The sequence below is a fragment of the Neomonachus schauinslandi genome, chromosome 5, assembly GCF_002201575.2.
Source record: "Neomonachus schauinslandi chromosome 5, ASM220157v2, whole genome shotgun sequence".
Lineage (NCBI taxonomy): Eukaryota > Metazoa > Chordata > Mammalia > Carnivora > Phocidae > Neomonachus > Neomonachus schauinslandi.
This window is the reverse complement of record NC_058407.1, coordinates 171,217,154-171,357,878: the sequence shown is the minus strand read 5'-3', so window position 1 is coordinate 171,357,878 and position 140,725 is coordinate 171,217,154. Positions and strand designations below refer to the sequence as shown.

General features: G+C 48.6%; 3 protein-coding genes and 1 long non-coding RNA gene across 4 annotated transcripts; 3 read left to right on the top strand and 1 right to left on the bottom strand.

The window, feature by feature from the left end:
* Window positions 1–20,768: 20,768 nt before the first annotated feature.
* On the top strand, window positions 20,769–101,972 carry LMTK2 (lemur tyrosine kinase 2). The gene is made up of 14 exons (XM_044915730.1): window positions 20,769–20,864; window positions 43,861–43,977; window positions 47,642–47,786; window positions 55,855–55,928; window positions 60,357–60,475; window positions 60,658–60,745; window positions 73,648–73,781; window positions 84,180–84,264; window positions 85,506–85,627; window positions 90,173–90,322; window positions 90,895–93,880; window positions 97,873–98,005; window positions 98,265–98,507; window positions 99,449–101,972. The coding sequence occupies exons 1-14, from the start codon at window positions 20,769–20,771 to the stop codon at window positions 99,475–99,477; spliced, it is 4,521 nt and encodes a 1,506-aa protein (XP_044771665.1). The 3' UTR covers window positions 99,478–101,972.
* A 3,272-nt stretch (window positions 101,973–105,244) lies between these two features.
* BHLHA15 (basic helix-loop-helix family member a15) lies at window positions 105,245–105,905 on the top strand. The gene has a single exon (XM_021680112.1). The coding sequence runs from the start codon at window positions 105,260–105,262 to the stop codon at window positions 105,821–105,823; it is 564 nt and encodes a 187-aa protein (XP_021535787.1). The 5' UTR covers window positions 105,245–105,259; the 3' UTR covers window positions 105,824–105,905.
* Window positions 105,906–108,573: 2,668 nt separating this feature from the next.
* On the bottom strand, window positions 108,574–130,240 carry TECPR1 (tectonin beta-propeller repeat containing 1). Its single transcript, XM_021680110.1, has 24 exons — window positions 130,016–130,240; window positions 129,386–129,568; window positions 128,988–129,110; window positions 127,963–128,088; window positions 125,829–126,003; window positions 125,623–125,723; window positions 123,770–123,871; window positions 122,338–122,483; window positions 119,596–120,077; window positions 119,316–119,461; window positions 118,430–118,585; window positions 117,768–117,917; window positions 117,525–117,682; window positions 116,437–116,564; window positions 115,306–115,408; window positions 114,135–114,231; window positions 113,987–114,066; window positions 112,946–113,002; window positions 112,272–112,452; window positions 111,865–112,000; window positions 110,923–111,015; window positions 110,200–110,306; window positions 109,921–110,040; window positions 108,574–109,752 (listed from the first exon to the last, which is right to left on the bottom strand). Exons 1-24 carry the CDS (start codon window positions 130,238–130,240, stop codon window positions 109,591–109,593), a joined length of 3,537 nt encoding a protein of 1,178 aa, XP_021535785.1. The 3' UTR covers window positions 108,574–109,590.
* A 7,526-nt stretch (window positions 130,241–137,766) lies between these two features.
* On the top strand, window positions 137,767–140,296 carry LOC110571917. Its single transcript, XR_002479817.1, has 3 exons — window positions 137,767–137,784; window positions 139,035–139,211; window positions 139,468–140,296. It is a non-coding gene; the product is annotated as an uncharacterized LOC110571917 (long non-coding RNA).
* The last annotated feature ends 429 nt before the right edge of the window (window positions 140,297–140,725 follow it).

Genomic DNA, 140,725 nt, shown 5'->3' with positions numbered 1-140,725 from the left:
CCGAGGCTCTGGATGTCTGGGTGTTGAAACACAGGCATCCAGAGTTCCAGCAATTGTGGTTCTCACCATTTCGCGAACACCAAGCTATTGCGAGCACAGTTCAAACATTATTGCATTTAGTCCTTCCGATAATCCGAAGACCTAGGTCCCTGTTCACAGATGAGGAAGCTGAGGGTCTCAGAAGTCAAGGGACAGACCCAATTATCACAAAGCCAGAGGGGGCAGAGCTGGGTCCGCACTGACCGAATTTTGGGGCAGTTGAAATTCTCCCAAACCCAGGTTTTAATCACCAGCATTTCTTGCATGATAGATGCATAATGATGTCTTCACTGAAACTTTGAGGTAGAAAACCATGCACCCAAGGGGAGGGCTCTGCAGGCCGGCCAAAGAATTTTCTTAAAACCTGTGAGCCATTCACGTGCCTCAAAACTGTGTGTTGTAAATATGGGTAGAAAATATGAGGTCTACGTAGTAAAGCCAACAGATCAGGAGAGGATTGTCATGGTAAAAATAGTGTGTTACCTACGTGCGCGCCACACAGGGCCACACGAGGAAGCACTGGGGCCGGTCAGGGGACAGAGGGAGCAAGGGGGAGACATGGGCAAGAGCCTTTATTGTGTGTGTGTGTGTTATTTTATTTTATTTTATTTTATTTATTTATTTGAGAGAGAGCGAGAGAGAGAGAGCACAAGCAGGGGGAGCAGCAGAGGGAGAGGGAGAAGCAGGCTCCTCACTGAGCAGGGAGCCCGACGTGGGGCTCGATCCCAGAACCCTGGGATCATGACCTGAGCCGAAGGCAGACGCTTAATGACTGAGCCACCCAGACACCCTTTATTGTGGATTTTGTAGGAAGGAATGGGCAAAGCAGGGAAAGCAGGGTAAGCAGGCTACGCAGGTTTAGGACTGGCTAGTTTGAATAATTCCAGTGGGCTCTGGGGCATACAGGCTGTCCCTAGTAGGCTGGTCCCTGACCCTGGGGGATTAGGGCACAGGGATGGTGGCCCAGAGTGTGAGAGCCCCATAGAGGAGGAGGTTGGAGTATGGGCTCTGGAGTGGTTGGTTAGCATTCGAAAGGTGTGCTCAGAGGTGAGGGGTGTGTTACGGCTAGGGATTAGCTAGCCCTGGGACCGGCAGTCCCTCCAGGGTCAGCAAGGCCCCAGATATGAAAGGGTCAGAACACAGAAAATAAAAGACATGGTTGATGCACCATGCAAGAGTTTTGATCACAAGTACACTCTGGACCATGAGAGATGAGCGGGATTGCATCAGGCTGCGAAGGGGAGCAGGAAAGCATTTGTGAGCAGAAGAACCAGTGTGAACAGAGGTAAGGAGGCGGGAAGGGGCAGGCACACGTGACATGGTGTTCTAGAAAGGCCTGGAAGGTCAGTTGGTCCCGAGCTCCACGTCTTCCTTTTGATGCCAGCCCTCTGCTTCTTATCAGGTTCCCCATCATGCAGACCTGTACCCCACAACATCTCTCACACCTGCACCTTTCCACCCCCTCTGCTGCTCAGCCAAGTCTAGGCCACTGCAGCTCCCCCTGGTCTCCAGCAGCCTCCTAGCCGGTTTCCCTTCCTCTGCTCACCCACCCTCCTGCCATCTTCATGAGATGTCAGTCTGACCATGTTATTTCTCTGCTCAAAACCTTTGGTGCTGGGGCACCCGGCTGGCTCGGTCACTAGAGTGCACAACTCTCGATCTTAGGGTCACGTTGGGCATGGAGCCTACTTAAAAAAATAAAATAAGGGGCGCCTGGGTGGCTCAGTCGTTGAGTGTCTGCCTTCAACTCAGGTCATGGTCCCAGGGTCCTGGGATCGAGCTCCGCATCGGGCTCCCTGTTCAGCGGGAAGCCTGCTTCTCCCTCTGCCTGCTGCATCCCCTGCTTGTGCTCTCTCTCTCTCTCTGACAAAAAAAAAAAAGTGAAATGTCCCCAGCAAAAAGCTCAATGAAAAAAACTCTTCAGGGGTCCTTAACAGCGACTGGACAGAGTCCAAAGCCTGGACCTGGCTTTCCCTAACGTCATGCCCCAGACCCTGCTCTCCTCTCTGGTCCCCACCCGCCCTCTCTGGGTACCAACACGTGCCCTCGAGCACCCCCCCCACTAGCCTCTAACCCCTACCCCCTGTGCTGCCTCTTTCAAGAGAATGTGGCTCTGTCCTCAGGACGCAGCCCAGAATCAAACTCATCCTCTTTGCCTGATCCCCCCCTAGGCTGGCTTGGTACCTCCTATCTAGCCTGAATCGTACTGTATTTCTAACACCTGTTTCCTTCTCTCTCTTATTCATTAATTCATTTGTTCATTCAATCAGTCCATCAACCTTTGTTGCCCATGTACCATGAGCATTGAATCGAGCCACTGGGGGTGCGGAGGGGATTGCATCTGCTGAACCCAGCGGAGGCCTGTCGTCACAGCCTGGGTGATGGAATAACAGGACTGAGACCGGGAATGTGCAAGCCATTGGAGGGAAAGTCATCTCTTTAAATGTCCCTGATCAGGTCATGATCCTGGAGTCCCGGGATTGAGTCCCGCATCGGGCTCCCTGCTCAGCGGGGGGGTCTACTTCTCCCTCTGACCCTCTTCCCTCTTGTGCTGTCTCTCATTCTCTCTTTCAAATAAATAAATAAAATCTTTTTAATAAATAAATAAATAAATAAATAAATAAATAAATAAATAAATATCCCTGATCAGGGTCTTTGCTCCGTCCTTCCATGCAGCTCTGGTGGAGAATCAGAAGCCCCAAGGGGCAGCCAACCTTGAAGCAATAAAGGAGGATCCTGCAGACACCACAGCGGACTCTCTCCACGTGGGACATAAAACCCCTGAATACCGCCTGCCTCGGATGCTTTATGATCCCAGACCTAATCTTTTCAAAAAACTACAAACTTGGGGCGCCTGGGTGGCTCAGTTGGTTAAGCGACTGCTTTCGGCTCAGGTCATGATCCTGGAGTCCTGGGATCGAGTCCCACATCGGGCTCCCTGCTCGGCAGGGAGTCTGCTTCTCCCTCTGACCCTACCCCCTCTCATGTGCTCTCTCTCATTCTCTCTCTCAAATAAATAAATAAAATCAGTTCCTCAGTCCATCAGCTACATTTCCAATGCCCAACATGTGACCAGTGGCTACCATATTGGATTGCAAGGATATAGAATATTTCCATCATCTCAGGAAGTTCCATTGACCAGCCGTGAGGCCAGGATGTAGCTGAGGAGGAGCTGGGTGTCATGGACCTCAGTGGTTCCTCTTTATTGATATCATCACCAGGAATGAGGCATGAGGAGAAAGGGAGTGGGCTGCAAACCTTCCCATGGAGCCTGGTGCTGAGTGTGTGGTGCACTCTGGGTTTTCCTATCGTCCTCCTGGATGCTTTGAGAGTGAGCTGGACTTGATCACATAAGCAGAGCCCTAAGCCCAGTGCTCACCTTTTAGCAGACAAAAAAAGACACGTGATCTCACCCACCTTTAGAGAGATTATAGCAAGTGCATCTCCCTCCATATGGTTTCAACACTATTCTCCCTCATTTTTGAGCCTTCACACCCATGAAATTTGCCCTCGCTATGTACGCTGGGGTTCCTTAAGGACAGAAGGCTGCATCTCATCTATTTTTCTACATCCTGGAGCACCTATTACAATGCCTGGCACAGAGTAGCCATTTGATAAATTTTATTTTAAAAGTTCTAATTTTAAAAAATTGTCCATATGCCAGGGTTCTTGCCATAAGGGTTGAGATGGCTTACAAAAGGAAAATATGCAATAAAGTAATCACAACTTAGGTAGGAAGACAGAGCCAGGGCCAGTAAAATAAAAAAGGAGTCACAACCAGGGACAAAAGAAGTCAAAAGGCATGTCAAAGACTGACAGAGTTGCTCTAGCTTCCTATTTGCTTCAGAGCTTCCTGGCAGGCAAAGTGAAAAGGGAGATAAGATCAGTTGTGTCCTTTTTATTGTCAGGGAAAGAAACACGTCTATGGCAGACATCTCTCCTTCGCCACTTCAGATACACTCTCAACCCTTCTCCACGCCATCCTCTGTCCCAAGAAGAGCTGTACAGACTATACTAACAGGTTCCTGTGCCCTTTAGCTTCTTGCTGGGTTTAACCCATGCAAAGCTCTGGCACGAGATAAGAGAAAGAGAGGGGAGTGAGGTTGGGTTATTTATCTCCCCCGCCACCCCCCAGTGCCTTATCCCTTCGAGGTCAAGTTGCCTTGGGCGGCTGTTCCCTCAACTGAAGGTCATCCTTTTGTACCTCTCTCTCCTCTCCTGGGTTCTGGTAACCCCTCCTTCCCCACTCCTTCCTGCCAGGGATGATAACAACTTGGCTACTGTTATCCACACCTTTGTAAATAGCTCCATTGTAAATAAACCCTCCTAAAATGATCCTATTTTGAGTGTGCCATCTGGATCCTGATGGGACCCCGACTGAAACAATATCCATTTCTCATGGGAAGCAAGCTCTTTTTGCCCTAGAAAATATATGTCTCATGTGGAGTGCATTATAGGGGATAAGGACTGGGGGGGGGGGGGTGGCGAACAATGACCAGCAGAGGCAAACGTGGCAATGAGTTTCAATGAATTGTTTCCTTCATGAGAGCCAAAAACATCTCATTCATTCATCCAGCAAATAATTATTGAACTCCTACTATGTGCTCGGTACTGTTCTAGGTGGTGGGGATTACCCTAGTGAACAAAATGCAACACAGAAAGACAGGTCTGTGAGAGGCTGAGCTACTGTGTCCCAGCATGTGCACTTTTGAGTGGTGGTTCTCAGATTTCAGCGTCCGATCCCCCGGAAGGCTGCGTTAGACACAGATAGCTGGCTCCACCCCCAGTTTCTGTTTCAGGAGTTCCAGGCCTTTGGGACCTAGAAATGTACATTTCTAACACATTCCCAGGTAATGCTGATGCTTCTGGTCTGGGGATCACACTGACTTCTGATGCCTAAATCCCAAGAGTGGCACACAGAAACCCTCTTGAAATGAACAGATCCTGCAAGTCTTCCATCAGTAACACATCTTCTCCTTGACTTTTGTGGGCCATCTGGGGCTGTAGTCTCCAGCCAAGGCTCTGGATGCTAAAAATCCCCACTCTTAGTTAACTGGACCTTGGTCATAAGAAGCCAGGAGATGTCCCTTTATGAAAACAAAGGCACCAACCAATTCCAGGACTCTGGGTAGCATGGAGTGTTGAAGGATAAGATCTAAACCTACCAAGTGTCTGAGTACCCTCTTCTGTATTCTCTCAGTACAGTGGGGACTGGCTTCCACAGTAAATGAAAGCTCCAATTCTTAGCTGGCCACACAGCCAGCTAGAAAAAAGGCTACATTTCCCAGCCTCCCTTGCAGCTAGGTAGGGCAATGTGTCTAAGTTCTGACCGATGAGTTTTTTTTTCTTAACTGAGGTATAATTCACATATCACAAAACTCACCCTTTTTTTTTTTTAAAGATTTTATTTATTTATTTGAGAGAGAGAGCACACGAGAGGGGGGAGGGTCAGAGGGAGAAGCAGACCCCCCTGCTAAGCAAGGAGCCTGATGCAGGACTCGATCCCAGGACTCCAGGATCATGACCTGAGCCGAAGGCAGTCGCTTAACCAACGGAGCCACCCAGGCGCCCAAAACTCACCCTTTTAAAGGGAACTTCAGTGAGTTTCAATATAATTCACAAAGTTGTGCAAGCATCATCACTGTAGAGTTCCATAAGGGCGAATGAGTTTTAAGAGTCCAAGAACTTTCCTTGAAAGACAGCTGTTATAAAGTCTTCGCCCCTTCTTCTTCGTCCTTTCTTCCATTTTGCAATCTGGAGCACGAATATGGTGGCTGGAGTTCCAGCCGTCATCTTGGACTGTGAGGATGGGGCCACACCCTCGGGATGACCGAGTGGGAAGCTAGATGGAGCCGGGACCCTGAAGTCTTTGTGCTGCCAGGACTGCTTACTTAGACTTTTAAATGAGAAAGGAATAAACTTTTGACTTACTTAAGGCTCTCTTATTTGGAGGTGGGAGGAGGAGACGATCACCAATATTCACAGCTGAACCTAATTCTAACTGGTAACCAGTAATCTGATAAATCAGTCTGGGTTCTTGGTTGTACCCACAGAAACAAACTCTAATTGGCTTGAGCACAAAAGGGATGCATTAAAGGATAGTGGGTAACTCAGGGTCTCCAGGAAAGCTGAAGAACCTGGATTGGAGTCTACACAGTCAGGGACAAGCCCCAAGCACACTACAAGGCAGGTTTAATGGAGATACCACTGCTGGGAACAAAGGGCAACCCTTTTGATTCTGTCTAGGCGTTACATTTGGCCACTCTCCTTCAAAGTGGATATGCCTGGTATTCACTCTTGTTTCTAGCCTCTGGCTAGACAGCCGTGCATCTGAGCATCTGATTGGTGGAATATGGTCACGTGGCAGGGCCCCAGCTTCAAAGGAGGCTGGGAAAATGATCATCAGCCTCCCATAGCCATGCTGGGCATCTAGAAAGAATGATAAATGGCCACTACAACCATCTCCAGCATCTCCCACAGCTGTTGCAGTTGTTTAATGAACAGAGCCTCCGGTGTCTGTCCGTGTGAAGAAAATCTCTGATGGACACTGGCTTATCTCCAACAGCACCTTTTCATGCTTTATAATGCCTGTCACTGTGGGTGTAATGAGTCTGGATGTTGCCTCTTGAAATCCCCTGCTTGTCCTGAGGAGAAGCATATGCATACATAGTGAGCTTGTCATGGGGAGCAAGTAGTTCCTGACCCAGCAGAAAATTTCCCCTGCAACTCCTACCCCGGAGTTGTGGTTTCCTTTTTCTTTATCCCCCAACAGGACAAGTGCCCAAGCTTCATGATCAGGACAGAGGAATTGTGGCTCTGCAAGATTTGGACTCAATGCAGATTCTTCACCACAGAGAGAGAGCTTTGGGCTCCATGCTTCTCAAGACCCTTCCAGCTCAAACCCGTATTCTCAGGTTTGGTGCTGCTGCATTTTCTAAGCTTCCTGGGGTCCCTCCAGGAGGCCAGTGTTGCTGACACCAAGCATCAGGAGCCACAGGACTTTTCCAGTTGGCCTCATTTCTGTTTCTATTAAAATGTGTGCTTGCTTAGCAATTCCACTTCTGGATCTATACCCACAAGAATTGAAAGCAGGGACATGAGCATATATCTGCACACCCAGGTTCCTAGTAGCATTATTCACAAGAGCCGAAGGGTGGAAACCAAGCAGCCAAGTGTCCATCAACAAATGAATGGATAAACAAGATATGGTCTATCCATACCGTGGAATATTATTCAGCCTTAAAAAGGAAGGAAACTCGGACACGTTATGCTAGATGAAAGAAGCCATTCACGAAAGGACAACTATTATATGATGTCACTAGTGTAAGGTACCTAGAGTAGTCAAATTCAGACAGAAAGTAAAATTGTGGTTGCCAAGGGCTGGGGGAGGGGAGATGAGGAGTTAGTCTTTAATGAGGATATAGTGTTTCAATTTGGGAAGGTGAAAAGTTTCTGGAGATGGATGGTGGTGATGGTTACACAGCAATGTGGATGTACTTAACGCCACTGAGCTGTACACATAAAAATGGTTAAAGTGGCACATTTTTATGTTACGTATATTTTACCATAATAATCATTTGAAAATGTCTGCTTGCTCAGAGCTCAGGGTCTCCAAAGATTCTCTTGGCTGGATCTGATTAGCAGGACTAAAGCCAAGTTACCTATGGTCCAAACATTCCATCAGCTCACTCGGTTCATTGATATTTGTAATCAATACAGAGAAAACAACCAGCCAGCCAGCCAGCCCTTCCCCATTCTTATATAAAGGAGCCGGCACACGCTGATGGCCTAGAGACCTGGACCCCCTGACTTGTGGAAATGTGCAGACTCCACTTAGATATTCCAAAATTGAATAGGGTGTCTTGTCCTCAAACAAGCCAGCTACAGGCTCCAGCTCCTTTCTGAGCACAGACACATACAGCCAGATTTGAATAAAGACACGACAAATCACGTATCATCTCCATGCATCTATACCTTGCTCAGAAACAATGCAGAAGAGCACATGGAAAAGCTATCCACAGTCCCCAAACAGCAACAATCTTTCAAGTAAAATTTAAAGAAATACATGGAACATAGCCAACCGTCCCCACCAAAAATAAAACACTCAACTTCCTTCAGCCGATTCAATTATCTCTCTAAAAAAGGGCTTTTTTTAACACCTCCCAGCAGGCAGCAGATTCGGAATTGGTGGGGATAACAGTGCATAATCAAGCAACCAGAGCCCAAGGTGTAAAATAAAACACGGACTGGCTCGGCCAGGAGCAGCGGTGCCCTAGCCTGGTGAATATAAATGTTTAGAAATGGATATTATCATTTTAGTGCCATCTGGAATATTTTCCGCGATGTAAAGCATATTAAAAAAAATTCTTCATGATGCTCTAATTGTGGCAACAATATGGGCGCTATGCTGGTGACAGTCTCTGTCCTTGACATGACATTGCTCTGAGTTGTCTGCAAAATCTACCAGCTTAAAAACAAAAATAAACACACAAAGAAAAAAAAATCTCCCCTTTCCCTATAAAATAATTCAGGCTCATTATAGAAAGGTGAGAAAATACAAAAAAAAAAAAAAAAAAGGAAGAAAGAAAGAGAAAGAAGAGAAGAAACATCCATAGTCCTACCATTCAGAGATAACCACGTTAGTATCCTAATGTTTTGGTGATTTCCTTCTACTCCTTTTGAATATGTATGAATATCAATTTGAATATGCATATGAATATGAGATCATGCTGTCTCCTTTTACGTAACATGGCAACATGGCATTTTCCCTTGTTAACGTGGTCACTCCCAGGTCTGGTCACATTTGCATCATCCCCTTTCCTGCCTTTTAAGGGCTTTTGACCTCTGTCTTCAGGCTGATTATCTCTCCTGCCTTGCGCTTCCCTTTCTCATCCAGCCTCGCTGCAGTAGAATCTCCCACTATTCAGGCCTCTCTGTTGGAGTTTCTGCGCTCCGGGCCTGTGCAGGGCCATCAGGCTCTTCTGGCCACCCAGCAGCCAGCCCTGCTGGACCCTGGATCCCTGGCCAGACCTCTTTTGCCAGCCACGACTCTCTGCAGGTAGCTGCCACTCACCACCAGCTTTCCCACCTAGCCTCCGTTTAAATGGCTCATGAGGCCCCATATCTTTTCCTGGAAATGCTTTTTTGAAGTATAAAGAAGTTTGCAATGGGTTTTCCCCGGAAGAATCATTAGCTTCCGTGGTTTATATTCCTTAGCCATCTCAATAAGAAGAAAGTCACAGATGGATGTCCTCAAAGGGATCTGGGGTGTGGTCAAGCAAGACCCCAGTAAACACACCACAAATAGAGGAGGACCGAGTCTGTTCTTAGGGATGCCCAGAGATGAACCACACACCTGTGCCCGATGCCTCCCAGGGGCCAGAAAATCCCCATTCTCCAGCTGAAGAGCTGGTTGAGGTTTTTTTTGTCTGCTCAAGACCTAGCAGAGACCTGCCGCCTAGGTCCCCTCTGCCCCATCCTTCCTTGGGATCTCCACTAGCCCACCTGAGCTGGGTTGAGCGGTGCCTGTTCTCAGGCAGCAGGCCCTTCATGCGGAGAGGTGAGCAGGTGGGACAGGGCCAGTCTTCTGCAATAGGAAACAGGCATGAGGAAGGAGACTATGGCCATGGGCCCAAGTGAAATCCATGGTGACAAGTCAGCCTCCCTATGAGTCCTTTCATGCTGTTGCTGCTCAAATATTGTCCCACACCTTACCATCCTTGGGGAGAACAAAGATGCCCCTAATTCCCACATCTCGGAAATGGGCGCAGTTCCAACCCCGGAGGGGGAATAATGAGAAAACACTCTGTCCCTCGGGATGCAACACATGTCTGAGCATCCTGCACGGAGTCTGGAATTATGTGTGGCTTGTCCCTGAAAATGACACATGTGTCATCCTAAAAGAGCTGTGGGTCACGGTTGCAACCGGGTATGCAAGAACAGTGAAAAGGCCTATTTCTAATAAAACTCTGCAATTAAAAAAATAGCCACACCTCCCTCTGCTATTAAATAATAAATCCATTGAGCTTTAGAGAAGGAGCCACACATTCTGGCTGAGCTTGTTGGCAGGTGGCAGAACCACCCTGAACGGCTTCAAGCACAAACAGGTGGGGCCAAGGGCGGGGCAGGAAGTCACCTGGGCCTCCCTGACTCCGGGCCCCAGCAACTGGGGTGGAGGGTGAGGGGGTGCCGCTTATAAGTCCAGCTTCCTGCTGGGCCCTGAGCCTGAAAAGGAGCCACGGGAAGAATCAGGCACCAACCACACACAGTGGCCTATGGTTTATTATCTAGGTGGTTTTGACCCTAGGTTCTGGGCAGCTGGGTTCTAGAGGACTCAGTTCCTTACGTGTTGTCTTTGGGGGGGGGGGCCTGCTCCCATGCAGCATTTATTTCCCTGGCATTTGGGGGGCAGACAGAAAAAAAAGCAAAATTCCTCCTTCTGTACACACTCCAGGCACCTCAGATGGGATAGGGTGGCATTGCGGGAGGAGCCTCCCCTAGGGTTCCCTCTGCCTCAGAGTTCCCAGGCCCTGCTTCCTGAACCTTCTTTGTGGCCCAGGGCCGAGGAAGGGCCAGAGGATGGTGTTGCATGGGCTGACTGGTCCAGGCAAGCCAACAGGCCTCTGCCTGGCCTGCCCAGCCACTCCGGACCCACGTGGGAGCTCTACCCTACTGAAACTCCCCAGTACCCAGGCTGGCCGCCAGACACCTGCTGCCCGACCTGCCCCAGCTGGCCTGGTGGGAGCTGACGCAGGAAGCTACCCGTGTACGTCAGCCTCCATTTTATAGGCTTGGGGCAAGGGTCCCCTGACAGACAGGGAAACTGAGCCAGGCGGGGCTTCCCAAAGCAGTTTCGGCTCTCCTTGTCCAAGAACACCACCTCCCCAAGAGTATGGACCTCATTTTCTTGTTTATTCCTGTACTTGGAACATGACCCAACACATCACAGTCACCTCTTATATTTGTCAAAATCATTGAGGAATTATCAGCAAGGAGCAGATGTGACCAGAACATGTGGCCTGCCCCAGAGAAGCTCGGGGTGCACACACACCAACCATTATGACACGGGACAAGATGCCCTGCCATAGCCGAGGGCTCTGGGAGGCGAGAGGAGAGGGCTGGGGAGGAATCAGGAGAGGGGGCTTGAAAATGGATGGAGGAGGTCGCATCAGGCAGCAAGAAGGAAGGGCCTTCTGGATAAAGGGAACAGATGTAAAGGTTGCAAGGTGAGAGGTTTGGTGTGAGGAGGGAGGCTGAGGGACGGCTCCTGGCCCAGGCCAGTGGGAGGTTTGGTGGACAAGGGCCCCGCTGGGTACCTTTAAGGAGAAGAGTGACCCTTAGACCTTTGTCTAGGAAGATGGCACTGGGCAAGGTGGAGGGTGGTGGAGGGAGCGGGGGGAGACTGGCAGTCACCCCAAGGGCAGCTGGAGAAGCCACGTGTTACAGCTCCGGAGAGCAGCCTGGGTACCCAGCTGGGCAGTGGTGGCCAGATGGGGGTAGAGTGGAAGTGGGAGGGACATGGAGGGAGTCCACCGCAAACTCCATGTCTGGCTGGGGGGGCGGGGGAAGAAAGCGATCCTGTGCCACATTTCCCTGCAAAAGCTGCCAGCAGGAGCGGATGTGGCCACCGGGGCCCTGCCCCTGGCTGGCTCGCCCTGCAGACTGAGAGAGGGCATCTCGGACATGCTTGGGTCCCGGCATGCCACGCACGAACCCACAGCCACTCAGTGGCTGACGGAGATCCCGCCAGTACCAGGCCTTCTAGCAGTGCGGACACAGCAGGGAACTCAACAGCCACGGTTCCCCTCCGGGGACTTCCATCCTGATGGGGGGTGACAGGTGATATACCGACAAGCATATACATGTGAAAGAGTCAGAGGGTGAACAGTGCTCTGAGGAGTAATGACCTTGAGTTGGGGGTCAGACAGTGACAGGGATGGGTGGCCAGGAGGCCCCTCTGAGGATATTTGGGAGCCAACAAGCAGAGATGTTGGGAAGGGGCATTGCAGCCTGACCCCGCCCTTTTCCTAAGGCAGTCCCACAATCCCCAGGGGCCCCACTGGACTCTTCCCTTTCCTCATCAAAACTTACCTGCCCTTCTACCAGTGAGTCTCCCCTCTGACGCATGGGAGATAAAACGTTAAAACCCACGCTCCTTCCTCCATCTGGAGCTCTATCTCCCTCGTCCCCTAATAAACTACCTTCTGTTCATCCTTGGGATTGCCACTCAAGTATCACCTCCTCAGAGAAGCCTCCCTTGATTCCCAGGACTGGATCAGGCCGCCTTGCGTACCTACGCTTCACTACCTCTCCCTGGCCCCACACTGCACTGACCATGACTTGTGTGATCAGCTGTTTTTGTGCAAAGCACAGGAGCCAAGGTGGAAGGCCAGCATTTGTCTCGTCCGTCATGGTATCTCCAGTGCCCAGCACAGTGATGACACACAGGTGATGCTCCATGAACACCTGAGGGCCTGGTTCAGGAGCAGCTTCCAAGGCATCAGCTGCATCCATAAGAAGGAGAGGCCAAGAGTCTTTGCAGAAGCTTTGAAGTAGCTGAGAGTTGGTTGCAAGGATCTTCTGATGCTCCTAGAGCCTGCACGGGACCAGGAAGTGACTGCAGAGCAGTGAACAGTCACAGAGGTGCTGGGTCTGGGCTCCGGACTTGGACTCGGGACATAGGCAGCCACCAAGGGGGCTGTGCAGTGGGAGGTCACCAGGCCCGGCCTGGAAGCTGCCAGCACCAGCAAGGACCTGGAAGGACACTCAGGCTGTGGCTGCTGGGGACCCAGAGGCCATGTCTGGCCCCTGGTCTTCATAGTGGGAGGTGACCTTCCTCCCACCAAGATTCATATTATGGCACTTTCTTATTCCTCAACATGGGAAGAAGAGATTCAGCTGCTGGGCATGCTAAAGAGAGAAAAATGCAAATGCTCATCCCAGGAGGAGATACTGTCTTTCTCATTGGACAGATATGTTTTTTTTAAGCAACTGCACCTCCAACTCTTTCCCCACCCCCATTTCTTTCCCCACCAGGGTCTCTCACCCAGGAGGCACACCTGGGTAATTTGGCCCACACCTGGTATTCCGAAAAGGCCTCCAATGTAGGCTCTTGACATTATTTGGTTTTGATTTTGAGGCTTAGCTAGGACTCTGGAGCCAGGCTGCCTGGGTTAGGATCCTGCCTCTGCTACATGGCCTTGGCCAAAGTACTTGACTTCTCTTGTTTTTCAGGTTCCTCATCTATAAAATGGGAACAATAGTTTACTCCAGCCACAGAAAGCCACAGATTGTATGATTCTTTTTTTTTTTTTTTTAAGATTTTATTTATTTATTTCAGAGAGAGAGAATGAGAGAGAGCACATGAGAGGGGGGAGGGTCAGAGGGAGAAGCAGACCCCCCGCTGAGCAGGGAGCCTGATGCGGGACTCGATCCAGGGACTCCAGGATCATGACCTGAGCCGAAGGCAGTCGCTTAACCGACTGAGCCACCCAGGCGCCCTGTATGATTCTTTTTAAAGGAAATGTCCAGGGGCGCCTGGGTGGCTCAGTCTGTTAAGTGTCTGACTCTGGATTTCAGCTCAGGTTGTGACCTCAGGGTCATGATATTAAGCCCCATGTCGGGCTCCACACTTAGCGTGGGGTCTGCTTGGGATTCTCCCTCCCTCTGCCCCCCCCCAAAAATAAAGAAAAATAAAATAAAATGATAAATAAAATAAAATAAAATAAAAAAGAGAGTGTCCAGATTAGGTAAATCCATAGAGACAAAAAGGAGATTAGTGGTTGCCAGGGGCTGGAGGAAGGGAAAGATGGGGAGTGACTGCTAATGGGTACAGAGTTTCTTTGAGGGATGCTGAAAATATTCTAAAATTTGATAAAGTTTAAAGCCTTATTACTTACAAAGTGCTTAGAGCAGTGCCTGACACATAAAAAGTGATCTGTAACTCGTTAAATAAAACTCACCTCCAAATAAAGGCATATACACTGATGAGCTTGGCAAAAATATTCATAATATGATTTTAAAGTGGTATCCCATTCCTGAAGCTCACGGTCTATTGTGTACTTTTTATAAATCCTGTAATTATCTTGCAGATAGCATTGTCATATTACATTATGCATTATGTATATTAGAAGGGTTAATTTGTTAGATGTAAACTTCAGCATATATTTGAGCATTTCCTCAGCATTTCTTTTTTTTTTAAAAGATTTTATTTATTTATTTGACAGAGAGAGAGAGAGACAGCGAGAGAGGGAACACAAGCAGGGGGAGTGGGAGAGGGAGAAGCAGGCTTCCCACAGAGCAGGGAGCCTGATGCAGGGCTCGATCCTGGGACTCCAGGATCATGACCTGAGCCGAAGGCAGACGCTCAACCGACTGAGCCACCCAGGCGCCCCTCCCTCAGCATTTCTTACATTGACTGATTGATTGATTGATTTTTACAATATTGGGTGCACCTCCCTAAAATGCGAGGTGGCTCAGGGCTCTGAAAGGCAAACATAGCTGATGAGCGGTCCTTGACTCAGCTTTAGACAGAGGATCTAGAAGGCAACGAAAGGTGAGGACTTCACACAAAGGCATTCACAAGGACAGTCAGAGATGAAGTATGTGGCCTTTGTTGATCGCAGAGAACTAGGGAGAGCCCAACCCACAATCTGCACGGTCTCCTTATTTGCCTAAGGCTGGATTAAAGTAATGCAATCACAAGAGGGATTCAAGCCAACGAGGGGCAATGGTAAAGACCCTATAGAGGGTACCCAATGGCAAGACCACTAGTGTGTGTAACAAGTGGCTCTCCAGGAGGGAAACAGCCCTAATTAGTATCATTTGCCAGTTTTCATAGTGTAAATACTTACCCCATGGCTTATTTCAAGCTACAGACATGATATCCCTGAAGTTGGAGTTGGGAAGAGGTGTGCAGTAGTATATTACCATAAAGTATTTTCACTATACAACTATGATATATGTAAATAAGCTCAAAGCATAGATAACAGTAAAATGTAGTAAAATAATGAGAATTAATAGCGGTCACCACCACGCCTTGGCCCTAGGCAATCACTAACCTACTTTCTGTCCCTATGAACTTGTTTATTCTGGATATTTCATAAGAATGGAGTTATATAATATATGACCTTTTATGACTGGCTTCTTTCACTTAGCATTATGTTTTCAAAGTTCATCCATGTTGTAGCCTCCTTTATTTATTTACTTTTTTAAAGTAGGCTCCCCACCCAGCATGGAGGCCAATATGGGGCTTGAACTCATGGCCCTGAGATCAAGACCTGAGCTGAGATCAAGAGTTGGATGCTTAACTGACTGAGGCACCCAGGTGCCCCAGTACTTTTGTCCTTTATTGCTGAATAATATTCCATTACAAGGACATACCATATTCTGTTGGTCCATTCATGAGTTGATGGGCATTAGGGTTGTTTCCACTTTTTGGCTATTGTGAATAGTGCTGCTGTGAACATTGATGAACAAGGTTTTTGTGAACATATGTCCTCAATTATATTAGATCTGTATCTAGGAGCATAACTATTGGATCATATGATAACTCTACGTTTAACATTTTGAGGAACTGTCAGACTATTTTCCAAAGTGGCTGCACTATTTTATATTCCCATCAGCAGTGTAGGGGGTTCCAATTTCTGTACCTTCTCACCAATACCTATGATTATATGTCTTTCTGACTGGAGCCACCTAATGTGTGAAGTGGTGTTCATTTGCATTTCCCTGATGCCAAATGATTTTGAGCATCTTTTCATTTCTTTATTGTACATCTTGTACATCTTGGGAGCAATGTCTATTTATATCCTTTGCCTACTTTTAATTGGATTACTCCTTATCATTGAATTGTAAGTGTTCTTTATATTTATCAAAAACAAGTACCTTATCAGATACATGCTTCACAAATACTTTCTCCTGTGAATTATCTTTTCACTTTCTTGATGGTGTTCTTTGAAGCACAAAAGTTTTTAATTTTGATGAAGCACAATTTATCATTTTGTTGTTGTTGTTACTTGTGCTAGTGGTGTTCATAGCTACGAACCCGTCGCCAAGAACATGAAGATTTATGTTTTCTTCTGAGAGTTTTATGGTTTTAGTTCTTCTATGTAGGTCTTTGATCCATTTTGAGTTAATTTTTGTATATGGCATAAGGAAGAGGTTTGTTTTCATGCTTTTCATATGTATTGCTTCAGCACCATTTGTTGAGAAATGAATGAGTTGTATTGGCACCCTTCTTGAATATCAATTGACAACAAATATTTAGGTTTATTTATATACTCTCAGTTATATTATTTGCTCTGTATGTCTATTCTTATGCCAATATCACATTATTTTGATTACTGTAGCTTTGTAATAAGGAAGGGTGAGTCCTCCAACTTTATTCTTTTTTTCAAGATTGTTTTAACTATTCTGGGTCCCTTTAATTTCAATATGAGTATTAGGATCAGCTTCTCAGTTCCTGCAAAGAAGCCAGCTGGCATTTGATGGGGATTGCATTGAATCTGTAGATCAATTGGGGAGTACTGCCTTCTTAATAATATTAAATCTTCTGATCCATGAACATGGGACGTCTTCCATTTAGTCAGGTCTTCTTTAATGTCTTTCAATCAACCTTTAATTATTTAGACATGGTTTTCTTTAGTTCCTTGAATATATTTGTAATAGCTGATTTATTTATTTTTCAATTAATTTTAATAGGTTTTTTATTTATTTAAAAGTTTTCTCTATTAAGTCCACCTTCTCAGCTTCCTCATGGAAAGTTTTTCCTTACTGCTCTTTTATCCTGTGTAGGGTGCATACTTTCCTGTTTTTGTGTCTTGCAAATTTTTTTTTAACTGGACATTTAAAATCACATAATATGGCAACTCTGGGAACCAGTTTTCCCTAGTATCTCCCTTCCCCAGAGTTGGTTTTGTGGTTGCTGTTTGTTGTTGTTGCAACAACTGCACTGTCACCATTTCTTTGTTTAGCGACTTTCCTGGACTAATTCTGCAAAGTCTATATTTTTTATTATGTGTGGCCACTGATGTCTCTGTTTACCTAGCTTAATGTTTAGTTAATGATTGTACGAAGGTTTTCTTAAATGCCTTGGATCACTGTATCTCCTCAATTTTGCTAAGGGCCTCTGTATGTGTGTTAAGGCATGCCTTCAATGCTCTGCAGCTTAAAATTTTGCCCTAGCCTTCACATCTTGCTTGCACAGAGCCTCAAATCAGCCAGGGGTGGATGATTTAGACCTTCTAATGTCTTTCCTGGGCATGTGCACAGCCTTGCATATGCACATAGCTTTCTAGATTTCCAGGAATATGTTGGAGCTTCTCAAAGCCCCCAGTGATACTTCATTCCCTAATTTTTTTTTTTTTAAGATTTTCTTTTATTTGTCAGAGAGAGAGAGAGCGAGCACTAGCTGGGGGAGCAGCAGGCAGAGGGAGAAGCAGGCTCCCCGCTGAGCAAGGAGCCCGATGCGGAACTCGATCCCAGGACCCCAGGATCATGACCTAAGCTGAACGCAGATGCTTAACTGACTGAGCCACCCAGGCATCCCCCTAATTTTTTCTTTTAAGTTTTTGATCAGCCAACAGGTATCACTGGCTCAGGAAGCTGCAATGTTAAACAATTACCGCTGATTATTTTCAACAAACTGGGGAAAGAGATGTTTGCACTAAGGGAGTTCTGAGTTATATCAAATAGAGACAAGTCCTGAGAATGGTGCCTTTCTAGGGAGCTGCCTGATGGGTCAAACACTGTCCGTTCTCTGGGGATGCAGCTTTTAGGGAAGCTTCAAACCTGTTCTCTTTTGCAGCTGTTAGGCTGCTCATTTTCACAGTTACTGTGGTTTTGAGGTTATTGTTTTTTTAAGGCTACCATGGAGGTGGTGGGAGAAGAATGGGAATACTGCAAGTGAAAATGCCATAAAACTCAAAGTTTTTACTGACATTTAGACATTTTTCTTTAATAAATCCTCCTTGTGTTGTTGCAAACCTTTGGCTAATTTCTAGTTTTGAAGAGTTGATTTTGACAGTTTTTGCCAGTGTTCTCATTACTTTTCATTTTGGAAGTCCTTGTCCTTTTTACCTTTGTTTTTTGTTGTTGTTGTTTTGCTTTTTTTAAAAAAAGATTTATTTATTTTAGACAGGGTGAGGGGTAGAGGGAGGAGAGAGAATCCTCAAGCAGACTCCCTGCTGAGCATGGAGCCTGACTTGGGGCTCAATCCCAGGACCCTAAGATCATGACCTGAGCTGAAATCAAGAGTCCACCACTTAAACGACTGAGCCACCCAGGTGCCCTACTGTCTTTGTTTTTAATATAATTTATTTAATTGTAAGTGTATATAATTTAATTTTTAACAATGACTGTATCTAACAAGTGGCATGCAAAATTCCTGGAGATTTAACAATTGGCTCTCATGAGCTGATACCAGCTGGCTCCAGTATACCACTGACAGAACTCTCATGTATGCACCCAGCTCAGCCCTGCAAACATTTACAGTATCTGCTGGATGCCAGACCCCTAGAGATGCATGCTCATCTAGTACTAAACTGACTCCATATCCCTCAGCATCTAGCCCTCAGTGCAAACTTGCTGGCAGGACAAGAATGCCAGTAGGGTTGTCCAAGTGATGGCCTGGCAGGGAAGAAAATTGGAAAAGGCTGCACACAGGTAAGAACAGCTATAGGAACACACTGCAAGATACTGCTTCTCAGCTTAGGGATCTAATTCCAAATTGTGCCAAAGGCTATTTTCTGATTCCTAGGTGAAACTAAACAAAGCAAACAGGTTTTCAATTGTTTTATACATTCTCTAACTGGAAATCTTCAAGAGAAGCACTGGCAAAGTTTCAAGTGGTGAGGTGGATGGTAGGGTAAATGTTTCCATTAGACGCCCTCTGAGGAATGTGTACCTTAACTCCTGCTCTGTGAAGTGAGAAAAAAAAAGTATTTTTTAAACTTTGAGCTTTGCTCAAATAATAATGAAACCTGCTTTGGGATTGTGGTCTGACATGGGGCTGTTGGGGTGCACTTTAATTATAATTAACAAGCACAAGGATTATGAGGCAGGGCCTTGCTTGGGCTAGCATTGCTACAAATAAACACTGTGACTCCTCCCGACACCCAGCATGAGCATTCCCTGGCTTCAAGTCCGGAGCTTCCTCATAGAAGTAGAAGCACAACAGGGTGATTGCATCTCTTTTCCAGACCTTTGCCTACCTCCCCTTTCCCAAACAGAGATCAGCAGGCAGGCAGGGACGCTTTAACACAGTATTTCACATTCCAGCTATTTGTTTACTTAGGTGTTTATTGGCTTGCCTTAATCATTCAACAAATATTCCCCAGGGCGTCGTCTGTGTGTCCAGGGCTGGTTTAGCACTGCAGAGAGCTGACATTTAGGATGGACATTTGAGGAGTTTGGAGAACTGGGCTCCCCTGCCTGCAGTTTATAGAGCTCCATCTGATAAGATTCAAATCAGTTCCTCTCATGCACAAACCAGTACAAGTACATTCTCCAGAAAAGCCCAGCATTTCCCCAACCTCCAGGCCTCTAACTGTTTCGTTGCTTCTGCCTGGAAGGTGCGTTCTCTACATTTTCTGCAGGACTATGGTCTCTCCTCACCTGTTGGCTGGACCTTGTCTCTTGCTGGGGAGAGGTTGGCAGCTGGGCGTGCCCAGCACCAGGACAGGGCACTATTCCTTCAGGAAATAACTCCTCGGAGCCAGGCCCTGTGCCAGCCCCTGGGGGACTCCCACTGACGTGGGCACAGTTCCTGTCCTCAGGGAGCTTACAGTCACAGGAACAATGTACGGCAGCTGGGCTAGCACTCTGTCTGGGGACAGGGCGAGGCACTAAGAGATGCCAGTCATTTCTCCTGGGGCTGGGCGGGGCCTTCTTAGATGACGTCAGCCTTTAGGTGACTCTTGACAGTGAAAAGAGAGTGTGCCAGGTGGCCGAGAGGACAGGAAGGGCACTCTTGGCAAAGGGAACATCATGAGCTCAGGAGCTGAGTCAGTGGGTGTGAGGGGAGAGCCATTCTATTCTTGTTGAACTGAAATGGAAGCCCAAGTATCCTTGATGGCGGATAGGATGTGTAGGTCAACCTAAGGAGAGGGGCGTAAAACGGCTATGACAAGTAAAAAAGGCAGAAGACAACACAGGCCTACTTTTGCTCATTTTAAAATATTGAAAAAAGATTCATATGGATTCTGACTGCTTTTTATTGTCTCCTCTATACTTCCCTGTATTTTAAAAATTAAAATAATTGTCGGCATTACCCACTGCCCACGCACTCCTCCGTCTGCAGGGGGCGCACCGGCGGCCACCCTCCCTCTTTCAGGATGGTGGGCGGGGCCGCTCCAGCCGGTTTGGAACTGACGATTGGCTGGCTGGGTTGTTCGTCACGGCGTCCCGCCCCCGCCCTACGTCACATGACGCAGCCCATCATGGCGGCGGGAGCGCGGCTGCCCTGGCCCGCGGCTCCGCAGGGCTGCTGCCGTTGCTGCTTTTGAGAGGGGGCGGCGGCGGCGGCGGCGGCACGGGCGGGCGGGTGGGAAGGATGTGTTTCTGTGGCCCGGGCGGCGGGTGCGGACCAGGAGCCAGGCTGAGGTTTGGCCGAAGCGACGTGTGCTCAGGAGCAGCCGGCGCGGGTGCCGCTGAGGCAGGCAGGACCGACTGACGGACGGACCGACGGAAGGCGGCCCGAGAGCCGGCCCCGGGGCCGCGCCGTGGGCGAGATGCCGGGGCCGCCGGCGTTGCTGCTGCCGCTGTTGCTCCTGGCCGCCGGCAGTGCGGGGGCCGCGCCACTTCCGCAAACAGGTGCAGGTGAGCGGGCCAGCTGCGGGGACGGGGCTGCGGGAACCCAGGCTGCGGGGCCACTGCGACGGGGGTGGCCGGGGAGGAAGCTCCGGGCCCGGTCCGGCGTCGGCGCCGAGGAATCGGAGGGCCTGCCGGGGCGGGAGGCCCGGGGAAGCGAGCGATTAGGGAGGTTTCTGCCGCAGGGGCGTGGGGTGGGGGAGCGGGCAGCCTCTCCAGGGCCGAAGCGGGGGCGAGGCGATGCGGTTGGGCCCCGGGAGGGCGGCGAGCGGTGTGGCAGGGATCGACCTCTCCCGGGGTAGGCTGCGGTACCAGCTCTGAACCTGTTGCCCGAAGGTCCTCAGCCTACATCCCTTTCTGGCAGTTCTGCTTCCCTTTCAGATGTCACCTGCCTCCTGTGCGTTTCTCACATCTTATAATAAGAACCGTTTCTTAGCTCTAATCCTACTTAAATGCAAATGACTTGGTGAGATGTGTTGCGAGTTTCCTTCGCTCCCTGCAACTTGTTCTGAAGTTGTAAATTGATTTTGGACTCTGTGCTTTTTATTGGGATTGAATCTCTGGGAATGAGGAGGAGACAACTCTGTAAATATTTCTATTTTAGGAAGCAGTGATTAGAGTAGCAGCCTTTGAATAACTATTGACAGAATGGCCCAAGGGTGATTGAAGTTTCTATTTTAGCTACGTCAGGGTGTGATTTTCTTTTTTTCTCCCCATTTTATAGACATCGTTTTCAGTTGTGGTTTATTCTCCCAGATAAAACTTTACCCCAGGAAAGCATCCCAAGTTGGGTTATTTTCTTTTTTTTATTTTTTATTTTATTTTTTATTTTTTTAAAAAAAGATTTTATTTATTTATTTGACAGAGAGAGACAGCCAGAGAGGGAACACAAGCAGGGGGATTGGGAAAGCGAGAAGCAGGCTTCCGCTGAGCAGGGAGCCTGATGGCGGGGCTCAATCCCAGGACCCTGAGATTGTGACCTGAGCTGAAGGCAGTCGCTTAACCAACTGAGCCACCCAGGTGCCCCAGCTATTTTCTTTTTTTTAAAGGAAAAAAAAATCTGGGTTAAGATCTAGTGCTTATCTTTAATAAGGAGAGACTGAAATTTCCTAGATTCGTGAAATTTTAATATTGGAAGAGACCTCAAAGAAAATTGAGTCTGATATCTTTGTTTTGCAGTTGAAGATGCTGAGGCCCTGGGGGTCAAATGACCTACCCAAGGTGACACAGCTAAATTGTAGGCGGAGCTACATCAAATACCCAGGTCTTGAATTCCCCTAGTTGTGTGATTTTTCCACTTCCCCACTTAAAGCCTTATAAGTGTTTAGGCATACTCCTGAGGTTAAGAGTTATTTTTAAGGGCGCCTGGGTGGCTCAGTCGTTAAGCATCTGCCTTCGGCTCAGGTCATGATCCCAGGGTCCTGGGATCGAGACCCTCATCGGGCTCCCCGCTCCGTGGGAAGCCTGCTTCTCCCTCTTCCACTCCCCCTGCTTGTGTTCCCTTTCTCACTGTGTCTCTCTCTGTCAAATAAATAAATAAAATCTTAAAAAAAAAAAAAGATTAAAAAAAAAGAGTTATTTTTAAATGATGTTCACTGAGTACACAATGTGGAAGTTACCTTCCCCAGTAAATGAAAGTTATGTATAATTGTTTCCAGAGCTACACCAGGTTATGTCATTGAGTGCCCTTTGAGTATTAACTGTTAACCATTGTACCATGTAACGTATGGCTGAATTTTTGCCACTGCCTTATATCAAATATGTTAGGTGATTTCTGTTTTCTGATCTGATAGATAAGAAAAATGAATGTTATTAGAAGTATATGCTCCCCAGATAAGAGTCACAGAAAGTACCTGGGAAGTTATAAAAGACTGTATGGAAAGATGTTGATGTTAATATTGAAAGAAACTGATGGTGAAATTCAAAATTGGCACTAGAGTAGGATAGTGGACAAAGAGTATTTAGTGAGAGGGATTCAAGAAGTTTCCAGATGACTTTGCACTTAAATTTTTATATTTTTTGAAAAACAGGTTCTATGTGAGAACCCATGGAAATGTGTCTGCCTATAAACCTCTTAACATGATTTTTATTCCATTCTTCCACTGTTTTATGGAGGTGTGAATCATAAAATCTGAGGTTTTTTGGGAGCGTTGTAAAACAAAACAATCAGGAAAATTAATCCATAAATAGAAATACCAAATTTTGACATAAAGCATAAAGAAATATTTGCTGATTTATAGCAGCTTTTGCAGATTTTCCCTTCATATTCTGTAGCTCAGAAGGTATATGATTAGATATATGGCATATGAATGACAGGTATCTAAGGTTAAATTCTGTGGAAAAGATGCATAATCACACATAGATTTGGGGGTTTGTATTTCCATCCAAAAGAGATTGTTAATTCTGGTAACGGAGATGGATTCTTGATGAAGATGTATTAGGCCAAGAAGAATAAAGAAACCTTTGACTAATCCTGGGAAGTGATCTCACTGGTTAAGAAAGAGGAACCCCTTTTGAACATATATGCTAGATAAAAGAGCAGTTAAATGTTGAAAACATAGTAACTCTCAAGCCTTTGATTATCTGGGGGACTGGCCATTTTCATATTAAGGATAGATCCATTGCATAGTGTCTTTTGTCTCCTTGGCCTTCATTCTTTCTACTTAAATTTCTGACTGGTTAATAGTGCCTTGAAGAAAGCATGGCTTATCAAAAATAGATTGGAAAAAATGCTTGAATTTAACCTTTGCATGGAGAAAGAAATGAGTCAGTTAACTAAAATTCAGCCAAAATTCATTTCTAGGTTTGGAAGTTGAAAAGGGTATTTACCCATTCATTCATAATTAAGCTTTATAAATATGTGGATTGCCTTTGCCCATCAGGCAAGAAGGCATTTCTTTTTCTTTTTCTTTTTTAAGTTTTTATTTTAATTCCAGTTGGGTAACATACAGTGTTATATTAGTTTCAGGTGTACAAGGAAGGCATTTCTTGCTTGAACTTTATTTTGGGCCTCTCTATTGCTCTGGGAGTTGCTTACGCCCTCTTTGGGGGCCTCTTCCTGAGAATGTCTATTTCTGCAAGGGCCCTTGTTATACAGATGGAGATCTCGTTGGTCCTCACTAGGAAGCTTCCATAAAGGGAAAAAATCCACTGTTTTCGCACATGGTGAAATTACCGAACTAAGGCTACAGTTGAGAAATTATTTTCTCCTGGTCATAGTTATCAGATCATTCTTCTCAGAAAACATTTATGCACCTTTTGTAAGATTCTTGGGATTCACATCATAAAGAAATATCTGTTTGTATTTGTGAAGGCATTCTCTAAGTCCACAGTTTGTTATTAATATTAGGATAGTGGTTAGACAAGGAAACCCACTTCTATTGTTTTGTGGCATATTAGGTCACCGAGTACAGAGGAAGCTTTTAGCAGTTCCAGATAAAGGAGCTCACGGAAGTCTGTGAAGCCGGTGGGACTCGGCTACTTATTAAACAGCAGCTTGTGAAACCGGGGCTCTTGTTTTAGATTAAACAAACAGACTTGGATCTTGAAAAAGATTCTGCAGTAAAGGAAGTGCTTTCAAAAAGTGTGAACTTTTGTGTTTATTTCAATAGCTTCTGAGAAATAAAAATTATTTTCATCAGGTTTTCCATGCAGATTATTTCAGGTATTATGGCTGTAGGGCTTGAGATTTGATTTCGGTTGGGCATGTTGTAGTTGCTCTCAGCTGGTGGTATTTTTTGGTTAACTAGATATGCTCATTTGCACAGTAATAGGAAGTCTGTCCCAACAGTTTTGTGGCTGATCAGCATTGACGTTATCAAATCCCTACAGTTTTGCTGATATCAATGTGCTGACTGTTCATGCAATTCTCTGGAAATTTAGGGAGTCCTTGGGCCTGCTATGTCACTTAGATAACAGCTGTAACATGTCACAAAAAAGACTTTGTAACATAAATGAAATGTTCTGTATGGGGTGGCCAGGGTTCTGCAACAAATGAGTCTTCAAAAAAGTCCTTGTAGGTGGACGTATCAAAAGAAGCCAGCCTTTGAGTCCTGTTAAGAGTGAAAGTCGTGAACCAGTCACAGGAGGAGCGGGTGTTGCGGATGGACAGAGCTTGGGCTTTGGAGTCAGTCTGGGTGGGAGACCTTCCCTTGCCACTTCAACAGTGTTGAGACCTTGGGCCAGTTACTTGACCTCTCCAAGCTTCTCAGAACTCAACTCAGAAAAAGGATGATGATATTTACCCTAAGGGTTGTGGGGGGTTATGTCAGGATGGTGTGCCATGTCTGCTAGGTTAGGCTTCTTCATCGCTTCAGATTTCCTTGTAAAATTGGTGGGTTACCATGTAATCGACTAATGGTAAGTGGTATGGTTCAGAGAAGGAGCTCAAAGTGGTAGCTGCTTATCATGGCATGCCTAGAGTTTACCAGATTTAAAAACCTTTGTTACTTAAAATAACTTGTATGATGGGTGAAGAAGAGATCCTTCACAGAGAAATCTGGCTTATTTAAGGATAATACATAGGCTGGTATTGTTATTTCTTGAAATTCATAATGTTGGGGAATTGTGCTAGAAATTTTCAGGATCTGGATTAGTCCACTTTTATGTAATAAACCTGTTTTTAAATGTCAAGATTATTAAAGCTCTTGCATGTGAACAGTTTCTGGTTTTAATGTACTTAAAGGAACCACAAGCAATGCAGGTCTAGCTGATCCCAAACAGCATAAAGCATCCCTGAAAACAGCCCGCTAAGCTGGGCCCTTAGAAAGTGTCATTTGGAGAGAGGAGTATGACTGAGTTGCTTCCTCCCTCTCTTTTAAAGTCATGTATTTTTGTAGTCTTTTAGCTGTGCCTTTTCTTAAAAGGTTTATTTATCTTATTATTATTTTTTTAAGTTTATTTAAGTCATCTCCACACTCAGCGTGGGGCTTAAACCCACAACACCAAGATCAAGAGCCACGAGCTCCCCCATCTAAGCCAGCCAGGCGCCCCTTAAGAGGTTTATTTATTACTCAAGCACGAGGAAAGGAATATTAGAAAGAGGAGAAGTTGTACAAATGATCCTGTTCTAAAACACACTCCTATCTAGGGTCGTTTTTAGTTTCTATTCTCAACTTTTATGTAAACCTTCATATGAAGACACTGTAAGAGAAAACTGAGGAAATACGGTAAAATCAGTGCGTCGGAGCAAAATATTAGAGTGAAGTATTTTTAAATTGCTAGCAAGTGACTAATTTGGAACTGTGCCTTGGCATTACAGTTATTTGCCACAAGGAATAGGCATATCAGAAAAATAACCTCAGTGTTTAAAAAAAAAGGTAGTTTTTTTCCCCCAAAGGTTAGCACAATGCAGAGATGCCAAATTTCATTTGACTTTATTGTGATTCAAATGGGAAAGATGAGAATTGTTGATGCCAGATGCCTCAGGTGCCCCAAACCACAACGTGGGGAGTACCTCTCATTCTCCCTGGCCCATCTTGGTCTAAGCCAGTGCTCAGCCGCTCTTCCCCGCCCCCCCCCCCCCAACGACAAAAGAGTGACTCTTTACTCATCCACCCTCTTGGGTCTTGGGGGGATAGCGGTGGCACACCTTTTATTTTTGACAGTTTGGCAGATTTTGCATTTTACCATATAATATGTGTTTATTTAAAAGCCCTAAATTACCATCCAGTCAGATAGGTGTGCCGAGACCATGTGGGGCTAGAGTAGCCCCTGGCCTCCAGCATCAGACCCCAGTTTGGGAAGACTTGGTCAGGAAAGGTCAGTGCAACCAGATTTCTGCTGTAGGGCATCTGTGATCCCTGCCTCCACTCTCCACCTTTCGTGGCACTTTTAAGAGCGAAGTTCATATGCTTCTCATTTGTAAATTATTCCCAGCTCTCCATATATTCTCTCTGTTGTCTGGCTTCTCCATCACCTCTGTGCTGTCGTCTTTTTCTTTCTGGTCTTTTCTTTTCGCCTCTTTGCTGCCCCAGTCTCCCTACCAAGACCTTTCTTCTTGCCCAGATCCTAGAGATTCCCTTCCCCAATGAACTCCTACTAGAGTGTTCACTTGTGGAACAAGATGTTCCGTGGGGTGTGGGATGAAAACATTGGAGCCTCAGTAAAAATTTTGACTTACGTGACTTTTTAAGGTACAGAATATATTGGTATACTAACACATTTTTTATGCTTTGTAAATCAGCGTGCATGAAATGAAAGGAATGTAAAGAAAATTTACTGATGGGCTCTGATCAGAAAGGTTTGGATTGTCTGTACCAGTCTACCATTTGCATTTAGCAAATACCACTCATTTCTTTAAGACTTGTCTCTTCACTCCGACTGCAAGGACTGTGTCCTATATCCTCCGTATTTCTGGTGTTTGCACGGTATCTCACTGGGTATGGATGCTCAGGTAAAGTTTGTGGGTGAGGATGGTGCCGGAGACCGAAGTTCACAGACCATTACTCCAGAGTGTGTGTGAGCTAAAAGGAGAGGATGTAAGCTTACAGCCTCTCATTCTCCTGCAGACTTTGCTTTTCATCCATCCACAGCCCACTGCCTGGAATGAGGCTATTTATAGTTGTCTTATTTTTAATAATAAACCTTGTCTTTTGGAACAATTTTAGATTTACAGAAAAGTTGCAAAGACAGTACAAAGAGTTCCTGCATATCCTTTACCCAGTTTTCCTTCTTAACATCTTACATTTGTTTGGTGAGGAGCCAATATGAATACGTAATCATTAACTGAAGTCCATACTTCATTCATATTTATTTAGTGTTTCCCTAGTGTCCGTTTTCTGTTCCAGGATACTACATTACATTTAGGTGTCATGTCTCCTTAGGCTCCATTGCCATGTTCCTCTTTTTTGATGATCTTGACAGTTCTTGAGGAGTTTTTCTCATTGATTAGGCCGGGGTCATATGTTTTTGGGAGGAAGACCACAGAGATAAAGTGCCATTCTAATCACATCGTGTCAAGAGTACATGCTTTCAACATGACTGGTCATGTGATCACCTGACTGTGATCACCTGTTTGTCAGCTTTCTCCACTGCAAAGTTTCTTTTCTTTCCCTTCTCCATGGTACATACATGTACAGCCCACATTTAAGGGGTGGTGAGTTACGCTCCACCCCCTGGACAAGTACTATTATACACTTATCTGGAATTCTTTGGTATGGGAGATTTAACTCTTCTTTCCCATTAATTTTCTTACTCAGTTATTTATATCAGAGTGGACACATGGATATTGATTTTACATTTGGGGTTATAATCCAATACCAGGTTATTTATTTTGTTGCTCAAATTGTGCCAGCTTTGGCCTTTGGGAGCTCCTTCAGTTGGCTCTGGTACCGCCATCCCCATCTTTTTTTTTTTTTTTTTTTTTAAGCACTTTCTTACTTTCTGACACTGAAGAAGCTGTAGGCTCATCTTGTATATTTCCCTGTCCAGCCCTAGAATTAGCCATTTCTTCAGGCTGGTTCCTTTTTTTGGAGAATGATATTAGAAACCAAGATTTGGGCCCTGGATTTGCTTGCTGCTACCGAGGCATGTATAACGGGGTTTTGATCTTCTCCTTCCTATAGCTAATCCTACGTGTTGGGAAGAAGAGAGAAAGAGATTTTGGAAAGATGAAGGATCTCTTAGGAACAAATGACTTGGAAGGGCCCTGCCCATGTTTTCTCCCTGTCCCTTAACCACCTGTTACCAACTGACAGCATTACCATAGCACTCTATATCCCATGTTTGTGATATAATGATATTGGCGGGATGTTATTTTTATTTTTAGAGCAATAAGATATTTGAAAAATAGATGTGATTTACTGTCCCAAAAGGCAGCCTAATCTCTGAGAATATGAGGGAAACCTCTTAGGCTTAAGAATTTAATTAGAATTATTTTAGGGGGGGTCTGTCAGCTTTGGCAATTTTTGAAAAGGATTGTAAGTAACTCCTTTAATTGGTGATTTTTTAATTGGTAAAAGTTCACAAGGAGCTGTAGACTTGTTTTGATCTGTTTACAGAGCTTTTCATTTCTTTTCACTTTTTGTTCTGGATAATTTCAAACATATTCAAAGGTAGAGTAAATTATACAGTGGGTCTTCATGTACCCATCACCCAGCGTCAGCAGTTTTTAGTTGTGGTGAATCTTGTTCGCCTGTATGCTTCCTACTAGCTCGGCCACCCTCTTGCTTTGATGTAAATGCCATAGTACCTGATGAACTGAAAGTGTTTCAGGAAAAAGTGAGGATATTTTTATAAAACAGGACTTGCATGAAGGTCACTGAGGTCTTTGTAGAAATGCAGATTTTGGACCACAAAGAAACCAACAGAATCAGAATTCTGGAGGCTGGTCTGGAAATTTGCATTTATAATACTTTTTTGGTGATTTCTCTGCCCTCACAATATAAATGTTTTATCTTGTACTAGAGATAAGATAAAATCAGTTATTTGATGGAAATCCGTTGACTTGGGTAACTAGTGAGACGCAAGGAAGGAAGAACAATTTAAATTTTAAAAATTAATGTCAACACCTGAGTTCTGGAGAGACTCCTGCTCCTGACCACGGTATGTGGATGTTGTTCTGAGGAATCTTCCTGTGAAAAGTAGGTATGCGATAACCGCAAAGGAATTTAAACACTGCAGGGCAGAACAGTTACAGCTCTAAATGCCCTTTTTTTTTTTTTTTTTAAATTTCACCCCTTCTCTGGAAGTTGGTATAAATAATGACCTCTTTATGTTTTATGAATATTCTGTATAAATAATTGGTAAAAACTGTGAGCTGGTAGCCTGACAGTCAGATGCCAGAGTTGTGTGCTGAGAGCCTCGTGGTTTAAACGTGCCAGCCCTGGACTGACCAGGGTTTTGCCTGCTGGAGCTCAGCTCAGCCAGGAAATGAAGCTAGAGCAGGCGTAACTCAGGGACATTCCTGATTCCCCAGGTGAGACGTGTGCACGACAGCACGAGAACCCTGGATTCGTGACCTGTTCAGTAACTTTCAGGGCTGTTTCTTTCCAGGATAGTATCACGTCATTAATGTCTTGCTTTCAAAAAGGTTATTTTTCGGGCGCCTGGGTGGCTCAGTTGGTTAAGCGACTGCCTTCGGCTCAGGTCATGATCCTGGAGTCCTGGGATCGAGTCCCGCACCGGGCTCCCTGCTCGGCGGGGGGTCTGCTTTCCCCTCTGACCCTCCCCCCTCTCATGTGCTCTCTCTCTCATTCTCTCTCTTTCAAATAAATAAATCTTTAAAAAAAAAAAAGGTTATTTTTCTAAGCTAGTTTATTTTAGCATAGCCTTGGATTTGTAGCCTATTTCATATCTTTTTTTTTTTTTTTAAGATTTTATTTATTTATTTGAAAGAGAGAGAGCACTAGCAGAGGGAGAGGGCGAGGCAGGTTCCCTGCTGAGCAGGGAGCCCGACACTGGGGCTCGATCCCAGGACTCTGGGATCGTGATCTGAGCTGAAGGCAGACGCTTAACTGACTGAGCCACCTAGGTGCCCCTATTTCATATTTTTCAACAAGTACCTTTTTTTTTTTAGCCAGTTGATACATTTTTTGTATATTTGCTGTGGATGTATTGGTATGTACAAAATAGTCTTATGATGAGCTAAAGAAAGTACACCATTTAATCTCTGAAACTGCTACATTGTAATGATTGTATAATCAGTCCGGTTTGATTAAGAACATCCTGGGCTCACATACTAGTACAGATATTTCAGGACTGTTGTTTTTGGCAACATCTGTATGCCTTGGGTGGGAGAAAAAAATTGAGTTACAAGCATCTATGATAGTGATTTTTGAGGGGGAAGTTGCTTTTATCCAAAATGAAAACACTGTTATTTAATTTTTTAAAAGCTTATGATTTTTTCCTCCTTGAGGCCCATGTTCAAAGTTCATCCTGAGAATGTCTTTTTGCCTTGTTTGCTCTACTGCCCAGGAGACTTGAGTTTGACATGATGACATTGGAACCTTTAATTATAGAAAGTAAATCTCTAAGGCGTCTTGGACTTAGAAGGTCGAGGAGGATGAGTGTGCAATCATTTTGCACATTTACAGTAGCTACTTTAACCAGTTAGTAATTGTGAAATTTTGTAGTTTCAACTTTTTTATTGCAAAACCAGAGCCTTGTGGTCTATTGGTTGCCTTTCAGATGAGCTGCTGAATTTAAGTTGAAAGTATTTTTCACATTGCACTTTCTTCCCCAAACCCCTGATAAATTCAGCTTGTGCTCCTTTCACAAGGAAAAAAAAAATTCCTCTTCCTGGTTCCACCTGGCAGTGTGTCTGTGTAGGACGGTTCTCTGTGTCAGCAACAACGGTTACTTTCCAAGGATCCAGCCTGCTAGTCACAGCGCAGAGCCCCACTTGACTCTGACTTCAGACTATTATTAAAAGGCAACACCAGGACACTGATTGCTAGTGAGGCACAGAAAAATAACAAACTTACCAAAATAGTCCCCTGGGAATGCTCCACCAGAGGCCTGGTCCCCGGGTGCACTCCAGAAATCTGTGGTTTGACTTCATTTTCTTTAAGAAAAAGAAAACTTCAATAAAAGACTTGATTCCTGGGCGCCTGGGTGGCTCAGTCGGTTAAGCGACTGCCTTCGGCTCAGGTCATGATCCTGGAGTCCCTGGATCGAGTCCCGCATCGGGCTCCCTGCTCAGCGGGGAGTCTGCTTCTCCCTCTGACCCTCCTCCCTCTCGTGCTCTCTGTCTCTCATTCTCTCTCTCGCAAATAAATAAATAAAATCTTTAAAAAATAAAAAAAAATAAAAAAAAAATAAAAAGACTTGATTCCTGGTATTAACCATACAGGTACTTGGTAGACTCATAAAATTGTGGAATTATAAATCCTTGTACAGAGAATTTTAAAGCTGATGTGCCAGCCTAGAGGTGAAGGCACTAAGGCCCAAAGAAGTTCAGTAGTGATTTGAACCCATTCTGCTAGTCAGTGGCAGACCTAATCCAGAAGGAGGGCCCTTAACAGCCAGACCCCCCTGTTCACCAAGTGCACTGCTTAGTACCCTCAGAATGCTTTCATTTGTCTGATGTACACGTGCACACAGACTAATTGCAGTCATTTCTCCTCTGGATCTTTCTCTTTCTTTTCTTTCTTTTCTTTCTTTCCCTTCCTTCCTTCCTTCCTTCCTTCCTTCCTATTTATTTGGGAGAGAGAAAGCACAGTGGGAGGGGCAGAGGAAGGAGAGAGAATCTCAAGTAGACTCTACACTGAACGACTCGGGGCTGGATCCCACGACCCTAAGACCATGATCCATGCGGAAATCAAGAGTAGGTCGCTCAACTGACTGAGCCAGCCAGGTGCACCTATTTATTTCTATTTGCTATCTGAAAGTACAGAGATGAAATTTTTTTAAAGATTTTATTTATTTATTTGAGAGAGCTTGCAAGCCGGGGGGAGGGGCAGAGTTAGAGGGAGAGAGAATCCCAAGCAGACTCCACACTGAGCAGGAGCCCGATGCAGGGCTTGATCCCACGCCCCTGAGATCATGACCTCCGCCGAAATTAAAGAGTTGGGAAATCAAGAGTCGGTCGCTCAGCTGACTGAGCCACCCAGGCACTCCCAAGATGAAATTTAAATGTAATTGTCATATAATTGATTCTTGAAGTACTAAAGATAATTGTTTATTGAAAATTAGGAAGCTAAAGTGCAGACTTCTGTAAAGAGGCCCAAAACGCACATTCATGGGGTTTTTAAAATTAAAAAAAAAATTTGTAAGAATAACAGTTTAGGGGAGCCTGGGTGGCTCAGTGGGTTAAGCATCTGCCTTTGGCTCAGGTCATGATCCTGGGCTCCTGGGATTGTACTCTGCATTGGGCTCCGCGCTTAGCAGGGAATCTGCTTCTCCCTCTCCCCTCTGCCCCTCCCCTGCTTGTGCCCGCTTGCACTCTCTCTCTCAAATAAATAAAATCTTTAAAAAAATTAATTTTAGTCTCCACCTATGAAATGAAGTTGCACTGTTTAATTAAAGGTGATAAAAATAATTCTGACTTTTAGAAAATGTAATCATAAACTTGTAAACATGAAAAATACTTCAAACACCATCGATTTATATGCTTTTGTGGAGGAATGGATCCTTTTTAGAATCTGCTGAGTGCTGTGGATCCCAAGAATAATGCTCATTGAGCAGATACTTTGTGTATACTTTTAAGATTCACAGATAGGTATTGAGAAACATATGTGGAGTCATAGACAAGTGTCATTTTTCTCTTCTTTTTCTCAGCTGTTTAAGACTACCTTCTTGATTTATGCCCTAAATCCCATCCTTTTCCAGCCCTGGCTTCCTTCTGGGGGTTAGTTATCAGGGGCATCCTTCTTTATCGTCTGTGTTTTCTCCTGGACCCCTTCTCTCGGTAAACACATAATACGTAATAGAACAAGTTAACATACATAATTTTCTACAGAGCTTTGATTTTGGATAACTTTATTGGTGTAACAGTGTCACCTAGGTGCTGTGACCTTGGAGAAGCACCTTCACCTCTGCGTTGCTCAGTTTCTTCATTTTAAAACGAGGCTAATAATAGTACCTACTGCAAAGGCTTGTTGTGGGATTGGGTGAGTTTGGAGTAGTGCGTGGCACGTAGTAAGCACTATTTAAGTATCAACATGAATTATATAACTACCTGGGGCCAAACCACTATCATTTCTTGGGTTAATTGTAATATCAGAAATGTGTTCCCCAGTCACTTTATATAAAATAATGAATCTCCCCAATCCATTGCTTAATTTTTCCGCATTGCTTATCAGTGTCTGAGGTGCTGTATATGTATTTACCTGCTTATTGTCTGTCTCCCTGCACAAGAATGTAAGCTGTGAGTGTGGGGTCTTCTAGATTCCCAGAACGTATAGCAATGCCTATCCGATAGAAGATGCTTAGTAAACATTTGTTGAATGAAGGATGTGTTTGGCGGGACTTGCTGACTGGTGGACTTCACAGTAGGGTGATGGGGCAGCTGTGTGGCTAGGAGACACCCCACCCCCATAGCTCTTTTAATTATCTATTGATCTTTTATCTTGGGCTGGACACTTGAGTGTCTGGAGGCACCTGGTTATATTGGGTTAAGTTGTCATTGGGTTTATTTTTTAAATATAATACAAAGACATATCAGTGAAGCATCATCAGATAGGAAACCCTAGGTAATCTTGCCTGCATGTACTATAGAACCTTGTCAAGGTTAGTATCATAAGCAATTTCTGGCTTTGTTACAAAGATAGTACTTAAAAAATAAAACTTTATTATGGGGAATTTTGAACATACACAAAAGTAGGCAGAGGAGTATAATGAATTCTCTGTACCCGTCCCTGAGTCCCAGCCATTCCAATGGCCAGTCTGGTTGCATCCATCACAATCTGCCTCCTCTCTGAAGAGAGAACTTTCAAAGACACATTGCCTAAGAATACATTACAATTATATTAGCAAGAATTTAAATTAGACCTTAGGAAGCTAGAGAGTTTCTGAGACCATAGACTCTATATCAAGGTCTTGTAGGAAAATTTAAGGAAAGGGTAGACATGTTTTTCTAGGGTACTTAAGGTCTGCCCTACCTGGGAAGTAAGGAGCACACATTTAGGTCATTTCTCCCAACCTTTGGGTCCTATTGTGCAGAAATTGTATTGGCTAAGCGTTGTGAATCCAGTACTGCCATTGCTCTATCTGTACACTTCTCTGCATTTCAACAGAAGTCATATGGAAAGACAGAATGTCCTTTCCCTTAGATATTAGCGGGACACTGAAGTGATCAGTTATGGGGGAAGAAGCCCTGGGAAACTGGGACCAGATGCTGCCTCTTCCTGAGCTGGCTTCCTGGACTGCAGGAAGATCCTGATTCAGAGCTGTGACAGACATCTGAGCACTCTGGATGACTCCACAACCTAACTATGCCATGAACTTAATTAAGATTCTGGTTCGTAAAATATTATCCGTGTCATGGTTTTCCCCAGGGTAGGGGCAGAGTCGTGTCACTGAAGTCCTGTGAGCCTGACATTCCTTTGGTTGAACTGTTACCATGTTAGATGAACTCCTCTGTGGTAGTCTCCATCCTAGTTGGTGTTTTTTAAATTGGAATGAAATGAACCTTTGATAACAGTTCGATGGAATAGGCTGAGAGAAACAGTAACTTTATATATGATCTCATTCACAGGTATACAGTCAGCACTCAAATTATATAGCCTTTCAGCAAGTATGAGAGAACAGTTGGGTTGGCTGACCTTGAAAGTCATTTTTGAGCAAAAAGAACACTTCACTGTCTGTGATTAGCACACAATGTGGTTTGTTTTTCTAGGCTTTTGATATTCTGGCTTAGGGATCTTTGTGGAATCTCGGATTCATCAACTAGATCATCAGTGCACTATTTACTGTTCTTGTGGTTGGGCGTATTTAGTGCTATGCTTCATTTTCTCTTTCTAATATTAGAATACATTAGGAACGTTCTAGATTATTTAATGTTATTCTAAATAGATGTATTATTACACTAAGAGGGAAGGAAAACATTTAGTGACTTAAGATTCTGTGTACAGGAAAGCTTTATGATAGATGGATTTGTAATTTCGAGGTGTTAAGTAGAAATGCATGTTCTGCAGTAATTGTCTAAATTTTTTTCCCCAAGTAGTATGATGATGATTCATTTTACTAGGTGTCCGGGATGTGAAGCTACTTGTCAGGATATTGGAAAATGTCCGATTATTGGTCCTTCCACCCTTACAGAAAAAAAGGGGGGAAAAAGCCAGAACTTTGTATTTAGAAGTGGACTTCATGTCAGGACCAGTTTGGAAGCTCTCTGGTCCCTAGCTTCCCTGAGTTGTACCAGTTCCCTTTGTCTAATCAGCCCAGTGGCCACGGTTTTAATTGTTATGTAGACACATAAATCTCTCATGTGAATTTCCAGAGGCCAGAGGGCAGAGAAGAGAGAACATGGGAGGGTGACATCCGCCTCTGACACTTGCCTTACTGGTCCTTTCCATTCCCAACCTTCTGCGTCCTGGGAAGCCAGAGAGGAGGGCAGCATATACTTGTCCCGGGTGCTGCCCAAGATGGATCCCCTACGGGGTGGGGGGGGGGGGGGGGGGGGGGGTGTTCCTTAATTTTTGAATGTACGGGGTTTGGGCCCGGGGCCCTCGCCCACGCCCCCCCCCCCCCCCCCCAGTCCCTCAGAAGGTGATGGTATTTGGAGATGAGGTCTTTAAAGAAGTGACTATGTTAAAACGAGGCCATTAGCTCCTTAGTTGCCAATCCAGTATGACTGGCGTCCTTATGAGAAGAGGAAATTTGAGCATACAAAGAGGTATCAGGGATGTGCAGAAAGACCACGGGAAGACGCAGTGAGAACACAGCTGTCCTCTGCAAGCCAAGGAGAAAGGCCTCAAAAGGGACCAACCCTGCCACACCTTGACGTTGGATATCCAGCCTCCAGAACTGTGAGACATTGGATTTCTGTTGTTTAAGCACCGGTGTGTGGGAACAGTTTGGGTGGCCTGAGCAGCTTGGTACACAGTGTTCAGACTAAAGCAAATTCAGAGTCACATCTTAGAAGGCATCTGTTAAGATGCCTTTTTTTTCCTCCTCTTACCAGTGTCCCAGTGGAGACCCCCCTCGTGCACTGGGCTTTCCCCTCAGTGCAGCCCCTCCTGGGGGCTCTTGCAGAGGAGAGGGCACCTTTGTATTCCTCCCTTGCAGGCAGAGCGAACCTGCTCTGACAGCTTCCAGTGAAATGCAGCTGTGTGGAGAACACAGGTGTGAGTAAATGCTCATTATCACAGGAGAACATAAGTTGGGGGAAATCTACTTTGGAAGAAAACAACTGAATAGTTACACTACTAAACATGAATTGCAAAATGGGTAAATAAAGAATGTGGAAGTTCTCTGTGACCTAGGGAATAAGTGGTAAACTATTAATAGTGGGAAGGGTCAGAACCACTCCAATACAGTGTCTGTTGGGGTGTGATTAGTAATGGGAGGAAAATCTTTGCCAAATAAGAGCATAAAATCATAGAAGGAATGCTACTTTTATAATCTTTTTTGACCCTGGAAACGTAAGTTTCTTCTGGTAACCAGTAGATGATTAATGAATTTCTCTCTCTCTCTCTTATCTTCCCTCCCTTCTCAAGCCCCTTAGTTGCTGTCTCTCTGACTCCATCCACTCCCCCCTTCTGACTGAATGCCAGGCTCTGTCCTGGGGCCTGGAGTCATTGCTGGAGTGTACAGACCTGGTCACTGACCTCCTTTAGCTTGCAGTCTTGTGGGGAGGACATTTGGGCTTTTAGAATACACAGTGTGATAAACTCTTGGGTGGGCCGTACAGGTGCATGGGGGCTCCAGAGGCAGGGACTCTAACCCGTGGGACCTCGGGGACGCTTTCCAAGTTGAGGTCTGAGTGGTGAGGGTGAATTAGTGGAGGGGGTGTGTCAGTGGGGAAGGTTCCTGGTAGGGGATGTAAACTTGCAGACTCTGAAGGGGCAGAGAACCTGCCTGGAAGGACTGAGAGTAGTTCATGTTAGATGAAACTAGATGCAGTAGAGTTAGGAGTGATGAGAGCCTGGGGCGGAGGGCAAACGGCAGCTGACGACGATGGACACTGGGGCTTATCATGGAGTGTGGACATAAGGCTAAAGACTGTGGGAAGCCCCAGGACAAAATTCAAGAACTATAAAAGGATATAACAGCCCCTCCTCGTCCCCCAGCCACCTGGTTTCCCTCCCTGTTGGTGACCACTGTTGGCCCGGGGTAGCATTGTATACACACTGTTCTGATCTGTTTGTTTTTGTTTTTTCTTGTTTTCTTTTAAATGTGTATCATAGAGATGGTTTGAATTGTATCCCTGCTCCCCCAAATTCATATGTTGAATTCCTAACCCCTGTGACCTCAGAGTGTGACCCTATTTGGAGATGGGGTCTTTACCAAGGTAATCAAGTTAAAATTAGGTCTTTAGGCCCTAATCCGACATGACTGTGTCTTTATAAAAACGGGAAATTTGGATGTTGGAGACAGATCCAGAGGGAAGACCAGGAGAGAGGGGACGCAGGGCGAGGATGGGCATCTCCCAGAAGGCGGGAGAAAGGCCCCGAGTGCATCCTTCCACACAGCTCTCAGAAGCGAAAACTTCAGACATACAAATCTGTGCAAGACCAGACAGACATGGCTATACCGACCTCCCCTGTGGCTTTCACTCAGCCTTTGTCAGCTCATGGCTGTCCTTTTTCATGCTACCCCCATCACTTTCACTGCCTCCATACTGTTTGTTTGAAGCAAATTCCAGACATCTTTAAATAGGTCACTATCTGTAAAAAGGTAAGAACTACTTTTAAAAACATAATCACGGTATTATCACTCCTAGGAGCAATGAGTCATACTTCCTTAATATGGTCAATTACCAGTATTCAGATCTCTAGTTGTCTCAGATGTCATCATCATTTTGAGTTTGAATTATGATTCAAATGATATCCATACATTGCAGTTGGTCGGTATATCTTTTCAAATCTCTTTCAGTCTCTTCTCCATCTCTCATAATGCAGGTCTTTCTCCTTAGTGTTCCTTGTAGCCTCTGCTTTGCTGATCACATTCTTGTGGTGGTATTTGATATGTTCCACGATTCTCTTTATTTCCTATGAATTGGCATTTAGATCTAGAGGGTTTGTCAGATACAGCCTTGACATTTTGTTATTGTTGTTTGCTTTCAGTCTACTGTTTAGTAGGTGGTGGTGTTTTTCTTTCGGGAGGCACATAATGTCTGATTGTCTCTTTTTGCATTATTAACTTGATATAAATGTCACATTCAGGAAATATTATTCTCCTGTTTTTGTTTTTTTTAAACAACTGTTTAAAAATGTAAACACCATTCTTAGGTTGTAGGCCTTACCCAAACCAACAGTAGGCAGGTCATAGAGTCTCCTGATCTCTGTTCCAAGGTATATACATATCTGTGATATAATAGGAAATATATATTTGGTGTTTGTCCCCTTTCCTGGCACAGAACTCCTTAAAACCTTTGGAATTTCCCAAGTGATGAGGTGATAGGAGCATCTCTTGTTATTAATAACAAGGCCCTTTCAACCACACTTGAATTTATGCTAATGAAGTGACTCTTGGTGGCCCCTAAATAGCTTCAGGATGGGGAGTGGTGGCCAAAGGAACAAATTGGGGGATTAGAGGGTTTGAAATTTACCACTGGATAACCAAACAGTAAGTATGAGGAAATTTCTCTATAAATGTGTATCAGCTAGTGACTGAGGAAGGGATAACAAAATTAGAATATTAGCATTTTCAGCCGCTAATGGGCTTGCACATACCATCACTTGTTTTTATCTGTGGACCTTAAGAAAATTTTATTTAATCCAAAAATGGATTCACAAGTAACTCTTTGGTTAATTACATAGGTATTTGAGTTCTGGTGGGGGTTCTAGGCAGGGATTTATAATGGTTGAATTAATAACCAGGTAGTACTCCTGACTCACTCTGAGTCATTGCTGTGAAATTGCGTTCTCTAAATTACCTGTCTATAAAACAGATAATATGTACCCACCTCTTAGAGTTTCTCAAGTTTTCTGCTTATTAAATCAAGTGCTAGATGTCTATTAAAATGGTTTGAAAACTGTAAAATGAAAACTCACAGAATGGGCTTTAGAGATGCCAAGTATTTTTTAATCAATGTCTTGGGGAAGCATACTAACTACTCCAAACCTCTAATTACCCTTGTTCTCGGTTTGTAATCCATAAAGCTGCCTAAGAGAGTGGAGACACTCCTGTGGTCATTGATGCTTTTCTTTAGTGGGTGATTGGTTCACTTTATGCATTTCTGAATGCTGTAGGCTGAGAATGTTGAGGGAAAGCTGACTTTCTTCGTAGTTTCCTAACTGTTGCAATCAGGAACCTTCAAGGGGTTTGTAGTTTGTAGTTTGAACTGCTGGGGTGTGGGGATTTTAGTTGTCATTCCTCACGTCTAGAATTTGCTTCCTCTCTATGGTTTGTACAAACCCATCTCACCTTCCAGCCTATTCATAGGTGGGTTTGAGTCTTCATTTTCTGGAAGTTTTTCCTTCATTGGTATGCTGAATTTTTTAAAGCACAGTGCTTTGGACTGATCAAAAGAAAAATACAGTAAATAAAATACTCTTTAAAAAAAGTGGTATAGCTGTAAAAAATTTTCCTCTTGAGCCTACCTGGTGGATTTCTTCTTAGGTGGTAATTTGTGGAGGCCTTTCAGTGGCACCGGGGGGCACGAGTGTCGGTAGACCTCACCTACACAAAAGAAACCTTGAGTATGGGAGAGCAGATGCCCCTGCGGTGTCTTAACAGAAATAAGTATGTTATCAAGGTAGGGCAGAACGCCTCATAACTAGTTATTTTTTAACACAAGTCTGACTTTTCATGCCTACCTAATGACTCACAGAAGACAGTTTTATGAACCAGGTAATTGAGCTGGCCTTCAGGCAGTGCTCATCAAATTTTACAATAAATAGATAGTATATTATGATAAAAAATTATGGGTGAAAAGAGAGGAAAAGGTAATTTAACACTTTGTGGAGTTTGGAGGAGAGCCCCAGAAGTATGAACTTTTAATTAACAACAGTGGACTTTGGTTCAAAGGACTTAGGTTAGGCCGTTTTTAAGAATTAAAAGTTAACCTCCTTGAGGCAAAACCATGTGGTATCAAGGGAATCGAGGGGGATTTATTCTCAGCACCCTGAATCCAGAGTCTGGCCCTGCCACTTTCCCACTCTGTGTGTTTGGGCTTATCATTGTCCTCGTCTGTGATGTGGAGCTGGTCAGATTCCCTCGGAGGTGTTGTGACCATCGAATGGAGTAATACTGTATTTTGTTGGATCTCAAATATGATTGATTATGACACACCCTTATTTTTGTGCCATTGAGAAAGAAGAAATGCTGCCAGAGTAAACAGCTTTCTTTGGAGCATAAGATGCCCCTGACTTTTAGGAATGTTAAAGTAATGTTGGACAAAACTGCATCTTAAAAATCAATAAAATATAGTGTATATGAAAGTGCTTTGCTACCTAAGCCTCGGGAGTCCTATTTAATCGTTATTATATGAGTCAAGGCAGTGAAACAAAGTTGTCAGAATAAATACCAGTGGGAAGCAGAGGCCCTGCAGGATGAGAGAACAGGTAGCTGCCAGGAGAAAGAGAAGTGCCTCCTTTCACAGAGAGGTGGCTCTCAGTGGCTCTTGGCTCCGCACTTGGCTTTCCATGTGCACACGGGTGTCTGCTTCGGGAGTCCCTGCTCTCAGGGACAGCTGACTTTGAGAGGAATCACCAAGTTATTTTCTCTGTTCAGTGTATGGATTTTCTTCTGTTTTAGATTTTATTGGTTTAGAATTTGAAAAAAATTTTTTTAAGATTTTATTTATTGTAGAGAGAGAGAGTATATGTGTGAGTTGAGGGAGGTGCGAAGGGAGAGGGAAAGAAAAAAATCTCTGGCAGACTCCCCGCAGAGTTGGGAGCCCAGCACAGGCCTCGATCTCACGACCTGAGCTGAAATGAAGAGACTCTTAACTGAGCCACCCAGGCGCCCCTGAAACTTGCAGATTTCTTAACAACCCTTGGTTAACTCTCTTTTTTTTTTTTTTTAAGATTTTATTTGCGAGAGAGAGAATGAGAGAGAGCATGAGAGGGAGGAGGGTCAGAGGGAGAAGCAGACTCCCTGCTTCTGAGCAGGGAGCCCGATGCGGGACTCGATCCCGGGACACCAGGATCATGACCTGAGCCGAAGGCAGTCGCTTAACCAACTGAGCCACCCAGGCGCCCGGTTAACTCTCATTTTTTAAGTGCAGACTTGAGCAAGGCTTCAGCCAGCCTGAGCCCCACTTGTAGCAGTGCGGGTTTCAGCATTGTCCTTTCCCAGAGCGACCTCTTGTTATTGGAAAGGAATTTAGTCTTGTTTGCCGTTGATTTTAGACTTCTCTGTTCTTCACTAAGGTCATTTTATATTCAAGAACATGTTAGCAGGGCACCTGCCTGGCACAGTTGGTTGAGCATCTGACTCTTGGTTGCAGCTCAGGTTTTGATCTCCGGGTCGTGAGATCGACCCCTGCATTGGGCTCCATGCTCAGTGTGGAGTCTGCTTGAGATTCTTTTTCTGTTTCTCAAAAAATAAATAAATCTTAAAAAGGCAAAACAAGACCGAATGTGTTTTGCTCACATAGGAGTTTGGGTTAGTTCTTATTTTCTTCGGGTAGAGTAGTTTCACTTTAGGAAAACGGTGACATCGTTCTTTAACTTGTCTCCATGCTTCCCCTTGGTGCACTGGAACATTGAGCTTACAAGTATATGTCAGTTACATCTCAAAAAAAGCAAGCAGGGTGGGGGTAGTTTATTTCTTAGACACCACTAGGTGAGACATAACAATTCACCCTGACAAAAGCTTCAGAATAGCCCTAGTTGAAAAAGATGTTTTCCAAATAACTCTTTGCTGAAAGTAAAGTTGCATTTTGTTTTGTTTTGAAAAACACCTTTAAAAATGTGACTGTAGTTTGCAGACCCTGCTCTGGTAGAAGGCTGCTTATTATGACCGAGGCTCCTTGAGGAAGTGGCTGGTTCTAAAGCTGGAGTGGGGAAGATAGAAGAAAAGCCTGGAGTTTCTGGTAGTGCCAGAAAATGAGACAGTGTTGGAGAAAGGGAAAGATGGGGTATGTCCAAAAGACCCAGTAGTCAACTTGAAAGAGCTACCAGGGGCCAAAGCTGGAGCAATTTGAGCTACAAAATAATTTTAATAATGGATTATAACCCAAAAAATATAAAATAAATGTCTGTGAGTCCATAACTAAATAAATGACCAGATAAATAATTGAGGGAGAAGGGACAAATCTTCCTTATGGAAGAATTCCAGGTAACAAGTGTAGAAGGCATGAGAGGATAGAAGATCACCATTAGAACGTCATAGTGGCAATTACCGCAGGTGAAGTGCGGAGACAAATGTGAAAATAAGTGTGTCACATTTTAGGCAGACACGGTATTTGCATAGCCCCAGAGTGTCTCCCAAATATGAATTACTATGGCAGTTTTAACATTTGTCTACAAATTCTATAGTATTCCTCCTTCCAAGGAGTGCAGCTTAAATCAAGTGAATTCAATCACGCTTTATTCCTCACTTAGCAAAAATTAAAACAGGCAAGTGGTTATTGTCAATAATGCTCTAAAGCCAGGTCAGCAAACTACAGCTGGGGGGCCAAATCCAAACCACCTATTTTTGTAAATAAAGTTTTACTGGCACACAGCCAGTGTGCCTGGACTTTGTCACCTTCTTTTAAGGAATACATGAAGGGGAAAAGTAGTAACTTCCCAGTGGTGACACCTGGGCCAAGAGGTGGGGGTTCACGTCCCTGGGAGTAAGTTGTGTCAGTGCTGTGTCTCCTGATGTGATGTGACGAGAAGAGTAGTTAGCTCTGGTATTCTAGATTCTTCGCACCCATCTGTAACCTTAGTCCAGTCATCAGGCAGAAAACAATCAGGCAACCCAAACTGAGGAACATTCTAAAAATGCTGACCGGCACTCTTCAAAAGTGTCCAAGTGACAACACTTGAGGGAAGACTGAGGAAGGTCAGGGCCTGGAGGAGTCAGACGGATGAGAGGAGTGAGTGTGGCGTGCTGGTAGCCTGGGTTGGATCCCGGAAAAGAAAAGGGATGTGGGAAAACGGGGAAACCCGAATAAAGTTGGAAGTTCAGTGAGTAGTGTTGTTACTACTGTTTTGTGGTCTTAGTTTTGATCACTTTGCTGCGGGGACATAAGATTTGGAAGCCTGGTGAGGGGTGTATGGGGTTGCTCAGGGTGTCCCTGCAGCACTTCTGTAAATCGAAGATTGTTTCCATGTTCAAAGTTTTTTTTTTTAAAACCCTGACTTCTTATCCTGGATTGGTCATTTACTTTCTCTGGAGCATCTAGGCATTATTTTCTTAATTCTTGTGTGGGAAATCTATTGATTTGATTTGCATGTTAAAGTTGATTTTGGAATGTCCGTGGTGTTAATATTCTTTATATGTTAATAATAGTTCTTTCTCTTTCCAGGGGAGGCACCTGCTGCAGAAGTCTCATCTTTTGTGATCCTGTCTGTGTGCAGTTTACTGGTATTAATAGTGTTAATTGCAAACTGTGTATCCTGCTGTAAGGACCCGGAAATAGACTTCAAGGTGAGCACAGATGGTGGGAACACATAGAAATCATCCTCTGATACATTTATCAGTAGATGGGCTGCGTATCACAGTCCCTTGGGAGCAGGGGTGGGCAGAACTTTTCTGTAAGGGCCAGATAGTAAATATATTCTGCCATTGTAAATGGGCGATCCTGGCCGGACGGTCTCTGTCACGGCCACTCAGCTTCGACTCTGCCATTGTAGCGATACCTCAACGTGGGCATGAGACATGAAACCAAATGGTTGTGGCTGTGTGCCAGTAAAACTTTATTTACAGAAATAGGTGGTTTGGATTTGGCCCCCCAGCTGTAGTTTGCTGACCTGGCTTTAGAGCATTATTGACAATAACCACTTGCCTGTTTTAATTTTCGCTAAGTGAGGAATAAACGTGATTGAATTCACTTGCTCTAAGGCCTGTAGGGAAGAGCAGGCTGATTTTTTTTTTCCTTTTTTTCCCTTCAACTTTTGTATGCTGGTGCATTGTGGTTGTTAAGATTATCAAGGCCAAGGGATCCCCCAGTGTGTTTTGTGTATGGGAAAGAACATCTTTCATTTTACCTGAACCCTTGAGTTCTCTGAGGGAGAGAAAGAATGGTACCAATTGTAAAGTCTGGTGGGGGTTGGGGGTGGTGGGAAGTACTACAGAGGGGCTGTTTTAGCTGCAGATGGGTGGAATCTGCTGGAGACCAAGTGGGATATCCTGCTCTAGAACTTACCACATGCCTGCTGGTGTGCACTAGGGCTCATTGAATACTTGTTAAAGAGGAATACTTGAAGAAAAAGAAGGAATGCACTCAGAGAAAATGATCCTTAATGTCCGGCCCTGCCCGTTGTCCTGGGGCCCTGAGGGCCACTGGTTCAAATTGGGGGAAAAAGTTGTCTTCTAGCTACAACCCTCTTTTTAGTGGACACATGGACCTTCTTGGTAGACCTCACACCTGTTTCTGTGTTTTCTTTACCTTGAATCTGACAGCAGCTCCGAGAGATAAGGAGATGTATTGTCCTTTTGGCTTGATGGAAAGATGAGAGCAGAGGGAGGCTGGAGGAAAAGATGTAACTAGCACAGGCCATATTCCTTAGAAGATTCTACTTCAAACAACTGTAGGGTTTTATTCACAACTTCAGGCCCCAGGCCCTAGAATCACTACAGACACTTCTGTGACTGCATGGAGGCACAGTATCTCTGTCCCTTGACCCTCAGTCTTGCTGAGGGACTGTGTATAGACACCTTGTCTTTTGGGGACAAAGATAAAGTGATCAGTGCTGAAACTGAAATCCGGGCTCTCATGTGTCATGATACCGCATTCTTGCCTTAGATTGTTCTGACCCAACTGGGTCTCTCTATTGACCCAGGGAGTTTGTTGCGATGTAGATTCTAGAGCTCGGTGTTTCTGTCGCGAGCTTACCGAGGCGGTTCTGGTACAGGTATGCCCAGGACCCACTGCATAGAGGATCCTCTCCAGCTGTGTAAACCATGACTGAAGGCGAGCGTCCATTCCTTTAGATTTAGAACTGTGCGGTGTTAGAGACTCTTTCCTTTGGAAGTCACGTTACAGACCAGGAAGCTGCTGCTTGGCAGAGGAAGCAACTTGCTGGAGTGTATCCAGGCAGCCCCTGGTATAGCTAGAAAAGTGACCCAGTCTTCTCTCTAGCCCCAAGTTTATTTTGCTGTTTTACTTCTCTGAATCTTTAGAGTCATTGGCTGCCTAATGGTATATCATGCTGCTGCTAGAGTTTTGAGTGGCATTGTTCTTAAGGTAGGAGTGATGGATAAAGTCTTTTTTTTTTTTTAAGATTTATTTATTTTAGAGAGAGAGGGAGATGGAGGGAGAAAGCGGGTGGGAGGGGCAAAGGAAGAGGGAGAGAGAAACCCAAGCAAACTCCATGCTCAGCATGCAGCCCAACACAGGGCTTGATCTCACAACCCCAAGATCAGACTTGAGCCGAAACCCAGAGTCGGATGCTCAACCAGCTGTGCCACCCAGACACCCCAAGTCTTTTTTTTTTTTTTTTAAAGATTTTATTTATTTGACAGAGAGAGACACAGCGAGAGAGGGAACACAAGCAGGGGAAGTGGGAGAGGGAGAAGCAGGCTTCCCACTGAGCAGGGAGCCCAATGCGGGGCTCGATCCCAGGACCCTGGGATCATGACCTGAGCCGAAGGCAGACGCTTAACCGACTGAGCCACCCAGGCGCCCCACCCAAGTCTTTTTTAATGAGAGTAGCTTTAGGAATGTCCAAAGGGGAATTGAGCAAAGCTCTTCCATTCAGAGGTGTTTCATGGATTGAAGTTAGGGTACCTTGTTTGTCCTACCCCCTCCCCTGTTACAAATAGCAATAAATGTCCTAATGCGTTTGACAAGATAGGTGACATATATGAGGATAATGTTCTCCCACATGCATGTGAGAACATACATATTATATCAGAGAAATCTACCCTTACAACTTCTGGTTTTTCCCTCGTAGGGGTTGGGGGGTGCAGCCAGGGGATGAGATAGAAAAGGAAAATGAAAAGAAGGATATTCTGTAGAGGAATGGAAAACAGTCTTGTTCACTGATCTCTTCTCAGCTTCTGTTACGGTGCCTGGTGGGTAATACTCATTAGTTATGTGAGCGAACGAATGACCTTGATCATCGTCTGTATGAATGTTAAATTAACACGGACACCAAGGAGCACGCAGCTCACTGGAGTGATGACAGCAGGAGTCGGGCTAGCTTTCTGCTGCAGAGTCACTGAAAAGACTCCCACAGCTTTACGGGCGCAGCCTCAGTTCTAAAGTCGCCATCTTCAGAAAACCAGACATTCTTTGTGTGTTAACAGTACTTATGTGCGGGATGCCTGGGTGGCTCAGTCGGTTAGGCGTCTGCCTTCGGCTCAGGTCATGATCCCGGGGTCCTGGGATCAAGTCCCACATCGGGCTCCTTGCTCGGCAGGAGGTCTGCTTCTCCCTCTGCTGCTCCCCCTGCTTGTGCTTGCTTTCACACTCCCTCGTTTGCTCTCTCTCTGGCAAATAAATGGATAAAATCTTAAAAAAAAAAAAAAAAACAGTACATACATGCTACACAGCTTTAGACTGACATTTGTTCAGGCACCGATGATTTTTCTACCCAGTTCAGTAATTTTTCCATTGTTACTCTTCCCAGAGAAACAGGACTTCCTTGAAAATATCTTTTCCGAGTTTTTTTAACTGTCCTTATCTTGATTGAAATCCTATTTCAATTAAAAATGGGTATACGGTTTTAAAATAAAAGGGATCGGTTTGGATTCAATGTGCAAAGAGCTTTGTGAGATTGAATAATAAAAAAAGAATAGCTAGCTCCGGTAACTTAAAATTTCCAACCTAGAAGAGTATTTCCATGTGTGAAGTTCCATGGTCGTGTTAGAAAATTTTGCATTTAACTTCAAGCCATCAGTTGAAAAAAAAAGTTGCATAAAGTATGTATAGTTTATTTTGAACCTTATTGATTCTGCTATTTGGCATTGGAGAAACCAATTAATGTATGCTTTTTACTTAAGTAGGTACAAATTGGGGGAAAACTTTAAGGCCGTGTGTTTCAGATGACTGAGTAAATGCTCATGTCTCAGATGTTAGTATATGTTTTTAATATTTGCTCTCAGACTGGTTTATATCCGATATAACATTGCTCCTCTTTTATTTTAGGAATTTGAAGATAATTTTGACGATGAGATAGATTTCACACCACCAGCAGAAGATACCCCCTCTGTTCAGAGCCCGGCAGAAGTTTTCACACTTTCAGTACCAAATATCTCACTACCAGCTCCGTCCCAGCTCCAGCCTTCTGTAGGTAAGGCCTTACGTCCCAGCGTCATGTTTTCGTGAATCATTTCTCAGAGGTGAGAGTGAGAACCTTGATGCTAATCATAAGATACTTGGATTACCTGTCTCGTCTGCTTGCTTATTTCTCTTCTTCCTGCTCCCTGTGGAAGCTGAATTGTAGTCTCGTCCAGTGCATGCCTGCAAAAGCTGAGTCCTTTGCTTTTGGACCCTGAGTCTGGTATCAGATTAAACTGGTCTCCTCTGTTCACTGAAGTGGAACTCTCACACAGAGCTCCTGGCCTTTACTTGGGTAGTTCTCGACACTGCTCGTCTTGCTGAGTAGGACACTGCTGTCTTTCCCCGGGATGTCCTGTGTTTGGGGAGGGCGGTATATTTGGATATGTTAGTTGGATTGACTTTAATGCTGAGATAGAGGTTTGATTAGATGTTGATCGATTTATTGTTATAAAATAGAATATGACTAGCAGCTGGAGAATCAGGGATTGCTGAGACTATCTGTTCTATGTGAGAGAAGGCTGTTCTATCTGCGTGCCATTCCTGTCCCTCGTGGTTCTGCACACAGTGGTGTAGGTTTAGGGCAGCATAAACCCAGCAGTTGATTGCACTGCTGTAGGCATGCATGACCGAGAGAAAACGTAAGATAAAATGTGACACAGCTGGTATATTTCCTATAAAATATCTGTACAGTTGGGTATATTTAATATTTGTAGGTTTTGCAGCATTAAAAAACTAACATATAGTATTTACTTTTTTTTTTTTTTAAAGATTTTATTTATTTATTTGAGAGAGAGAGAATGAGAGACAGAGAGCCTGAGAGGGAAGAGGGTCAGAGGGAGAAGCAGACCCCCTGCCGAGCAGGGAGCCCGATGCGGGACTCGATCCAGGGACTCCAGGATCATGACCTGAGCCGAAGGCAGTCGCTTAACCAACTGAGCCACCCAGGCGCCCCAGTATTTACCTTTAAAATTTTAGTAAATAACAATACCCTTCCTTCAACCAAAATAGTGAAATTTAACGGGAATCTAATATACCCTTGGGATCACTTAGATAACCTAGGTATACGTCTCTCTAAATGGAAATATTTTTTCTTCTCTTCGCTTTCTTTCTTCCTTCCTTTTTATTTTTAAAGATTTTATTTATTTATTTCTCAGAGAGAGACAGAGACAGCACAAGCAGGGAGAGAGGGAGGCAGAGGGAGAAGCAGGCTCCCCGCTGAGCAAGGAGCCCGATGCAGGACTTGATCCCAGGATCCTGGGATCATGACCCGAGCCGAAGGCAGCTGCTTAAACGACTGAGCCACGCAGGTGTCCCTTCTCTTTGCTTTCTTGATCACAGACTTTCCTTTATACTTAAGGGAGACCCTGAGAGACTTCCCTAGAGGGCTTTTACCATCTTGGAGTCTTAACACTCATGAATTCATTTCAAGTAATAGAATCCTAACTCAGATCAGCATGTACAGAAAGGGGACTTTTTTTGACGCTGGAACCAGGCGATGGGAAGAGTAGGGGTTAGGCAGACCTTAGAGGCAACTGGAGCTGGGAACTTGGACACCATCGTGCTTTTCGTTCACTCTTCGTTTCTCTCCTCTTCGCGTGTTGGCTTAAATCCCGCACGCCAGCTTCTTTCCTCGGCTCGGAGTATAGCTGCTGCCAACTCCAGGTTCAGATCCTTGCAGCTTTACTACCAGAGGAAAGGAGCTTCTCAGGCCAGAAAGAAAACCCTTGGCAAGCCATTCTGGTTGGCTTCCCCCGAGTCTGACAATGTTGACCCCTCACTGTGGGCAGGAAGGCACGACAGAGAAGAGCCTGATGACTTCTGTCCAAGACATAGTGGGGATGGACCAGGGCACAGTCATGGGCACAGCCAAAATGGTAGTGACCTGGACAGCCATCCTCATTACATTCATACACCTTTCTGTGTTTCTCGAGCCCTCTATTCTAAATTCCTTCTTAATAGGAAGAAATTCTTTCCAATTTCTCTGCATAGAATAGTTACAGAATATTTTTATGATCTTGGGATGGAAGAGGGCTTTCCCAACTTGACACCAAATGCAGAAACATAAAGGAAAATATTGGCAAATAGGTTTCAAAAAATTAAATATTCTGTATGGAAAAAGACACCATAAACAAATTTGACCAAGTACCAAAGATATTTGTAAACTACAAAGAATGTCTGAAAAAAAAAAAACCAACCCTGTTATATATTAATATATACTAAGATTACAAGTGAATGTATAAGAAGAAGAAGAAGACTTCAATAAGAAAGTCAAGGATGTGAAAGGAGAAATTCAAATGGCCAATAAAAAATAGGAATTCCGCTATTAATTAAATAACAGGGGCGCCTGGGTAGCTCAGTTGTTAAGCGTCTGCCTTTGGCTCAGGTCATGATCTCAGGGTCCTGGGATCGAGTCCCACATCGGGCTCCCTGCTCCGCGGGAAGCCTGCTTCTCCCACTCCCACTCCCCCTGCTTGAGTTCCCTCTCTCGCTGTATCTCTCTCTGTCAAATAAATAAATAAAATCTTAAAAAAAAAAAAATACAAACATAAAGTAAGATGATAACAGCTAAACAAAGATGAGAAGAAAGGATGCTAGGTGGTGATGGGTTGAGGGGTGTGTGTGGGAAACAGGCCCTTGGACACTCCCTGCTAACGGGACTGTAGATTGATAGAGACATTCTTCCCTGAGGGTAGTCTGACAGTATGTATCCAAATGTAAGATGTATTTACCCTTGATCCTGCAGTTCTGCTCTCAGTAGTTTATTTAGATCAGTATGCAAATAAATATCTACAAAGGAATTTATGGCAGCATCAGGTTAAATGTCTGTCAGTATGTAACTTGTTAAATTATGGTAAGTCCATACAATGGAGTATTACGTAGTCCTGTAAAAGGAAGAAAGGTATTTGTGATATATTAAGTGAAAAAAGTATACCATCTATTCAGGAGCAAATCTAGAAGAAACTCTACATGTTTTTTCCTTTTTTTCTTTTTAAAATGTATTTTATTTTATGAATAGGTAATATGGTCATACAGTTGAAAAACCAAAACATAGAAAGGTATATAGAGTGAAAAGCCTCTAATCTTTGAATCTGACCTCGGCTCCTACCCCCACTGTCTGTCTGTACGTAACCACTCTTCTTGGTTTCTTATACATCTTTCCGGACTTTATTGATGTAAATATTCCCATTTACGTGCCCCCACACACACACCCTACCCCCCCCCGCCATCACCAAAACACACTTTTTTTACTCATAGGGGATGGTAAATACATTATTCTGCATCTTGCTTTTTTCACTTACAGATGTACCTTAGAGATCTTTCCGTATGCATAAAGAGAGCTTGTTTATTCCTGCTTACAAGTTTCTATTTAAATTGTATGGACTTAGCACAATTTATTTAACCTATTGATGGATATTTGGGTTGTTTCTAATCTTATGCTATTATTTCCAATCTAATGCTATTAAAAATAAAGCTTGTACCTATGTTGGTTTGCACACTGATGTTGGGCTGCTATATTTGTAGAATAAATTTTCAGAAGCAGTCAAAGAGTACATAATTTGGGGGGATGTTGCCAGCTTACCCTCCACAGGTAGTTGTGCTAATTTATGTTCCTGCTATTTGCGCGTCAAATGGTATATGTTACTACTGTTGAAGCTAAGTTGGTATCAGTTCAAATTAGATTATTATAAATTTAGGGTGATAACTGTAATCTCCATGGTAACCACTAAGAAAATAACTAGTAAATATGGAAACAGAAAATGAAGAAGAAATCAAAATGTACACTAAAAAAAAATTAGTCAAATATACATGAAAAAAGAATTTTTTGATGTTTCCTGATTTTAATATAGCCAAATTTAACAGCCCTTAAGCTAGAAATGCAGTCTCTCTTTTTTTAATTTTTAATTTTTTTAAAGCTTTTATTTATTTGTCAGAGAGAGAGAGAGAGAGAGAGTGTGCACAAGCAGGGGGAGCGGCAGGCAGAGGGAGAGGGAGAAGCAGGTTCCCTGGGGCTCGATCCCAGGACACTGAGATCATGACCTGAACCGAAGGCAGACGCTTAACTATCTGAGCCACACAGGTGTCCCTTTTTTTTTTAATTTTTAAAATTATTATTTTTTTTTAAGAGTTAGAGCTTTTTTTTTTTTTTTTTTAAAGATTTTATTTATTTTATTTGAGAGAGAGAATGAGAGAGAGAGCACATGAGAGGGGGGAGGGTCAGAGGGAGAAGCAGACTCCCTGCTGAGCAGGGAGCCCGATGTGGGACTCGATCCCGGGACTCCAGGATCATGACCTGAGCCGAAGGCAGTCGCTCAACCAACTGAGCCACCCAGGCGCCCAAGAGTTAGAGCTTTTTATGTCTTAAGAAATCTTTTCCTATTCTGTGGTCAAAATGATACTTAACTACTTTTTTTTCCTACAGTGTTTTAAGGTTTTGCTTTAACATTTAAATTAATTTAAATCCATAACCCATCCTGAGTTAATTTTTGAGTATGGTGTTAAAGAATCCATGAATCTTTTTGGTAGATTACTGTGTTTTTCTCAGCTTTCTTTGCTGATTGGTCCTTCTGTTCCTCTCGCTTTTTAGTTCCCTAGGTAGGGGCACCGGGGCGGCTCAGTCAGTTAAACGTCTGCCTTTGGCTCAGGTCATGATCCCAGAGTCCCAGGATTGAGCCCCACGTCGGGCTCCCTGCTCAGCGGGGAGTCTAGTCTGCTTCTCACTCTGCCCCTCTCTCTCAAGTAAAAAAACAAAAAACAAAAAACACCATTTGTGTATGTGTCTGTTGTAGGCCTTCTATTCTATTTCAGTAATTTGTCAATTCCTTGTTCCAGTACCACATTGTCTTAATTATTTAATAGTTTCACAATAATGATGTGATTTGCAAGTTTTTCTCCTATTCTGTAGTTTGTCTTTTCACTCTTTTGGTAGTGTCCTTTGCTACACAAAAATTTTAAATTTTGATGAAGTCCAATTTATTTTTTTCTTTTGTTGCTTGTGCTTTTAGTGTCATACTTAAGAAACTTTTGTCAAACTCAAGGTCATGAAGATTTGCCCCAGTGTTGTCTTCTACGATTTTTATAGTTTTAGTTTTGAAATTTGGGTCTTTGACCCATTAGTATTTGTATATGGTGTGAAGTAAGGTTCCAGGTTCATTGTTTTACAGGTGGATAGCTAGTTGCCCCAGCAACAATTTGTGAAGAGACTGTTCTTCCCCCATTGAATTGTCTTGGCACCTTGTTGAAAATCAGTTGACCATATTTGTTTGTGTTTATTTCGGGACTCTCAATCCCAATGATCTATATCTAGCCTTATTGCCAGTATCACAGTGTTTGACTATTATAGCTTTGTAGAGAGTTTTGGGATTTAGAAGTTTATGAATCTTCCAACTTTGTTTTTCAAGAATATTTTGGCTATTCAGAGTCCCTTGAAATTCTATTATTTTTATTTTATTTATTTATTTTTAAGATTTTATTTATTAGGGAGAGAGCATAAGCAGGGAAGCAACAAGCAAGGGAGAGAGAGAAGCCCCACGGCGTGGGGCTTAATCCCAGGACCCCAGGACCATGACCTGAGCCGAAGGCAGACGCCCAACTGACTGAGCCACCTAGGCGCCTCCCCCCATATGAATTTTAGGATCAGTTTTTCCATTTCTGCAAAATAGGCCATTAAGATTTGTGTGTGTACCATTTTGATTCCCTTTTGTTTATATTTTTTAAAATATTTTCTTAGGGATCATAATTATCTTCAATTTATAACAATTGTGTTTCAGTCGATACCAACTTTTAGCTTCAGTACCATATAAATACTCTGCAATTCAGTCGAGTCCTTTTATGTTAACACATTACATCTTCCTATCTTTTGTGCCCGTTAACACAGATTTATAATTTTTCATGTGTTTGTCTTTTAAATCGTGTAGGAAATTAAAAGAGGAGCTACACACCAAAAATACAATGATGCTGGCTTTTATATTTACCTATGTAGTTTTACCAGTGATCTTTATTTGTTCATATGGCCTCCAGTTACTGTTTAGTGTCCTTTTACTTTAGCCTGCAGGACTCCCTTTAACAGTTCTTGTAGGGCAGTAGTATAGTGGCAGCAATCTGCCTAAACCTGTGTTTTTCTGGAGATGTCTTACTTTCTCCTTCATTTTTTGGAAGACAGTTTTGTCGGGTATAGAACTCTTGGTTGATGGTTCTTTTCCTTCAGCATGTCACTTGTGCTATCCCACTGCCTTTTGGTCTCCATGGTTTCTGGTGAGAAATCAGTTGTTAATCTTATCAAAGATCCCTTATATGCAGGAGTGGCTCCCTTTTGATGCTTTCAAGATTCTCCATCTTTGGTTTTTGACAGTCTGATTATGATGTGTCTGAGTGCGTGTTTGAGTTTATCTTACTTGGAATTTGTTGAACGTCTTGGATGTGTAGATTCATACCTTTTTCCAAATTGGGACGTTTTTTACCATTATATCTTCAAATATTCTTTCTGCCCTCTTTTCCCCTCTTTTTCTGGGGCTCTCATGTGTATGTTGGTCCCTTTGGAGCCTTTGCTCATTGATTTTTTTTTTTTTTTTCCATTCTTTTTTTCTTCTGCTCAGCCTGGATAATTGTATTTGAACTCTCCTCAAGTTCACGGCTGCTTCTGTCTGCTCCCATCTTTGGTTGAAACCCTCTAGTAAATTTTTTTGTTTCAGTTATTGTACTTTTTGGCTCCAAATTGGCATTTGGCTCCTTTTACTAATTTGAACCTCTTTATTGATCTTCTCCACTTATCGGTACATCATTCTCCTGGTGTCCTTCAATTCTTTGTCCATGATTTCCTTTTGCTCTTTGAGCGTGTTTAAGACAGTTGATTTAAAGTCTTGTCTGGTTAAGGCCACTGTCTATGTTTTCTCAGGGACACTTTCTTTTACATTTCCTTTGTACCTATGAGTGGACCATGCTTTCTTGTTTCTTTGCATGTTTTGTACTTTTTTGTTGAAAATTGGACATTTTGAATAATACAATGTACTTAGAAGAAGAAAGAAAACAAAAACAAACAAAAAAAGTATTCTGTGGGTCTTTGCAGATTAGCTCTGTGTTGGGAGCTCTTCACCCAGGCTACTTACAGCTCTGCCTTAGTCCTCACCTCCTGCTTGTGCTGGGCATGAAGCCTAGCTAGAGGTGTGAAAGTTGTGTTCTTCTCAAGTCTTCTGTGAGTGTGTGTCCTTCTCTGAGCGTGCAGGTGGCTCTCAAGGTTCCTCCATATATTGCAATAGCTTTTCAGAGCCCCTGTTCACCTCCCACATCTCACTCCCCCGCTTTTCTGCTAAAGCTTCTAGCATGTCTACTCTTTGCCTCTACTGTTCTATTTTGCCCCAGTGGAAGTGTCTCATTCATTTGGCTTTCACTGTTCTTGAGGAACATGTTTTTGAGGAGCACTCTGTCCTGATAGAGTTCTCAGTTTGGTGAAACCAAGGGAAGCCACTTGTGGTAGTCCCTCAGGGAAACTTCCAGTAAAAGGAAACACAGTTCTTTGGGAATAATGAGGTCTTCTGCGCTCTGTCTGGAACCAGGACCCACACTGGGACATGTGTCATCATGAAGATCGCTGCTGCACCAGGGGCTGGGGGGCTGGGGCTATGATAAATTCAAAGACACAAAGAAATTCTACCCTGTTTCAGTGGCCTTTCTCCTGGTTTGATTGGGTTGCTGGAAATCTTTGTCTTCCAGAGTTCTGATAAGGTTGACACCGACAGAGTTTGACAAGCTTTTCACCTGCACCGTGAAACTAAGGACTAAGTAAAAGCCATTGAAATGGTGATTAGTGGTTATAAGAGAGGGTTTAGATGAGAAAACACAGTGTAAAGTATTAAAGAATCAGGTAGGAAACCCATTCAAAAAAATATTGTCAGTTTTAAAACTTGAAACCATTTTGGCAATATGAGTTTGAAAGTGATGGTGTATATATATGAGTTGATTTCTACCTTTATTAGCACAAGCTTTAAATTTATGTTTGTGTTTATTCTTTAGATTATATATTTAATATTTATTTTATTTCAGTTAAGTGCCCATATTTATTTTTTATGTTCTTTTTCCTACAGACGGTTTGAAGTCTCAAGTTGCCCGCCACAGTCTAAACTACATACAGGAAATTGGAAATGGCTGGTTTGGAAAGGTAAAATGTTCACATCTACTTTTTTTTCCCCTCTTAGTTATAATGTTTAGAATTTAAAGCTAATTAAGAGTTGTAGGACATTCCACATTCTCTTTAGTTGCTATGGTACCAGTTAAGTCTACTCTTTACACCCTGAAATCACACAGGATAGTGAGCTTCAGTGTTTTTAGGTGTATGCATTTTTCCAAGAAGGTCTTTTATTTATATATCAGATACTTTTCTAATTGTTGGCATAGAACAGTAAGAAGGGAAGAGAGACTGAGCTTTTTATCCTCCTCAAGGTAAGTTATTTGTTTTTTAATTCTTCTCTCTTTCTCCCCCCTCTTCCTCACAATACTTAAACCACTTTAGAATTGTAGATACATAGTATTATTATAATGGAAACCATGGCAAAGAACTGTTCTCTATTTCTCATAGCCTGTCAAGGGGCAAATAGAAACAGTGGTTTGTTGATCTTTTTACCAAGGGGTGTTCAGAAGGAATAATCTTATTATCATAGCTATTTCCATGGTGTAACTAGCAGTTGTTCTGTGTAAAAGGTTCCTGAGTGGCGATTGCATCATAAGCAGGGTGGTCAAGGCAAGAAGAGGTATTTGCTCAGTGATCAGCCATCTTATGCAGCTTGTCTTTCCATTCAAAGTTGTTTGTCAGTGCTCTGTCTTTGACATCATCCAACCTTTATTAGTGACCAAATCTTCTAAGCCATTTAGCAAAACCTGTTGTGTATCACACATTGTTTTTGGCGCTGAGGGTCCAGTGTGGAGGAAGGTAGATGAAGTCCCGGCCTGTGTGGAGTCCTAAGAATGTGGCAACAAACAAAAGAGAATCCTTGCCCTGACGAAGCTGAAACCTCTAGCTGTGGCGGGGTGTTGGCGGGGTGTGGTGGCAGGTGATCAGACAGCAAACAATCAGGAGTGGGAGATGGGCTCAGAGATGTGTGGGGGAGCCAGGTGATAAGAGATAGAGTATATGCATTTAGAGACTTTTACTCAGAGTGAGCTGGGAAAGTACTCCAGCATCTGAGAGAGGAGTGCTGTCATCTGGCTTACTGGTAAAAGGATCACGTGGTCAGTTAACATTGTGGAAGACCAAGGGGAAAGTGGGAAAATGGGTCAGAAGGCTGCTGTAGTCACACAGGGAGAGATGCAGGCAGGCTTGGACCTGGATGATAGCATGGAGCGGTGAGAAGTGCGAGCCAACGTGGATTTTCAAATAAGAGCATGCAGGACTGGGGATCGATCAGAAATGGAGTCTGGAGGAGGGGGGTCAAGGATGGCTTCTTATGGCCTGATTGGTGGGAAGAATAGAGCTGCTGGCAAGTGAAATGGGAAAGATTAAGGAGAAGCAGGCATGGAGGAGGAAGTCAGGAGTTTGCTTCTGGTTAGGTTAGATGGGATGGCTCTTAGGCATCCAGATGGAGATACCGAGTAGGCAGTTGGAAATATATATCTAGAGCTCAAGGGAGAGGTTCCAGGCCAAAGATACACATTTGGGAGAGCTCTGTCTGTAGCTGGTATTCAGAGGTATGAGCCTAGATGGAATCATCAAGATTGTGAACGTCAAGAAGAGGGGGAGGCACAAGGACCGAGTCCTAAGGGTCTGCAACGAGGAGAGGTCAGTGCAGGTCAGTGACAGAAGCTGAGGTGATCAGCCAGTGAGTAGGAACAGGTGCAGAAGAGTGGGGAGTTCTGAGAGTCAGTGAAGAAGGAGTGCCAAGAAGATGAATAGTAGTAAATGCTGCTGGCAAACTAAGATGAGGACTGGGAGAGGTAGGGCCCAGCACATAAGGGCCATGGGATTGTCATAAGAGGTTGTAGAGGGGGGGCGCCTGGGTGGCTCAGTCGTTAAGCCTCTGCCTTCGGCTTAGGTCATGATCCCAGGGTCCTGGGATCGAGCCCCGCATCGGGCTCCCTGCTCTGCGGGAAGCCTGCTTCTCCCTCTCCCACTCCCCCTGCTTGTGTTCCCTCTCTCGCTGTGTCTCTCTCTCTCAAATAAATAAAATCTTAAAAAAAAAAAAAAAAGGTTGTAGAGGGGTCAAGTGCTCACATGCAGTGGGCACAAGGGAGAAAGTGGAGACAGCACATTTAGACAACCCTGTTGAGGAGTCTTACTGTGAAAGGGAGCAGAGAAATGGAGTACGAGCTGTTTGGGACCATCCAAGGGCCAAGGGAAGGTGGTTTTTTGTTTTGTTTTGCTTTGCTTTGCTTTGCTTTGCTTTGCTTTGCTTTGCTTTTTATAGGATGTGCAGCTATTTTAGCCTCTTTTATATTAGAGTGGAGAAACTGATAATACAGGAGAGAGGAAAGGGGGCTTACCATAGGAGTTCTCTTGAAAAGGGAATAAAAACAGTGTGTGGATACAGGTGCAGGTAGATTTGGTGTTAAAATGAGGAAGTTCACTTCTCGTTATTTTAGTCAGTGAATAGGAGGCCAGTTGAAAGGGAGGAGTAAAAAGATGCATTGGGAGTTTGACTAGGAGAAGAAGGTGTGAGAGAGTCCTCTGGGAACCCTGTCAACTAGGAAACGCAGTGGAAGGATGGGAATGCTGAGGACCCTCAAATTTGAAATGAGACCAGTCATCGTGGTTGTGTGTTTTGTCTACTTTTGGTGTTACCATAGGCAGGTAATTGAATTTAAGCAGTGCTGGGGTTTGGCTAGGCCCACAGGGCACTGTGAGAGGGGTAAGGGGGGGGGTGGTGATAGCACAGGATGGTGGGGTCTTAGCTTCCAGGGAGGGGAGAGGGGCCTTGCAGTAGGGACGGGATGGTGGAACCGTTGGTATCATGAATGGATCTGGAGGGCAAATTGGATGGATTAGACTGTTTAAGTGAGTGAGCTGGAAATTAAAGGACAGGTAGAGGAGGAAATCAAAATTTGAAGTTTGGGACATAATCCAGTTATTAACTAGGTCTGGACCCACAGGAGATTTTGCCAAGATGGAGGCAGAGAAAAGATTATTGGAAATCAGGTAAAAACCTGAGAGGTCAAGGTGTTGAATGATGAATTATCCTTGCAGACATTGAAGATCAAGAATGATGGCAGAGAGAGAGAGAGATAGCGAGATTATTTTAACCTTTTTTGGAATTGCTATTTTATGAGTGTTAGGCTTATGATAGATGTACAGGCTGGTTATTTGAAACCAGAGTATATGACTTGGTTAATTATCAGAATTCCTTGTTCTGTTTATTGTTCTGTCTTTATGTTCTTAATAAACACATTATATTCTGTTCAAGGTCTTACTCTCTATTTCCAGGGCATTAAAATTAATCTACTTGATAGAAATACTAAAAACTATTTTAGGGGTGCCTGGGTGGCTCAGTCGTTAAGCGTCTGCCTTCGGCTCAGGTCATGATCCCAGGGTCCTGGAATCGAGCCCCGCATCGGGCTCCCTGCTCTGTGGGAAGCCTGCTTCTCCCTCTCCCTCTCCCCCTGCTTGTGTTCCCTCTTTCACTGTGTCTCTCTCTGTCAAATAAATAAAATCTAAAATAGATAAATAAATAAATAAAAAATAAAAAACTATTTTAAAAAGAAGGCTTTTAGTTTAGATCATTCTTGATTTAAATAAAAAATTTTACTTCATTATTTTCATCTTAAATACTATGTTTTGGAATGCCTTTGTATTGTCCAGTATTTATATTTGATGTTTCACTTGTGGTGTGCTCTTACTTTCATTCATTTTTTTAAAAGGTTCATCTATTCGAGAGAGAGAGAGAGCGAGAGAGAGCACGAGCCGGGGGAGGCGCAGAGGGAGAGGGAGGGAATCCCAAGCAGACTCCGTGCTGAGTGCAGAGCCCTACGCAGGGCTGGACCCCACCACTCTGAGGTCGTGACCTGGGCCGAAATCAAGAGTCAGTTGTCCAACTAGCTGAGCCATCCAGGCGCCCCATTATTTTCATTCATTTTGTATTCTGTTCATTTCAGTGGCGTATTTTTTCCTTGTGTTTTGACTGAAGTTTTAGTACAAGATAAAGGTCTAGAATAATTGGAATGCCACAGATTTTTAAAGTTACGAGGCAACGATAGTATATTTGTACATTGCCTGGGTGTCAGTTTACTTTCTCATATGTGAAGGAGACAAAAGAACAAAACCCAATTGAAGTGTTTTGAGAAACATTTGAGTTATGTTTGAACTGAACTTAAAAATTACTCTTCTGTGATGTCACTGGTAATATCCGGGAAAGTATGGTACAATTTTATAATAAATAAAAAAGAAATACAGATACATATATGAAAGCTTCAGTATCCAGTGAACAGTTTAATACTGAAGGAAAATGGTTTCATTTTTCAAGCTTTTTCTGAGGTGGTATTTTCATAGTAGAAGTCCTGATTGTTGCTTAATTTATTTCCCCATACTCTGCTTCCTGATAATGAGACATACTTCTTTACCATTTTGATGGAAGTGAAGTAAAAAACTGTTCTTTGGTTTTAGGTCCTCCTTGGAGAGATTTACACGGGCACTAGTGTAGCAAGAGTAATAGTGAAGGAGTTAAAAGCAAGTGCAAGCCCAAAGGAACAAGATACTTTTTTGAAAAATGGAGAACCTTACTAGTAAGTAAACCTTAATATGTGTTCTGTAAACATAGTCTGTAGTCTAATGAAAATCAGGTGTTTAAAATGACTTTGCTATTTATCGTATTTCAATCATTATGAGTGTTAAAATTTAATTTACTGTTTGAACAGTTCTATTAGCATGCTCCTTGATGAACAACACTATGACTTTTATTTTTTAGTATTCTTCAGCATCCAAATATTCTTCAGTGTGTTGGACAATGTGTAGAAGCAATTCCCTATCTTCTGGTGTTTGAGTTCTGTGACTTGGTAAGTCTTTAGTGGAAATTCAAGGTCAAGCATTTAAAAGGTTACATCCAAGTGTTTTTGACACATAGAAATGCTGGATGAGGGACTGCTTTCACTTCTGTCCCCCATTTTTAAAACTTTATGATGTACTAAGTCATTACCTTTGAAACAATGCTATTAACCGACACTTAAGTATTGTTTTATATTCCATCTCTATATTAAGCTGCTTGCATGCATTACATTTAATCATATTTGTCCACACTTTATATATATATGATTAAAGTAAGGTTCACGGAGATGAAGAAAATGTTGTTTATCAAGTATGTGGCAGAGCCAGAGTGTGGATTTAGGATCGCCCTTCCTGAGCTTGAGGTCTTAACTTCAGCTAGGCAGTTCAAAAACACTTTTCCCCATTAAGGTGATCGTATAAGAGTACCCGTGACCTGTCAGATTTTTATTTATTTTTATTTTTTTAAAAGATTTTGTTTATTTGAGAGGGAGTACGAGAGTGAGCGAGCAAGCAGAGCTGGGGTTGGCAGTAGGGCAGAGGGAGAGGGAGAAGCAGCCTCCCCGCTGCACAGGGAGCCCAACTTGGGCCTCAATCCTAGGACCCCAAGATCATGACCTGAGCCAAAGGCAGATGCTTAACCGACTGAGCCACCCAGGCTCCCCGACCTATCAGTTTTTTAAAATAATGAATGTATGTGCCATTTATATTTTTAAATAATGAGATGATTTTTTTTAACCTACAATCAATAGCCTAATTTCTTGCATGATAGTATTATTTACTGAGATTTATAGTGGAAAAACTTTTTATGAATAATAACTTTTATGTGTAAATTTGCTGTAATCATCTGTTTTTATTTTTTTATTTTATTATGTTATGTTAATCACCATACATTACATTAATAGTTTTTGCTCTAGTGTTCCATGATTCATTGTTTGCGTATAACACCCAATGCTCCATTCGGTACGTGCCCTCTTTTAATACCCATCACCAGGCTAACCCATCCCCCCACCCCAGTCATTTGTTTTTAAAAGCTAGGTTTTAATTCCCTTGCATTGTCTCAGTTTTCAGAATATTAAAACATTAAGACTATCCACAGAAAAGTGGGAGTACATCAGGACAAGTCCCCAGTTAGTTCACACAATATTTTCAGCTGGTAAAATGGAAAGAGAGCAGTAACCATTGTGGATTTTTGTTTTAATTCCTAAGTGTGATTCGAATATTACGCTCATTGGCAGAGGTGGTTAATTCCAAAGAAAAATTAATAACCTTGCTATATTAGCTTTCATTGGATTATCAGAGTAACCCCCAAATCTCAGTGACTGATGAGAGCAAAGTGGTTCTCACTCATCTTATGCATTAGCTCTGGGGCAGCTGCAGCTCTCTCAGGCTAGATTCATCTTCACCCTAGGATCAACGTATTTTTTAATATCTGTAGGTGCTGTGGGGGATGGGGGGAATATATATTCTGGTATTCTATACAGATGTACCTGTATGGCTCCTTTTGGGTCAAATTTATGAGGTTGTTTAAATCTCCTCTGTGCTTCTGATTTGGGAGGGCATTGATGGAGGAGTCTGAGTGTGTTCTATCCATTTTTGAGAGGCATATTATAATCTGCTCTGATTATGGATTTTCCTTATAATTCTAGTTGTATTTCCTTTGAATGTTGAGTCAGGGATACACATTTAGAATTGATATATAACATGTTGTAATTTTAAGCTCTCGTAATTATGAAGGGGCTCTTTTTAAGTGTTACAAGGATTAAGTCTGTTTTTATTGATACTAATATAGTTATCCCAGCTTTCTTTTGGTTAGAATTTTCCTGGTTATCTCTCTCAGGCCTTTTCTCTGGTTTATATCACCTGTAAATAGTTTATTGTTAAAATTTTATTTGTCGGGCGCCTGGGTGGCTCAGTTGATTGAGCGACTGCCTTCGGCTCAGGTCATGATCCTGGAGTCCCGGGATCGAGTCCCGCATCGGGCTCCCTGCTTGGCGGGGAGTCTGCTTCTCCCTCTCACCCTCCTCCCTCTCATGCTCTCTGTCTCTCATTCTCTCTGTCTCAAATAAATAAATAAAAATCTTAAAAAAAAAAAAATTTATTTGTCAGTCTTGATCACTTAACGTGGAACATGTACTCCATTTATGTATATTATATCTATGAGATACTTGGAATTTTATGTACCTATTCTGTATTATTTTTCCTACCTACCTGTTTTGCTTTTTTGCTAGCCTTCTTTTGGAGTCTTGATTTTTTTTAAAGATTTTATTTATTTATTTGAGGAAGAGAGTGCAAGAGAGAGAGAGAGGAAGAGAGAGCACAAGCAGGGGGAGTGTGAGAGGGAGAAGCAGGCCTCCCGCTGAGCAGGGAGCCCGATGTGGGACTCGATCCCAGGACCCTGGGATCATGACCTGAGCCGAAGGCAGACGCTTAACCAACTGAGCCACCCAGGTGCCCTACTGTATTCTTTTAAAAAAATATTTATTTGCTTGAGAGACAGCAAGCACAAGGAGCAGGGAGGGGCAGAGTGTGAGGGAGAAGCAGGCTTCCCGCCGAGCAGGGAGCCCGATGTGGGGCTCGATCCCAGGGCCCTGAGATCATGACCTGAACCAAAGGCAGACGTTTAACCGACTGAACCACCCAGGCGCCCCTACTCGTTTGGATTTTTGATACCGTTCTTAGTTTTTTGTATGACTACACTGGAAGTTATAACATGCATATGTAATTTGACTAAGTCTGAAATTAATATTTTAACCCTCTTCCAAGGAAGCTGGGACCTCAGAGAGCTCTGTCTCAATGTAAGGAAAACTGGAATTAAACCACTTTTCCTGGCCATCCCCGCATTTTCTCCCGCCATCGAGGGTGCTTATTTGTTGAGCAGCTGCTGTGGAAAGACAGCAGGCTGCACTCCGTGGAAACAGAGAGAAAGTGAGGTCGTTGTCCTCTAGAGCTCCTCCGTAGAGGGAGCACACATGTGATAATTGTTATTTAGCCTGGTAAATTATTGAATGGAGGCGTGAGAACTAAGAGGAAGGAATTCTCAGTGATGTTTCTGATCATTTTATTGCATGTATATTTTGGATTATCTCAGTATTATCAGTTACATGATATTTATGATCCTCGGTTATTACAATATGAGAACTGCTTATTTTAATGGCCTCAGGGTGACCAGTGTGGTGGGTGATTCCTATGCTGCCAGCACTTGAGGAAAAAACGTAAAGATGCATCTTTTTGTGATGAGACAAGTCTGCTGTCAGTTCTCGTTTTCTGAGACACTTCATGCTGGCTTTTCTGGGTCCTTAAGCTCTTGATATTTTTGTAAGAGTCACCACAGTCTTCATGAGTGAACACAACAGAAATGCGGCAGGAAGTGAATCTACTTGAAATACCACATTTCTGGGTTAATCAAGGTGGTTTATTAAACTGTCTCATACATACTAGTATTTCCTATTCTTCACCTTCCGTGTCCGTTCCTGGAAGTTTTATTAGACATTGTTGTTGTTGTTCCTGGAATGGGAAAGGCCTCTGGATGCTCAGCGTGACGTTTTCTTCTGAATGGTTCAGGCGATGGGTTAGTTTTAGTGCTATTTTAATTTATTTTTTCACAAAGTTACCTATTCTTTTTGGGCCAAACTAGGAGTTTAACCCACTTTATGAAGAAACTCTAAAACATTACAAAATACACAAACAGCGCCTTTACAATGATCATAGATAACCCATAATTAATAAGATTCTTGAGTATTCTTTTTATCTTTGTTACTATACATTGTTTTTATATAAATATAATAACTACATGCTTTTTGTTAACATTTTTTTAAAGAGTTTATTTATTTGAGAGAGAGAGGGAGCAGAGGGAGAGGGACAGGCAGACTCCCCGCTGAGCAGGGAGCCTGATGTGGACCTTGATTCCAGAACCCTGAGATCATGACCTGAGCTGAAGGCTAGACACAGCCAACTGAGCCCCCCAGGTGCCCCTGTTAACATTCTTTTCATAAAAATTTTTCCCCAGTACTTTTAGATCTCCCATTTAAATGCATATTCTCCAAGTACTTAGACTGAGTATTCAGAGAATATTAACTTGCTAAAGTTGTACTGGCTTTCGTATTTTGGGGTGAAGATTATGCATACAGCTCTCCAGAATTAACAGTTACGACTTCTTGAAACATATTTTATGTGAACCTCCTAAGTCATAATGGGGAGTGTCCACTCCTGAAGGCTAGATGTGTGGAAAGAGCCTTCACCCCCACCAGCAGCTTTCATTAGCAGTGCAGAGTTAATAGCTATTTGTAATTTAAGTGCACTGCCCAGTGGTACATTGATCAACAGTAAAACTTTATTTTTTTTTTAAAGATTTTACTTATTTGACAGAGACACAGCAAGAGAGGGAACATAAGCAGGGGGAGTGGGAGAGGGAGAAGCAGGCTTCCCGCGGAGCAGGGAGCCCAGTGAAGGGCTTGATCCCAGGACCCTGGGATCATGACCTGAGCTGAAGGCAGATGCTTAACAACTGAGCCACCCAGGCACCCCAACAGTAAAACTTTAAAAACAATAATTGTTTCTCAAAAAATTAAAATAAAATTACCATCTGACCCAACGATTTCACTTCTAAGTACATGTTATCCAAAATCACTGAAAGCACTTCAAAAGAGATATGTACACACCCGTGTTCAGCAGCATAATTCACAATAGCCTAGAGGTAGAAGCAATCAAGTGTCCCATCAGTGGATGAATAAATAAATAAAATAGAGTCTGTCCATACAATGGAGTATTACTGAGCCTTGAACAGGAAGGACATTCTGGCACCTGCTTCAACATGGATTAACTTTGAGGGCATTATGCTCAGATAAGCCAAACCGCAAAAAGACAAATACTGCATGATTCCACCTACGCCAGGAACCTAAAGTAGACTCACAGGGACAGCAAGTGGGATCGTGAGTGCCAGGGACTGGGTAGGGAGGGATGGGGAGTTGAGTATGTAACGGGGACAGAGTCTCCATTTGGGAAGATGAAAAGAGTCTGGAGACAGATGGTGGGGATGGCTGCACAACAGTGTGAAGGTGCTTAATGCCCCTGAACTGGACACTTACAAATGGCTAAGATGGTAATGCTATGTTTACCGCGCACACCCAAGTCAGTGATTGCCTACTGTTAGTGAAGGCGCTGTCCCTCGTGTCACCTATGCCAGCAGGATGCCCCTGTGCCCTTGGGGAATCTGGCAGTCAGTGCTTGGAGTGCCCAGTCTCCCATCCAAGGAGAGCCTGTTGACCCAGGGAACTCCCCAGCTTGCCCAGCAGCAAGGGCTCACGTTTGTGCCGTTGGACAGTTCTGTGCTCATCACCTCTGGGCCTAGGAAGCTTCGGCAGGAGCAGGCTCAGCAGCAGCAAGCGCTGCGGCCTCGGCAGGGTCCCCAACTCTGAAGTCCAGTTGTCCGGGCTCAGTATATGCGGTGGCCACGTGGCAGGAAGCGTCAGGTAGCGTCATCCCAGTGAGCCAAAGAGGGCCCCCAGCTGCAGGGACGTCCCCCCCACACACCAAAGCCTCGCTTCAACACTGAGCCCTGCTCCCAGCCTGGACGCTCCACAACCCTCCCAGAAATAGGCCATCCGGAGCAGAGGGGCGTCATCCAAGGCAAAACGGCCCACTGGCAAGGATCCAGGGGACTGAGGGTTAATAGCTCAGGCTCGGTAATAAGCAGCTGCAGCCACAGTGAAAGGCACCACTATCTTCACATGTTCTTAGTAGGTCAAGAGCTATTGAATGAACATTGGCCTTTTCAGTCGTCATCGGGGCAGTGATCATACTCAGTGATAACGTCTTTTAAATAGAAAGGAGAGAATATTTTTGCACTTAAGTAATTCTTGCGAGATGGAATTACCAGTCTGTTGTTGAAAAGCGCTTTATCTTGGAATTTTTGTGAAAGAAAATGAAAACTCTTCTGAGTGAGTTCGGTAGCTGGATGGCAGCCAGCAGTTTATAATGCCGATGGCGCAACGTTCACGGAAGGAGAGGTGGCTGCAGGGGGTTGTCTATAACTTGTTGCCATGGGAGGTACAGAGTGCTCTCGCATGAATATCCAGGCAAGGAGATTGTTTTGGGGGCAAGGATCGCTCATTCAGCGGAAGTGTGCCAGGCACCTATGAAGTACAAAGGGCTGTGCACAGCGCCCCGGGGAGCGCAGAGGTGAGTCATCCCGCTCCTGCGTGGTGCCCTCCGGGACACGGGCAAGGCACCCGGATCCCCACGTTTCCTGCCTCTAGAGCCAGGCTGGCCTGCCTTCGGCTGCTCATTCTGCCACTTAGGTATCGCTTTGGAAAGTTACCTGACCTCTTTAAGCCTCAGATTAGACATCTGTCAAATGGGGATAATACCACCTACAGGTAGATGACCCTACCCTGACCATTAATAAGATGATAAATGTAAATTTTGGAGCACATAATAAGTGCTTAGGACATGGTAGTTATTTTTATTCATTTTTGGTTATATTAATTGATCACAATGATTAAAGGTTTGAATAATATGTATAGAAGTATAAGCAGTTCTGGGCACCTGGTGGCTCAGTCTGTAGAGCATGTGACTCCTGATCTCAGGGTCATGAGTTCAAGCCCCACATTGAGCATAGAGCTTATTTAAAAAAAAAAAAAGTATTGCAGTTCTAACTAGGATCATTGCAGAAGGCTTTGCTTTGGAGAAGGTGTTTGCTTGGAGTGTGCAGGAGTGGTTGGATAGACCTGTGTTAGCCTGACTGGCCTGAGCTGGGTGGAGGAGCTCGCAGTGCCCCGCAGGGGTGTGGAGACTGGAGAAGCAGGTTGGCATCTGCTGGGAAAGATCAGTTGGAAGGGTGAAAAGCAGAGACAGACCTTCTGGAGCCCAGACTGCAGGCTGAGGTGACAGCCACGTTGTTCCATCTTAATCTTTCTGAAGAGTCATCAGTTTCTTTGACTCTGTCACCTGACCCTGAAGCAAGAGATGGTATTTTCTTTGCAAGGGAGCGTTCTTGATGTCAGGTGCACATTACCTTTATGATAGTCAGCTGATAAAGCAGGGAGTGAGTTTCTGAGAGGAATTAGCAGTGGCCACATGGGAAGGGGAAAGCAGTCCATTTGGGATTCTCGATGCGCAGCATATTCCTCTGTGGGGTTTGCTTTATTCCGTCTCTCATCAAGAGTTGGTAACACTTGGAATCATGGGCTCTTAGAGCCAAAGGAACCTTGGCCGCTGCCCACCAAGAGGCCTAAGGAAGGGAAGGCTCTAGCTTGTCTGTGCTAGGCCTGGGGCTGTCCTTTACTCCCTTCGTGGGTCCTGAGAGCCCTGTGAGATGGGTGGCAGTAGTTTCGTTTTACAGATTGGAAAACTGAGGCTGAGAGAGATGAAGGTATTCGTTGAAGAATTGAACCCAGGTCTGTCTGGCTTCAGCACCACGCTTTCTGTTCTTTATTTATCTGGTTAATCGACTTGCCTGAGGTCACATAATTACCAATGGCAAAGTGGGGATTTTAACTGATGGCCTAATTTTATTCTGTGTGTTTTTATACCAGGTGGTTTAATGCTTGTATGTATTTTTTCCACCAGTGAGGAGCCTCTGGTTTAGAATTGTCCTTTTGTACAGAAGATGGCCTAGTTAATGGGTGTGTCTTATTTATAAATATATTCATTAAGTAAGCTCATGCACCAGGGAACCTTCTAGGTGCTGGGCATACGAAGATGAATGACGCGTCCCTGCCCCCATAGAGCTCATGTAGAAGAGAGGACATGGAGTTACAGGGGAACAGAGGTGCGTGTAGACAGTGTCCCTAACCCAGGGGTGGTAGAGGGGACACTAGTACCGCAGGACGACGACCGTGATCAGGCTTGACAGTGAGGGCGTGGGCACCTGGGTGGAGAGGGGGTCCCTGGGCCCTGCTGGTGGCTTCCCCCTTCGCACGTCTGGCTGTGGCCCTGGGCCCTGAGGCCCTGGCTCTCAGTGAAAATAGGTCCAGGACTTGGTGAGGGGTTGGATGTGGAAGTCTAGAGACAGCAAACCCAGGAATGAGGTCTTCAGTTTTGATCTGATCTACTGGGAAGACCGTGATGCCATTTCCTGAGATGGAGCAGGTTGTCCGAGTTACATATCAGGCCTGTTAGATTTGAGGTGCGCTAAGGGCATCCAGGAGAGGGCATCAAGTCAGCAGTTGGGAGGATGAGTCTGGGGCTCGGGGGATGGAGGGCTTTGAGCCTGAAAAATGTGTTAGAAATGATTTTTAAAGCCATGCGGTGGATAGGAAATGAGTGTCCTCAGTGACAAGGACCAGGATGGAGCCCTGGGCTGTGCCGGCACCTACAGATCAGTGAGGAGGAAGATCCAGCCCAGGGCTGGGAAAGCCTGCCAAGTGAGAATAGGAGGAGACCGGGAGACAGGTGGAGAGAGAAGGGCAGGCTCCACCTTGGCTGTGCTGGTGAGACGCGGTGGGAGGGCGCCGTGGGGGCAGCTGCAGCCGAGTGTGGGGGCTGGGAGGGTGGTCTTGAGAGAGTGGGGGGTGAGTCAGCCAGAATAGAGTTCATCTGTGGAGGGAAGAGGGAAATGGGATGCGAGTGCAAGGGGCATGTGGAGGCGGAGGGAGGCTTGTTTGGTTCTTGGTTGGACTGACCTGGGGGGTGTTTGGGTACAGGGGTGAATAATCCGTAACAGCAGAAGATGGTGTGTCAGGGTGTGGACGTTGGCAGGTGGGGGCTTGCGTGCTGAGGAAGAGGCCCGGGGCGGGCGGGGGGTGACCAGACAGGTGCTCGGGACATTCAGCTTGACGTGGACATTTTCGTTCATCGGTAGGGGCTGAGTATGTGGCTCTTTATGCCCGCCTTGCATCCTTTCATTCAGATTTTTGTTTACAAATCATAAATTTCCCCCCCAAGTCATCCTGTTAAACCTATAAATGACTGTAATTTTCCAGTTATTGAACTCTTGACTTGTTGAGTTTTTACATTATGATGAAATTAATTCATTGTTCTCAGTGCCCTGCAGAAAGCTGGCTAGAGCCCTCGTGGCGGTTTGGATTGGAAGTCAAGAGGACACGTGTGAGGGTCCCTCTGAAGGTCTTTGGGTGACTCAGTGCAGGAGGCCATTCCCAGTCCCTGCTCCCTCAGAGTGTTTGGTGCAGCGCTTTGCTGCCATCTAGCGTCATACATGTTTCTTTTCGAGTCTTTTTGGGAGGTTTTGGGGAGGATCTGAGAAATTTTTAAGACTTGCATAAAAGAAAGTATACTTTAATTCAGAATACATTGCTGTTCTTCATGATTCTTTTCTTTAAATAAGGGACCAAAGTAGTAATCCCTCTCTACTCATTAAGTACCACTGAAACATAAAATAAACCAGATATCTCAATACAGTTTTGTCTGTTTTGGATAGAATGAATAGAACGTTTTTGGAGAGTCTGAAGTATTAAAGTCTAAGTAAATATTTTAGTATTTAATATAAACATTTTTTACTGTAATCAGAGCTTATATGCTGATTTTTTTTTTTCTTTTAACGCTGGTACCAGGGGCGCCTGGGTGGCTCAGTTGGTTAAGCGCCGGACTCTTGATTTCGGTTCAGGTCGTGATCTCAGGGTCATGAGATTGAGCCCGTCAGGCTCTGCGCTCAGTGTGGAGTCTGCTTGAGATTCTCTCTCTCTCTCCATCTCCTCTGCCCATGCCACTCGTTCTCTTTCTCTCTCAAATAAATAAAACCTTAAAAAAGATTTAACAGTGGTACCAGGAGAGCTCTGAGGATCTTTCTGGAACATAGAACTACCCTGGGTCCTGCACAAACTGTAAGTCCCGTCCAGGAGAAACCGTGATCAGGCTCCTCCTCACGCACTGGTGTTAGCTCCTCACCCAGGTTAGAGGTTGTGCTAACTGCTACCTTCATCTCCGTCATGGGGGGTGGGGAGAGCCTTTTAGTTTTGCCAAGCTAGAAACATTAGGAGCATGAGCATTCCTAAGCAAAATCCCCTTCTGCTTGTTATATTTTACCTTCTGGTGAAATTTGGAGAGTGAATTATTGGGGAGACAAGACCTCTTAACATAGTGAGCGGTAATGAGTATACAGTTGCCCCTTGAACAACATGGGTTCGAACTGCGCGGGTCCACCTAGACGCCGTTTTTTTCCAGGAAGCGCAGGATTTTTTTTTAACATTTTCTTTTTCCGGTCTTACCTTATTTTAAGAATATAGTACATAATATATGTAACAGACAAAATATGTGTTAAGTGACTCTTTATGTTACTCAGTAAGACTTCTGGGCACCAACAGGCTGTTAGTTGTTACGTTTTTGGAGAGTCTAAAGTTACATGTCAATTTTCGTCCGCTCAGGGGTCGGTGCCCCTAACCCCCGCATTGTCCAAGGGTAAACTGTGCTTTAGATAACCTTGAAAAATAACCACACCCACTCTGCCGTTCTGCCTTCATGGCCAAGGTCACTTGTGAAGTGTTCAGTGTTTGCCAGCAGCTTGTTTGCTTTGCGAATTGGCCAGATACAGCGCACCATAATGCTGCTTTTGTGTGAGCGTAATTTTTTCCTTAGATGGATATTGCAGGAGAGGGGTTAGACAGATGGCTTTAAGTTGCCATTTCATTGGTAATGTAAATAAACTTAAACTATTTATTTTCGTATTTAGTTTCCGCATGGGCTATCTTTTGAAAATCCCATTAGCCTGTAGGCCTGGAGCTCGTTGCTGGTGTTTGTTTAGGTTAATGTAATTATTGTGAGAATCGTCTTTATCCGCTGGGTAGAGGCTAGCCTGGGGGAGGGCGGGGCAGGGGCGGGAAGGGGCATGTGTTTTGTTGTTGTTGTTGTTGTTGTTTTTAAGATTTTATTTATTTATTTGACAGAGAGAGACACAGCGAGAGAAGAAACACAAGCAGGGGGAGTGGGAGAGGGAGAAGCAGGCTTCCCGTGGAGCAGGGAGGGGCATGTGTTTTTAAAAGGCAAGAAAGGGTCTGTTTCTTCTCTGGAGCAGCTTGCAATTCCAGCGTCACGTCTGGAAGGAAATAAGAGGTCGGAGACATGGGTCCTGAGGGCACAAAACCCCCACCATAACCCCCCTGTCCTGCCAAAGTTCCGTTATGTTTGGGAGAATCTGACAAATCCATGGGGTTGACATTAAGTTATTTTACATTCATTCTTTTTTTTTTTTAAGATTTTATTTATTTATTTGACAGAGAAAGACAGCGAGAGAGGGAACACAAGCAGGGGGAGTGGGAGAGGGAGAAGCAGGCTTCCCGCGGAGCAGGGAGCCCGATGCGGGGCTCGATCCCAGGACCCTGGGATCATGACCTGAGCCGAAGGCAGACGCTTAACGACTGAGCCACCCAGGCGCCCCTACATTCATTCTTATAAAATAAATTGATTCGATCTGCCTCCCTAAGTAGGATCTTCTTGACAGGTTGGTAAAACTGAGAAGTAGGAGTGTAATCTGGTAATGTAATCTGGTAATTACATTTACAGATTTCCTTTTTGAACAACTATTATCCAAAGAATTTTGATAATTTTGATAATAATATCAATCTGGGTCTTACTATAATGAGACCAATTTTTGTTTTTAAGCCAAATAGAAATTTTTATTTTATTGGCTGTGGCCTTGTGCACGGTTCTTCACCTCCTCCCTGGGCCTCATTTCTACATCCAGGAAGTGTTTCAGATTGCAAGAATTATTTGAGGCAACGAGTGTAGAAGCTCCTAGCACAGAGCTTGGCACACTGCTCAGAAGTTGCAGTGTCAGTGATTATGAATCTCAACATTATCATTCGTATACAAATCTCTGAAACTGGGAATGAAGGATTCCTGGAGTGGACCTAGAATTTACATTGTAATGTGCTTAGCATTGAAAGTCGGCAGATGTTTTTGTAACACGATATTGTGCTTTAAGGTTTTTACTCTGGGAAGAATTTGATAAATTGGCTGTCTTTCCTAACAGTGGTAAGAAATGCATTCTCTTCCTTAGTTGGAGTCTTTCCTTGACTCAGGTATAATGTACATTGAAAGCTATTGGCTTGCTTTCTAAATTGTATCAACCGTTTATATAAAGCTTTAGTTTGGAATTGAGTCAGATCAATAAATATTTACTCACGTGATAAGGAGAATGTGGAAGATTTTATTTCCTTAAACGTATATTCCCCCAAAACATAAGGTCCTGAGTTAAAGTCCCGGCAGAAAGCAGGGGGAGCACAGGGAAGTCCAGCAGGAGTGCCTGCAGGGCTCTGCGTTTCAGCATTTGCATTTCGGGTGTCCGGGTGTGAATTTGTTCGTTTTCCTGTCCATGCTGCCCTCCTTTGAGCAGGCTTCGTAACTTTATGAGTTTTTCTGGAGGGCTGGAATGTTCTTCCTCAGAGTGGCTGGGCAGCACAGGGCCCTAGGGAGGCTGGCAGAGACTTGGCCAGCACTCCGCGTGCTTTTTCCCTCCTCTGCCACCCAGTGTCCTTTGGTTCTCTCCCTCTCTGTTGCTCACAGGTGCTTTGGTGGTAGCATTCATGACGTAATGTTCTCTGACCGTGTGTCTCCTAGGATCCTTAAAGGCAGTACACACGGCACCATATCATGTCAGTTACTGGGAAACTTCCATACCTCTGCACTTAGTTTATATTGTGCATCACTGAAAAATTATCTTATTTTTACCGTTTTGTTTTACATGTGTTCATATAAACTAATATTTAGTTTGTTTAAAGGTAAACTAATACTAATAGTTAGAATGATCCTAAAAGGTAACAGTGTTTTCTGTACTTTAAAGTTTTTGGGTGGAATTACTCTTTGTAACTTGGAACTTGTTCGAATTAGATTCTTTATCAAGGTCAGATCTAAGTGATTTCTAATAAACAACCTTGATAGTTAACATTAGCTAAGGCGCCGTTGGGTTGCCAGGGCTTTCACCTCGTCCCCTTTGGGAGCTGACCTGGACTCCTTTTTGCAGGGTGACCTAAAAGCTTACCTGCGCAACGAGCAAGAGCACATGAGGGGGGACTCGCAGACCATGCTGCTGCAGCGGATGGCCTGCGAGATCGCAGCGGGCCTGGCTGCCATGCACAAGCTGCACTTCCTGCACAGGTGGGTCCGTCGGGCCGCGCCGCGCTCCCCGCCCAGGCTGCGCCCGAGGAGGCGCCGTGGTGTCGAGGTTCTGCAGAGGACTCCGGAGGGCGGATAAGTCGAAGCTGTCCTGCATGTCCCAGGGTCGGGATGAGGGTGGAGTTGGGCTGCAGTTAAACCGATGCCAGGGAACAGAATGTCTTCATACGGCCCGAGGTCTAGAAGCCATCTCCAGAATTTCAGAGAACGTGAAAAGTTGGCTCAGCACCGAGAGCAGACGGTGCCAGTCTCCCTGCTGACATCTCTCTGTGCGTCCCGTTCGTGTCCGCTTCAGGCTGTGGTTCTAACTGCGAGGTTCCTGGGTGAGGGAGAGAGGATCTGATAGGCTGGCGGCATGTCTTCGTGGAGGGCCGAGCAGCGGTGCGGCGGCCCGAGAGGCCGGCTTCCCCTCCCCCGCCCGCCCCCCGGGGCCTGTCGCAGGTGGTCAGGGGTTGCGTGTGGGCAGCACAGCGGTCAGTGTAACACATTTGTGCAGAAACCATCCTGGTCCCGTTTGAATAGCCGCAGCTCTTCGAGCACATTGTATTTTGCTCCTCAGACCATTGATGTAATTTCGTAATTAAAACAACAAAGGGCTTGGAGTCCTGTCTGAAGTAATGGTTCTGTGAACCCAAAAGGAGGTTTCTCCTTACTCTCCTCCAGCCTTCTGAGCTCTGATTTATGTTTAAAATATGTTTGAAATTATTTCTCAGGTCTCCAGGGAAACCAGCTTCTCTTTACTTGACTTTAATTAAATAAGTTAACTCTTAACGATCCGAAGAGCTGAAAAGGAGCACCTGTGTGTGTTGACTTTAAGGGCTATGAAGTTTTTTGGTTTTTTTTTTTAGTCTGTTTTTTAAAAGGTAGGTTGCACAGGAATATATTTATAGTGTGACTCCATTTTTTAAAATAAAACACCTGCTTGTATTTGTAGAGGTGTGAGGGCGCGTGCGCCTGTGTGTGTGTGAGAACAGACGTGGAAAAGTACCCTACCAAATTCTCAGTGTTGTTTCAGGGTAGGGAGGAAAGAAAATTATTAGCATTTTCCCCGTACATCTATATCTTATTTGACATGCGTAGTGAGCAAGTCATTCTGATAAAGGGCTTTATGAAATACCCCAAAGATCATGGGTTTCTTCAAGCACGGGGCAGAATCCCTTACACGAAACTTCAAAATGTAAATATCTATTTATAATAGAGAAATCTTGGATTTCATTTTTTAGTCTCTTCTAACAGGTTAATACCCAGCATATTTGTATTGTTACTTTTTTGTAAGACACAGCAGATTATTCTCTAAAAGGTGGTTTAGGAGTTTTTAGATCTTGGAGGCTGGGGCATTTAGAGAGAGTGTCATGTCAGACTCAACAGCGTGAAGGCCTCAGAGGCAGCTAGAAATTGCATTTAAAGCTCAGGTGTGTTCCTGCTACTGTATTTTATTTTATTTTATTTTTTTTTTTTTTTCTTTTTTTAAAGATTTTATTTATTTATTTGAGACAGAAAGAATGAGAGAGAGAGAGCACATGAGAGGGGGGAGGGTCAGAGGGAGAAGCAGGCTCCCTACCGAGCAGGGAGCCCGATGCGGGACTTGATCCAGGGACTCCAGGATCATGACCTGAGCCGAAAGCAGTCGCTCAACCAACTGAGCCACCCAGGCGCCCCCTGCTACTGTATTTTAAAAACTGGCAAAGACATCAGAGTAAATGTTCTTTTCCTCTGAGTTTCTATAGGTTAAAGTTCTACTTAATTTAGAATTGTGTGAGCTTTAGAACAAATAAAGATGATAAATTAAATCACATGGTTTGGATGTTATCCAGGTACAAAAACTCAAGGTAAAGAACATTCTTTAAACTATTGGCATCTGTCCCCCTGCCTCCCTCCCTCTGTCTCTTTTATTTATTTGTGAGAGAGAGAGAGAGAGCACAAGGGGGGAGGGGCAAAAGGAGAGGGAGAAGCAGGCTCCCCACTGAGCAGGGAGCCCAGTGTGGGACTTGATCCCAGGACCCCAGGATCATGACCTGAGCTGAAGGCAGACGCTTAACCGACTGAGTCACCCAGGCATCCCTCTCTCTCTCAAGTAGCTATATATATATTTTTTAAAAGATTTTATTTACTTATTTGACAGAGAGAGGGAGAGAGATAGCGAGAGAGGGAACACAAACAGGGGGAGTGGGAGAGGGAGAAGTAGGTTTCCTGCCGAGCAGGGAGCCTGATGTGGGACTTGATCCCAGAACCCCGGGATCATGACCTGAGCCGAAGGCAGATGCTTAACGACTGAGCCACCCAGGTGCCCCTTAAGTAGCTATATTTTACATATATTTTACATATATTTTATGTAAAATTCCCACTTGGGGCAAAATTTATGCTTTAAGTTGTTTTTTTTTTTGATGGTAGCAATCTAGCATGTTTTAAAATCGGAATTCAGAATATTTATTGGCTGACTCAAAGTCGGGCTTTCTGTGTTGGTTGAAAATAGAATAGCCCACACGTCCAACTAAAAGCTGTTTGCTATTTTGGAAACTGATCTAGTAAAGCACCCCCCAATTAAATTTTATTTTTGTTTATTGTTTAAGAGGAGACATATGCCTGGGTCTTAGGTAGCCTGCATCTCTGAAGTTTACATGTGACATCCGTGAAGGCCATGTAAACAGCAGAAGCTGCTGGTATGCTACGTTCCACACCATTCTGCCTTTCTGGCCGAGAGCCTGGGACTTCCTGTCCTTTCCCTGTCAGCCTTCCTTAGCGGCTCCAGTGAGATACCACAGGTCACTGCGATGAGCTAAGTGCACAGAGGTTCCAGCGGGCAGCGTGGGCCTCGTGGTGGCTCAGGTAGCTGAAGACCTGTGTGGCCACGGCCTTGAGGAGTACCCGGGTGACCACTGTTCACTCTTAGCCAGCAAGCTACCCTAAACAATCACTGGTCACCGTTTTTTACTGGTGACACGATACTGTATGTTTAGAAAAAGCAAGGTACTAGTTTCTTTAAAAAAACTAAATTAGGAAATATATTGTAGCTTGCTTATAGCTATACTAAAGTTTCCCTGGAAATGAGGGCAAAGAAAACCCCATTCCGTTTTCACCAGTGCCGCAAAAATTATCTATTATGATTTATTATAAATTACTTGGGAATAAATAATGTGAGAAAGACACAGGACTGTGTGAAGGAAGCTGTGCAGTCTTACCGAAGGACATAAAACAGGTGAACAAATGGAAAGATGTACCCCATTTTATGGTGGGAAGACAATACAAAAATGTCAGTTCACTCAAAATTATCTTTTTTAAGATTTTATGTATTTGAGAAAGAGAGTGAACAAGAGAGTTCACAAGCTGGGGGAGGGGCAGAGGGAGAGAAGCAGACTCCCCACTGAGCAGGGAGCCTGATGTGGGGCTCGATCCCAGGATGCTGGGATCATGACCTGAGCTGAAGGCAGACGCTTAACCGACCGGGCCGCCCAGGCGCTCATGTTAACTCAAAATTAATACATCAACTTTATAAACAATCCCAGTAAGAATCCTCACAGGATTTGTGGGGGGGAGGGGGTAAAAATTATGTTTAGCTTCACATGGAAAAATAAGTGTCTAGAAGAGCCAGTAGAGTATGAAAAAGAAGTGAATTGTTGGGGCAGAAAGGGAGGCTTGCTTTACGAGGTATCAGAACTCACAGCAAACTCCTGGGATAGAGATCAGTATGGTTTTGATGGAGAAACAGATTGGTGGAGAGTAGACAGTGCATAGAGCAAGTGAACGTATGGCAAAAGTGAAACTTCTGTCAGTGGGGAAGAGATGGCTTCCCTGTTAAATGCGGGCACAGTTCATTACCTGTCTGGGAAATCATTGGACCTCTGCACCGTCCCGTATGTGAAAATCAAGGTATAAGAAATAAATGTGATATTGGCAAAATTCTGGAAGGCTGTATGTGTTTCCCAGCGATGAGCGAGGCCTAACTAGAAAGGCCCTCCTTTCCTGAGGTGGGAAACCCAGGAGCTGTAAAATAACGGGTGGCTATTACATGGAAGGTTGACTGCTCTGTAAAAATTAAATGTTTTGCGTAGCAACAGACACCACAGCAAAGTCAGTGGACGACAGACTTGGGGAGGTGTAGGTGCCGACACAAGGAGCAGCCGCAGGGCGACTGCTCGCGACACCAGACAGATGTGGTGGATTGGCGAGAGGACAATGAGCCCCTGGACAGACGGACAGAGACAGATGGGAAGGGGATCCCCTTCGGAAGTTAGGGACGTGCAGGTTAAAGGCATGGAACCTCAGAGCTGAAGGAACCGCTGCATCTGTTGCTGGTAGGGATGTGGGGAAGTTTCTGTCCTGAATCGCATATAAATCATTGCCAGTTTTTGAAGAGCTGTTAGAGCAATAACTGTATTAAAAAATAACACATTCCCATTGCTAGACTCACTTCCATAGGACAGAGAGGCACCGGAACTTAAGGACATGGAGTGGAGTGATCTGTTGTAGCAGCATTTGAGGCGATGGCGAAAAAAATAAACACGACAAAGTAAACGTTCCTGGGGGACTGAGAACCAGCCTGAGGCCGTCCGCACTGTGGAATAGCACACAGCCATCGTAGGGAAAGATGTAGAGCTGCTGGACTAGTTGACCCGGAGGGATTTCCACGTTGTGATGTTGTTGGGTGGGAAATAAAGATGTGGAGAGGTAGACATAGTGTTGCCTAAAGCAAATGCTCCTTACTCCCCGCATCTGTGTGTTCTGGTGTGCACACTATGCCTGTGGAAAAATACCGAAAGATCATACCTACCGGTTTGTTAATACATGTTACCTGGAATGGGTGGAGCTGGGGGAGGAAGATAGTTTCAAAAAAAAAAACCAACACATTTTTTGAATTAAAAAAAAAGAAAGAACTGCAGCTCTTGAGGAAGCCTTAGAAGAAGCCTCGTATTCCTGTAACCCAGTTAATGCAAAAAGCCTATGCGTGCGCATGGCCGGACTAGTAGAGAGGACAGAGCTGGAGGCTTGGGCTGGCTGTGCTGTGCCCTGGGGGAAGGAACTCAGCTGCAGGCTGAGCATGTGGACGAAGCCAGGGGGAAATGAAGGCGGCGGGGGTCTTCGGGTGGAGGGCCGCTTTGCCTCGGGACCCTCGCCGTCAACTTAAAAGCATCAGGGGTAAGTAAAGTATTCAGTGTTCCAGTTTTCTAGATGACCCTAGGTCTTATGGGAAAATTAATGTTCTGGGATCCATGGCATAGTGCTATAGCCCTGATCCAGTGCAGCCTTCTAGGCCGGGCTTGGCTTCTGGGGGTTGTCTGAGGGGTACCTCCGTCCCCACTGCAGGCCTACTGCGTTTCACTCGCCTCCCAAGTGATTTCAGTGCACGCCCAGTGTGAGAACTACCACTTTGAAGAGCGTCAGTTAATTGGCAGCTCAGCTCCATCTTGGTGTAAGACGCCTTTAGGACAGGCCTAGGGGATCCCTTGCCTTACGTCAGAGTAACCTTCTTCTTAAGGACCTTGAGGGGTATCACCAGGCTGTTGAGGGAAGTCTCTCCACGCTGACCAGTCTTCCTAGCTCTGTGAGTGTCCTGTCGGCCTCATTATCTTCCAGAGCGCACACGTACGCAGCTCAGGAGTTGGCCTCAGACAAGACTCAGAGGGACCCGTATGCAGATTTCTGGGATGCTTGCTCGCTCTCTGAGCTTACTCCCTCCTCTCCTTCTACCCTGCCCTGCAGTTCAGCCTCTTTGGCAGCCTCTGTTTCTGCCATCCCTATGTGTTTCGTCCAGTCTTGTAATCATGTACAGGGAGGAGATAAGCCATAACCAGAGGTTGAGACCCATAGAAGCCTGACTGTCCAGCTCAGTGTCAGCTCTGGCCCAGCCCTGGAGAAAACAGAGAACTGAAGGCTTTGTCCCCGTTTTATCACCATTTCTCAAAACCCAGGCCAGCAGTGGTGGCCCACATTCCAGCCACAGACCTTCTCCTCGGCGTCCGCCCAGAATTTATTCCGCCCAAGTGCCCTCTATAGACCCGGAGCCTAGCAGGTGCCTGACGTGCAGGAGGCACTCGGGAAATGTAGTCTCATTCAGCTAGCTAGGACTGACCTAATAAATCGGGGCGAAAGCAGTTACAACTGCGTCCTTTGTGCCCTTACCAGAGTCCTCTGGCTTTCGTCTTGAGCTTGTACCGCTCTGAGCTGTGTCCCATCTTCAAGTGAGAAGTAGCAGTTTCTTCAAAACTCTTAGTGATTTTTTTTTTTTTTTAAACTTTCATGACTGCCAAGGGCAGAGCGGTCTGGTGAGCAAAGCACGAATCAGGGGTTCAAGTTGTTAATTCACCTCTCGTTAACTGTACCAAGATAAGCCACATTACTTAATCCTTCTGAACCTTTTTCTTCTATGAATGGGGATAATCTTTATCCTGAAGTGCTGTTGTCAAGAGGACTTGAGATAATGTATGCCACGCCCTAGGAGAATACTCAGCAGTGTCAGCTATTTTGCTTCCCATGTGGTGCCTCTGTTTATGAGGAATTCACCTTGCTCACGAAAGCATAAGTAACGCGAAGAGAGGTGTGAGTGATTTTGAAAATGGCTGCACCTCCCTGAGCTGTTTCCAGTCGAGCAGTCATTCTGGGGCCGGGTTAACTGCAGTCTGGCTGAGCTGAGAACAAGTAGTGATGCTTCCTTGTGAGTCAGGATGGGGAACTCTTAGATCTGTGGATCCCCACTCCCCACGTCTCTCCGCCCCGCTCACACGGCTGCGTCACTGACAGCGGGGGGCGATGGACGGCCTTGTTGCCAGCCGAGGGGACAGAGCCAGAGGCCGTCAGAGCTGGATCGTTTGGCAGCCTCACCACTAGACCTGTTTTTCAACTTGAAGGAAGAATATACTGGGTATGTTTGTGTTTCCTGACCAAAAGCAGCCATTGACGTCAAGTATTACCTTTGTTGTTAAGTTACACCTTTGTGTTTTTCTCTTCTTTAGCTTTGTGTGTTGGGCTTCAGAGAATATTTGCTTTTACCAATTTTGAATCGAATTATATCATCTTAGAAGTGGATAGCACTTTAACATTCTGAGAACATTTCATATATTGCTTTATTTTATCCTTATAGAATGTTGTGAGTTAGCTCTTACAGCGCACCCGTTTGTGAGTAAACTGAGGCTCGGATATGTTAAATGACTTGCCCCAAGTCACACGGCTCCTAAGCAGTGGAGCCAGGATGAGTCCCCACATTGCCCTTTCGCGCCGCCCCCCCCCCCCCATGCTGTGTGTGGTGCTCGCATGCGTGGGGTGGAGGTAGGGGGCAGGTTTAGAAGAAGCTCCTCCAGTCCCACCCTGGTCTGGGTCCTCATTGCTTCGGATTTCAGGTGAGGAGAAGCATTCCTCCTTCCCCTGAGAGCATCACTTGGATTGTGTTAGAGTTTTAGGGTGCCTTTTACAATGAAAACCAACGGCCTTTTGCTTAGGTGATTTTTCATCTTTTCCGTAACCTTCACGTTTGATGTGTCTAAAGACCTGCACTGTACATGTGGAAGGAGAGAGGAGAGGACGGAGGGGGCAGGGCAGCCCAGGTGTTGCCTGCGGTTCGGTTGCTCGGATGGCCCGCGGGGAAGGCGCCAAGTGCCGAGGCCGCTGCCCACCTGCAGGGGACACACCCGGGGACCTGTTGGAATCCTGGGGCACCCAGCTTTTAATTCTGCTCTTAGCAGAAGGACTGCTCGACTCTTAACCTTGGGGAAGGTTAAGAAGGATCTGTTTCTAGAGACTCTGGAAATGCCCATCGGTGGTGCTCAGTGACAGAGCCTCTGTTGGTAGAACCCGCGGCACCGTCCTGTTGTAGCTGTCGGTCCAGTGGCCAGTGTCGCCTGCCGGAAAGCATTTCCGTTTCTCTGCCCTCGAAGGGTGTACTGCTTCTGCCTCCCTCCTGCCTCCCTTCATTCCAAAAAGGAGAGACCAATTTTCTTCTTAAGATTGGAAGTTTCTCAGGGCACCTGGGTGGCTCAGTCGTTAAGCGTCTGCCTTCGGCTCAGGTCATGATCCCAGGGTCCTGGGATCGAGCCCCGCATCGGGCTCCCTGCTCAGGGGGAAGCCTGCTTCTCCCACTCCCCCTGCTTGTCTCCCTCTCTCACTGTGTCTTTCTCTGTCAAATAAATAAATAAAATCTTAAAAAAAAAAGATTGGAAGTTTCTCTCTTGCTCCCGGACACCACAGGCTTGAAGGCTTCTGAGGGGAGCCCCGTGAAAATTACCGCTAGTAAACACAGTGTGGAGATGATTGAATAGAACCAGCTGGCCGTCTAGATCAGCACGTGTTCGTCGGGGACCAGCCATACGCCCAGGACAACGCTCCAGTTGCTGGTGCATTGTTGCTGATGGTTACTGCAGGGGGACGGTGTCTTGTTGGCTTTGCAGCCCTGGCAAAGTTACTTTGATTCTCTGCCTGTTTCCTCATCTGTAAATGAGGAGGATGAGACTATCCACTTCCAAGGTTCCTTGTGAAGATTAGATGAGTTAATACGTGTATAGAGCTTAGAGAAATGCCCAGTGTAGAGTAAGTGCTTTATAAATCTTAGCCATTAACATATGATTGGATCCTTATGTACCAGGCAGGCTGTCCTTAGGTACCTGGTCCTTAGGTACCAGGTGGGCTGTCACTGAGTTACATCAGCCAAAGCTGCTGCCATCGTCAGCATGGTCCTGTTTTGGGCATGTAAGCGTCAGAAATTAAAGTCTTTGAAAATTAAGAATTTAATCATTAATTTAAGCTTTTGTCTTCTAAAATCGTATCAAGACATTTTGAGTTTTGGACTACAGAAAGTTTTTGATAACTTTATGATTTGAAACTATAAATGGGCTGTGCTTTTCTACTTTAATTTAGTGGACTCTTTAATTCCTATGCCAGTGGATGATCAAAAAGATAAAAAGATTGAAAGATAAAAGGGGGGCTTATACTGAAATCCAGAGTGTTTACTCTGTTGTCTATATGGAAGGTTCCTTCAGAAAAAGTAGATTTTACTTTTCAACATACGTGTTTTTGAGAATTAACCTGTTCTTAAATAACCTATGTAATTTGTTTTCAGTAAGTCCTGAAAATGTGCTCTTTACCTCCCTGTGGAGAGGTGGGGTTTGTAAGAAAGCGAAGTAACTAGAAGCGGCCTCCTTATAATACATTAAAAATTAATATTTTCAATAATGTAGATTAGTTTGGGGTGAAGTTGTAATTTTATTCACCTTTACTTAAATAGACTACCACTAGACTATTATTCAAGTAATACAAGTTACTGTAAAAAATTACTCAGACACTTTAGCTCATAGTATTTTAAAATTCCTGGCCATCCTTTTTTTTTTTTTAAAGATTTTATTTATTTGAAATTGAATGAGAGACAGAGCACAAGCAGGGCAGAGGGGCGGAGGGAGAGGGAAAAGCAGGCTCCCCACTGAGCAGGGAGCCTGATTCAGGGCTCGATCCCAGGACCCCGAGATCATGACCTGAGCCGAAGGCAGACGTTTAACTGACTAAGCCAGCTAGGCGCTCCTCTTGATCACTCTCAAAACACCAGGAAATGAGACATAAATCTGCTATTGATGCAGTAGAAGGTACAGATATGGTCAGTATTTAATCCTAGCAGTTACTTGGTTTTTGTAAGATTTATTTATTTATTAGAGAGTGCGGGTGAGCATGGGGAGGGGCAGAGGGAGAGAATCTTAAGCAGACTCCCTGCTGAGTGTGGAGCCCCATGCTGGGCCCAGTCTCACAACCCATGAGCTGAAATCACAAGTCAGACGTTTAACCAACTGAGCCATCCAGGTTCCTTGCTTTAGCAGTTACTACTTGTAAGAAAAAATTTTATCATCTCCATGGATTTTAGTAATGAAGAATATGATATATAATCCTTTTTCCGTTAAAAAATAATTTTAGGGGCACCTGGGTGGCTCAGTGGGTTAAGCGTCTGCCTTTGGCTCAGCTCATGATCCCAGGGTCCTGGGATCCAGTCTTGGGTCAGGCTCCCTGCTCAGTGGGGAGCCTGCTTCTCCCTCTTCTCCCCACCTGTGCTTTCTCTCGCTATCTCTGTCTCTCTCTCTCAAATAAATAAATAAAATCTTAATAAATAGAAACAGAGGGTGTGATAGGGAGAGCATGAGAGGGGGGAGGGTCAGAGGGAGAAGCAGACTGGGGAGCCTGATGCAGAGCACGATCCCAGGTCCCTGAGATCATGACCCGAGCTGAAGGCAGGTGCTTAACCAACTGAGCCACCCAGGCACCCCTAAAAAAGAATTTTAAAACATTGCTGAGCAGGGAGCTCAGCACACCACTCTGCTTCATAGAGAAAGCCTTGTTCATAGCAATTTGGGGTGACAGTGTCCTGCTTGCAGGTTCCCCTTATCCTTGTGTTCACTTCACTCTTTCTGCTTTTAGTGACTTAGCCTTGCGGAACTGTTTTCTTACCTCGGACCTGAATGTGAAAGTGGGAGATTATGGAATAGGATTCAGCAGGTACAAGGTAAGCCAAGGTTTAAAGGTTCTCTCCTGAAGTTGATTTAATTTCATAGTCATGAGGTGGTCATATCACAGAATGCCACCCCGGCTTTGGAAGAGGGGGTTAAGAATCTTGGTTATGTTGCCTCTTTGGAGAATGGTTTGTTCTAGTCATCTTAACAGCAGTGTTGGCTTCTGACGTGTGGTTTGTCTACATCGGTGGCTCTGTGCTGAGAGGTTTTGTGACGGCTTTCCAAAGGCTTTGTTTAAAAATAAGATTTTTACACAGTGTAATTAATACAGCTTGGCGGTGCATAACACATTTTAGTATGAACACATGGGCAGTAATCATTACCACCTGTATAATAAAATACACTGTACATGTCATATCAACATGTCCCCAGTAAAATTCTGGCTCAAAAGGAAGGTTGCAGTTTAGATTTTTTAAACTCTGCCATAAATACATCCCCAAACAAGCTAAGAAGTAGGTGAGGTTTTCGTGTGTTCTTTTGTAGCCCAGCTGAATGAGGTAGCAGGGTATGGGGCACAGAATGTGACTGTCTGTCCTGGCTCCACGCCATCCACAGAGCAGCATGAGGATCATACCTGTTCTGTCTTCCGGGGTTCTCGTGAGGACCACAGGGCTCATGTTTTCATAGTACTTTGTAACTAAAATATATTACACAATATAAGTTGGTTATTTGTCTGCATAGTCGCCCTAGTGTCTTGAGCCCTTGCTATGTACCAGGCACCATGAAGTCGTTGCCGGCAGTTACCTATTTTAATTCTCACCATAAACGGAGGTGGGTATTGTATCATCCTCTTTTTACAGATAAAGAGAAAGGCTTAGCATATTTGTTGCTTTCCCAGAGTCTGGTAACGAGCTGTAAATGGTTGAGCATGGACTTAGAAGCCAGTCCCTAATCTTAGGCACTGCTGCCCTACTCGGGGCGTAAGGCCCAGCATATTTTAAAAGATGTTTTGCTCAGAGTCTGTTCTGTACATCAGACGTGGAGTACCTTCTTTTTCCGGGAAGGCTGACTGAGCAAGCGTTCATGGCTCAGACAGCAGCTCACGAAGCCCAGAAGGCTTCAGAGAAAACCTCACCCACCTTCTGCCCAGAAAATCTCTCTTCATGCCCACTTCTTTTTCTGATACGTCTTCTGGGTTCAGCATGTGTTTTCTGAGAATGACCTGGTGTTAAATCATTGAGTTCACTAAAAAACTAATAGAATTTAAAATTCTGTATGCTTTCTAACAACACAGGAGGATTATATTGAAACAGATGATAACAAAATTTTCCCTCTGCGATGGACTGCTCCAGAATTAGTAACCAGCTTTCAAGACAGACTACTAACTGCAGATCAAACGAAGTATAGTAATATCTGGTAGGTATTGATTTACCATTCTGTTAGACTTTTGTGTAGCAAAGTCCTCACTTCTTTCCCCTTGAGTACTTAAAGAAAAATAACTGAATAAGATTTAGGAACACAGGTGTGCCTGATGGTGAGGTAAAGACAATTCATTGACATCATAGCAATTATCACAATTGTGATGATATAATTAACTTTTCTCTTACCCATTCAACAGTAATAAGGTCCACAAAAGCAGGAAACTGGTCTATTTTCTTGCCTCCTGTAAGACCTGCAGTATAATAGACATTTTAAATATTTATTAAAGTAAATGAAAAAACGGAAAGACGTTTGGACCAATATGTAATACTGTGATTTATAGGAGATCAGTTTAATGAAAGTTGAAAAAAATGTGTTTATGTCTTTGACTAACGATTTCTGTTACAGCTTTCTTAATTTATATATATATTTTTTGTGCTGTTATCCTGCTTTTTCTATTTTCTTTTTCTCTTCTTGCCTTCTTTTGGATTTTTTTTAACTGCTTTTTCCTGTTAGTTTGAGAGCTGTATACGCTAGTCCTATGCTTTAACTATTAAAGGTTACCCTAGAAGTTATGACATGTGTATTCCACTTATTTTAGTCTAATATTAGTTCATATTTTGACCCTCTCTCTGAACAGTACACGGACCTCAGGATACTTTAACATACTTTAACTTGGTTTAACTATACACCACACACATGCATGCACACACACACTTACATCTTATTGGGTAATTTTTTTTTTCTTTTATCCTCACAAGACGTTATTATTGGGGTTTTTTTTAGCACTTTTTTGTTTAGGTTTATCCACATAATTAAATCACTTTGCTCTTCATTCTTTTTTTTCTTTTTTCTTTTCTTTTTTTTTAAATCTCAGACATTCCATCTGGGATCATTCTCCCTTTGTCTGAAGTATGTCCTTCAGAATTTCCTATAGTGAGGGCCTGCTGGTAACAGACTCTCAGTTTTTTGTAGGTCTGAACATACCTTTATTTTGTCCTCATTTTTGAAATATATTTTTACTTGGTGACAGTTACTTTCTCTCAGCATACTGAAGAGATGGTTCTACTGTCTTCTGGCTTCCATTGTTGCTATTGAGAAGTCAGCCGTAAGTCTACCTAAGCTCTTTGAAGGTAATGTGACCTTTTCTCTCTGGCTGCTTTTAAATTCTTCTCTTTGTTTTTTGTGGGGTTTTTTGTAGTTTCACTATGATGTGTATGGGTGTGGATTTCCTGTGTTTTTCTGCTTGGGATTTATTTAGCTTTCAGATCTATAGGTTGGTGGTGTTCTCAGGCCTACCCTTCAAATACTGCCTCTGCTCCATTTCCCTCTTTCGGGAAGTCCGTTTAGACGTGTGTCATGCCTTCCTGCTCTGCCTTCTGTCTCTTCATCTCTCCTTTATATATCCTATCTCTTCGACTCTGGGCCACACTCTAGATAATTTTGAGACCTGTGTTCCAGCCACTAATTCTTTCTCTTTTTAAAAATTCTCTCTTCAGCTGTGTCTGTTCTTCTGTTAAATCTCTCTATTAAGTTTTATGTAGTTCAGCTATTGACTTTTCAGTTTTAGGAAATCTGTTTGGTTTTTTAAAACATATCCCAGTGTTTTTAAAACAACTGGATTATGATCTGCATCAGATAATTCTGGTAGCTGAAGTCCTAGTGGATTTGATCTTGCTGGTTCTTGATGGTGCCTTGTTTCCTTGGGGTGAGGATCTTGGAAACCTAGAATTGGGGAGCATTCCTCCAGAGAGGATCCACACTTACTCACTTGTGTTGGATACCAGGGGGTCCTGCCATGTAAGAGAGCTTCACATATTCAGATTTAAGCTCTTTTTTGAACACTCAGGTGTTGTGAATTTGGGCTGCAAATGCAATCAAGGATCAGCTCTGTGGTTACAGCTTGTTAGGGACCACACCCCCCCTTACACACACGCACACACACACTCACACAGTCGTACACACGTACCCTAACTCACTGTGCCTCAGTGCTGAGTCACCTTGCCTTTCAGGCTCCTGGAGGGAGGCAGCAGGGGCAGGTTTAAGCTCACTGTGAGGAGGTGTCTCTGTGATTCCCCTTAGCTTGGGCAGGCCCAGGGCTTTGGCCTGTTTACCAGCACCCGCATTGCCTCGTAAACCAAGACCACAAAAGCCGGAGTTCTGTGCTTCAGCAAAAGCACCAGCTCAAAGGTGGTTTAGTATTCTCCTTAGTTCTTCAAGTTCTGGAGTTTTTCCTGGCAATTCCCTGCTAGTCCATCAGTGATACCTTTAAAAAGATGCTTTGTATGCTTTATCCCTATTTTTACTGTTCCTAGCAGGGCGTTGGACCTGCAAACTTAGCCTGTGTCCCCAGAGAGAGAGCCCAGCCCTTGTTGCTAACACTTTGAGAAGGCTCTGGTGGCAGGGCCGGCCGTGGTGCCAGCTGCAGCCCAAGGCAGGGCCCACGCTGCCCTGTACCAGGGGGAACAAGAGGGGCCACTCTTAGAGAGTTGAGTGGAAAAGAGGGTAAGAACTACAGGACACTTTCTGTTCCCCAGAGGGGAGAGGCCAGTGGTACTCAAGGATGCAAGAGCCAGTACAAAGTGAAGAATTGAATAGCTAGGGACCAGTGACAGTGATTGGTGGTGGTTATCCTGGAGGACACCGCACAGGGTAGAGTAGAGAGCTCCGGGGCAGGGACAGACCTTGAGGAGGAGACGTGTCTCATCTTTCTCTGTGGCCGGAGGAGATGACTAGGCGATGCATAGAGATGCTAGGATTGGTGGAGTGGGGAGTTGAGAAAGCCCGTGCTTCGTGTTCTCTGAAGAACAGGGTGGGCTGGGGGCTGGAGAGGGCTTTGATTTGGGAATGGGGGAGGGAAAGTGAGTTAAATCAGGGATTTGGAGAAATTGACACAGGTAGTTATATGCCCAAGATCACACCAAGCATGGTAGCGGTAACACTCATTTTGCCATTAATTATATACTATCTCTGTGGTCTTTAGTGTTTCATGTGAATGTCTTATTTTCCTCAGTTAAATTATAAACTCCCTAACGTCATCGATAGTGTCTTAAACTTTTTTGTACCCAGAACGACCCTCTGCCTCTGGCAAGTCTGTGCCAGGGAAAAGAAGTGTTTTATTTCTTGAATTGAGTTGTGAAATTTGGGTCCATTTATTTCCTCTGATAGAAGTGATTTCTCAACTTAGATACTGAATATGCTGATTTTTTTCACTGACTTGTGAAGTTAGCATACAGAAATTAACTCATAAGTTATATTGTACTCTACAGTGTCAAATAATAGACTTACTCATTCAGTGCAGTTTATTATTCAAACAAGCATTCTGGAGGTATTGATCCAAGTCACGTAAACCATTAATACCCAAACCTGGCTGGATGTCAGAATCACTAGGGAACTTTTTAAATACAGTTTCCTAGGCCACACCTGCATCTACCAACTGAGAGTTCTTGGGGGTGGGTCCTAAATACCTCTGTATTCCCAGATGACACAGGTGGTCAGCCAGATTTAGGGGCCATTGCAGTGATAGGAGATGCTGCTACACGACCAAAGTCTCGTGCTGGGATAGAAACCCAGAGACTGCACAGAGGAGGTGGAGAGTAAGTGTACATCTGAGCTGTAGAGGCCGTTTCCATGGCGACAGAGCACTTGGCGTGAGAGAACGGGATGGGTACCAAGAAGGGGCATTCCCTCCTGCCTGTGGTAACAGCCGAGAACCTGGAGGCATCGAGAGGCTCGGGCAGGTGGCAGACACACAAATAGGTGGCAGAATGATGGCAAGAAGTCCCTTCATAATAGCAACCAAACCCACACTGTTGGGAAGTGTGTGGATCCACCAAAGAAGAGATTATTTGTTTATATAAAGGTTTCTCTGATATATTTTCTGGTGTTTACTACTATTGTGAATGGGATTTTTTTTTTTTTTTGGTCCACCTCAGGATATTTATCTTGTATCTCACCATCTCGCTGAACTCTGAAATAATTCTAACGATCTTTCTTTCTTTTTTTTTTTTTTGAAGATTTTATTTATTTATTTGACAGAGAGAGACACAGTGAGAGAGGGAATACAAGCGGGGGGAGTGGGAGAGGGAGAAGCAGGCTTCCCGCGGAGCAGGGAGCCCGATGCGGGGCTTGATCCCAGGACCCTGGGATCATGACCTGAGCCGAAGGCAGACGCCTAACGTCTGAGCCACCTAGGCGCCCCGTGATCTTTCAAATAATTTCTTGAATTTAAAGTTGACAGTCACATTAGCTCCTCTCTATAATTGTGCCTGTTACCTGTTTAATTTTTTTTTTTTTGCATTGGCCAAAACTTCTAGAGTACTCCGTAGTAAATACGTAAATATGAGGAGGTGTACTTGTCCTCATTTTATTGAAAAGGCCTCTTTTTAAAAATCACGTTAAAGAGTTGTCTTTATCTGTGTACCTTTTCAGTACACACCTTGTTCGTAAAGTCACTAATGAGTGTACGAATGAAGATACTGGTGCTGAAAAATTTGACATCTATGAAGGGAAGAAGAAATAACTGTTTTCTTTTTTCCACAGGTCCCTGGGTGTGACACTTTGGGAGCTTTTTGATAATGCTGCTCAGCCTTATTCCAACCTTTCCAACTTAGATGTTCTCAATCAGGTGATTCGAGAGAGAGACACAAAGCTCCCTAAGCCTCAGCTGGAGCAGCCTTATTCTGATAGATGGTGGGTAACTCCATTTTACGTTTTGTTGTCTCTTTCTTTGGGTGTTGTATATTCCCTCTTTTTAAACAATAAATGTTATGAAAACTGTTTCTAAATTCTGGGGCTAAGTCACTGGATACACACTAGAAAAACAAATGACAGACACCAATACCGTGAAGTGTCCTGGGGACACAAAGAGCTAGGATTTTATATTTTTATATTTCTTTATTTCCTCTTTCACCATGAACTGAGCTGCTTCATGTGGTTGACAGTGGTCATAGCATAGAAACTTTTGAGATGTTGGGTTGGCTTAGGAGTCCTTGTGAAGTCCTTTCTTATTTTAAAGCAGTTTACCATCGGGGCGCCTGGGTGGCTCAGTCGTTGAGTGTCTGCCTTTGGCTCGGGTCATGATCCCGAGGTCCTGGGTTCGAGCCCCGCATCGGGCTCCTTGCTCAGTTGGGAGTCTGCTTCTCTCTCTCCCTCTGCTACTCTCTCACTCTCTCTGTCTAAATAAATAAATGAAAAATCTTAAAAAAAAAATGAATAAAGCAATTTATCATCAATCCATTAATTACCTCTCAATTGTCATTCAGGTATGAAGTTTTGCAATTTTGCTGGCTGTCGCCAGACAAGAGACCAGCGGCCGAGGACGTGCATAGGTTGCTCACCTACCTGCGGATGCAAAGCCAAAGGGACTCAGAAGTTGACTTTGAACAACAGTGGAATGCTCTTAAACCAAATACAAATAGCAGAGACACTTCAAGTAATGCTGCCTTCCCAATTCTCGACCATTTTGCCAGGGATCGGCTTGGTCGCGAGATGGAGGAGGTCCTCACCGTGACTGAGACCAGCCAGGGCCTGAGCTTTGAGTATGTCTGGGAGGCGGCTAAGCATGACCACTTTGACGAACACAGTCGGGGTGCCCCGGACGAAGCCTTGTCCTACACAAGCATCTTCTTCCCAGTTGAAGTTTTTGAGAGTTCACTTTCAGATCCTGGGCCGGGGAAACAAGACGACAGTGGCCAGGATGTCCCCCGTGGGGCCCCTGGAGTGGTTCCTGTTTTTGATGCCCACAACCTTTCTGTTGGAAGCGACTATTATATCCAGTTGGAAGAAAAAAGTGGTAGCAACTTGGAGCTCGATTACCCGCCCGCACTGCTCACAACCGAGATGGATAACCCAGAGAAGATAAGTGATGAGACGTCCCAGTTTCTGACACTCAAGAATCTGGAATTTGAGGAGTCCAGTACAGATGAGGATTTCTTCCAAAGCAGTACAGACCCCAAAGATTCCAGCATCCCCGAGGACGTCCATGTTCCCAGGGGCCCTGAGAGCCCCTTCAACAGTATATTTAATGATCTGGACAAATCAGATGGTCTGCCCAGGCACCAAAAAATATTTGACTTAATGGAACTAAACGGAGTTCAAACGGACTTGACGCCGACCACTTTAAGTTCAAGTCTGGATGCCTCCAGAGAGTCCATAACAACGTGCCACTTTGAGAAAGAAAAGCCCCGTAAGCTTTTTGACTGTGAGCCTCTTTGCTTATCAGAAAACATTTTGCACCAGGATAATTTTGATCCACTGACTGTTCAAGAATTGTCAGAAAACTTTTTATTTCTTCAAGAGAAGAACTTACTAAAAGACTCATTGTCTAGCAAAGAACATGTAAATGATCTTCAAACAGAACTTAAAAACGCTGGTGTCACTGAAACAATGTTAGAAACTCCACGCAGAAATTCTCTAGATCCTGAGGTTAAATTTGCTGAAAATAAACCAGGCTTTTCTTTGTTGCAGGAAAACATAAGCGCAAAAGGTAAAGACACAGGTGTCGTGTTCAAGGACAACACTTTGAACACCTCATCACAGTCTTCCCCGGAAGTGCAGGTCCCTCCTACCTCTCTCGAAACAGAAAGAACACCTCATCATGTACCTCCAGATATGTTCCTGAAGCAGGGAGAACCCACATGTTCAGATGTCAGTGTCCAGGAAGACTGTCTCTACCAAGAAATCAGTCCAGACTCTGTGGCCATCACAGTTGTGATCCCCTCAACTGATGCCAAACCACACGGCATTTGCGACAGGTCCCATGACTTGACCCACCAAAGTCCAGAGGCCTTGAGACTGACCAAAAGTGACTCAGTTCTTGTTGATGACCTTTTTGCCAATAAGGTGAGTATAGGAAGTAATCTTCCAGAAGTGAGACAGAACTTACAAAACCAGCCCCTTTCAGAAGACCATCACAGCAACAGTCTGCTGGAGAAAAACGTGGAAGCTGTGGAGACTTTGAGTCAGCTGCATTGTAAAGATGCTACAAAAGAGGGGGGCTTGGTGTCCGCCCTCTCCTCAGACTCAACCAGTCAAGACAGCCTTTTAGAAGACAGCTTGTCAACACCCATTCCGACTTCAGAACAGTCTGTGGAGACCCCAGACTCTCTGGATTCAGTGGATGTCCATGAAGTTTTATTGGGTTCTTTAGGCTCTCACACGCCTCAGAAACTCCTGCCCCCTGATAAGCCTGCGGACAGTGGCTACGAGACCGAGAACTTGGAGTCCCCCGAATGGACTCTGCACCCTGCTTCCGACGGCACCGCAGCCTCAGAGACGGCCACAGTGGGTGACAGCGGTCATAGCAGTTTGCCTCCCAACCCGGTCATCGTCATCTCAGACGCAGCCGATGGCCACAGAGGTACAGAAGTGACCTCGCAGACATTCGCACCTGGCCCTCAGAGCTCCTACCGAGACTCTGCTTACTTCTCAGATAATGACTCTGAGCCGGATAAGAAGTCCGAGGGGGTCCCAGGACCCTCAGCTTCAGCCTTGGAATTGGTAACGGATCAGCCCCTGCCGGAGCCAGTCATCCCAGAGCAAAGTCCTGGCACCAAGGACGGTTGCCGGGAAACCAGACCTGGCCAGCCAGACCAAACTTGTCTACATGCGTCTCAAGATTCCGAAAGTCACCTGGAGTTGAGAGAAACGTCGGAACCGGCACCAGCTGATGTTTCCCAGCAGACGCCTCCTCCTGAAGACGAGGCTGGCAGTCCCTTGAGTTTGTTGAATTCCGAGCCAAGCAGCGGTGACGACTTCGAGGCACAAGAGGGGCGCCCCTGCACGCTCACCTCCACCGGCACCAACACCAACGAGCTCCTCGCCTTTGCAAACGCCACCCTCTGTTCCGGCAGCGCGTCAGAGCTGACGGTGGAGAAGTCCCTGTGCGGCCACGCCGAGGGCCCCAAGTTGAAAGAGCCAGATATCGAAGGGAAATACCTGGGGAAACTTGGTGCGTCGGGCATGCTCGACCTCTCTGAGGACGGCATTGAGGCAGACGAGGAAGACGAAAACAGTGACGACTCTGACGAGGACCTGCGGGCGTTCAATCTGCACAGCCTCAGCTCCGAGTCAGAGGATGAGACCGAGCACCCCGTGCCTGTGATCCTCAGCAACGAGGATGGGAAGCACTTACGGAGCCTGTTGAAACCCTCGGCCACCGTTGCCGTTGATCAGCTCCCCGATGACTGGAAAAAAGAAAAGAAGGCAGTGACATTTTTTGACGATGTCACAGTCTATCTGTTTGACCAGGTACCTGTTAACCTACAAACTGTCATATTAGAGAATTCCAAGGTGTGTTAGGAAATTGAGCATGCTTTGTTTTCCTGATTGCTGTTTTGAGACCGCCAATCTGTTTTATGATTCCTCAAAAATAGGAATTTGGGGGGCCTGGGTTAAGCATCTGCCTTTGGCTCAGGTCATGATCTCAGGGTCCCGAGATCGAGCCCCACATCGAGCTCCCTGGTCACAGGGAACCTGCTTCTCCCTCTCCTCTCTGCTCGTGTGTGTGTACGTGCTCTCTCTCTCTCAAATAAATAAATAAAATAGGAATTTGGTTTGGTTACAGTTTCAAGAATATGCAGAAATGTAGTTTGAACAGGGAACTATTAAATGAAGGGAAGGAGACCTGGATGCCCCTTCTGGATTTGCTGACAGAGTCCTACTGAAATTAGCTACTCTTTACAGACCAAATTTCCATAATCAGCAGTTGGCAGCAATAGCCAGCACGCAGGTGCAAGCTGGAACAGTCCATGGCTCACAGGTAGCCCCAGAGGTGCTGGTCCCTGCGGATTGGGACCAGGCAGCGGCGGAGTCTGAGACCCTCCCACCCTCCTGTGCCTGCTGAGCACTGTTCTGTGAGCTCAGACTTCAGCCTCTCTACAAATGAAGGGCTGAAGATTTTCTTGCATCTGTTAATTGATTTCTTTTTTAGAGCAGGGACACAAGCAGGGGGAGTGGGAGAGGGAGAAGCAGGCTTCCCGTGGAGCAGGGAGCCCGATGCAGGGCTCAATCCCAGGACCCTGGGATTATGACCTGAGCCGAAGGCAGACGCTTAACCACTGAGCCACCCAGGCACCCCTGTTAATTGATTTCTAGGCTAATTCCATTACGGTCAGAGAGCAGGTTTGGTATGGTTTCAGTTCCTCTGAACTTACAGAGGTTTGTTTAGAGCCAGGCCATGGTCTGTCTTGGTGAATGTTCCATGTGTACTTGAAAGAATGTGCCTAGGGGCACCTGGGTGGCTCAGTCGGCTAAGCATCTGCCTTCGGCTCAGGTCATGATCCCAGAGTCTCATGATGGAGCTCCGCATCTGGCTCCCTGCTCAGTGGAGAGCCTGCTTCTCCCTCTCCCTCTGTCCCTCCCCCCTGCTCATGCACGTGTGTGTGCACTCTCCTCCCCCCCCCCCTTTAAGTAAATTTTGAAAATCTTTAAAAAGAAAGAAAGAAAGAGCCTGTCAGGTCTAGATGGTTGATAGTGTTCAGTTCTTCTACACTGCTGCTGATTTTCCTGTGTGCCGGGAGTCCCATCTGTGGTGGGGGGGAGGGGGGAAGGGAGGGAGGGAGGGAGAGGTTTTGAAATCTCCAGCTGCGATTGTGGATTTGACTGTCTCTTCATTTCTGTTCATTTGTGCTTCCTCTGTTTTGTGGCTCTGTTGTTAGCTGCATGGACATTTAAGATGACTATAGATCTTCTTGAAAAGGTTGAACTGACCTGTTTTATTGTTATATAACGTCCTTCTGTATTCCTTTGTCGGATACTCATGTAGCCACTCATGGTTTTCTCTTGATTGGTACTTGCATGATGTGTCTTTCTTCGTCCCTGTACTTTCAGTGTTATTATATCATTATGGTTGACATTGGTTTCTTGTGAATAGCAAAGAGTTTCTTAAATCTATTCTGAAAAATTCTTTTTAATTGATAGTTTTAGGCCACTTACATTTAATAAAATTGGTCTTGTTTGAATTTTGGCGTACTTTTTTGTTCACTGTTTCTTCCTCTGGTTCTTGCTTCCTCCTTCCTTCCTGTCTTCTTTGTGGTTGGTAATTTAAGCATTTTTTAGTATTACCTTTGAATTTATCTGTCACATTTTTTACTGTGTATCTTCTCTCAGTATAGTTTCTGTAGTGGTTTGGGGGATTACAATACACATACTTGACTTTTTAAAATCTATTTAGAGTCAGCGCTTTACCATTTCATGTGGAATGTAGAAACCTTATTACCATTGTCTGGTATATTCCAGGCACGGACTCTCAAGCCCCATCAGACAGTGCTCTGCATTTTACTCCCAGTGATCAAACATGTTTTAAGAAACTCAAGGGGATCAAAAACTAATGCTGTAATGTATGGTGATTAATATAACCTAATGAAATAAAAAATAAAAGAAACTCAAGGGGAGACTAATAGGGTTCTGTTTACCAAGACAGTCCCTACCATTTCTCTCTTTTCATTTTTGATGTTCTAGGATTCTTTCCCTTCTGTTTGAAGAAGTTTGTTTGGCCTTTTTTTCCTTTTTTTTTTTTTTTTTAAATCAAACCTACTGACAGATAATCTTCGTTTCCCTCATTCCTTAAGGATATTTTCTCTGAATATAGAATTCTGAGTTGACCGTTCTCTCAGTATTATGTCTGATTGCTGCCAGGATTTCTTTCTTTGCAAAGGTTCTTTTTCTTCTTAGCAGTTTGATTATTGGCATGATTTCTTTGAATTTAGCCTGTTTCAAATTTGCTGAGCATCTTGAATCTGTAGTCTTACGTCTTTCATCATGCTCCGAGTCCCCTCCTGCTGGCATGCCAGTGTCAGACTGCCGTGTGTGGCCCCGTGGCTCTTTCTTCAGTTTTCATTGTTGTTCGGATTGGGTCATTTCTCTTGATCTCCTTCAAACTCACTCACTCTTGGTCATCTCCATTCTGATACTAAGTCCATCCATGGGGTTTTTAGGTTTTAGCTGCTGTATTTTTCTATTTTTGAAATTGGCATTTTGTTATTATTTTTATCATCTGTTCTTTTGCCGAAACTTTGGTCTGTTTACGTCCATTTCAAGAACGTTTGCTCTTGCTTGTAGGAACGTTTTCATGATAGCCTTTCAGAGAATTCCAGCATCTGTGTCACCTTGGCATGGCATCTGTAGATTGTCTTCTTCCCTGTGCATTGAGAGTTTCCTGATTCTTTGTATCCGGACTGATTTTAGACTGTATCCTTAGTGTGTTACGAGACTTTGTGTCTTGTTTAGATTCTCAGGAGACTGCTGACATTTTTGTTCTAGCAGGCATTGACCCATTGGGATTCAGGTCCCAAGTTCTAACCGTCCTTCTGTGGATTGGGGTTCCCCTTTCAAAGCTTTTGCTGTACTGTTTGAATCTGTCCTCTGCATGTGCCCCCCGACTGGCCAGGATGGATCTTGGCCGTGGTCCACCCTGCAGTTCAGTTCTTAGAGCTTTGGTGTGCTCTTGAGAGTCAGCTCTACCACACACAGCTTGGAGGTGAGGCGGGAGCTCATAAACGTGATGGGGTAGCTTTCCTGAGCTTCTCCCTCTCCATGGTGTCCCTGGTACTTCTGGTTGTCTTGCCCCACCCGCCCCCCGCTAAAGAGCTGGGGCTTTCATCAGCACCCTGTGCTGCTCACTTCATGCCACTGGACAGAGGAAGACAAGCATTGGGCTTCTCACTCTCTGGGATCCCAGTTCCTCCAGGCGGAGAGGGAGGTCACCTCCCTCAGGATATAGGTGCCTGTCACCCCAGGATTGCTCGGGGCTGGGGAGCAAGAGAATGGAGGGGAAAAATGTGGAATTCCACCACCCCCCCGCCCCCAGCCTCCGAGGGTCAGAAGAGCCCCTGCCTGCTTCAGAACCAGAACCAAAGGGCTTCTGGAGCTCTCTCTGTCCACCCCAGTGGCCACTTTGGATCTCGAGCTGTGCTGGGTCCAGGCCCGGAGCCGTTGAGGCAGGGGCAGTGGGAGGACAGCAGATCCACGGCTGCTTTGGTGTACTTTGAGTTCTGGCATTCTTTCCCAACCAGCCTGCTACTGTTTACTTTTCGGAGGCCTCCAGCAGCTGCTGCATGCATTCTGCCCGGGTGTCAGAGCTGCTTTGGTGGGAGAGGCGGGGCTGTGTGTTCCTCTTGCAGCTTCCCCAGGCCCGGAGCCCACCCTGTCAGTCAGACACGGTGCCGGCCTGCTATGTGTACACTGGAGCGGGGAAGGGAGAGCAGGTCTTCGCTGACGGGCATTTCTCTCTGGCTTTTCAGGAAACCCCAACCAAAGAGCTGGGGCACTGTGGAGGAGATGCACGTGGCCCCGAGTTGAACAGCCCGGCACCTTCTTCAGGCTCTCCCTACCTGAGCAGGTGCATAAATTCGGAAAGCTCAACTGATGAAGAAGGTACCTCACTTCACTGATGGGTTTAAAAAGAAACTAAAAAATAGTGCTTTGTGAATAAGGTGAACTTTTTGGAGGATAACATCATGGATTGTTTTAAATGACACTCTTAAGACACCCAGGAGCAGCTCTGCAATCTGTCAGGCCCAAGTCGGTTCTGGTTGATCTGCGGAGCAGACCTGTGTGCTTGCCCCCCCCCCCCCCCCCCCGCAATTCTCTGTTTTATTGTAAAAGGAGAACTGTTTTTATTTTTTCTTTCTAGGTGGAGGCTTTGAATGGGACGATGACTTCTCCCCCGACCCTTTTATGTCGAAGACAACAAGTAACCTTCTTAGTTCTAAGCCTTCTCTTCAGACATCCAAGTACTTCTCGCCGCCTCCACCGCCCCGGAGTGCGGAACAGAGCTGGCCCCACATGCCGCCGTATTCCAGATTCTCCATCTCTCCTGCCAACATCGCCAGCTTTTCTCTCACACACCTTACTGACTCGGACATTGAACAAGGAGGTGAGAGGAGGTGGGGGCCAGCCTGGGAGACCGTCCCTGCTGGACTTGTGTGCTTATTAATTTGGTGCCTTCCTAGTGTTTGCAGAGTAGATTGTAAGAAAATCCTTTATGAGGCCCTCACAGTCCTGAGCGCATGCTCTCGGAGCCACGCCCCCCACGTGTAGGCCTCTGTCACTCCACACACTGCGTGCTACTCGAGCTGCCCCCTTGCAGCCCCTGTTGGGCGAGGCAGCCCGGTGGCGCCTGGCTGCAGCGCGTCTGCCACCTTCTGTTCTATTTTCTCCCCTTTTGCCACAACCCCCTCCACCCCCCGCCCATCTCTGCTTCTTTCCCCCAGAGAGAAGCCGTTCTTAAAAACACTTGGCCCGAGATTTTGGGATTGAGCCCAAATGTGCTCTGGCTCTTCCCAGGGAATATTGATTTTGCCATTAAGTCTTGGTCTTGTGTGATAGCAGAGACCTGGGTGGGAAGTCACGGGCAGGGCGCATTTGAAGTGGTATTATCTGAACATATGGATCCTTTTTTCCCCATAACCCGATTGGAAGATAAATGCTAATAGGTACATTTTTTTGATTTGAAGTTTGCAGTTCAAATACTGTGAAACATAAAGAGCTTTCATTTGTGTTCGTGCTCTGTTTAATTGTGCCGATTAGATAATGCCCATTACCTAGCGATCTGTCAGAGATCAGGGCTGACTTTCTCCTGTGCCCCGAGCACGGACGCCGAGCGGCGTGTGAGCTGAGCAGATGTGTGCGCGAGAGCGTGCCAGAGTCTGGCAGGTGCTGCTGTGACAGGAAGCTCCACGGCTCGAGCAGGTGGCGGGCAGCCCCACTCCCAGCTTCGGTTCCTCTTTCTGTAGCACAGGTCACATGCTGTCCACACTATTTTTATCTGTGCCGATCACTTCACAAACCCAGCTTTGCTTGTTCTCCCTGAAATAGGAAGCAGCGAAGACGGAGAAAAGGATTAGGTGGACACGGATGCGCTCCCGGGTCCCGGGCTGCTCCCCCAGGGCGGCATTCCTGCACTGAGCCCAGCAGTGACATCCCTCCACATCGGCTGCAGCGGGCCCGGCCCAGGAGAGAGACTCAGGCGGCCGGGATGGAGCCGCGCTGGCTCCGTGCCCACGGCGGGCAGCCCGGCGGGGGAGGCCCTGGGCCGCTCTCACCCGCCCGAGGTCCTCGCGCCCTGGTCATCCTTGGGGAGCGTCGACCCTGCTCTGGTGTGTGGGGAACTGTAGTCTCGGGGTTGTTTTCCATGTGGGGTGTTCTCCGCCTCCACACTGTGCATCCCTTCTGTGCGTGAGGGCCCAGAGGAGCACGATGGGAATGGGCACCAGTGAGCCGTATTTATTATTTTTAAAGAAATCACTAATTGCTCTCTGTAATTGCACTGTGGATAAGTGTTCTAAGAGTACCTGATATTGTACAGAATCGTAAATTATTCAAGGAAAATAAGGCAGGTCAAGCTGGTGCTATCCACTAGTTTGATTTCTTTCTCTGTTTTATAGTTTGTTTGCTTTGCATGGTACTTGTAAAGTTTAAATATTTTGAGTGTTCTGCTGTCTAGAATTGTTGGAATTGTACATATGGTACTTTTTCGTAAATGATACATGATTCCGAATGTTAGTGTTTTTTGTTCTTATAGGAAGTATTTTTGATGAGTCCAAAAAGACTGCTTTGTTCTGTTGACCGAATGAAACATACGTTTGTCTCTTTCTATAACGCAGGTTCCTTGTAGCAAGTGACGCTTCTCTGAGGAGCTGAAGGGTCTCGCAGCCCCTCTGTGTGATTCTCTCACCCCGCTCCCCCATTTTCTTAGACCCTTCGGTAAAACTTGACAGGTGGTTCCCCCCCAGAACTCCGCTTCGGGTCAGAACGTCCAGGTGTCTGTCCTGCCCCTCTCCCTGGGAGCCGCGCTCTGCTGTGGCCCCTGAGCCACCTCCCGTCACGCCGGCTCCTCTGCTTAGTGTTTGGAAGCACAGGCTGCTGGGCCTTCGGTGTCCCTGTAGCTCCTTCCTTCAGCCGGTGCCCAACTCTGAGGAGGAAGCTGCCTGCGCAGGGCTCTGGTTGCCGAGGACAGTCTGAGTTCGTTCTGTTGTACGCACTGGGTGTTGGGCTTTCAAATAACGTCCAGAGTTTTTCCTGGAATTTTCCTGGAAGAGCCAGTCCGCGTCACGGCCCGCGGCGGCCGGGCTCTGTAACCGAGGAGATACGCTACCTCCCGCAGCCGGGAGCAGGGACGCGAGACCACGGCGAGCCTGCGCAGCCAGCAGGTCCTCCTGTTTGGGGCCTCCCACCTGGATGCGGCCCTGGGACTCATCTGCACTGACCCTGCCCTTCTGCTTAAGCACCACGTTTTCCCCTTGCCTTGAAAAGGACCGAGTGTGTCCAGCGTCACCTCCTAATATTGCCAGGAGTTGGGTGTTCGTGATAAAAAGCTGAGCTCATTCTGCACTCTGTGAGTTCTGCTTTGACATCAGGAAGTTTCCAGGGCCTAGAGCAGCATGTGCTGAAGGAGGCTTGGCATGTCCGCCGTGAAGCCGTGTGTACTGGGGTCGGGCGTCGCGTCTGTGGTCACCACACACTGGCCCTTCACCCCAAATGTTTTCCGGTGCTGATTTGCTTCCCCGACTCCAGCGTAACACAGGTCCCCCGGGGCTGCGTGATAGAAATCCCAGCGACCCTGGTCCTAGCGCAAGATGCAGTTGTGTATGCTGGCTAGAGTTTACAAAGTAAATTATGACCTTTATTATCAATTCTAGTTCGCTCCACTAACGTTTTATACTAGCAATAACTTTTCAGAGCAAGAACTCAGAATGGAGAAAGAGCCCCCTTTACCACTCCACTTGGTGTGAGCAGGGAGCTGAACAAGGAAAAGTTAATAGGGCATTAGAAGGTGATTTTGCCAAAACTATCATAACTCTGAATTTCTTGCTGTGAAGACTTCCTGAGTTTCCTGAATTTTTACATCTAACTATCAGTCTTTGTTAAGAGATATATAAGAGGTGATAATTAATACAAGTTTTTTCAAACTATAACGAGTTCAGATTTAATGACTAAAAGTCAAGCAGATCCATAGAATATATAGTCTTCTTGTATAATCAGCCCGGGATAAGTTTATTGATATTCGGGGGCTGTACCTTTTTCACTATGATTAAGGAGATTTTAACAACCTAATTCCCATTTTAATTTATTTTAGGTCTATCTTGCTGTCATGATTAATTGCCAAAAGAAAGCATTTTATACATTGAGTTGGGGGGGGGTGGGTTGGAGTAGTAAATCTTACTGTGGTGTTGCATGGTGGGGAAGATTTTATATTTATAATAAACACGTGAGTCAACATGTTCTTTTGAAATCTCAAGCAATACACGGGAAACCAATTATGTAGATGAGAATTTTTGGCCCATCTTTGAAGTGTCAGCATGTGCTTTGTTGTTCAAGTCAGGTTTTCTTTTTGTTTTTGGGGTTTTTTTTTTTTTTTTCTTTTTTTTACTACATTGGTTACCAATAGTGGGTTTTCAGACCGAACTTGTTCTAATAAGTTATGCAATGAAATAAATCAGTGGAATTCTCCAGATAATATGGGTGAGGTTGATAATACCTGGTTCACAGTGGTATTTTCCTGGCCTTCTTTGGAATCTATCAGGTTTTAATTAGTGCTACTCTGGTGGAGTTAATGTATTTTAAATCCTATAATAAAAAGAACCTTCATTTCCTTCCTAGCTAGATGTTAATTTATGTTATCAAACGATCCTGTCATAAGCCAGAAAAAGAAATAAAAGTGCTCCCCAAATCCTTCTGGAACTTGGACTGTGCGTCTGGGTAAGAAGCCATTCATCTTAAGGGTGAAGAAGCTCCGCGAAGCTGAATTGGAAACAGAGCATTCGTTCTATTTTTAAACGTACAGGTGATTGTTTCTATAGAAATGGGTTTTATCTTAGAAAAGTCTTTGTATGTCTTGCTGCCGTAAAACGCCTTTCAAAACCACTCCCTTGTATTCACATTTTCCATAGGGTACTTGTAGGGTTAGTGACTTACTGCATGTCTGTCCTGAGGGCCCGGGGCGCGAGGGAGGCAGCGCCTGGTTTTACCCGACTCAGCCCATCGTCTGACGATTCCGGACGTGAACCCAGTGCTAGGCTCCAAGTGTTGGGCTTTGGTGATCGGGGCTTCAGAAGAATAGCCTTATGAGAAGTAGCCTTAAAATAAGAATGGGTAACTCGGTTACTTCAGATTTCAATCTTGTGAACAATATTCCTGACAGCGGGGCTGGCTCCAGTTTTGGCTGTTAACGAAGAAGCTCTTTAGTGCACGCGTAAGTTCTGACAGATGTGCAGACAGTATTGAACTACCAACAACCTGTTACCCAAATGGCTTGAACTAGGTTGCTCAGGCTCACACAAGCGCGGGCAGGCCTCCCCAGCGGGCCGGTGCGTGCATCCACTGTTGAGTCCGGTCTGCGCGGGGCCCATGGGGCAGTCCCACCCACGCGGCTTCCCCGTTGTGCTTTAACACGGTTGTGAGAGGTTCACGGCAATATCACAGCTAATGAACGTTCAGTTTAAATTGTGTACATTTTTAAATTGTAAGATTTTTACTGTATATTGATGCATAGTGTGATTCAATAAATTGCTTGTAATTTAAAAACTATTTAATATTCAAAATAAATATAGTTATATATTTATAAACTCTGTTGCTGCGTTTCTTTCCTGGTTTTCCCGCTGCTATGTGAGGCCCGGGGCTGGTGGCCTGGCACTGCCCTGCCGCGGGCACTAGCAGCCAGTGGTGGCCCTGGGTCCCTAGAGAAAGCGTGCCCTTTTCCATGACCTACATCCCCCACGCTCCTGAGAACACGGAAGTCTGTATAATCACTGAAAAACTGAACTTGCAAATGTCTTGCTTGTGCCGCCCGAAGGTGCATCTGTAATTGGAAGCCTTTATTGATGAGTTTCGGAAGCATTTTAGCTTCTGAGATGCAGTCTCTACTGAGCTCTAAGCCGAGAGGCTAATCCGCTCAGCACCAGCCTCCCTCAGTGGCCCTCGCTCGCCTGTCCCAGCCGCCCAGAGCGCAGTAACGGCCTCCTACCAAGCAGGCCTGGCCCCGACTTCGGTCACACCAACTCCCCCGAGCCCCTCCGGGGCCAGATGGAGACTAGGAGCACCCCTGTGAGCCCCTCGGAGAAGCGCGAGGTCAGCGCTGACCCTGGTCCTGCTGGTCCCAGGGGCGGGAGGCCAGGCCCACGCGGGACCTCACGGCGCTGCAGGTGCGCCCCGTCAGCCTGGAAGAACCCCTAAACCAGAGGCTGCTTTTAACACCTTTTCATGCTGCTGTGAAGGGTAAGGAAACTGAGGCAGGCAGGCCGGCGATCAAGTAAAGCAGGTGGATGGAAGCCGGGTTTGAGCCCAAGCTGAGCACCCCTGGCCCCGCTGGAGACCTCGTGAGACCGAGGACCGCGTATGTCCCCGTGACCCGCACGCAGCGGCCGAGCAGGCCCTCCGCGGGGCAGGGCTCCGCCCACTCGCCCCTGGACCTGCCGCCCTGCGGAGAGCTGGGGGGTGGGGGGGCTCGCGAGGCCCCCGGGGGCTGCTGCCGCTTTGAGAAACTAGTGTTACTGCAAAATGGCTTTTCCGCCAACTCTTCTTCGGGCTTCGGCTCGCGTTCCGAGCCTTCACCTCAAGGCCAGGTGCAGCGGCTAGGCGCTGTCGCAGGGCTTCCCTCCGCGCCCGCGGGCTCGCAGACGCCTCAGTCTCCCACTCCGCCGAATGGGCTTCAGACCCGGGCTCCGCGCGGCGGGCAGGCTCCGGCCGCCGGGAGTGAGGGGGGCGCCGCCCCGCCTCCCTGCCCGCAGGTGCGCCTCCGCCCCCCGCCGCCGGGCAGGGACACGCTCACACCGGCCCCGCCCCGGCCCCGCCCCGCGGGCTCATTTACATGCGGCCTCAGCCCCGCCCGGGGCGGCTAAAGCGACGTGTCCTTGTCCCCCGTGGGCAGCCCCGGCGCGTGCAGCTGCGGATCTCCAGGTAAGTGGGGGTGGGGGATCCCGGTGGGGCCGAGGGGAGAGGACCGAGCGGCGGGTCCTGGTGGGGTCGCGGTGAGGGGGCGGAAACGGGGGGGGCCCGCCCACGTGGTGGGACCGGGGGCTGTGGCAGGCTCGGGCCACTGTCGACCTCTGACCGCGGACAGCTGCCCCATGTCCGCAGCGGTTCTGGCCCCAGTGCCTTCCCTGCATGGGTGACATCCAGCGGGCCGCGGGTCAGGGAGGTGGCTGGAGCGGGCGCCTGTCCATCAGGGCAGATGGGAGGCGCGGCAACCTCAGGCAGACCCTGCGCCGAGCTAGCGTCCCGCCACGTCTCTGGGTGGTCTGAGAAAAGTGTTGAAGGCCACCGAAGCTCAGGGGGCAGGGAGGAGCGGGGGGCCAGGGAAAGTTCCGGGGATCAGCCCATGTCGAGTTGAGAGGGGGCACCAGAGAAAAGTCTGAGGGGATCACCGTGAGGTCAAACGGGAATGGGGTGGGGGGTTCGGCTCAGGGCTTCCACGTGTGAGGGGGGAAGGGCCTGGGGTCACTGTGCACCAAGTGGGCAGCCGCCACTGGGCAGTGAGGGGGCTGACGGGCACGGCTGCCCTGAGTGTCCGCTGGGCGTCCTAAGCATCCACCAGCCTGCCATGTGACCACAGGGTGGCCTGTGTTCTGGATTTCAGTTCCAAGGGCCTCCCTGAGAGCCACCACCTGCGGGGACAACTAGCCTGGAGCCATGAAGACCAAGAACCGGCCCCCCAGGCGCCGGCTGCCCCCGCAGGACACACAGGCCACCGCAGGGGAACGGACCCCGGACAGGCCCCAGCAGGGGTCGGGGCTGGAGCTGGCCAAGGGTCTGCGGAGCAGGACGGCGCGGGCGCAGGGGGCGCGGGCGGAGGGCGGGCGCCGGCGGCCGGGGCCCTCGGGGCCCGGTGGCCGGCGGGAGAGCAGCGTCCAGCGGCGGCTGGAGAGCAACGAGCGGGAGCGGCAGCGCATGCACAAGCTGAACAACGCCTTCCAGGCGCTGCGGGAGGTCATCCCGCACGTGCGGGCCGACAAGAAGCTCTCCAAGATCGAGACGCTCACGCTGGCCAAGAACTACATCAAGTCGCTGACCTCCACCATCCTGACTATGTCCAGCGGTCGCCTGCCAGGCCTGGACGGGCCGGGCCCCAAGCTCTACCAGCTCTACCAGCAGCAGCAGGTGGCTGGGGGCGCGCTGGGGGCCGCTGAGCCCCAGCCCGAGGGCCACCTGCAGAGGTACTCCACGCAGATCCACAGCTTCCGAGAGGGCTCCTAGCGCCCGGCCTGGGGGTCGGCGGCCGGGCCCGCTCCTCCCGGCCCTGCTGCCTGCGTGCCGAGAGCCCCAGGTTGGTGGCGACACCCCGCGTGGACGTGGGCCCCGGCGGTGGCTCCATTTTCCCTGAACACTCAGCTGCCCCCGCGGAGCACGTCCTGGCCTCTAGGGGACAAGACCAGTGAGTGGCCTGGTCCAGGCCATGGCTCTGGGCCGCATGAGGCCCAAACCTCCGCAGAGGTCCCAGGACCTGCTTTTTAATTGACTAGGGCCCCATTGGACAGGCCTTTGTAACTAAATTCTCTTCACTCCCAACTCCCTCCTGAGGCAAGGGGAGATTCCAGGAAAAGGTCAGTTTGGGTAAGTTTCCCCAGTAACTGCGGAGGCCCAGGCCCCGGAAGGGTCCTCCTCCAGCCTGCGATGTAGCCTCCTCATTCGGGGTAAACTGAGGCACAGAGCAAGCAGAGCCCACGGCCACGGAGTGTGGCTAAGCCGAGATGATTGATGCGTGTAATTCAGCATGTGTCCGATAGAAACCCCAAAACCCCTAGAAATACTAATCCGATTACCTCAAATTAATTCTAAAGGGACCTTGGCAGGAAGAGCGGCTCGGACCTTTTCCTCCCTCCGCCTGGGTCGGGGCTCCTGACTGTGGAGGGGCACGCGGCCTGGCACTGCGGGGCCGGAGACAGGTCTGGGAGGGGGGCCGGGAGTCGCTGCCTCCCTCCGCGTCCCACCCATCATACTGGTCACTGCCGGGGTCATGTCAGTGGCAGAGGACGGTCTGACAGAACTTCAGGGTGTTCTCGGGCCCTGCTTGGAGTTGGGGGCCCGGCAGGGCTCTTCTGTGGGAAGGAGCCTGGGCTGGCAGGAGCTGCCCTCCCCCACCTGGTGCTGCTCCTTCAAGGCGGGCCCGGGCAGTTTGGCAGGTCCCTGGCCGCCTCGGGCCAAGCTTCCTTCTGTGGCGACAGGCTTGGCGACTTCGCCCTCAACGCCCCCTGGCATCTCTCCTCCCTCATCCCTGTGCCCACAGCCAGTAGGGGGAGGGGCCAGGGCAACCTTGGCAGCCTCAGGCAGGAACCCCAGTGACAGGGGCTGTGGGGAGGGTAGGGGTGGCCTGGCATATGAGGCCAGAGCCGTCCCCGAGGCGCTGGGGGGCCAAGCCCCTCCTGGGTGGGGGCCCGAGCAGCATGGGAGCAGGGCTGCCCCAGCGGAGGGCCGCCTCCCACCCTCCCAACCCCGGTGGTCCCGGCCCCAGTCGCTTAATCCACTGCCAGCCTTGGTGTCAGCGTCAAGGACAGCAGGGAGCAGAACAGCCATTAGCCCCATCGGTCCTCACTTTCCAGGTCAGACGCTGGCTGGACCCTCCGCAGGCTCCATGCCAGGCCCTCTGGAGGGTGGCCCTGGGAGGCCCGGTCTGGCCCCAGCCATCCTTCAGCATGGTCAGGTGGGGACCCAGGTGCTCCTGGCCTGTCCCTCGGAGGCGGCCACTCGGGAAAGTCCATGGTCAGGACATCCTGCCGATGGGAGCCGAGGTCGGGGGCCGCCTGGAGCTCGGGACTGATGGGGCCCACGCTCCCTGTGGGTGCCCTGCCGGCCGGGACCCAACACAAGGCCTGCAGAGCTCAGTGCACCCCCAAACTGGCTGAAGGAACCAACAGACTGAACTGAGGGCACCGGGGGCGGGGGGCGCCCAGCAGAGGCTCTGTCCGGGAGGCCGTGCCCGATGACCAGGGGTGGTGTGAGGGTCTGTGGGTCACCACCTTGCAGATGACAGCTTTCAGAGCTCCTTCTGTCCCAGACTGGCACCTGCATCCGCTCTGCTTCCCAGAGGGTGACCTGGGCCCAGATGTCTGGTCCTTCTTCCCCTGTGGCATCATCACAAAAGACCCTTAAAGGTCCCAGTGGAGCTCTGGGGTGTTAAATATGGGGGGGAGGGGAGGGGAAGGGTCTGGTGACGGGCCAGTGAGGCCTGCTGCTGGGTCTGCTCCCTCAGCCTTTGTCTTGGGCCTTCCTGCCCTGCAAGGGCGCCCAAAGCCAGCGACCCCCCCAGCCCCGGGCCTCGCACCCACCTGCAGACCGGACCTGCGTGAGCTCTGAAGGCCGAGATCCCCGCGGACTGGAGCCCAGAAACCAGAACTGCGACTTCTCTGTGTGGGAAAACCTACCCGGAACTGAATGGCCAGTGCCCCTGCTGTAATTGTGGTAAAAATGTTTCTTAAGTGACCCAAATCTGCTTTGATTTCTCCTAATGGTCCCTTCAGAGTACTAATGAAACCAATGCTGTGTCATAAAACAAAATTAAAAGATTCTACCACGACTGCTACTGTGGCCCCAGGCTGGACACTCATGGCGAACTGTGCGTTTTCATCACAAGGTAGCAATAAAAAAACTAGCACGTCCTTTGCGCTCTGGTGTGAGTTTTTATTGACTAAAGCATCCAAGGAATCGAGATGGTTCGGCGGTGCTGAGCAGGAAGACGGTGGGCGCTCAGCCCCGAGGACAGTCGCCCAGCCACGGACAGTGAGTCACCGCGGAATGGCAGGTCACTGCTGTAGAAGAAACCCGCAGTGCCCAGCCGGAGACAACCTGACAGGTGTGAACACCCAGGACAGCGTCCCCAACCCACACTCGCCCCTCCCGGTCGCACCTCCACAATTCCAGTGCCCTGCAGCAGGGGGCCTCGGAGGAGACCTCCTTCGGGTCAGCCTCTGCTGACAGGCCCCACCCTGACCCCCCCCCCCCATGGGAATTCCAGGGAAGGCCGGAGTCCGTTCCTTTTGTCCCCAGATGAGCGAGGCCCTCTTGGGCTCCCATGGCCTCCAGGCAAAGCGTCTGGTTGCAGGAAGCACATTGGAGGCTTCGCCAAAGGGGCCGTGATCACATAAGCAGCCGCAGAGAAGGGGCGCCTGGCCGGCTCAGTTGGTACAGCCTGCGGCTCTTGATCTCGGGGTTGTGGGTTTGAGCCCCACGATGGATGTAGAGATACTTAAAAATAAAATCTTAAAAAAAAAGCAGAGAAGCTGCAGGATGGGAGGTGCCTTCCTGCGGGCCTGGAGAGAGGGCTCCTGCCGTGGCGTGCAGGGCTTGGGGCTGCGGCCGGCACACCCCATGTCCCCACGGCCCCTACCGCCTGATCAGACACGGGGTGGGGCGGGGTAGGGGAGGCTGGCTGGGGGCGAATGCCAGCAAGTTCTGCACGCAGACAGCTTCTCCCAGCCCTGCCAGGGGCTTGTGCCCACCCAGGAGAAAGACACCCCTCCCCAGACTTTCCTTCCAAGCTGCCAACTCTCGCTTAACTTCTGAAATTAAACCGTATTCTCGCGTCTGGCTCTGAGAAAGCATCCCAGAACAGTGCAAAGTGGCCCTGAGCCCCACAGCCATTTTCTTTGTGCGGGGGGAGAGGAGGCGTACCCCATCTGTTTGGGGACACTGGGGGTTTTGTGGAATTGGCTTCCCTGGGGCAGCATTCCTGGAAGGCTCCAGGTTCTCGTTCTGGGAAGGCGGGAGGCAGACTGGGGAGGGACATGTGGGAAGGGGCCCCCAGCCCTCTCCGTGGCCCTCCTTGCAGACAGGGACACGTGTGGGAGCATCCACAAAGCTTCACATTTCTGGGCTGGTTCAGCCAGTGCCTCTGAAGTGGCCGTGACCTGAGGCCAGGTTCCCTCCAGGATCCACATTCAAGAATGGCTCAGACGGAAAGGCTCACTATCAACCTTGATCCTTCACACCTGCATGAAACCTGCTTCAGGTGAGGCGGGGAGGTGGCCTCAGCAGCAGACAGGGCCGCGGGCCTCGTGCGGGGCTCCGGCCGCCCTCGAGGGCGTGCTGGGGAGGCCCGGCTCCCCACTCCAACCAGTGGCTGTCTCCTGGGACCTGCTCCTGAGGGCTCTGGTGGCATTGGCCCGGACGGTGATGTGATCCCAGCCCCCCTGGAAGGAGAGAGCCTCGTCACCCACGGCTGCCGGGGTCCAGGGGAGAGACCACGCTTCCAGCCTGCAGGAGATCAAGGACCCCCGGGGGGCTTGGGGCCTCCCACCCACCCATGGTGACCACGCCGCCCTGGGGCCAGGTAAGCCGCCCGCATAGGCCTTGCTCACCCCGATGCCGTAGTCCCAGCCCTGGCCCTTGGGCTGTCGAGGCTGCACACCAGCACGATGGCACACGGTTCCCCGGCTCAGGCTGTGGCTCCCCGGGACCTTGTTGGCGATAATCCAGACCTGGAACACAGACCCGGTGAGGGCCCAGCCCCCAGCTCCGGTCGGACCGTGGGGATGACAGCGGGGAGACCAGAGCAGGAACCCGGAGCACCCCAAGCCCCCAGGGCAAGCGTCCGCCTTCGGCCCCCGCCCCACGCCCCCCCGCCCCGGCACCCAGACCTGGTCCAGGGGCCCCACGGACACCCGGCACACGTTGTTGGACACGTGCTCCCAGCTGGAGCCCTGCGGGTAGCTGGGCGTCACCCCCTGGCGATACCACAGGTTCCCTGGAGAGAGAAGGGCCCAGAGTGTTGGGACCCACTTCGGGGTCTGGCCACGGAGACAGAGGCGGCTGTCCCCACACTTGCTGGGGCTCCTGCCGGCCCAGGAAGAGAAAAGCCGGGGCCGGGGCCAGCTCCACGCCCTCCACACTGGACTCCACCTGAGCCTCAGCATCGCCCCGCTGGGCTGGGGCGCTATCGTCGCGCTCTCTACGCATGAGAAACGGAGGACAAGGAATTGTTTAAACAAATACAGAGAACAGGGTCTGGACGCAAAGCCCTGGTTCCAGTTCCGACTCTGCCCTTCTCCTGGCCTTGCTCGTCAAGAGGACAGCCGGAAAGCAGAAAAGGGAACTGGCGAGAGCCTTGCCTGTGGCACAGGTGGGTGACCTCCGCCAGCCCCAGGCTGCCCCGGGGGGCAGAGCTGCCGCCCCCCCCCCCCCGCCCCGCACAGCTGGGGACAGGGACTGGTTCGGAGGCTGACCTCAGGCTGACGGCCTCTCATGGTGGCTTACAAAGCTCTCGTGTCAGGGACCGGGCCTGGTGAGGGTCTTGTCCCACTAGGGTGCTCGGGGACGCCTTAGTCTCCCCTGGTGACCACTGAGGATCAGAGACAACTTGCCGTTTTCGTCCAAGGCGTAAACCGACGTCTGCCCCACGGACACCTGCTTCAGTCTCTGCTTGGGAGGGGACGGGATGTGGTACCAGCAGTCGCCTGTGGCGCAAGGTCGGACTCAGGGTGCGGCCCAGTGACCCCAAACCTGCCACCCCATGTGCTCGTGGACCACGTGGCCTCCCCTGCAGCGTGCAGGCTTGAGGCAGGAGTGGCCGGCCTCTGTCCCCAGGCCAGCCGGGCCACACACACGTGACGGGGCCCGGTGTGAGCTGAGGGCCAAGCAGAGCAAAACCCCCAACACCCCACCTCGCCCAGGGCCCTCAGAGGCTGTGGCAGGTTCCAGACGGTGGGGGCCAATGGGACGATCTCGGAACAGGGACACCAAGGTGCTCAGCCTGGCACGTGGTGGACAGTCCATCTTGGGGCCACCACGCACCACCACGCACCACCGTGCCACCATGTCCCATCCCCGTGTGGAGGGCAGCAACGTGCGAGCCACCACCCGTCTGTCGGGACATCCGACATCCAGCCAAGAACAAGCCAGCATGGCCTGCACGCCCAGAGGGCTGTAGAGCAGTCAGGAGGCCATGCAGGGCCACCCCAGGAGGGCGTCCCGAAGGGCAGGACGTGCGAAGTGCCCACGACCAGCGATGCCCTGGGCTGGAGGCCAAGGCTGGTGAAGGGCGGCTGTGAGGGACCGCCCCGTCACTGGGATGACCGCCCCCCAGTCGGTCCCAGCAGGAGGGGGTGAGGCCTCTGGGCGTCCTGGCTTGGCCCCAGTCCACAGGCAGCCCTGGCTCCACGCTTGTCCAGCTGAACTGAACATGAAGAGAACCATCTTCCTTCCTCCAGAAGCAGAAGCATGTGCAGCCTCGCTCTGACCAGCCCCGGCCACCCGTTGTCCCCACTCACAACTGGCGGGGACCCTCCTCGAGAGGTAGCACTCACCAGCCGGTTGCATGGGGGACACGGAGCCCCGGTAGAAGGCAGAGCCGTCCCTGGCGACGGCCCACACCTGGTGGCAGGCCCCGATGGAGACGGAAGTGAAGGGCTGGTCGGTGCCCACGTGCAGCCAGGAGGAGCCCTGGGGATGGGAGCCAGGGGGGACACTGAGGCTGCCGGAGTCCAGCCTCTGCCCCTCCCCCTGCCCAAGGTCCCAGGAGCTAGTGACCCCCTCGGGCCACCTATAGTGTCCACCTGCCCCAGGGACTGTCCTGGGCAGGCCCCGGGAGGCCTGAGCCCCGCTGGACTTCGGTCCAGAGTTGTCCTTTGGGAAGAACCTGCCGGAACCCCAGGAGGGCCCAAGGGCTGACAGGTGGGCAGGCCCAGTGGCCCTTCGGAGGCAGGGTGCTCACCGCGGGGTTGAGCTCTGACACGCCCAGGCGGCACAGCACGTCCCCCTTGTCGCTGACGGCCCAGAGGGCGATGCTGTGCCCACTTCTGTCGGTACTCGGGCTCTCTGGGATGATGGACACGTCCCCAAGGGTGATAGGGGCCACCTCCAGCCAGGGCCCACTGGTCACCAGCTTACATTTTCTGCACAGTGAAAGAGAGCAGAACCCAGGGGTCTGATGCTACAGCAGGCCACCTGCTCTGGACGCGTAGGCAGGAGGCTGCAGATGGTAGCAGTGGGCCGCCCTTCAGCCCACACGGCCTCCGCGGGCCTGGTGGGGAGGGCCAGGACCACCCCCAGCGCCTAGGTGGGCACCCCTTTCCGATGGTCAGGAACGAGGGGCCTGGAAAGGCGGCCCCACCCTGCCCTGCCCCAAGCCAGGCCTCCCATCCCGACCTGCCTGTCCTGCTCAGAGCAGAGCCTGCCAGTGACATTTCTCTTATTTGTTCTTGAAAACAAACTTCAGAAACCAGAGAGCGTTGGGAGCCCAAGGGCATTTCCTGGGCTGACATTTACTTTGATTCTCTTTCCCTCCCACCTCTCTCTCTGCTTTGCTCCCATGCGGACTGGCCCAGGAGAGCCCTGTAGGAGGGGCAGGCCCACAGCCCCCAGCTACCGAGTCACTCCCATCTTTACCTGGCCCAGCACCTTCTCCTGACAAAATCCTTCATGGTTTTGTACCCATGGTACGAGCTGCAAGAGAAAGAAACCAAAATCAAGACCACTTTGTGGAAGTTTCCAGAAAGGGACCCTGCGTGCGTGCACGCGCACACACACACATTCTTTTTCCACTTGTGTAGGGCAGAGCCTCCGTGTGAGCCACACGGAGGTATCTGCTCCACAGATAGCAGGTACCCCAGGACATGAGGCTTGCCTGGCCGGGGTCTCTGGGGCTCAGGTCTCCCCGAGGTCAGGGTCTCCAGGGGCCAGGATGTGGAGGTTGCCAGACCAAGGGTTCTAGCTAGGGGGCTCTGAGCCCACCCACCCCGGCACCGGGCCCATCAGAGCCCTTCTGGGGAACAGCTGAGCTGAGGTCCAGAGACAAGGGGAGGGTCAAGGCCAGGAGGCTTGGCTATGGCTGGAGGGGACGCCTGTGGGTTCCCCCGTCTGAGACACCTGCCTCATTCCTGGGCCTGGGCCTGCTCAGAGGCCCTGGCTCGGGCTCCCACAGCTCTGTCTTCCACATGGATGTGACTTGTGCCCCGTGAAGGCCTGCTGCCCACCAGGGCCCCCTGGCTTTGTGGACCTGTCACCCACTTTTCCCCTTGCTTCTCAGGACGGCGCTGGCCTCACTCCACACTTTGTTCAAGCTGCCTCTTCACCCGACACCTTCCTCCAGCACCCGTGCCCATCACGCAGGCCCTGGCCCAAAGCTCCCCAAAGCCACCCCTGACCAAGCAGCCCAGGGCACCCCCAGAACCCTCCCCCAGTGCAGCAGGGACAGCAGCGGGCTGCTGAGGGAGCCATGGCGGTCCTCCCTGAGCCCGACGCTGAGCTAGGTATGGCCGGGGTGCGGGCCTGAGCTCATCTCGGACTGGCTCCAAACCCTGCCGGCAGCCGAGGTGGGCACACAGGGGGTCTGCTCCTCGGCCACAGCCGAGTGCTTGCGGGGGCTGCAGCGACCCGGGAAGGCAGGGCCGGAGGCCAGGGCCCCGCCACACGCAGAGAGGTGCTTACGCAGGGAAGTCACTGGCGTACTGCCACCCCTCCTGGTCCGTGCCCCCGGGAACGCTGAAATCCACAGACCAGTCAGAAACCTGGAAGAGAGGTGGATCAGCATGGGCAGGCCCCAGCGCCAGACCCCGCCCCGCAGCCCGGAGCTCACCCAGGTCCACTGCAGGGACGGGGGCTTCGTGCCAGCCTTGGTGCACTCGTGCAGCCCCGAGGCGTCGCTCCACATATACCGGTCGGTGGGCAGGCCCCTGCGGCGGACAACGGGGGTGGTGGGGTGACTTGGAGGAGGAGACGGGCCAGCACCAGCTGGTGACAGACATGAGCACCTGGGCCACCTGCATCTCCAAAGGGGCCAGGGCCAAACCGGAACTGCCCCGGGGCGGGGACAGCAACCCGCTGACCGCCCATCACATGGGAGCCCGGGTGACCCCTGAGGCCAGGCCACCCGCCCGAGGGCTCAGAGCCCACCTCTTCCCCTCTTACGGGTCGCTGTGCCCCCAAAAGATGGTGAAGCCTTATCCCCAGTACCCATGTGACCTTACTTGGAAAGAAGGTCTTTGCAGGTGATCAAGTCAGAATGGGGTCCTTAGGGTGCGCCCTAAACCAATACGACAGTGTCCTTGCTGAGTTCAAATTTCCCAAATAAGGAAAGTGATGTGAAGACGGGAAAGAGCGGACTGTCCCTCACAGCCCTCAGAGCGAAGTGGCCCTGCCCACAGCTCGGTTCTAGACGCCCCAACCTCAAGATGGGGAGAGAATGAACGCCCGTCGTTTAGATTGCCCAGTGCGTGGTGCTTGGTGACAGGAGCCGAGCCGACCCAGACACTCACAGAGCGACAGGCCCCACACGATGGTGTCGGGCAGGTGGCCATGAGGCTCAGCTGGCAGGAGCCACGGCCCTCGGTGTGCACGCTCTGCGGGGACCAGAGAGCATGCGGCTGCCCTGTCCCTCTTCCGAAGGACAGAGGAGGAAGCGGGGATGCAAGGAGGTCGGCATTCTGCGGGGACACTACACAGCCACGCAGAGGTCCCCGGGACATCCTTTGGCACCGTGTTTCAACTGCCTCAGCAAAACTCAAACCCTGATTTACTGGGGTGAACGGAGAAACCCACAAATATTTACACACAAGGAAATCCTTCAAGCTGCAGGTGTGACACTGAAAGGTCATGAACGATCTCCCCGTCCGAGACGGACTGGAGCTTAGATGAGCTGGACAGCCCTCGGGGACCCCACGGTGAGGCCATCACAGACCATCTTTGTGTTCCCGTCGAGACCGTGGCCTGGGCCAGGCAGGCCCCTGGCTGGCGCCCAAGCCGCTCACCTGCTGGAGTAGCCCGTGACGGGGTTCCAGCGCTGGTTCTCGTAGATGTAGACGCACTTCACGTCCGACTGCGTGTAGATGTTACTGGTGCTGCTGGCCAGGCCTGGGGGGAGAGGAGGCTGCCGGCTGGGGACTCAGGCTTCCGTCTGAAGCCCTGAAGGCCGCAGAGAGTGGGCAGGGAGGGCCAGCAGAGAGGGGTTCACGGGCCTGGCTTGGGGTTCTCGCTGCGTGATTATTCTGCTCCTCCGTGAGCAGACCCACAGCGCATTACATCTCCTGTCCACGCCACCTTGAGCTCCTGGGTCTCACACCCAGTTCTTGGCTGCCCCTCTTCCCTCCCTGTCTTCCCACTGACCAGGTACCAGGCAGGTGGGGGGCCCCACCAGCTCCATCCTTATTAACACTCACATAACATCCACCAGCCCCAATCTCCTTACATTTGTAAAATGGGAACAAACGTAATTCCTGCCTCACAAATGAGGAAGATGGGCAGTTCCCGTGGTCTTAGTGGACCACACCTGGTTCTCTAGGATTGGCCATCCCTCACTGTAGGGCATGTGGGCTGTGGCTTGGAACTTTCCACTCCAGAGTCTGTTTCTGCCTGCATTTCCCAGGAGACACAGGACCTTGCTTCCCAGAACTTGGGGAGCCAACAGGGGTTCGGCAAGGTCTCATCCCCTAAGGCATGACCCACCTATTCAGGGGCTAGAATTCAGGCCTGGGAATCAGGAGACCCAGGTCCTGGGGCCACCCCAATGTGCCCTGAGGCATCGTCGAGGCGTCGTCTGTGAAGTGAGGGGTGGGACACAGTGGAGGCTCTGGCAGCTGCCTTTCTAGAACCTGCAAGGCCCCCAGCTCAGCTGCGGGTGCCCAGGAAGGCGCACTGGAGGCCAGGCCTGGTCTCCGGGCTCTCACACCTGGAGGGTTGGCCCTGGGACCATCCTCTGTGGAGGCTGGCTGTGGTGAAGGTCACCGGTCAGCCCGCTGTCGGCTCAGAGTCAACACTGGGACAGTGGCTCCGGAGTGGGGCAGGGAAGCCAGGTGGGATTAGAGGAGGGACTGGCCCAGGAAGGCTGTGGGCAGGGCTCGGGGAGCTGGTCCCGCCAGCCTCCGTGTCCAGGCCGCTCTCACCTTGGAAGCAGCCTCCGCCGTAGCCGCCGGTGTAGACCCAGGCCGTGTGGTCGTAGCCGATGCCCCACACCACACCCCGGCCATTGGCCTCCACCACCCGCAGGTGGCCTCCCATCTGCCGCCAGAACCTGGGGCGAGCGGAGAGAGGTCACGGAGACACGCGCCCCGGCACACCTTGCCAGTCTTCTACCCCTGCAGCACTTTGGCTCACTGGCCTCCCCTGAACATCCGATTTTGACTCCTCTTCGGTCTCAGATTGGTGGGCTGTATTAAGGACGATGGCACCTGCCTGGCTTCCCATCCGGCAGTGATCGGAGCTAACACGGCCCCAGGGTGGGCGCAGGAGACTCAGGGTTTGCAGGTGAGGGGTCGAGCCAGCAGCCCCCGTTCCTCACGGCCCCTGGGGGTCTGGGCCGGGCGTGTGGGGGCAGAAGGCAGGGCCATCTCATCTGGATGGGCCATGACTCGGGCCAGCACACTGCGGGGCCACAGCACAGCTTCCCAGGCGTGCAGAGTGCAGGGTGCCACCTGGGTCACCCTCCCGTGTGCCAAGGTCCTGCCCACTGTCCCCAGAGGCCGTCTGACTTGTCCATCTGGGTTCTGGGCACCCAGGGCCTCCAAGAATGGACGAATGAAGGGTGGGCACATGCATCCACTCTCCCCTCCTGAGTGGGGCCTCCCGGTCTCACCTATGTTTCCCCTGGTCCTCAGGGGCTCAGGGGGACCGAGGGGAAGCCCTGGGTCAGAATTGGGAGCACTGTGTCTCCTCCTGGGTCCCCATCTGCCTTCCCACCCTAAATGCCAGATGCCCCAGAATGGGGCTACCAGTGCCCCCTGCGGGTGACCTCGTTCTATCCCCTGCCACCTACAGAGCCACCCCCGCCCTGCCCCCCAACACACGGCATCTACTTGGTGGCACCTATGTGCCTAGCCCTGCCAGGCTTCTGGTCCCCCTTGGGGTCCTCCAACAGGCCCAGGAAGACTCGAGCCCTGGGAACCAGCCGGCCATTCCTGTGGCTGGCCAGTGGGCAGCAAGGCCCTTCCTTCTAGAACCCGCCCTGGGCTAGCGAGGGGCAGAGCTGACTCACATCTGGTCGCAGGGCAGCATGTGCTCGGAGGCCTCCAGGTCCGGGCTGGGCTCGCTCACAAAGATGTCCCCCTTGCACGTGATGGACCAGATAGCCTGTGGGGAGGGGCGGCCGTGGACCCTCCGGCTCTCGCAGCAGGACAGGTTGAGCAGGGCGAGCTGGCGCAGGGAAAGGGCCGGTCAGTGCTGGGAAGGGGCAGGACCACTGCCCTCGGAGCCCGGCCCGTCGGTCATGTGCGCTCACCCAGTCATTCATGTCCTGCTCGGTGGCAGCGGCCAGATGCACAGGCCACCTCTGCCGCGTCCTCTCGGACGTGTAGAGGGCGAAGGAGTGCTTGGTCTCATTGAGCACGGGGACCAACACCGTCACCTCGTTGAGGAACACGTGGATGTACTGTTAATGGAGGGCGGAGGGCAGGGCCGTCACCGGGGCAGAGGGGGACCCGGGGGGCCGGGGGCACAGTGGGCCTCTGGGTGGAGCCCCTGCCGTGCTGGAGGGACAGGGATGGCCGGGGGCCCCCCTGGTTCCCGAGAGCCCGTCCTAGGGGTCCCTGGGGCCTGTGGGTTCGAGTGGTGGGCTCTGGGGCCACGCGTGCTCAGCAGGGAAGCCTAGTTCATGAACGAGTGCCTTCGTGACATTCTTGATGTCGACAAGAGCACTCGAGAACCCAACTGCCTGGGTTCAAACCCCAGCGCAGGGAGGGCGGAGGGGCTTTAAGTCCCTGAGCTGAAACCCCAGGGACTGTCAGCGGCTCCGTGAGGAGGGGGCCCACTGACGCTGCAGCAGGGGACTCCATACACCTGCCGGCCGCTGACCTGGTGCCAGACACGGTCCCCGACTGAGCACCTTGGGGCCGGTGTCCAGGCCTGGCCCTGGGCCCCCTCCCCCAGGAGCCCCCCACACACCTTCTTCTCCTCGTGGACCACATAGTAGATGAAGAGGATGCTGTCCCGAGCCCCGTCGAGCCCCGTGAACTGCTCCAGGGCCACGCGGACGTCCACCCACTTGTGGGGTTTCCAGTCACACCACCACTGCAGGGCCCCCGTCTTCACCCACACCGACTGCAGCACACGTCCCAAGGGCACAGGGCAGAGTCACAGGCAGGCCCCGGGGCCCCGGACTCTGGCCCCGTGTGTACCCAGCTCCCTAGCTTCCCCCTAATGACCAAGGCGGCGCCATCATACACCCCAAGTGAGTGTTGTCTCTGCACACCCTCCGGATTCTCAAATAGCCTGTGGGGTCGGCACTCTTACCCCATGCTCGAGATGGGGAAACTGAGGCTCGGGGAGGTTCTGTGCCTGACCCAATGTCACTGAGGGAGTCAGTGGCAAAGCTGGGGCCCACAGCTGGTCTGCCTGTGTCTGGAGGCCCGATGCGTAGCCCCCAGTGAGATGCTCCCAGACCAGCAGCCAAGGGGCTCCGGGCCAGCCTTCAACCCCGTCCTCACTCGTCTCAAACGCCACACCCCCTTGGCTCTTGGGGTTCCTTCCGGGGGGAAGGGGACGACAGCCCTCCCCCGTCCACGCCTCCCACTGAGGCTGGTATCTGGGTCCCCAGGGCCGAGGCTGTGCCTAGAGCCCAATGGGGCCTGAGTTCTGCATGGATGAGTCCAGGACTGGACTCATGTCTTCATCCCTGAATCTACGGGGCCTGGAAGGGACGGCTTCACCTCCGAGCTCGGCGGACGGAGGAATGGATGCCTCTCTTCTCCTCCACCTCCCCTTCGGGACAGTGTACCATAGGCGCTCAGTGCGTGCCAGCGGAAGGACGGTGCCTCCGGGAACTGCCCACCTGCTCCACGGCCTGCTCATAGTGCCGGAAGTGCTCCAGCTCCCGCTTGGTCCTTTCCGTGAGCTGCTGGAAGATCTGCTTCCGCCAGGCGGTGGTCTGCGCCGGCATGATGGACAAGGAGAGCGTCTGCACCGAGGGGGACAGGCCTGCAGGCCAGCGGAGCCTCAGGGCCAGGCGCCCGGCCCGCCCACAGCTGGGCAGCAGGCCAGGGCTCTTTCCTCGGCTACCCCCCGCAAGGAGCACCCTCTGGGGTGCTGGGCCCTCGGACACCTGCGCTTACCCGACTGGACGGTGAACCACTTGAGGACAGCGTGGGCCTCGACGGCACAGCCTCCTCCTGACACCCAGGCCCACAGCGGGTGGTCATCGGCCCCATAGGGTTCCTCCAAGCCCAGTGGGAGGAGCCCCAGCGAGGAGAGGCTGGTGGTCTCCGGAAAGCCAGCGGCCGAGTGGCTGGGTGCTCTCTTGGGCTCCTTCAGGTCAATATTGGTCCAGGGCAGTTCGGCCGGCGTGGAGGCCGGGCCAGGGCGAGGCTCGGGCCCAGGAGTCTGAGTGGCCGGGCCAGCGACCTCCACGGCACGCTCTGTGATCCTGCCGGTGCCTGAGGCCAAGCTGTCCCTGGGGTTCCTGGGACCGTCCACAGACTCTGCAGGGACAGGCTGGTCAGGCCCCGGTCTGTCGGCTTCCAAAGAGGCGTCCGTGTCGCTCGGTGCACAGGACTCACCACTGCCCCTTACCTCGTCGCCAAAGAAGCAGCCAGCACTGGGGACAAGAGGGGCAGACCCGTGACCCCTTCGAGAGAAGGACACGTGCTGCTGTGGGCAGGCCTGGCCCGTCCGGTGTGACCCCGGACAAGCTGCAGCCGCGCCGTGTCACACACACACGGATAGCCACCTCCCGGGGAGCTGGACAGCCCGGTCTCACCCCAGGCCGATCATATCATTTATCTGGGGGTGGAAATCTGGGGGTATTATTATTTTCGTATTGTGGCAAAATACATGTGATGGAATATTTACCATCTCAAATGACGTGGCATTAAATACACCCACAAGGTTATGCAACCACCACCACCTCGTTCCAGAACTTTGTCGTCACCCCCACGTGGAAACCCCGTCCCCATTAAGGAGCCACTCTCCATACCCACCCCTCGGCCTCCACTAATCGGCTTTCTGTCCCTATGGATTTGCCTCTTCTGGACACTGCATTTAAATGGCATCGCGCGATATTCGGTCTTTTGTGACTGGCTTCTCTCGCTTCGTATGATGAGGTCAAGGTTCACCCACGTTGTAGCATGACTCAGTACTTCCTTTTGTTGCTGAAGAATATTCTGTTGTATGGAAACTCCACGTTTTATTTATTCATCTGCGGATGGACATCTGAGTTGTTTGTACCTTTTGGCTACTGTGAGTAACGCTTCTATAAACACTCACATACGAATTTTTGTTTCGATGTCTGTTTTCCGTTCTTCTGGGTATAGATCTAGGGGTGCGAGTGCTGGGTCACGGGGTCGCTCTATCTTAATTTCTGGAGCAACTCCAAGACTGTTTCCCACAGCGGCCACCCTGTTTACCTTCCCACCAGCACCGCACAGGGGTCCCAATCTCTCCCCATCTTGTCAACACTTGGTATCGCCTTTCTTTTTGACTACACCTCTCCCGGTGGGTGTGAAGTGGTATCTCATTTGTGGTTTTGGTTTCTATTTCCCTGATGACTAATGATGCTGAGCGTCTTTCCATGTGTTTGTCGGCCATTTGCGCATCTACTTGGGAGAAATGTCTATTCCAGTCCTTTGCCCTTTTTAAATTGAGTTGTCTTGTTGTTAGTTGTAAGAGCTCTTTATATATTCTAGATACTGGACCCTTGTCAAATATATGATTTGCAAATATTTCCTGCCATTCTGTGGATTGTCTTTTCCTTTTCCTGATGGCGTCCTTTGATGCACAAAAGTTTTTAATTTTGATCAAACTCCAATGTCTCTACTTTTCCTTTCATTTTCGGTGCTCCTGATGTCATATTTAAGAAGCCATTGCCAAGACTAAGGTTTGGCATCAGTAGTTGTGGAAGCTTCTCAGCTGATTCCAATATTTGAGTACTAGCAGCTGAGAGCCTCAACCCTCAGGTAAATGAGGAAAGTCCAGGCCCGGCCAGCCTCCTGGGCCTCTGGGCACTCGGTGCAGCAGAGTGAAGACCGCCATGTTTGGGGGAGCGAAGGGATGTGGGCCAGGGTCTGGGGAGGGCCCATGCTGCTGTGGAGTGCTGTCCCAAGGGTCCCTGTGTCACAGGACTGGGCAGGTAAGCACTGCGGGCATTCGCGGTACAGAGCTGAGGTGATACCCTCCCCCTCCCGCCGGCTGAGACCCTAAGTCATCTGCCTGCAGTGACCGCCAATGGGCACAGCCGGGACTCATCCACACTCTACACCCATGACTCTCGAGGTGTGGTCCTCAGAGCTGTTAGCAGCGGGCACGCCTGGGACCGAGCAAATAACGCAAAATCTACCGAATGCAAGATTCTATGGAAACAAAAGCTCTGAGGCCGGGGCCTGGACGTCTGTGCGGGGACAAGCCCTCTGGGCGTTTCTGGTGCATGGCCAAGTTTGAGGTCCCTGTTCTAGACTAGAGAGACCCTCTGTCTTCTTCTCTGCTTTCCTTTGACAGAGGGGCCTTAGCATCCACCCCATAGAGAAGCCTTTTCTCTCCCAGACCTTGAGACTTCAGAACCAGTGGGCCAGCCCTGTTCAGGGACGACCCCCGGCTCCAACATGGACGGACACCCCAACCTCACCCACCTGCCACCTCCCACCCTGCCCCCAGCCTGCCCCTACGGGCCACCCTCAGGCCGAGCCCTGGCACCAGGCACAGGAAGGGAGAGACCTCACAGGCCCTGGCCCTTGCAGGCCGAGCCTGGTTTTTCCCTGCCTCAGACGAGGCCCAGCTGCAGCCTCCCCCAGACACTGCCCACCGAGACCACCGACAGCCCTTCCTGACCCGAGTCCTCCGTGCCCTGTTGCCCCTGGGATCACCTGAGGAGACTTGATGAGCTACCAGAGTGCGATCGGTCACTCTCTCGGCTGGCAACGATCGCCTTCCATGTTTTCCCACTGAGCTCGCTCTGGGTGACGCCCTGGCGGAAGTACACGGCCCGGTCCTCACAGCCAATGCCCCAAACCTGGCACAGAGAGAGGCACGGCTGGGTGGGAGGCCAGCACAGACCGGAAGGATCCCTTCCCTTCAGTGGTGTGGGGGTGAGCACCCCAAGGCTAAAGGACATGTCTGCAAATGCAGGCAGGACTCCCCCCCCCATACGTGCAGTGGGGGTGTGCGCACACACGCGTTACGGCTGGGAGGGTTGGTGGCGGGGGGACGTGGGTGCAGAGTCAGATGCAGGGAACAGAGGCCAGAGAGGACCGGGGGAGAGCACAGCACCAAGCTCAGAAGTGGGGACCCTGTCCTGGCTCCCCGACCTCAGGCAGACCCTGGGCTTTGGGCTGACAGAGCCCAGACGAGGTGGTGGTGCCGCTGGGCACCGCACTGGGACACAGAGTCCACCCACGTGCCCATCTTCCATGTAGCTTCTGGTGGGAAGAAAGCTGCTGCCCAAGTGAACCCAGAGGACTGGCTGGGTCTTTTTAAAGATGCAAGATAGCCTCCTTGATCTGGTGGCTGCGCAGGCATCCTCCCCTCTGCCTTTGGGTGCTGAGGAAGGAAGGTGTGCCGAGCAGCGGATGGGCCCAGGGAGCAGCCCATTTTGGGCCCTGGCTTATGGGGGTGCCTAAAGGGCCGCAGCCTGCCCCGGGTGCTCCCAGGTGGCCTTGCTGGGAGGGCCGTGGTGTCTCCATCACTTGGCCATGGCAGGCTGGCCCCCGTCCTCGGTCCCCCTGGGCACCAGCCAGCGCCTGTCTTGCCCGACTGTCGTGTACCCTGCCGACCGGGGTGGGTGGAGGACAGCATGGGGGCACAGAGAAGGCCAGCACCCCTGGGAAGAGCTTCTAGGCCAGTGCGCTGGGAAAGGAGTCACCTTCCCACAGTCAGTCTTCAAAGCAGCCAAACCTCGTTATCTATGAGGCCGCCACGCTGTACAAACTATGATGTTCAAGAGATGCTGTGTCTGTAAGGCTGGGAAGATAAGTTTCATTCTTCACTTACTGAGTGATTTTGCCCAAATCATTCTCAACAAAACCCTTCGGGTCTCCAGGGCACGCGCCCTTGGTCCGTGCTCACCACTACAGCGCTGAGCATCCTGAGGGAAGGGGCCTGGGACGAGCAGGGGCTGTGGGACCCAGGCGGAGAGAGCGCCCTGGGTGCCCTTGCAGGCCGGGAGCCTGAGGAGCGGCTGGGCACCCTCCCCCGCCCCCGGCTGGCATCATGGAAGCAGCAGGAGCCCCTGAGACCTCGGCTATGGATGAGCCGCTGACCCCGGAGGTTGGGATCCACGGCTCGGAGTCCCATGCACACCTGGTCGTTCAGCCCCACGTTCACCATCATCATGTCTCCAACCATCTCAATCCAGCTGGTGCCACAGGGATTGTGTGAGTTGACGCCTCTTCGGAACCACACCTGAGAAAGTCAGAAATCGACAGGCCCCCTTGGAGGGTCACTGAAACAGAAGATGGTTTTCAAAGGCTCTGGAAGAACAAATGAATAATTTGGTCCTTTGGTTCATGCCAAAGATGAGCAGAGCACATCACTGAGAAAGGCGACGTGATCCAGGTCCCTCTTCCCCACACCCCTGCCACATCCCCTCTGGGCTTGGCACTGTCCCACACAGTTGAGGGTTAACCTGCCCTCAGCCATACCTATCCTGGTGGTTTCTTGTCTCGTCTCTGGCAGAGAGCACTGCCCCTCCAGGAGACAAAGCTGCATGAAACTTTCTAGAATGTTCTACCAGTTCAGCACCTCTTGGCACCAGGGAGGAGCAGCAGCTGTCTCCCTGCACACAAAGCCAGGAGGTGGGCCTTCTCCTGGGCAATGTCTGCATCTCGAAAGCAGGCACTGACCTGTGAGCTTGGTGAGTGACATCTCACCCCCATGGACCTCTATGCAGTCCCCATCTTAGCCTGACACTTGGAAAATGTCATTTTGTCCAATCAAGCTTGCTTCTGTGTAAGATAACAGCCTTAACGATGTTATTTAGAAAAACCATTTTTTCTAAACCTATCAGGAGATAAATAACATATTTTGGATCTATTCTCACTGCTTTCTGAAACAGTCTCTTTAAGCCTAACTTTTCTCGGGGCACCTGCCTGGGCTTAGTTGGAAGAGCGTGCGACTCTTGATCTTGGGGGTCATGAGTTTGAGCCCCATGTTGAATGTAGAGATTACTAAAAAAAAAAAAAAGATAAAAGAAAACACCTGATTTTTTTTCATGTTAACTTATAAAAATACACATGATCCAACCAAATTTCTCTCAAGCCCACATGTGGCCCCGTGGCTGACCGCCCCCACCCCGGCCGTGCTCCCCACGACTATCCTTCCTCACTCTGGATGGCCGTGTAAGCAAGACCCTAGCAGTTCTGAGACTCAGAGAGGATCACGCATTATTAGCACTCACGTGTTTAACCACAGTTCCTGAGGCAGGATGCGGGGAGGTGACCGGTTAAATGAGAAACCCTCAAACCCCTTTTTTAACAATTTCTAGACTGCCTAAAATGTCTCCTTGACCCAAAGAAAGTTTGCACAAACATCCATCTGAAGACTGAGCAAATGGCTCATATAAATACAAGGTTCTGCTCATTGGATGCATTGTGTTCTGAGAGGGGCGTAGGGGTTTTGGGAGGTGGATGCTTCAGCTGATGGGAGCTTTGGGCTCAGGGACCTTCTGCATGGACAGAGACTCAGATGTGTGGGGGATCCATCCCCTGGGATGCTATGGGATGCCTGTGAGGTGGGGTTAGAGAGACCATAGAAGCAACCTGAAATCTGCTTATTTTATTGGACTTTGTCTGTTAATGTAAAAATGACAAGCACTGAGAGCAAAGGGGTATATTCAGTTAGTGGAGGATTTCAGAAAACTGGCATCTGACTATTTGAAATGTCATGGCCTACTGAGTTGTTCTGCACTTGGTATGGGGGTGCGGGCATATTGTGGAGATCATCAAGGCCTTCAACCCCAGAAAGTGCGTGGTGCTTGGCTGGATCTGCTCTAAGGGGTTGAGACCACACTTGCAAGAATAAAAAAACCACACAGCCCTCAACACTGAGCCCTGGGCTCCCATATGGGCCAGTGATTCCTTTCAAGAAAAAGAAACGAAGGAAGAAAAGAAATTAAACAGAGCCCTTGGCCCCAGCCCCCAGTGATGCCATCTTACTTTCCGGTCCTTGGTGATGGCCCAGACCACGCCAACTCCCACAGAGACATGCACGATCCCGTTTTCAGAGGTGGGAGGCTCCACTATGGACCAGGAACTTCCTACCCAGCCCCAGAAGAAAGAACAGGTGGCCCCCATCAGCAAGAGCACTGGGGAGAAGCTGGGCGTCCCCTGCCTCTCCCTATATGGGGCGTAGGGCTGCCCACCTTTGGGATTGTTCCTGTTGATTCCTTCCCGGACCAAGGCCTGCCCCTCCCAGAGCGTGACCCACAGGAGGTCGTGGGGCCCACAGCTGATCTGCACCGCCTCCCCTGGGGTGTCCACGAGGGACCACGATGAGCCTTCGGGGTTGGGGTGGCTGACGTCCTCTCTGTACCACACCTGGATGGCAAAGAAACCCACGGGAGGGTCAGACAGGGTCCGGCCAGGGCTCTGAGGCTGGCTGTGTGCCTGAGTGTACACCTGAGCCAGGTGTAGAGTCTCTGGGGCCAGGGGGCCCTGACTGTCCAGACTTGCTCTCCCTGCCCCCACTGCCATCCGGATCCTCATGCCAGATTAGATGCCCCCCTCCCCTGCTAAAAAACGTAATCCTGGATTTCAGTCATCCTGGGAGACAAACCCCTTTGGATCATCTGCTTGCAAGAACCCCTTCCCCATGGGCGCCTGGGTGGCTCAGTCGTTGAGTGTCTGCCTTCAACTCAGGTCATGGTCCCAGGGTCCTGGGATCAAGCCCCACATCGGACTCCTTGCTCTGCGGGGATCCTGCTTCTCCCTCTCCCACTCCCCCTGCTTGTGTTCCCTCTCTCGCTGTGTCTCTTTCTGTCAAATAAACAAATAAAATCTTAAAAAAAAAAAAAAAAAAAAAAAAAGAACCCCTTCCCCATTCACCTAGGGCCCCAGTTAGACCTCTGGCCCCAGCCTGGTGTCCTGTGCCCCCTAGTGGCCATGTACTCTCAGTACACCGTCTCTAGGGAAAGTGGGGTCCTTGACGGTTAAATGGGAAAACCCCCAAATCCCTTTCATACGAATGTTTAAAATGTCCACTTCTTTTCCCCCTTAACCTGAAAGCGATGAACATAATAAAATATTTAAGACTGAGCCACCTGGTCATGTTGTCCAAACTGGCTCGTGTCGTCTGGAGGGGGCTACATCTTGCTGCAAGGTGCAGGAGGGGTGGGGACCACCTCCCAGCCTGTCTTCACACTGGGGACCACGGCTTCCCAACCCTTTACCTCACCCTTACAGCTCACACTGCAGAACCACGCCTGGGCAGCCTCCCTCTGGTGGTTTGGGGGCCCCTCTGTCTCTCTCCAGCTCCTCCTGGAGCCCAGGGTCCTAGTCATACCTTTCATGGCCCCCAGGAATGGTGCAGGGTGGCACCAGCTAAGGGCCGGCACTCAGTGACTGCACACTGCTCTCCCACCCCTGTTCTCCCCTCTCTGCATCCAGGTGGTCATGGCCCCTCAAAGGGGGCTCTGTCACAGGCCAGCGCCCCACCATCCTTCAGCATGGCTCAGAGAAAACCCGCAACCAAGGCTGACCTAAGCCCAGACCAAACAGGACCCAGAGGTAAGCCTGATTCAAACCTACTGTGTCTATTCTGAAGCCAACCAGAGAATTTGGGTGAATTTGTGATAAAGATGACTGGATAGATGAAGTCTGCTCTAAAACCACAGCTGAAGTGTTCAGTCACCTGCAGGCAGGACCACCTACGTTGCTCCTGCCATCAGGGGCTGGCTTTACTCTTTAGTTCATAAACTCCCTGAGAGAAGAATCTCCTCTCCTCTCTAAATATCCATCCACCTACACACACACACACCCATCCACCCACCCACCCACTTACTCATCCAACACCCACCCATCTGTCCACCTGTCCATTCACCTGTCCATATGTAAGTCCCTCCCCCCATCCACAATACTATTGGAGACTGCTGTGTGGGAGCCACCAGAAGGGAACTGGCAGGGAGCTCAGAATCAGTCTAAGGAGACACTCTTGATGGCATCTGAGCTCAGGGTGGGCACTGATCAATGCTCTCGGAGCTCAGAGAAGGGTCAGGCCAGGACCAGGCATGAGGTGGGATGTCAGAGGCTTCTGGGAGGAGCAGGACCACAGGACAGCAGGATTCACAGGAGGGGTTCCTGTGGGGACCCCAGTAACATGCTGCCTTGCCTGCTCAGGGTAGTCCCCGCTGTCAGGACAGGAGGTGAGGAGGGCAGCCCCCTCACCCCTCTTCCACCCCGGGAGGACACCTGAAGGCCAGTCTCTCCTGCCCCGCTCCTGCTGTGGCCAGCCTCCCTCAGCCCCCTCCCATCCTAGGCTCAGGGGGACACAGGCCTTACCTTTCCCTGCAGAGACACAGCCCACACGGACAGGCGGCCCACGGGCTCGTCTGTGATTTCCCACCCCCCCACAGAGAGGTCATTGAAGGGGTCGGGCAGTTGCTTGGGGTCCTCCTTCGAAGGGATCTGAAACAAGGTGTGTGGCAGAGGTGGTCAGTACCTGTGGGCACCTGGCCAGTAGATGGCACTGTTCCCCTTCCGGTGGACACCTGAGCGGTGCACCCCTCCAACGCTCCCTCCCACCTCCCAGCACACTGCCTTCCATCCTCCAGCTCGGCCCACAGCCGCCTGACTTTATGGAGAAGGCAGCATTAAGACAGAGAGCTCCTGGCCCTGGGTCCCCTCTGCCCTGTTCTCCCTCTCTCGGGCACCAGGCCTGGGCCGCTCTCCCCGAGGGGTCACTGCTGCTCCAGCCTGGAAGACAGACGTACAAGCAAGGTCTCAGGTCTGTGCCTTGCGGTGGCCCGACCGCTGTGACTCTGTCCCCTCACCCTTCGAGAAGGGGGCCGATCACAGAACCTGGTCCTGTGGTGTAAGCCCTCCATGATGCTGGTCATGGGAGGTACCCTGCTCTCTGGGCTGCTCCCAGGGCAAGGGGCTGGCAGGCTGGGCTAGCGGCCCCACCTCATGGACCTCCAGAGGGGTCTGGTGAGGGTCCAAGGCCCTCCTCTTATGCAAGGCCACACAGGACCCTAGTCCAGGCCTCCTATCCCTAAGTTGGAAAGTTTTTTGGGGTCACGGGGACAACACAAGGGTCGGAGTGGTTCCTGTGGGAGTTGGGGGAAGGAAGAGGTATACAGACGGAGCCTCAGTCTGGGACAGAACCACCTGGAGGCCAGTCAGGTCATGTTCTATGCTGTCCTGGGCCACGGTCTAGTCTGGCTTCCTGTATGGCCAGCTCCCAAACGAAGGAACACACAGTACCACGGTGTTCTTGGGACAGGGTCCCATGCGACCCTCCCGACAGCCGGGACGGCTGTTGGGGTGCTCCCCCCCCCCCCCCCGGGCCCCACTGCAGCATAGACCTTGGCCCAGACGTCCCGGGACTTGTATCTCCTGTAGCGGATCCACCTCCGCCGCCGCACACAAGAATTCCACTTCTTGTCCCTCGTGTAGGTGGCGGGGAAGTCGATGGCGTACGTCCACCCCTGAAAGACCACGCGGGGGGGGGGGGGGGCTGTAAGGCTCCTGGGGAAGGGCGGAGCGGGGGCAGGCGGGGAGCAGGGTGGAAGAGGGAAGGAGACAGTGGTATGAGCCAAAGCCCCAAAAGCCACCTATCCTGAGCAGCGAGCGGGAGCACGCAGGGCGCCGGCTGGGGCGCTGGGGACGGCGCGGGGCGGGGGTGGGGGTGGGGGAGGGATGGGTCCAGCCCCAAGCACTCCTTCCCCACAGGGGAGCCCCAGCAGGAACCGAATTCACCTACCCCTTTCTCGGTGGGCTCCCCTCCAAAGTTCTCATCCACGTACCAGTCCGACTCCCACTCCCAGTGCTGCGAGGGCAGGGCCACCCCGTCCAGAGGCCGGTGCTGGAGCCCACTCACGTCACTCCACTGCCGGCGGTCACTGGGCAGGAACTTCTCACAGAAGCCGCCCACGGGGTTCCAGCGCTGAGGGCCAGGAAGCAGAGACGGGCCTGAGGCCTGCCGCCGGCCCGGGAGAGTGGGATCCTGCCGCTAGGGGACCTTCCTGCTGATCCCCAGGATGGAGAGAGGGCAGAGGCTCTGCCCGGAGCGCAGGGATCAGGGCCTCCCCACGGCTCGTCACCGAGAGCCAGCACTTGAGCATGGCCCCCAAGGGCAGAGAACCTGCTGCAGGCCACGGAGCCCCGAGGGGCAGGCAGCAGAGGTCAGGTCCAGGTTCCGGGCTCCTGGAAACCACCTGGAGCCCACCCTTGTGCGCACCTGGCCAGCCTGCCTTTATAAAGACACAACGGGGGCTCCGAACGCTATAGAACCCAGACTTGAAATAGAATGAAGGACACGAACGTCTGGGGCGGGCCGACTTCCTTCCCAGAAAACCGACCTGAGGCAGCCACCCAACACACGTGACCCCACCTGATTCTCATAGGCCTCCTCCCGGCGGCGGATGGGGACGTCGCTGGCGCACACGTAGACGTAGACCTGGTTGTCGCAGGCGATGCCCCAGCAGCACTGCGTGGTGGCGCTGACGCGCTTGAACTCCAGCGGGCTGTCCCTGCAGAGCTCCCAGTACTGGCCCGCCGTGGACAGCGTGTACACCTTCCCGAAGAGATCCACGGCCCACAGCATTGAGTTGGGCATGGCCGCGGCGGCCCGGGGAGAGCTGGAAGCAGGGGGCCGGGTCAGTGTCCGCCGCCAGCTCCCGGCGCCCGAGCCTAGGGCACGTTTTCCTTGCTTGTTCTTGCTTGCCCTCTAATGATGGGCATTCTTTTCAAACATAGAAAGATGTACAGAGGGGAAAAAAAATTGCATCTACCTCCCCAAATCTAAAGCATATCGTTATTTGGTCACATTTCCTCCCTATCTTTCTTGTCAAAAGAATAACGGCAAAGTCGTGGATCTAGTTTGATCCTATGCCCATCGCTGCCTCCCCAGGAGGCCTCTGCCCCACGGTGCGCAGATCCCCTCATTTATGCTGGTCTCACTGCTGACAATCCTATACGGGTTTGGTAAAAGCATCCCCATGGGTCTGGCACCCCAGCCAGGTCCTGCGGGAGCTCTGCAGCTGCATGGCGGGGATGTGAGGATCCCATCTTCGACCCCCTCTGGGTGACCACCACCCTCCCCTCCTTAGCCCCTCCCCATCTGCCATCCTCCACTCCTGCTCCTTTTTCTGTCCTCTTCCTTTCTGCCCTGGGCCCCCCCCTCCCCCGCAAGGCGACTGGTAAGTTCTATCACTGGCCACGCCCACACCTCCAGGGCCGACTGTGCTGGTGCTCCCCGGGGCCGATTCCTGGAGCCTGGCTTCTGGTAGGGTCAAGCCTCCTACCAAGGCAGGGCCACAAGGTCAGAACCTCAGCAGCGAAACAGAGCAGCTGGATGACAGCGGCCTGGGGGTGGGGGGCAGTGAGAAGTTCTGCCTGACACTGCCCCAGGGCCAGGAAGGAGGGAAGAGCTACTGGGAGACCGGCAGTGGTAGGCCGGGTGCCTCGAGCCTGCTGGGCCAGGCTGTGGGCACTTGGGACAGCGTGACGGATGCAAAGTGGCTGAGAACAGGAGCATCTGCTACAGGCACATAGGCTTTTCTGGAACAAAGCGTGTCTTACAAACACCAAGAAGAGAGCAGGCTGGGGAGGAAGTAACCAAGGGATGAGGAAGAAGGGAAGCAGAAGGAATAGGAGCGGGGCGCTGGTCACTGGGTTAAGCAACTGCCTTCAGCTCAGGTCATGATCCCAGGGTCCTGGGATCGAGTCCCACATCGGGCTCCCGGCTCAGCGGGGAGCCTGCTTCTCCCTCTGACCCTCTCCCCTCTCATGCTGTTTCTCTCTCGCTCGCTCTCTAAAAAATAAATAAATAAAATCTTTAAAAAAAAAAAAAAAAGAAGAAGGAATAGGAGCCACACGTAGGGAGACACCCCAGAACCGTGACCTCTCCGCCCTGGTACTTCGTCCCGGTCAAACACATGGGAAGTCACAACACCAGCCTTCTGGAGCCATTTGAAAACCGGTATCTGCATCCAGGTGGAAGAGCTCTGGTAACCCCAAGACACCCACTCGCTCCTGCCTGGCCAAGCCTGAGGGTCCGCTCTTCCCCTCTGGCATCTGCACTGTGGACTGTTGGAATCTGGGTCCGGGCTCCATCCCTCCCTGGCACCACCGGGAGCCGACTAACCTCTCTATGCCTCGATTTCTTAATTCGTTAAAGGCGGAGAGGAATGCCGACCTACTTACGAAGTCGTTGTAAGGATGAAGTGAGATAATACAGGTATGGAGCCTGTGATAGTGGCCGGTCCGCGGCAAGAACTCCGTGAGCATTACTGGTGTCGTTCATTACTTGGCACCTGCTATTACACACTACCGCTGATCTATCCCTTAGAAAACAGAAAAAAATCAAATCCCCTCCTCCTCAGCCTGAGTCTTCAGCCTCTTCATTTCCAAAGCACCTAACAGTACTCTGCACATAGTGGGTGCTCACCCAAAGTTTATCGATAATCACTACCACCTCCATCCATGGCACGGCCAACTCCCTGAGCTAAGATGGAAATACTGCTCCAGGGAAGCCAAATATCACCAATGACTTAAGGTTTAAGGTAAGGTCATGATAGGTGGATAGATATGGGATAAAACAAGTATAGTAAAAGATCAATAGTAGAATTCAGGTGGGGGCATAAGGGCGTTTACTGTATAATACTTTAAACTTGGCCATGTGTTTGAATATCCTCATCATAAACTGTTGGGGGGAAAAGTAAGAATTCTGGGGGTAAAGGGAATGCTGGCTCCTGTGATGTCATGTGAATATAAATCCATCTCTCAGGCCAACAGTTCACTGTATAAGAAACCAGTGAAGTCAGGCCATCTCTAGGTTGAGCTCAATGAATAGTGACTTTCGCTTACTCAATACACTTCTCTTCAGAGAAATGACTAAGCACTAATTTCCAAATAGACATAACTGAACCTTCTGGGCAGCTAACAAAAGACCCTACTGCAGAGAAAGGACAGGATGGGGGTTTATGTTTGCAAAGTCCCTTCAGAGTGGACACACAGGCACCATCGCCTCCTGGCTAAAGAGGATAGGGGTGAACATCCTTGGCCAGCCTCACCCCCTTTCTGCTCCTGCCAGGATGCCACCCCAGCTCCCTATATACCAATTCCTGGCTCTGAGGTGACCAGGTAACCAGCCCAGGGACACTGGGTCACTGGGTCAGAGGACTCTTGAAAGGGAGGCTTGAGCATTAAGTCCCATGATTCTGGGATCCTGGGATTTCTTTGTCTTGTAGGGCCAGAGAGAATACTTTCCAAGAAAGCAACCTTGGATTCACCAAGAATTTTTGTACAATGAATTCCAGTTGGACCTTCAGTCAATCCACTTGGAGGTCACCTGCTCACCATCCTCAGAGCCAACTGCCTTTCTGCGCAGGTTTACTAATAGATCCCTTCAGAGACCAAAAGGTCCTCCAGGGAAGGTGAGGGTGGGGAAAGTAGGGCCGGGGTATGGCAGAGAGAGGGACACAAGGGACCAAGGGAGCTCCCGAAGCATCTATTTCCCTACATCTGCCTTAGGGCTCCTTCCCGAAAGGTTTCCTGTTGGTTTTTCTATTACACCCTGTCACTCCCACCCCTTGAGCAAACACAGAGCCCTGACTTCTGACGGGTGCTTACTGCCTGCCACTTGCGGGGGCTGTTGGAAAGCGACACCAGGGTCCAAAGATGCGGGAGAAAATGGCAGGACATGCCCGGTAGTTGAGTCCTTCCTGAAGCAGGGTCGGCTGGCCGCACTGGGCAGGTGATGCCCTGAGCCGACAATCTGGGGACGAACTCCACCCCATCCCACCCCGCATCATCGCGGCCGGGTCAGTCTGCTTTCATTCCGGTTCCGTGCACTTGGGCGACAGGTGGGCCCCCTGCCCGGCCACCAGGGGCATAGTCGGAGCGCCCGGCCCTCACCATCTGCCCGTGCTAATCCCACGACACCCAGATTTGCTCCTACCGCTGCCTCGGGGAGGGACAAACGCGCTCCTCGCAGGCGATCCTCTAAATCCGCAGGCTCCAGCAACCCGCTCCCCAAGTCGCTCCAGCGCAAAGGCTGGAGCGGGGGCGTCACCGGGCGTTCTGGGGGATGGCGACGGCGCCCCGCACGGTGTGCAGGAAAGCGCACGAGCACAACCTCTCCCACCCAAAGCGCCGCGGGGAGAGGAGGATCCCCAGCCCTCCGCCGCCCCAACCTGCCTGGAGAGGCCGGGCGGTGCCGCCGCCGCACTCACCTGGGCTGGCGCCCGGCGGGCGGAGTCGCGGCGATCGCTCGTCGGCGGCCGGGCTAGCGGGTCGGCCCTCCCCCGGCTGCCAGGGCTAGCGGGCGGGCAGGAAGCGGCCGTCAGGCCCGCGCCCATTGGCCGGCCTCGCCGTGACGCAAGGCCGGGCGCGCGCGATTGGCTGCGGCGCCCCGCGTCACGGGCCCGCCTGGGGGTCGCGCGCCCACCCACTTCCGGGTTCTGGGTGGAGCAGGTGCTGCGGCCGGCTGGTGCGGCGAGGTTTCCGCCGGCTTCCGGGGGCCAAGCGATCCCGCAGACCACCGACGTCCCCAGAACCTCCCCCCGCCACCAACCCGAGACCCCCTGCCGCCCCCCAGACCCCGGCCCGTCGTTTCTGCAGGACCCGCCCGCCGCCTCCCAGCACCTGCCCGCCAGCCTCGTGTTCTCAGGACGGAAGGCGAGGAGGGGGCGGCCGGGAGGGCCCGAAGCGGGGGGTGGGGGTCGCGGCCCTGTGGCGACCGGAGGTGGGAGGAGGAGAGCCGGCGGGCGCAGGTGGAGGCAGCTGTCGCGGTGGTTCCCCTTCGAACTGGCATGTCGCCGTTGAGCACGCAAACCCAGAGCTTTAACGTCCTCGGAGAGTTCTCCAGACCTGTGATCCTGTGAGGACAGCGTGCGCTGGTGGCGGTAACAGGCCGCTGTTCTGTTCAGGCTCCGGTGTGGCCAGTGACAGAAACCCTGACGGGAGGCGGGCCAGCCTCGCACCTCGTACTAGCTCAGACGTGAGCGCTCTGCCGTCTGCCGGCCCGGGTGGAAGTGACCCCTCGGCAGCCCGGGAGCTACCCCGCAGTTAGGATGGAGATGAAAACCAAAACGGGAGACGTGCCGCCTGGCACGCCAGGCGCAGCCCGACTTAGAGGCCGAAACGCTGTGGCTTGGGCCTGGTTCCCCTTCCTCCCGCTCTGGTGCTCGCCCTTGCTCCTCTCTGAGGATGCAGACCGGCTTTCCGCCACCGTGGTGACCGCGGAAGCCCGGCACGGGCCGACTCCGCTGAGACGAAAGGCAGAAAAGTCTCTGATTCATCCTGGATGGCTTTGTGGTCTTGTGTGTAACCTTCAGTGTGGCTTTTGTGGACTGGCTCAGTCTGGAGATGTGGGTTACCAGGCGCCGTATGTTTGTGTCCCCCTAAAATTCGTACATTGAAACCTTCATCCTCAGTTGGATGGTATTTGGTGATGAGGCCTTGGGGAGGGGGTTGGTCATCGGGTCACGGGGGTGGAGCCCTTCTAAGAAGGTAGTGCCCTTATGGGAAGAGACACGTAAGAGCCCACGCCCCCTCCCCTCGTGAGGATACAGTGAGAGGTGGCTGTCTACCAGCCAGGAAGGAGGCTGTCACCAGACACCAGACCTGCTGGCGCCTGGACCTTGGACTTCCAGCTTCCAGAACTCTGAGGGATGGGTGTTTGTGGTTTCAGCCCCCCAGTCTGGTATTTTTGTTATAGCAGCCCCAGGGGACTAAGACCCGTGGTGGGAGGGCTCAGTGAGGCCAGGGTGCTATTAGCAGGAGGACGAGTGGCTGCCAGACAGCAGAAGCAGTAGTCTGGAGGTGGGGGGGGACCTGTACTCTGTTCTGTCGGTGACCGTTTGTAGCCATTTCTCCTATCTGGCCTCAGTTTCCACGTTAAAAGAAGCATTGAGTTAGGAGCGCTCCATGGTCCTTGGCAGAGCTCCTGTGCTGTGACAGAATTCAATACCAGTTTCCCTGAACTCAGAGTCTGACACAGTGGAACTTCTGGGGACCCACAGTCCTCCCCAGGGGCACCACCCCCACGCCCCACCCCCACGCCCCACCCCCAGTCCTTTCAGCCTTTGCAGAGCTGACTCTCTTCAATTGTCAGGAGGCCTGCATTTTTCTGCCCTCACCACAGCTGATAGTCCTTGTTCCCCTATCTGCACTTTTGTTTTAACCTTCGTTTCTTGTTTCTCGTCTATCCTCCTTGCCACGTCTCTCCTGGGCCAGACACAGTAGGTTCAGACTCGTCACTTACTAGACGAGTCACTACACCTCTGAGCCTGTGTCCTCATCTGTAACGTAGGAATAACACCACTTGTGTCTTTGGGTTGGAGGGAGGACGAAATGAGAAGATGTACGTAAAGTGCTTACAAGCACTCTCATATGACTAGTATTGTTATTATAGTCTCTGCATATTTGGGTTCAAGGCACTTGGCCATTTGCATCAAGTATTACAGTTTCAGAGGCAGCACTGGGTTCAGCAGCATTCCAGATGATTGATAGAGGGCTGCTTTCAGGATGATGGACATTACTGTATCTGTCTCTCATATTTGGGTCACGGAGGGATGGCCGGATAGATGACAGGCTGGGCGGTCTGGATTTCCCCCAACACTTGCCCGTCAGTCACAGGAGAGAGCTCAGGCTTTCCAAATGGCTGGCTCTTCCCCACCATTTCTACCTTCCACTGTAACCTCAGTTCTGTGGCAGCTTCTGTGAACCTTTAAGCCAGCCTTGGCAGAACTTGCTGCTGTGCTCCTGGCCCCATCAGACTTCTAAACTTCTACGCAGCCCCCACTGTCCCACATGCCGTACCCACCCTCCTTCTACTGTCCATTCTCATTCAGCCTTAAGTCTCAGATCAAAGGTCAGCTCTTACTAAACCCAAAGAAAAGCAGACGTGGGTTATTTTGCCCTCATATTTTGTATGTTCTTGATTCTGGCCCCCCACATACTGTCTTATAATTGTTTTTCTGTCTATATCCCTGACCACATTGCAATATGTTTGACGGAGTGACTTAATGATTTTTTTTAAGATTTTATGTGTTTATTTATTTTTTTTTAAAGATTTTATTTATTTATTTGAGAGAGAGAGAATGAGAGACAGAGAGCATGAGAGGGAGGAGGGTCAGAGGGAGAAGCAGACTCCCTGCCGAGCAGGGAGCCCGATGTGGGACTCGATCCCGGGACTCCAGGATCATGACCTGAGCCGAAGGCAGTCGCTTAACCAACTGAGCCACCCAGGCGCCCCGATTTTATGTGTTTATTTGAAAGAGAAAGAGCATAAGCAGGGGAGAGGGGCATAGGGAGAAGCAGACTCCCTGCTGAACAGGGAGCCTGATGTGGGGCTCAGTCTCAGGACCCCAGGATCATGACTTGAGCTGAAGGCAGACACTTAACCGCTTAACCGACTGAGCCACCCAGGTATCCCAAGGGAGTGACTTTCTTATTCGTATTGGAATTTCCAGGGCTTAGTAATTGCCTAACACATAATAGGTATTCGCTTTTTATTAAAGGAATTAATATCCCTCCCCCAGGTCCCCAGATAATGGGTAAGTCTTGCACTGAAAAATGTTGGAAGAGCCTGAGCAAAAAGGGCAGAGATGAGCAGAACTGGCCCACACACATCGCTCCTCTGTCCATTTCATCCCCCACCCCCACCAACAACGAACATGGCCACCTTGGCCCTTTCTTTTTTTTTTTTAAAGATTTTATTGATTTATTTGAAGAGAGAGACACAGCGAGAGAGGGAACACAAGCAGGGGGAGTGGGGGAGGGAGAAGCAGGCTTCCCGCCGAGCAAGGAGCCCGACGTGGGTCTCTATCCCAGGACCCTGGGATCACGACCTGAGCCGAAGGCAGACGCTTAACGACTGAGCCACCCAGGCGCCCCGCACGTTGGCCCTTTCTTAACATGGCTTCCAGTAGGCTCCGCAAGCATTCAATGGAGGTGGTGAGTTTGTTCCTAAGATCTTTCTGATGGCCTGTCTTTTTGCTAACTACTGTTCGATTTTTCCTTTCTCTATGGAAACTCATTTGCTAGGAGTAAGCTCTTAATCACGAGTGGTTCATGGTACTTTCACTTTAATTCTGTTCACAGTTATTCCACCCTTTGTAAAGCTGATGAGTCAGATGTCTGGCCGTGAACCTGGTAAGGTAGGCCCCTGGACAGCCTTGCTCCTGGACTTCAGTTAGCCCTTTTCACTACTCAGCCAGTAGGGCCCTGCTCCCGATAACCCACACTGTTCACAGTTACATAGGTGCTAGATGAAGCAGTTAAAAATGTGGTGTTCCCCCATCTCTGGCAGAGGAAAACTTGCAGAAACCATCTGTTAAAAAGGACAACTGAAAGTTCATGTATGTGCATGTCCTGATTCACAAAGGCAACAGTGCCTTAAAGTGAAGAAGTGATGTTTTTGTTTCTAAGAGGAAACCTACAACACCTAAAATCTAAAACTTAAACAGACAATGAACTAAACCTGGAAGCCAGTGTTAGTCACCGTCCCAGTTGTCTGATCTCCGCCTGGTTATACAAACTCACGCAGACACGGCCAAGTCTAGCATTCATTCAACAGCCATCTTTGGAGTGCTTACAATGTTAGATTAGTGCTAGCGCGGGTGGGGATTCAAATCGGCCAAGAGACCTTTTCCCCTAGAGCTGACAAGGTCCACTGGGGGAGAGAGAACTATATTAGAAGCCAGGAAAGACTATAACCTGTAGGGGTGTACTTGATTGTTTGTATAAAAGTGGTTAATTCGAGGCTAAGGAGGATAAACTGATAAGGTCAGTGGTGAAGTACAAGGGTCAGGAGTAGACAAAGAAAACCCAGGTTAATTTGCTTAACATAAATTCTACTCCAGGAAGCAACATAAAGCTTGCACTCATACCTTAAAGTCCTTAGCATTTATGTACCAGTAGGTATACGGGTCTGTTTATCTCGTGGACCAGAAGCTTCTCATGAAGAACTTTGTACTTCTTGTACATATCACTCTGCACTAGACCCCATGACCGCTACTGGTTGATAGTAGTTGGAAGAATTTTTTTTTTTTTTTTAAGATTTTTATTTTTAAGTAACTCTACACCCAGTGTGGGGCTTGAACTCACAACCCCAAGATCAAGATCCACCCGCTGCACCGACTGAGCCAGCCAGGCTTCCCAGGAACTTCTAATGGCAGTAGACTCACACAGAATGTGCAAAACCAAACCATAATCTGTGTTATACTTGTATGTAAAAGAAACATACTATATATTTGATTCCAGAAATATAATTTGTCGAACAAGCCACTTGTACCTAAACCGTCTTTCATTGCGTTTTACAATCATTTACACAAATGAAGTTTATCATTAGCCTACTCTGGAGTGAGGTTTCCTATCTCAAACCCCGTCAGCTCTCTTTCCAGCACAGAAATGGAGCTCCGCTGACAGTTGCCGCAGGTAGGGTCTGCCCTGGTGGTGGCTGAGAAAGAAGTTCCTGGCCTCAGCTCTCCCGGGCTTACCACGGCTCTCCCAGGAAGGCAGTGCATCAAGGATGGGTGCCACCAACCACAGACCCAAGCGGGCCCTTCTGAGGCATTCTGGTATGCTTCCCTGTACCTGTCCAAGAACCAGTAATCTGTCGTGGCTAGAATTAGAATTCACTGCTGCTAACTTGTTCCAAGAAGAAAAGCTTAAAGAAATTTTCAGACACTTTTAGGAGTAAAAGGGGATGCTTACTAGAAGAGATGCCAGGACAGGTAGTATAAACCTAGATATATGGCTACTCTAATTATAGATTTAAATGTGAAAAACAAAACTTCTGGAAGATAATATAAGAAATATCTTTTTTTTTTTAAGGTAGGCTCCACGCCCAGCATGGAGCCCAACACAGGGCTCGAACCCACGACCATGAGATGAAGACCTGGGCCAAGATCAAAAGTCAGACACTTAACCGACTGAGCCACCCAGTGCCCCCATATAAAAATATCTTAAAGATTTTGAGGTAAGGAATGATTTCTACAAAAAAGATGTAGAAAGCACCAACTATAACGGAAGAGATGGACACCATTAAAAGGGTAAAAAGGCAAGCCACAAAGCAGAAGAGATTTGCAATACGCATAACCAACAAAGGGCTAGGATCCAGAACATAGAAAGAGGTGCCAATCAGTAAGAAAAAGACAAACATTTAAATTGTGAAAAAGGTGAAGGACCTGAACGGGCACGTAAGAAGAAAGAGGAAATACAAATGGCCAATAAACATGAGAAAGTGCCCAACCTTAGCAGTAGGCAGGGGAATACAAATTAAACCCACAAGGAGTTGCCTACCAGATAGGCCAAGTGGAAGCAGAAGTTGGTGCTATCACTGGGGAAGTCAGTCTGACCTTATCTCGTGAAGTGGAAGATAGGCCTGCCCTGTGGTCAACAGTGCCTTTGCTCATACACACCAGGAGCACATGTGAGAACATTCTCAGCAACATTGTTTCTTTCGGCTCAAAGTGTCCGGCGGCCGTGGCATGGATGAGTAAGCGTGATGGAGTCATATAGCGAGTGTTAATTGGTAACCAAAAATGGAGTACAACTAGATGCAACAACGTGGGTGAACGTAGAACGTATGGTGACTAAAAAAAGCTAGCCTCAGTCGTTAGGCGTCTACCTTCGGCTCGGGTCGTGATCCCAGGGTCCTGGGACCGAGCCCCGCATCGGGCTCCCTGCTCGGCGGGAAGCCTGCTTCTCCCTCTCCCACTCCCCCTGCTTGTGTTCCTGCTCTGGCTGTGTCTCTCTCTGTCAAATAAATAAATAAAATCTTTGGGGGAAAAAAAAAAAAGCTAGCCTAAAGGAGTACATATGATCCCTTTTGTATGCAAGGTTCGAAAATAGGCAAGAATTTAATTATAATATTTGAGGATGTATGTTTATAGTAAAAATACAAAAATAAGTAAATGGTTACCATAACATTACCATAAAAACCAGGATGTGGATGCCTTCGGAGCACCAAAGGGACATACTGAGGCTTTGGGATTGTTGCCAGTGTTTTAGTTCTTGACCTGGGCAGTGGTTACATAAGTTTTGCTTTATGATAATTCATAACATTTTTGTCTCAGACAGTCTTCTCTAT

Excerpts from the sequence above, each read along its gene's own strand:
- LMTK2 (XM_044915730.1), top strand. The coding sequence starts at position 20,769 with ATGCCGGGGCCGCCGGCGTTGCTGCTGCCGCTGTTGCTCCTGGCCGCC. Across the intron at positions 73,782-84,179 it reads AAGCTGCACTTCCTGCACAG|TGACTTAGCCTTGCGGAACT; the intron begins GTGGGTCCGTCG and ends TTCTGCTTTTAG. Across the intron at positions 98,508-99,448 it reads CTCGGACATTGAACAAGGAG|GAAGCAGCGAAGACGGAGAA; the intron begins GTGAGAGGAGGT and ends TCCCTGAAATAG.
- TECPR1 (XM_021680110.1), bottom strand. The coding sequence starts at position 130,240 with ATGCCCAACTCAATGCTGTGGGCCGTGGATCTCTTCGGGAAGGTGTAC. Across the intron at positions 114,232-115,305 it reads GTCACGGGCTACTCCAGCAG|GGGCCTGCCCACCGACCGGT; the intron begins GTGAGCGGCTTG and ends TGTCCGCCGCAG. Across the intron at positions 112,001-112,271 it reads TGTCAGAGCTCAACCCCGCG|GGCTCCTCCTGGCTGCACGT; the intron begins GTGAGCACCCTG and ends TCCCATCCCCAG.
- BHLHA15 (XM_021680112.1), top strand. The coding sequence starts at position 105,260 with ATGAAGACCAAGAACCGGCCCCCCAGGCGCCGGCTGCCCCCGCAGGAC.